Below are 144179 nucleotides of genomic sequence, written 5' to 3' on the forward strand. Positions count from 1 at the left end.
ACGGAATTAACAAGGTAGGGATAGTGAACGCAAAGTAATGGACAACCAAAAGTGAGTAGAAAATAAATAACAAAACCCAAATATAACCATCATAAGAGAAATAACCACATGAGAATAAATAATGACTGAGAGGTGAGTGCAGTAGAACACACATAAATAAGGCTACTAAGAAGTCAAAGTAGTCAAAGCAAAATGACAGTACAAAAATAAAGACAAAAACCAAAATCCAAAATACCCAGAAACAACATATGGAACCCAGAATAGTACCCGCACATCAATAACATGAACCAGAGATGCAGGACAGGAACCCGGACCAGACAGAATCAATCACCACACACACACACACACACACACACACACACACACACACACACACACACACACACACACACACACACACACACACACACACACACACACACATACACACACGACAGAATGGGGAGCAGCACACATCCACAAACCAGAGAGGAAGGACACAGAGGATCAAATGGCAGACACACTCTCAATCACACACCGGAGGGAAATGCATTGACCCCCCCCCCCCCCACACACACACACAGGTGCACACAATAAACGCAGGGAGCGCAGAACAGGGGACACATGACTGACACGAGGAGACACGCCCAAACAAGGGAACAGAAAGCAATGACAGATGAGAGAACCCCACAATAATACACAACTCAAGAACACGGCAAAACAGGCCAATGAGCAGAACCGCCACACAACCTGTGTCTCCTGCTCAGGTGCCTTCAGTACCAGCAATTCTGTGACCATTTATCCTCAGTGAATGAAGCTTGGTTATTTTTTCTCCTCAACCTCACTGCAATGAGTCCACATTTGTTACCTGCAAAACTTGACAAAATCATTTCCATGCTTCCACTGGAATGTCATCTGAACCAGCTGCTTTTCCACTCTTCATCCTGCTCATAGCTGTCCTCACTTCATTCTTACAAATCCTTTGCACTTCCTGATTTACTCTCTCCACATCATCTAGCCTTCTCTCTCTCTCTCATTTTCTTCATTAATCAGCTCCTCAAAATATGCCCTCCACTTTCTCAACATGCTCTCCTCACTTGTCAGCACATTTTTGTCTCCATCGTTTATCACCCTAAACTGCTGTACATCAGTTAATTCCCTTTGTCTCCTGCGGTGTTCTCCTCCTCCTCTTCTTCTTTGCTGAGGAAGTGTATCACTGTCATTTTCTACTCAAAGTAAAAAAATCTCAAAGGTACTAATGCAACTTTTTCCACTTATAAAACAAAAATCTGTGTTGTGTGGGCCGCTGAAGAGGAGGTACTGCTGGCCCACCACCACCAGAGGGCGCCCTGTCTGGAGTGCGGGCTCCAGGCACCAGAGGGCGCTGCCGCCTCACAGGAGCAGCCGGGGTGACAGCTGTCACTTATCATCTGATCAGCAGTGGTATATCAGCAGGACGACATCTCCACCTCTTTGCCGAGATATCGCTCTACCGAGGAGGTAACGTACTCAGCCGACTTTGTTGTCTTCCTGACAGGAATACCTGTTACTTTGTGTGTTGGATAGCAGATATTTTGTTTCCTTTTTTCCGACGAGAGGTGGAGGTGGTTTTCCACCATACGTGTTGCTGGGTGCAGACGCACCCACATCTAACTGTTTTTGTTCCTCGCCAGCAGTACCAGATCCGACAAGCGGAGGCAGTGGCCACCTGGGAGTTCGGGACTTGGCGGCTCCAGTATTCCCGGGGTTCGGTGGCGGAGGAAATCGTGTGGTTCCGGTTCTGCTTTGGACAGACGTCTCTTATCTTCGAGCCTGCCCACGTGACACATTTTTGTGAATTGACTTCATTGACTATTATTGTAATCTGCTGTGTTTGTTGTGCTTATTCACAACAGTAAAGTGTTGTTATTTGACTTCCTCCATTGTCCGTTCATTTGCGCCCCCTGTTGTGGGTCCATGTCACTACACTATCCCAACAATCTGGGCATAAATAGGTTAAGCAGTAGCCCAATTTCCACTGGCACCCTGTTGGGAAACAGCACCAGTGGCATTGTTGTTAACTAAGGCCTCAACTGACCTGGTGTCACAGATTGAACAGTCCCCCCTAAAAATCAGTCCGCCCTGCCTTCACAGTACATATCATTTGTGAGCGTCAGTAGCGATTTGCTGACAATCACCTCGTTTCTGCTTCAAACTGCACTCCAGTCATTATCTAGCTCAACGACAGATATCTGAAGCTTTTGTAAAACAATAATTTCCACATAAATTCAGCATTGTTACATCATAAAAGATGGGGGAGCGCCACAGCAGCACACCTGAGTCTGACTCTCTGAGTCTGACTCTCTACACACAAAGTGATCAAAGGGAATAATGTGATTATTAACCATCAGATGACAAAGTAAAAGCTCTTAAATCATTATAAAGTCAGTTGAAGTAGAAACAAGGTGATAATTGGTGAATTGCTGCTGCTGCTCCAAAATGACGCATGCGCAGTGAAGGCAGGGCGAACCAGTTGTTAGGTGGGGGGTGTTTGGTCTTCACCGGTATTCAAATTTGATTTGTGAACTGTATATTTGGGATTTTTTTTTAATTTATTTATTTCCCAGATACCTTTCCTGATGCAACCCTACTCGTTTTTCCAGGCTTGGGACACAGCATGCAGAATGTACTGACTGCACACCACATGTTGCTGAGATTTTACAAACATTTTGCAGAATACAACAAGCATTTACAACCCCAATTCCAATGAAGTTGGGACATTGTGTAAAATGTAAATAAAAACAGAATACAATGATTTTCAAATCCTCTTCAACTTATATTCAATTGAATACACAACAAAGACAAGATATTTAATGTTCAAACTGATAAACTTTATTGTTTTTGTGCAAATATTTGCTCATTTTGAAATGGATGCCTGCAACACGTTTCAAAAAAGCTGGGACAGTGGTATGTTTCCCACTGTGTTACATCACCTTTCCTTCTAACAACATTCATTATGCGTTTGGGAACTGAGGACACTAATTGTTGAAGCTTTGTAGGTGGAATTCTTTCCCATTCTTGCTTGATGTACGACTTCAGTTGTTCAACAGTCCGGGGTCTCTGTTGTCATATTTTGCGCTTCATAATGCGCCACACATTTTCAATGGGCAACAGGTCTGGACTGCAGGCAGGCCAGTCTAGTACACGCACTCTTTTACTATGAAGCCACAAAGGATCTTACTGCATGGGCTCAGGAACACTTCAGAAAACCATTGTCAGTTAACACAGTTCGTCACTACATCTACAAGCGCAAGTTAAAACTCTACCATGCAAAGTGAAAGCCAAACATCAACATCCAGAAACGCCGCCACCTTCTCTGGGCCCAAGCTCATTTGAAATGGACAGACGCAAAGTGGAAAAGTGTCCTGTGGTCTGATGAGTCCACATTTCAAATTGTTTTTGGAAATCATGGACGTCGTGTCCTCTGGACAAAACAGGAAAAAGACCATCCAGACTGTTACCAGCGCAAAGTTCACAAGCCAGCATCTGTGATGGTATGGGGGTGTGTTAGTGCCCATGGCATGGGCAACTTACACATCTGTGATGGCACCATCAATGCTGAAAGGTACATCCAGGTTTTGGAGCAACACATGCTGCCATCCAAGCAACGTCTTTTTCAGGGACGTCCCTGCTTATTTCAGCAAGACAATGCCAAGACACATTCTGCACGTGTTCCAACAGTGTGGCTTCATAGTAAAAGAGTGCAGGTACTAGACTGACCTGCCTGCAGTCCAGACCTGTCGCCCATTGAAAATGTGTGGCACATTATGAAGCACAAAATATGACAACAGAGACCCCGGACTGTTGAACAACTGAAGTTGTACATCAAGCAAGAATGGGAAAGAATTCCACCTACAAAGCTTCAACAATTAGTGTCCTCAGTTCCCAAACGCTTATTGAGTGTTGTTAGAAGGAAAGGTGATGTAACACAGTGGGAAACATACCACTGTCCCAGCTTTTTAGAAACCTGTTGCAGGCATCCATTTCAAAATGAGCAAATATTTAAACAAAAACAATAAAGTTTATCAGTTTGAACATTAAATATCTTGTCTTTGTGGTGTATTCAATTGAATATAGGTTGAAGAGGATTTGAAAATCACTGTATTCTGTTTTTATTTACATTTTACACAACGTCCCAACTTCATTAGAATTGGGGTTGTATGTCAAACCCTGCACTCAAATCCAACACCAGCAGCAACACTGGTGTAGAATCTGCATCCATGACCATCAATAAATCATTCATCATCTTCCGGAGTGCAGTCTGTGTGGAATGATGAACCCTACGTGCCAAGTGCAAAGGTTCACAAAGATCAGATTGTGACAGAAAGGCAAGACGCTGGTTAGCAAACGGGTAAATTATACAGGTAAATTCGAATTAGGTTAATAATTACTCAGAATGTCAGAATCCAAACTAGCTTTCTTAAATAGTGTTTTTGTTTTATCACAGAAGCTTTGCAACTCAAGTTATCATCAAGAAAGGCCTGAGTGTTGACCAAAAGTCTTGGCAGGTAACGGGTTGCACATCGAACATTTTTGGCACATCACAATCTTGGACAAAGTCCCTCAGGAAACTGCAGCACTCAGATGAAGCTGTGATCTTTGTGGACTCAGTGGATTCTCTGATTGTAGCAGTTGAGAAGGTGAGTGAGGAATCTGGGTTTGTGATCATCCTGGGTCCAGACTCAGATCCAGGACCTGTCCATAAGAAGTGTGTCTGTATGTGGTGAAAGTGCTGAACTGAGGTCACACCCATGTGACCTTGTCTGGGTTGTCTGCTGGTTGTCATCCAGGACCCAGTGTAGTTCCATCATGTGGTGGATACCGTACCAGCGCTCGCTCCCAGAACTGATCCAACTAGAATATCTGTTCTTGGATGAATGATGTGGACGTTGTGCTTTGGTTGACTTCCAGGTGGAATCTTGCTTTTATTCATTTCATAACTCAGTAAGTTTAAAAGTTATTCTGCCCTGAATACTTCAGAATGTTACTGAAACATGAGCACAGTATGTGAAGACAAAGCTGCTGGTTTGATCAGCATCACTTTTCATGCACAAGACGACTTTACAAATACACAAAAACAATTCCACACCATTTGGTGGTATAAATAGAAATATGAATAATTTGGTTAATTTCATGTGGATTATGCAAAAATTAGTTCAATCACCAAATCGCGCACGCTGCCGTACACACAGACTGATATCAAATTTTTATATTTCAGTCTCTAATGGATGAACAGATCTGGTCTGAGCCCAGTCAAAGGTCCAGCGCTGTGGCGTTGCCGCTGCCTGGCCTGTAGTGCTGCCGGCAGAACTCTCCGATCCGACCACAAGCCTCCACCAACAGCTCCTCCGGAACCGTCACCACGATGCGGAAGAAGTTTGGATACTCAAAAGCCTGCAGGAGAGAAAAAAAACCACAAGCTTAACAATAAAAATACAGAATAAATCCTAATCAGGAAGAACAATTAGGAAAAAAGTCACACCTGTCAATAAATGCTTTTTGAAGAGGATATATTTATATACATAAACACACCCACACCGTGCACCTGGAAAGTATTACAGCGCTTCACTTTTTCCACATTTTATGTTACAACCTTATTCCAAAATGGATGAAATTCATTTTTTTCCTCAAAACTGTACACACAACACCCCATAATGACAATATGAAAAAGTATTTTTTGAAATTTTTGCAAATAACCCCCCCCCCAAAAAACTTACAGAATGGAGTCACTTCATTTCTTCCTACAAACCTCTACTCACAACACCCCATGACATGAAAAAAGATTTTTGTTTCAAATTTATTAAAAATAGAAAAATAGAAACCTAAGCAATCCTGTGTACATAAATATTCACATCCTTTGCTCAATACTTTGTTGATGCACCTTTGGCAGCAATTCCAGCCTCAAGTCTTCTTGAATATGATGTCACAAGCTTGGTGCACCTATCTTTGGACAGTTTGGTTCATTCCTCTTTGCAGCAACTCTCAAGCTCCATCAGGTTGGATGGGGAGCGTCGGTGCACAGACATTTTTAGATCTCTCCAGAGATGTTCAGTCAGATTCAGGTCTGGGCTCTGGCTGGACCACTCAAGGACATTCACAGAGTTGTCCTGAAGACACTCCTTTGTTTTCTTGGCTGTGTGTTTAGGGTCATTGTCCTGCTGAAAGATGAACCTTCGCCCCAGTCTGAGGTCAAGAGCGCTCTGGAGCAGGTTTTCATCCAGGATGTCTCTGTACATTGCTGCACTTTGTTTCTCCTGGTCTGAGAGTCCTTCAGGTGCCTTTTGTCTAACTCCAGGTGGGCTGTCATGTGTCTTTAACTAAGGAGTGGCTTCCGTCTGGCCACCCTACCATACAGGCCTGATTGGTGGATTGCTGCAGAGATGGTTGTCCTTCTGAAAGGTTCTCCTCTCTCCACAGAGGAATGCTGGAGCTCTGACAGAGTGACCATCGGGTTCTTGGTCACCTCCCTGACTAAGGCCCTTCTCTCCTGATTGCTCAGTTTAGATGGGCGTCCAACTCTAGGAAGAGTTCTGGTGGACCTGAACTTCTTCCATTTACAGATGATGGAGGCCACTGTGCTCATTGGGACCTTCAAAGCAGCAGAAATGCTTCTGTACTGTGAATACTTAAGTACATGTGATTTTTCACATTGTCATTATGGGGTATTGTGTGTAGAATTTTGAGGAAACAAATGAATTTCATCCATTCTGTAATAAGACTGGAACAAAATGTGTAAAAAGTGAAGAGCTGTGGATACTTTCCAGATGTTTACACTGTAGATGGTGGGATCTTCAAAGTCTTCACAATTTTACGTTGAGGAATATTTTTCTGAAATTGTTCCATAATTTTTCAACTCAGTTTGTCACAAACTGTTGAACCTCTGCCCATCTTTACATTTGAGAAGCTCAGCCTCTCTGAAATGCTCCTGTTATACTCAGTCATGTTACCGCTGTGTTGCCAATTAACTTAATTACTTGTCAAATGCTCCTCCAGTTATTTTTGATTTGTAATAGTTACTTTTCCAGCCTTTTGTTGCTTTTGTTATTACAACTTTTGAGATGTGTTGATACCATCAAATTCAAAATGAGCTCATATTTTCAATGAAATGGTAAAATGTTCAAGTTTCAACATCTGGTATGTTGTTTGTGTTCTGTTGGGAATAAAATATGGGTTTATGAGATTTGAAAATCATTGCATTCTGTTTTTATTTGCATTTTACACATCAACCCAAGTTTTTTAATGGGGCTGTACTTCACAACAAGATGATAATACTGTATTTTCTGGAGTATAAGTCGCTTTTAATTTTTTACTAGTTTGTGAGGTCCTGCAAATTATACACATGTGCAACTTGTATACACCAAAAAATGTAGACATTTGTTATTCATAACAATAATTACACTGACTATTTATGCAGGACTTTCCAGGAAGATTCCTGGTGGATCTGAACTTCTTTCATTTACAGATGATGGAGGCCACTGTGCTCATTGGGACCTTCAAAGCAGCAGAAATGTTCCTCAGATTTGTGCTTCCAGACAATCCTGTCTCTGAGATCTTCGGGGGTATTGGGGGAGGGGTTGTTATTTGCAAAAATCTCAAAAAATACTTTTTTCCCCGCATTGTCAATATGGGCACTGTGTGTAGAATTTTGAGGAAAAAATAGAATTTCATGCATTTTGGAATAAAGCTGTAACATAAAATGTGGAAAAAGTGAAGCGCTGTGAATACTTTCAGGATGCACTGTGTGTGTGTGTATGCTCTCTCTCTCTCTGTATATATCTATATTCACACACACACCGTGTGTGTGTGGTAGGTCATGTAATCAGGATGTCTGTCAACCAAATGCTTTGCAAAGTTTTGTATGACCAGCTTTCTGAAGACAGCCGCTCTGTGGGTGGCCAGAAAAAGAGATTCAAGGACCACATCAAATCTACACTCAACAAATGGGCTGTTCCCCCTGAGAGCTTAGAGCACCTAGCAACTGACCTAAACACCTGGTGTTCTACCTACAATGCTGCAGCTACATGTTTTGACGAGGCCTATGACTGGGAAGCCAATGAGCAACGGGCCCGTCAACACCAACCCGACACTGAAACTCTGGCTCCACCTGGTTCTGCTCTCCAGTGCCCTGTATGTCGCCGGCACTATGTCATGCATTGGTCTCTACAGCCACATGCAGAGACACCATCTCAGCCTGCCTAAATGAGTCTGCATGGCATCATCGTCGTCTGCAACGGACAACCATTAGGGTAACATTAGGACTTTACAGCAGGCCACAGAGCAGGTGATTATAGACCCTGCAAGGCTTATGACAAATATGGGTGTGGAATTCATTAGCTTAACGGGGAAATTCCAGCTGGGACTTCGGAGAGGGGGGTCACATCTTCTCCTCTCTCTGTTTTTCTGGCTCTGCTCCAACCTTCAAAAGTCCCAACTTCTCCAGACTGTGAATTCTTCAAGCTATATTTGGAATAACCATGGAATTGATCAGCTGGTCTCTCAACGTTATTGACATACAAGGAAATCAGGGCTGGGGGACCCTGCGTGCCCAGATGGAACCTATCCTGCAGGCTATGTTCTTGACACCCAGGAGAAATGGCACGTTGCATGCTTGGCACCACTCTGCATGGAAGATGTCGAAGATTTATTTTTATTTGCTTTTATGGTAGGAGGGGCTGGTGCTGATTGGGTTATACACTGAGGAAAATTCATCAAGTTGAGACTGTGCCCTGTTTCCACAGACATATCCATAAAAATCATAGAGGGATATGCTTTGCAAATGTAATACCCATTACTACACTGGATGACGTTGAAATTGAGGCTAGCTCGTTGGCTGTTCCAGCAATATCAAATATTTCGTGTGTGCTAGCTATATCCAGCATGGAATGTCTCAGACCTAAACCTACTTCTAGGCATCTCACTACTACTACTGTGGAACCACCCCTAAATCCAAACAGCCCAACTGTCAACCCAACTGAGGTCCTTAGTCTGGTTCTCATTAACGTAATATCACTGTCCTCAAAATCATTGCTGATTAATGATTTAATTATTGATCATCGCTTAGATATGATTGGGTTATGTGAAACCTAGCTGAAACCTACATCTGTCCTCCCCTTAAATGAGGCCTGCCCACCAGCATGCACATTTAGTCATGTCCCTCGTGATGCAAAGCAAGGCAGGGGTGTTTCTCTTATTCATAAATCTAGGTTTAGTTTGATAGCTGTTGGTGGTCACAAAAATAACAAATTTTAACATTTGATTCTCTGCTCTGCCCATGATGCTTCATATTGCGAAGGTCAGAAGACTAGAAATCAGTCGTATTACTTTGTCACTGTATATAGGCCGCCTGGCATACTCTGAATTCTTAGATGAATTTGGTGCGTTCATCTCTAACTTGTCGACGAGTGCAGATAACATTCTGATTATTGGTGGCTTCAACATTCATATAAATAAGCCTTCTGATCCCCTCTGCAAATCATTTATGGAAATTGTGGATGCATTAGGATTTCAGCAATGCATTCAGGACTTGATGCACATTAGTGGTAATGCCCTGGATTTGGTTCTCACACATGGTATTGCTGTCACGAATATTGACATCATGCCTCTTGCATTAGTGGTCTCAGATCACTCACTTATTAGGTTTACAGTTTCATTGCCATGTTTAGTAGAACAACAACCTTATTTATCACTGTGGCTATGTATCAAATCCTCAACTACAACCCCTGGCAAAAATTATGGAATCACCGGCCTCAGAGGATGTTCATTCAGTTGTTTAATTTTGTAGAAAAAAAGCAGATCACAGACATGACACAAAACTAAAGTCATTTCAAATGGCAACTTTCTGGCTTTAAGAAACACTATAAGAAATCAAGAAAAAAGATTGTGGCAGTCAGTAACGGTTACTTTTTTAGACCAAGCAGAGGAAAAAAATATGGAATCACTCAATTCTGAGGAAAAAATTATGGAATCACCCTGTAAATTTTCATCCCCCAAATTAACACCTGCATCAAATCAGATCTGCTCATTGACATTGACCCTATGCCATGACATTGACCCTATGTGTCTTTTTGCAAGGAATGTTTTTGCAGGTTTTGCTCTATGGCAAGATGCATTATCATCTTGAGAAATGATTTCATCATCCCCAAACATCCTTTGAATTGTCCAAAATATCAACATAAACTTGTGCATTTATTGATGATGTAATGACAGCCATCTCCCCAGTGCCTTTACCTGACATGCAGCCCCATATCATCAATGACTGTGGAAATGTACATGTTCTTTTCAGGCAGTCATCTTTATAAATCTCATTGGAACAGCACCAAACAAAAGTTCCAGCATCATCACCTTGCCCAATGCAGATTCGAGATTCATCACTGAATATGACTTTCATCCAGTCATCCACAGTCCACGATTGCTTTTCCTTAGCCCATTGTAACCTTGTTTTTTTCTGTTTAGGTGTTAATGATGGCTTTCGTTTAGCTTTTCTGTATGTAAATCCCATTTCCTTTAGGTGGTTTCTTACAGTTCGGTCACAGACGTTGACTCCAGTTTCCTCCCATTCGTTCCTCATTTGTTTTGTTGTACATTTTTTGATTTTTGAGACATATTGCTTTAAGTTTTCTGTCTTGACGCTTTGATGTCTTCCTTGGTCTACCACTATGTTTGCCTTTAACAACCTTCCCATGTTGTTTGTATTTGGTCCAGAGTTTAGACACAGCTGACTGTGAACAACCAACATCTTTTGCAACATTGCGTGATGATTTACTCTCTTTTAAGAGTTTGATAATCCTCTCCTTTGTTTCAATTGACATCTCTCGTGTTGGAGCCATGATTCATGTCAGTCCACTTGGTGCAACAGCTCTCCAAGGTGTGTTCACTCCTTTTTAGATGCAGACTAACGAGCAGATCTGATATGATGCAGGTGTTAGTTTTGGGGATGAAAATTTACAGGGTGATTCCATAATTTTTTCCTCAGAATTGAGTGATTCCATATTTTTTTCCTCTGCTTGGTCTAAAAAAGTAACCGTTACTGACTGCCACAATCTTTTTTTCTTGATTTCTTATAGTGTTTCTTAAAGCCAGAAAGTTGCCATTTGAAATGACTTTAGTTTTGTGTCATGTCTGTGATCTGCTTTTTTTCTACAAAATTAAACAACTGAATGAACATCCTCCGAGGCCGGTGATTCCATAATTTTTGCCAGGGGTTGTATGACTAAACTTGAAGCTAGACTGCCTGATATCTTAGCTTCATGTTTGGATAATGACCAGTCAGTAGACAGTCTTGTGGATAGTTTAAACTCAGTGCTCAAAACTACACTCGACATGATTGCGCCACCTTTATTAAAACCGCGCCCCCACAAAAACACAGTCACCTTGGTTCATTGATTACCTGCGTGACCTCAAGCATAAGGCTAGAGGTCTAGAATGGAAATGGTGTAGTTTAAAATTAGAAGTAGTCCACCTTGCGTGGCATGATGCTATCTTAGACTATAAGCATGCAGTACTGGCTACAAAGTGGACCTATTACTCTGATTTGATCAACAAAAACAAGCATAACTCAAAGTTCTTGTTCGACACGGTGGCAACACTTATTCAGGGACAACCGCCTGTAGTTCACTTTCCTTTTACAGCCCAAGATTTCCTGGATTACTTTGAGAAGAAAATAGACAATATTAAGTTAAACATATCCCAGCATGCCTTAACCCAGCCACTACACCCTGCTATTGAGGTGGGTGCCATTACTGAGGTATTACCGAAATTTACAGAATTTGACAGTATCTCACTAGGCATGCTGACAAAACTCGTAACGTCAACAAAAAGCACAACCTGTTTATTTGATCCTATACCAACAAAACTGTTTAAGGACCTGTGGCCCACTCTTGGGCCGACTGTGCTGGAAATTATTAATCTCTCATTAACCTCTGGATCTGTTCCTAAATGTTTCAGATCTGCAGTGATTAAACCATTAGTTAAGAAACCTAATCTTGACCCTAGAGTATTGAAAAACTATAGGCCGATATCAAATTATCATTATGCTCTAAAATGATGATACTCAGTTATACATGCCGATAACTGCTGGTAATCTCATACACATCAAATCCTTAGAACATTCCCTTGCATCAGTGAGACGCTGGATGTCTAGCAACTTCCTACTTTTAAACTCTGATAAGACAATCAATTTTGACCAGCTAACGCTTAGCCTCGGCTTGTGTGTCATACATCACACCGACAAAGTGAGGAACCTTGGGGTAATTTTTGATCCTATGTTGTCCTTTGACCTCCACATTAGAGATATTACGAGGACTGATTTCTTCCACTTGTGAAATATAGCGAGGATTCGTCCCATCCTGTCTCTGGCTGATGCTGAGACCCTGATTCATGCGTTTGTCTCTTCTAGACTGGACTACGGCAATGTTCTATTTTCTGGTCCAGCATTAGGGCTCTCCAACTGGTTCAAAAATGCAGCTGCCAGACTTTTGACAGGAAACAGAAGGTTTCACCACATTACACCCATTTTGGCGTCTCTTCACTGGCTTCCTGTCCCAGTGAGATCAGATTTTAAGGTTCTGCTACTAGTCTATAAAATTGTTCATGGACTGGCACCTCCCTACTTAGCTGACCTAATTAAACCCTACGTACCGGCCCGGGCTTTGCATTCTCAGGGTGCAGGACTACTTTGTGTCCCTAAGGTGAATAAAAAGTCTGTGGGTCACAGAGCTTTCTCTTATCGTGCCCCTGTTCTGTGGAATGATCTCCCTGCATCAATAAAACAGTCAGATTCTGTGGAGACTTTGAAGCCCAGACTTAAGACGCACTTATTTTCCCTTTCGTATGGCCAGCATACTGACATAGTATGTTACTATGCTTTTTTTTCTTTTAATTCATTTTATTAGTAAACGGAGTGTGCCGTGGCCTCATCTTTATCTAAAGTCTGGGTCTTTTAGTGAAGCTTAGGGCTAGCGGCCGGCGATCACCTTAGTATTTCTACTGTTTTTGTTGTTGCTTAACTCTGACAAATTATACAGTATTTCTTGTCTTTCTGATGCCTGATTCTGTTTTTTCTCTCTGTTTGAGGTGCAGCGCCATCCAGAGGTGGGACTGGGTGTTTTTCTTCTGTAACTCTCCTGTCCTGTGCACCGGCAACATTTCCTGTATATTCATTTTGTGAATTGTTTTCTAAATTGTGTCTGTATCATGGCCCAAGCACATGGTCACCCCTTTGAGTCTGGTTTGCTTGAGGTTTCTTCCTCAAATCATCAGAGGGAGTTTTTTCTTACCACTGTTGCCTGTGTTCTTGCTCTGGGGGTTGGTAAGGTTAGACCTTACTTGTGTGAAGGCTTATCAGGCTGAAGGACAAAATGCCCTGCTGTTTTCCTCCAGGGGAATGTCTTGGCCTTGGTGAACATTTGGCTGTTTCTTATCTCAACTCACAAAGACAATAAACTGTTTCACAGGACTGAAGCATGCTCCACTCCCTCTCCCCACCCCCCTGCTACCACCCATCACACACCCCCCATTCCAGCTTCTGCTCACGTCATCCATTCCCTTCTGCGGGGGCGGCGCGGTTTTAGCTGCAGCTGGTCCCCGTTCCTCCCCCCAAGCTGACGGAGGCGCAACTCAGGGTTGCTGCGTGACCTTCACCCACTTGCCTCAATTCAGATAACGGACTTTTTCAAATTTAGTGCACATAAACAATGTCAAATGTGTATGTGCTGTCTTTAATTCTGATGTGCGCCATTATTACGGTAAACAAGTAATAACTGTGGACTAATTGCTGTCTGAGGTAACTGGAGTGTAAATGTAATTTCTCCATTGTGAGTCTGATTGCAGCACCTGAGAATATGAGAGGAATCGAAGTGTCCACTGATTCCACAAAGATCTCCTCTGGGTACCAATAAAGGAACTTGAACTTGAAAGATCACATTGAAGTCAACGTCAATAAACCTTCAAAACACCAATGTGGTGTCTTGGATTTTAACACGATAGTATTTTCGTCTTGATCCTGATGAGCTGTGTAGATGCGATGATACAGATACGATGTAGTCTCTCACCGAGGCTGGAAGACAGAAGACAGACTGCTCAGTCACCAGTCGTTCAGTGAAGTCCACATCATCCTTAAAACTTGGAAAGTGATCCATGTCGATCCCCACCTACAACAATAAGTACAATAACATTATCTTATACAGTTATTGAAAACTATTTTATATTTCCTATTTTTGGATAAAGCTACAAATTACATTGCTGTGCAATTAAATCAACAAGAAGTCAGCAGAAATTCAACTTCTTCATTCATTTTCTGCAGCTCCTCCCACACTTCCCTCTCCTCAGCCAGGTCCTCTAAGGCTCGTATCTGGGAGAGCCTGCGAATGGCATCCGCGAGGAAACTTGTACAGTTTGAGGTGAAGTTTGCAGCCATCCCCTCGTGACAATTGCAAACCCTGACACTCCTTCCTGAGCACCGTGTATGCAAATGTGTGATCATTTCAGCGGTGCCAGTGCTGCTGAGCCTCTGTCAGTATTCACGGGCAAATCCTTGTGCCTGTAAAGACCAGGCCAGTGCCACTCGATTTTCGCATGTGTGCTGCACGTCATGCCAGTGGTTGTCGCACGGTACGTGTGCAGGCTGCTCAAGATTTGTGGCTGTATTTTCGCTGCCACTCCGGATGGCATTTAGCAGACAGTCGGCCCTCATTCCCACACATATCTGGAGGACCAATTCAGTGAAATTTCAGGTGAAAAAGTTATCGCTTTTTCCCCCGTTTTTGCACAATTTTGTGTCTCCGCCTCCTCTCCAGCAGTTGCGCGTCAGTGAGATACTGGCCTCACTCTTCCTGGACAATTCCAAGGTGTTCTCAGACATCTGGGAAATATACTCCCTTCTAAGTGTCCTGGGTCTTCTGCAGGACCTGCTTCCAGTTGGACGTGCCTGGAAGACCTCCCAAGGGAGACAACCATGGGGCATCCTTACTAGATGCTTGAACCACCTCAGATGGCTCCTTTCAATGTGAAGAAGCAGTGGCTCTACTCAGAGTCCCTCCCAGGTATTCGAGCTTTTCACCGTGTCCCTGGATCTGCTACCAATATTGGCTTTGAATTTTTTGTATAGTTTTTCTTTTCTTTTATTCAAGTCCAAACAAACAGAGGACGGACCATGCTTTGGCAAGGTGGTCAAGCAATAGTGAACGATAAGGAATAAGATAAGGAATTGGGCTAAAAATATGTAGATCTGGTTTTGGTTCCCAGTCACACTCCCTGCCTGTGTTGTAGCATAAAACACTTCATCTGCATTGTCTCAGTTCAAACTGGTACTGGCCTGTGGACGTAACTTGTGACAGACTGGTATCAATGTGTATCAGACTCTCACCCAGTAAATTCACCAGTGTAAAACTAACACTGACAGTGCTAAATTAACACTACCAGTGTACATATGGTCCTACTCTGGTCAGAGTGGGACCATATGTACACTGGCAGTGTTAATTTAACACTGGTGATTTTAACGTGCATCTGCTGCACAGAATCCAGAGAGAAGCATTGATGATGTTCTTTTTATTCCTCAAGAACAAATGAATGTGCATATTCTGGTCCTTCAAGGGCCTATGGATAATATGGGCTTGACCTTCAACTTCATGATGATATCCTGCAGATGTCCCCCAGATTGTACAACTGACAGTTAGTCTGGCTAGTTATTTTTGGTCTCACTTCACACCAAAAAAAGTCAATCATCGACCTCATCCTAACTCAACAAGTAGACATTGAATGGAATTGTGAATATCAGCTTTGCTTCTTTACATTTTCACAAAGCATTTGACTCAGGTGATTGAGCTTCTCTCTTGGGACATCCAGACAATTCCAAGCTGGCCAACACACAAGTGCTCTGAGTGCTGCGTGGAATGGAGGCAGGACCTCTGAGTTCTTCCCAGTGAATTCTGTTATGTGTCGGACGCAGCTCGGAGAACCGACCAGCGTTTGAAGGACCCAGTATGAAATAAGCAGAGCATGGTACAAAGGCTAACTGAATTTAATACATAACAGTGATACAAAAAATAACAAAAGAAAGTGCGGTCTGGCGTGGTGCGCTCCCAGCAGCGCTAACGGTCCGGAGCCAGAAGCTGTTCGGACCCAAGGACCCCGCCGACACCCCCCAGGTGGCCGCAACAAACCGAGTCTGTGAAAGAAGGAACCATTATGTGAGTCCACACTCAACACACAGAGAGAACACTTAAAAGGTGTACAAACAGCAAACACTTCCTGGCTTGATTACTAATCAGCTTCCCAACCTGCAGGCATGGAACATCCAGTTCACAAAACTCCACTGCAGTGGAAGCCGATTCATGACTAACATACAGCTCAATATAAAAAGGTGTGAGGGACACCACATTTACTGACTGTATAAATGTTAGTCACAAAATCTAACGTACCTCAGGAAGTGTGCTGACGAGCGTGGGACCTCACCCCCTCCTCTTTCACAGACCGTGCATCAAACCCTGGACGTTCTCTGCATCCACTGATGATGAGATGGCTCCCGAGACGACGATCTCACCCGTCTGGTCACAAGGTCGAGTCTCTGGCAAATACACACTGTATACTCCAGTCTTAAATGCCACCATGTTCCAATCCATATAGATGCACCACAGCTGTGAGTCCTGACGAGCCGCAGGTGATCAGGGTGAGGTCCTGATAACCTCAGCAACACAGCCACTCAGTCCCAAATGCAAGCCACCTGGAAGGAAAAACAAAAGACAGAAACAAAAAGGCAGCCAGGCCCCCCAGCCATACAACAGTACCCCACCCTCACGGGAAGCCTCCCGGCGACCACACAAACCTGGCCCAGGAGAAACACCCCCCTCCAGGGACCATGGCTGGAAACCGCATCTGCATTCGTCTTCCAACAGAATGGTTGATGTCCTCTCCTCTGGCTGCATCTTTGCCTTTGTTTCAGTCAGTCACTTAGCACAGGTGTGGCCAGGAGTTCTTAAACCTGTGCAGTCAGCCTTTATCCAACCATGTGCGGTCATTAGTCATAAAACAAAAAAGACAAACACAAACAACCAAACCCCCCCCCCCTCCCCAGGGGACCGTCCTATCAAACCCCGGGATGAGGAGAAAAGAAAAACCCCAAACTTAAGCTTACAAATAAAAGCGCTAAAACACCCCCCCCCCCCCCCCAAACGACATGTAGGGACCAACACCCCCCAGAGGACTTCCCGCCAGCTCCAGGAGTAATAACCACAGCCGAGGTCCCTCTGGGATCCAACGTCACCCACGGGGACTCCCAGCGCCTCCCAGAGGACCACTCGTCAACCCCAGGAGATGCCTCCCCTCACGACCAACGGACCCAGCCCCGGCCGTCTATGGCTAGATGGACCCACAGCCCTTTCCCCCCCAGAGGACACCACAGTCAAACCCTGAGGGCGGAAACTGGGGGGAAAACACCCCCCCCCCCAGGTGCAGAGGTTACCTGGGAAACGCCCAGCATAACCACACTGCACCACTCCAGCAACGCCGACACTACGGCTCACACGGCTGGAGCCAGAGGAGAAGAGAGGGAAGAAAAAGAAAATACCCCAAACCCCCCCTCCCCTCCCGGGTGCAGAGGTTACCTGGGAAACGCCCAGCACAACCTAACTGCACCACTCCAGCAACGCCGACACTACGGCTCACACGGCTGGAGTCAGAGGAGAAGAGAGGGCATAACAAAAAACAAAACAAAAAAAAAAGAAAGAAAAAACAACAACCCAAATACCCCCCCCCATGACCCCCCAGGGGACCGTCCCATCAAACCCTGGGAGGCGAAACCGAAAAAAAATAAAAAATAAAAAGAAAGACTAACAGACTGACATAAGGTTGCTCGGGTCCTTTTTTTTTTTTTTTTTTTTTTTTTTTTTTTGGCAGAACTGCACGGTCACGACCCCAGACACTAAATAGTGAAAAACAAAAAATAAAATCCCACACAAAAAACTCAAAAAACACCCACACGAAATGAACTAACACAAAACAAATCAGTGACGTATACCGTTAAGCTCAAACAAATCGAACACACCTGTTCTAACTTAAGAGCTTAACGGTAATGTGACTAAGTCACCAAAAGAGGGAGCCAAAGTGCTAAAAATGAAAAAAACCCCTTTGGTGACAGAAAACAAACGAGCTGCATCTCTGTGCACAGCTGTGTGCAACACACAACCAAAATGTGCTCAACTAAATAACGCCGGAGCTGATACAACAGACGCAGTAGTTATCTTTATCCGGGGAAATGGGGCTACAACTGTAACACAGGAAGCTCAACGACCCGTGCCACAGAGCTCCGCCGTGCGCGTGCACCCATTACAGACACACTCTTGCAGCTCCCGTTTAAACCTCTTATCCGGTCGGAGCGTGACGCGAAGCCGTCGCCAGTCACACTCCACCACGACCCACGGATAAGGCACAACACAGGAACACGGCTGCAAGAGAGCACAAATCAGTATTCAGCAATGGGTCTCAAACACGCACCATCCGGGCGGAGAGCACCCGCAACTGATCCGGATAACTACTGAACGTCTGCTGCCGCCTTCCCGGCGCGTTACTGTCTCTGCTACCGCTGGGTCCGTGATGTTTGGCCAGAGACTACTGTTATGTGTCGGACGCAGCTCGGAGAACCGACCAGCGTTTGAAGGACCCAGTATGAAATAAGCAGAGCACGGTACAAAGGCTAACTGAATTTAATACATAACAGTGATACAAAAAATAACAAAAGAAAGTGCGGTCTGGCGTGGTGCGCTCCCAGCAGCGCTAACGGTCCGGAGCCAGAAGCTGTTCGGACCCAAGGACCCCGCCGACACCCCCCAGGTGGCCGCAACAAACCGAGTCTGTGAAAGAAGGAACCATTATGTGAGTCCACACTCTACACACAGAGAGAACACTTAAAGGTGTACAAACAGCAAACACTTCCTGGCTTGATTACTAATCAGCTTCCCAACCTGCAGGCATGGAACATCCAGTTCACAAAACTCCACTGCAGTGGAAGCCGATACATGACTAACATACAGCTCAATATAAAAAGGTGTGAGGGACACCACATTTACTGACTGTATAAATGTTAGTCACAAAATCTAACGTACCTCAGGAAGTGTGCTGACGAGCGTGGGACCTCACCCCCTCCTCTTTCACAGACCGTGCATCAAACCCTGGACATTCTCTGCATCCACTGATGATGAAATGGCTCCCGAGACGACGATCTCACCCGTCTGGTCACAAGGTCGAGTCTCTGGCAAATACACACTGTATACTCCAGTCTTAAATGCCACCATGTTCCAATCCATATAGATGCACCACAGCTGTGAGTCCTGACGAGCCGCAGGTGATCAGGGTGAGGTCCTGATAACCTCAGCAACACAGCCGCTCAGTCCCAAATGCAAGCCACCTGGAAGGAAAAACAAAAGACAGAAACAAAAAGGCAGCCAGGCCCCCCAGCCATACAACAGAATTCAGCTGTTTGTTGAAGAGAGATGTGTTGTGGTTCCTATTCTGTTGCTAGCATGGAGTGGGTGTTGGTAGGTTTGTGGAGTCCAGCACCACAGGCGCCTTTGTTGGTGAAAAGATATACAAGGACCTCAACTTTGCAGACAATGCTATGAACTTTGCAGAAGAAATGATGTGATCACAGCACTTGGACAGCTGAATGTGCAGTTGGAGTGTCTGGGTTTGGGATTGCCATGGACCAAGATGAAAATTCAGGCTTTCAGTTACTTCTTGGATTTGACTATCAGAGGTGTATCTCCATCTGGTGAAGGTGTCAAATTCACTGAGAGAGTCACTTACATCTTTGAGATCAAAAGTTGCCCAAGAAGAGCCTATTGTGTCCTGGTGTCCACAGACAGAGGAGAATGAAGTTCCAAGTCTTTATGGTCCCTGTGCCTCCTGTTTTGCTGTATGGTTGTGAGACCTGGACTCTACCTAGTGATCAAAGGGGATGATGGGGTGTCTTTGGTACTTGGTGTTTTTGGAGGATCTCTGAGTACTTCTTCAGTGACTTGGTGTCACATGAATGGTTCATTGGTGAGACTCAGATGTGGAGCATCACTTGCATTTTGAGGGAACATCAATATTTTTCTCAGTGTTGCTGACACAAGGATCAGGAAAAGGCCAAGGACACACTCATGTATTGCTCTGCAGTGACAGATGGATGGCTACTGTTTGGGGGGGTAGCCTGGGTCCCTACTGGTTTGACTGCCATCCAAGGTGCTTTCATAGAGTGCAGCACCAACCTGTGTTCCCAGACCTGACTCAACGTTGTTGTTCATTCATTCATTTTCTGTATCTGCTTGCTCCAATCAAGGGTCACGGGGTGGGGCGAGGGGGCGCTAGAGTTTGTCCCAGCAGTCATAATGCGTGAGACGAGGTACAGCCTGGGCAGGACACCAGTCTGTCGCAGGGCCACATATAGAAAAACAAACAAATTTAGAGTCACCAATCCACCAACCTGCAAGTGGGAGGAAGCCGGAGCAGGGAACCCACATGAACACGGGGAGAATATACAAACCCCACACAGAAAGGCCACAGGTGGGAATCGATCCCATGACCTTCTTGCTGTGAGGAAACAATGCTAACCACTAAGACACTGTGCTGCCCCCCAAAGTTGTGTTTGGTTTTACATGTACTCAGTGGTGGGCACAGATAACCAAAAAAATTAACTTCGATAACAGATAATAAGATAACTGAAAAGATAAACCAATAAACCACCCAAAAATGTATCAGAAGTTACAGATAATCGATAACCGATAAATTCCGGTGTTGTCTATGGGACATTTGCAGTTACTAAAGAGCTGTAATTGATTTTTAACACGATCGCGTTTGAAAGCATCAAAAGCAGTAAAAGACCTAAAGAATAAGCAAGAATGTTTAACCATGCTGCCCCCTGCAGGAAGCAGCACACACAAATGCTGAGAGCACCCACAAAATCAGCTCTTTACTAATCATAATCATTTTTCTTTTAACATTCTGCCCCTGCTGGAAGCTCTTGTTTACAACAACGCTCCCACCACAGAAGCACACCAAGCGCAGCCCTAAGACCAGCTCCCTATCAATTTCAACACTCCGGTCAGGCGGAGGTCTTGAAAAATAAAGTCATACTAACTTATGTTTTTTTTTTAAATACTGATAGAATAACTCCATTAATGTCAATTCTGTCATTTGTACAAAGTTAAAATATAACATATATCTTTTAATGTTGAATAAGGCACTAATTCTGAGGTTTTGTAACAAACACAGACCGCAAAGCATTCTGGGTAAAAGTGCTAAACAGTGATTGGTTCAGTAATCCATTATGTAAACCAACACGTTAATGTGATGTGTGTCGTGTGTTGGTTTAAAGATAAATGTGCTTTTGTAAAATATTCCATTTTTATTTGTAAAAACAGGCATTTTTACGGAGCCCTGGAAGTGTCATCACAATTGCATGTTTTAAAACTTTTATGATGTTGTAAAACGTGCACTCAATATTAGTAAGTAAGTAAATTTATTTATATAGTGCCTTTCACAGACATAAGGCCATGTACACACGTTGTCGGGTATTTGTAAAACCGAATATCTTACCCTTTCAGTTTTGGGGAAAAAACTTCATCCACTCCACACTATGTCGTTTAAAAAAAAAAAATCCATCCACATCGAACCGTATAAATGTGTTGTAATTAGTCTGCCAAACCTTTGGGTGGCTGTACTGATTAAAATTCTATCCAATCAGGAGCCTTATTCTCTTGTCGTCACTTCCACAAAAACTAAAAACATGGCGCCAACCTCGTTTGTGTGGACCGATAAGGAGTCGGAATTACTTCTAACCGTAGTTTTAGAATACAAAGTTAACATATATGCACACAAAAAGCGCCTGGACAATGGACAATACCAACACTTTGAGAGCAGCCATGTACCCAGACGTTTAATACTGCCATGAACACTCCTGGCCAGTAGATGGCAGTAGTGGCCTTGAAAAAATGTCAAACAAAATTCCAGATAATCTGTGTCTGCTACATTTAAGATGCGTGGAATTTAACAAACGCAAATACACTAAGGTCTATAAACCCAGAGAATATATTCACGAGAGTTTTAGGCACTAGAGTTTAATGCTGTTATCTGTGGACCCTGAACAGAGTGTCTGAAATGCATTTGTCCTGTCGTGAACGTCTGAGATTACCTTATGCTACCCATAATGCATTGCTGCCTGGCACAGCATGTGCTCACAAAACCTTAAAAATGAGCACATTACTTTAAAACGAAAACATATATCTGATATTTTCACTTTATAAACTTCAGACATGACAATAATTTTAAATAACTTATCTAAAATAAGTGGTTAAAATTTGAACCATAAGTTAAACATGTATGCCTCTGGATGACTTGGTGACATTGCGATTATATTAGTATGGTGTTAAAGGAAATGACTTTTTTTTTGGTCACCAGTTCTCCTTTGTTTACAGACAGAGTGATTTCTGATTGCAGAGGTTAGAACAACATACCTATTAGGAAACTTTTAACAGGTAGGTCTCAACAGCTTTAACAGTTTTAAAAATGTTTTTCACTGTTCAGCTTAGTTTAGTACGTTATCGGATGGTAATTCATCGGAAGATAATTAGTCCGATGATGGTTTTTAAATTTATCTAAAAAGATAATCCGATAATGAAAACATTATCTTCGATAACTATCTGTTATCAGATTATCAGAAGTGTGCCCACCACTGCATGTTCTCACCCCAAAGTCATCGCATTCTGACGCAAAACCATTTTTTGACCATTCTTCAGCTGGGTGGCCCCTTCACTTTACTTAATGATGCACGGGGGGGTGTTAAGTGTTAAGTCAAGCTATAAAGGACAAGATATTGATGGGAAAGGATACTGAATGTACTACATCCCATCTTTATCAGAAAACGTTATAAAACTGATTACATAGTCACATCATTACATGCAAAGTGTGAAAAACATGTGAAATGTAGGAGGCATACCTACCATGAGGTACATGGCTCCTGAAGGCATGACTGGCTTCAGACCAGGGACAGTGGACAGCTCACTGAAACAAATCTCTGAGTTGGACTGAGGACAAAGAAAATAAATCATATAAAACAGAAATGACTCCATTTTTATGGTGGTTTTTCATCCCATCTCTCTCTCTCTCTCTCTCTCTCTCTCTCTCTCTCTCTCTCTCTCTCTCTCTCTCTCTCTCTCTCTCACACACACACCAATGGTCAACGTAGTGCCATGCAAACTGCTCTACTCCACACTGGAAGAAGCTTGTGCACTAAGGACCTTGCTGAAGGGACCTTTTTTGTCAACCCGGGGACCCCTGGTCACAAGCCCTTTGTCTCTCCTTGGAGTCAAAGACACTCTTCCCCATATGAATAATTGCAGTAAATGCATCTCGAGCATCTTTTCCGCTATTCTCTGTCCTTAAGATGTCCTTCTGGAGACAGACCCCATCCCCAAAGAGAAAGTATCACTAACTGATCTTTGTTATCTACTGAGAGAGTTCTTAAGAAAGTGTTTGCTCCTTCTTCAGTTCTTTAATGTCTGCAGGGATTCTCAGACCTCCAGGTCATGGTATTCAAGTTGGCTGAGTCATGACAAGTGAACTTGTTTAGTTTCTTGAAGACAAGTCTCTCTTCATCTAGAAAAACATCATCAGTTTTTGTTGGAGAGACTCAGAGTGATGCAAAGAAAGGCGTTAAGAGTCTTTGATCTCTGGAGGTCACGTCCTTCTCACCTTTGTTCCAGTGAAACTGAGAACATTGGGAACTCACACCTGAACTGATCTTTGAGTCTCTGTGGCACTGATGAAAGGACAGATTTACAGGTGGGAGACAGGTGGTATCTCAACTCTCCAAGCCAGTTTGGAGAAGGGTCCATCCCTGGGGTGAACCAGTTCCTGTCTGATGGTGATGCTGGATCTGAAAAACTCCTCTGGTCAGGACTCAGCCTTCTACCAATATTTGAAGGAAAAGAGGAAACACTTCTGAAGAGCTCTCAGAAAACCATGTTTGGCAATGCACTGGGCCTGATTTTGTTACGTTTAGTAGTAATAAAGAACCCAAAATTGCAGACAGTGATCAACAAGGTGTGTCAAAACCCAGGTGATTTATTGGCTGAGCCAAGAGCAAACAGTCAAACAGTTTGTGAGGTAACAGGTGCACAAAAAGTTATCCAAATATGGTGGAGTCATAATACAGACTGCAGGGAAAATTAACACTGATACCACCGTCACACTAGAGCACAAATTGCATGAATGCCGTATGAATTGACATTCGAACGACATTCGTGCAATTCCTGCTGCATTCGAACTGCACTCGAATGCCTCATACAGCGTTCCTACAGCAGTTGGCACATTCGTGTGTCGCTCATGCTGGAAAACATGCGAATGGTGGTGAAGTCAGTCGTACCACATTCGTACTGCCGTAGAAATGGACAGTCAAACATCATTCATGCAATTTGATCTGCAGTCAAACTGACATGAATTGACAATCAAACGATATTCAAGGAATTCATGCTGCAGTCGAGCTGCATTGGAATTCCTCGGACAGCATTTGTGTGGCACTTAGGGGAAATATGCCAAATTGGCACGCCAGCAGAAATGTAGAGAGCAGGCACACTACTGTCGTGCTGCATTCTAACTGGGGAATATTTGTGTGGCAGTTGTACTGCTGTGTGACTGCTAGCTCATATGGCATACAAGCTAGCAGTCACACAGTTCACCCGCTGCAGACGTATGTTCATACGCCTGCAGCGTATGAACTGGCATCTGTAATGGCAACCCACCAGCATTTGGAGCAGTCTGATTGCATAGGCACGTCCCGATTCTGTCCCCAATGAGCAAACCCCCCAGCATCCTGTTCTTTCGCAAAGGAAATATTGTAATGTGCAAAGTCTGTGGCACACAATCATCATGTTCACTATACATGAACATTGCACAATGATATGGAATACACTGTGTGTCACAATGAGTCAGCGTGTCTCCATGACACGCTGACATCATCTCAATGGGGCCTAACAGCCATGATGACATGATAATACAGATGAATCCTCTGACACATGAGGTGGACTGAGAATGGATATGTGATTACTTGCTCATTCTGGACGTTACACTGTGATCACAGCTGCTGTGCATCACTGCATCTCCGTGACACGTTGATGCGCAGTGTGGCAGTCTCGACGGGGTCAAACAGCCATGATAACATGATAATTGTTAAAGATTTTGTATATATGTTATCACTGTTAAACGTTTGTACATTTGTCTTCTTTCTCATGAGAACGGTGTTGTGCTGTTTTGCACTTCACCCTGAGAATGTATGTGTTATTCAACCTTGTTTTAGCTTTGTCTTCTTTCTCATGAGAACGGAGATGTGCTGTTTTGCACCTGTCTTAATGCAATCCTGAGAATTCAATTTTGTTTTAGCACTCTGGGGTCAATCTGAGCTGGGAATGAAGGAGTGGATGTACTTATTGTTATAACATAACTTTGTTTTCGCAGCCTCTAACGACTGGGAGCAAGAGAACGTTTTGACTGTTGTGATGTGGTGTTTAGTGTGAAGGAGTGTGGAAGACAGGACACTTCAGGCAGATGCAGAACAGCTGATACCTGCAACAGACGAACGAGATGTGCTGACCTGAAGTGTTCTTCCTTACAGCTGCACTTGATGTATGCGTTTATGTTATGGGAAGAAACTTGTCTTGCGTCATTACCCCCACCCTTAGGACAAGTTTCTTGTTTATGTGATGAGGGCGTCTCTTAATAAAAAGAGCGGAAAAGCAGGCCAGACTTTAGTGTAGCCTTGGTGTACAGCCTGGCCGCACTCCGCGCGTAATATTTGATTTTCTGTCTCACTGGTGTTTCTTGACTCTGTTTGTCTTGTTAAAGGTTTTACAAATGTTTGGAGGAGAAAATACCCAACATTGACTGGGGGCTACGTCCGGGATCTCAACAACACCGGAGGTGTCCGGCGGAGGTCGTCAAGTCCAGACGTAAATCCTTGGCCAAGGTCTGATCGATCGATTGATCGTGTCTGCAATTGTCGACCACCGTTGGCATCGTCTGGTTGACGAGATTTTCCCGAAGAAGACAGACAGGAAGTCGAGTCAGTGAGTAAAATTTCTTTGTAAACAGTACTGAGTGAGTGGTGATCAGATCACATAAACAGTTAAATTCCGCAAGCGATGATACAGAATCGTCTGTTAATGCAAAGCAGTTAAACTCTGTAAGGAGGGTGCGGACTCCTCTGTTTTAATACGCGTACCGGTAGGGGATAAAAGTGATCACATAAAACAGTTAAACTCCGTACGCGATGATACAGAATCGTCTGTTAATGAAACACAGTTAAACTCTGTAAGGAGGGCGGACTCCTCTACGGTTGCGAGGGACGCAAGTAGTTAAATTCCGGAAGGAGGATACGGACTCCTCTGTTTTAATACGTAAAGGAAATCCCGGGTAGAAATACGTGCACTGTAAAAAAGTAGTTAAATTTGGCAGGGACGGCGGAGTCCCCTAAGGCAGGACATTAGTTAAATTTCACGGGAGGGCGAGCTCCCCTGACATAAGAATACGCGTACGATTATTAGGAGTGTTTCTATGTGTAAATAGTGTTTTGCGCAAGTGTAAATAACTGTGTGAAAGTGTAATACTTTGGACAACGTTAGTGACAACCGTGCGTGTGGAAGCAGAGGCAAGTGATTCCGCTTCCTACGGGGAGGTGAAAGGAATCAACCACATGACGGCAAATTAATTGTCACGTCCAAAGAAAGTGTGAAAACTTCAGATTTAGAACACCCTAGGTGTGCCCCCGTCTGAAGTCCAAATTATAACAAGGGATAATAAAAATGGGGGGTAAGACGTCTAAAAATAAGGAAAATTTATCAACTGACGACTGGAAAGTTATGGAGGCAAAAAATCCAAAAGCAACAAAGAAATTGGAGACCTGGATAAATAAACATGACTTTGACGGACGACTGAACCTGATCATTTATACAGAAGCTGAAGAAGGAGTTAGAACGGGAACATAAAGGTGATGAGAAAAAGATGCAGAAAGTAGGGGCAGATTTAGTGGCATTTTGGGAGGAAGAAGCAGAGAACAGACAGAAAGGAGCAGAGAAGCGAAGCAAGGAAAAAGAAAGCTGTAGGTAAGGCAGAAGAAGATGTGATAATTCAGCACAGAGAGCCAGAACAGCCTCAACAATCACCGCCGGCTGGATCGTCGGTGATAAAGAGACCTTTATCTCCTCTACCAGAGGATGACGATGTACCGCCACCACAGTATGATTTGGCGGTAAAACCTAAGGTAAAAAGAGAAAAACCAGAAAAACCACAAACACGCAGTCAAGCGAAAGTGCCTACAGCCCCTCCCATGGTGGAACATAGTGATCAGGGAGGTGCCTATCCTATGATAGAAGTACCAAATCCTCGTGCAGGAACAGCAGGACAGTTACCAACCATGCTCGTTTATCGGACATGGAATGCTGATGATATCAAAGCAGCAGTCGACATGATACCATCGCCACATGTCGATATTGAGGGATTTATGCAGGATATAGAAAACATTAGAACATCTTACCACCTTAATGGACCTGAAGTCCAACAGGTGTGGATGAAAGCATGTGGCCCTAAATGGAGTCAGGTACGCGGAGACTGGAATCCTGCAGATCAACAAGGCGTGCCACTGACACATGATGATCTAGTCTTGAAAACAAGAGTGGAAGCTATGATTACACGTGCAAAAGGAGTGTTAGGACCAAAGATAAATTATACTGAAATTACCAGGACAACTCAGAAAGAAGGAGAGCCATGGACAGAGTTTAGGTGCAGATTTGAGAATGTGTTTAGGGTCCATAGTGGCATATTGCCAGAAACACCTGTGTATGAACAACAATTGAAAAACGCTCTGATCCAACATTCCAATAAGGATATAAAAGCTTGGATACAGAAACATTGGATTGGATTGCCTACAGGCACATTGGAAGACACACATACACACTGCTGTCATGCAGAAGAAGTCTTAAAGCAGAAAAAGACAAGAAACAGCGACAAAGGAGTGTATGTAGCACATGGAGATGACGAAATATATTACCAGCAGGGTAACTTAAGACAGCAGAAGCAGTGCAAACGCCCCAAAAAGCCATGGCAAAATAGACAAGGTGGACAGCCACAACATCAAGGACCATGGCAACCACAACAGCAGCCCAGACAGGGAGGGCCACCACGTGGTCCCCTGATTTGTTGGAACTGTGGAAGAGAGGGACATATGTATAGAAATTGTCCGAATCCACCTACTGAGGGAGCAGCAGGAGGAATTCCACAACGGAATAATCCTCCTCAGCCACAGTATCCACAATGACTAGAATCCATAATCCATGATTCCACATCATATAGGCAGTCTGATTGCGATATGGATCTGTGTGCCTTGCTGGGAAATCCGGTACCAAAACCAGAAGTGACTTTGTTGGTAAATGGACGACCAGTGACATTCCTTTGTGATACAGGAGCATGTAGAACCACATGTAATGACAACATACCTGTCCATCAATTAAGCAACGAACTCTTTAGGGTTCGCTCTGCAAATGGACAAACATCAGACGTCCCTATCACCAAACCCATAACGTTGACAGATCCATTTGGCCTGACGTGTACTATGTCAGTGTTAAGCATGCCACAATGTCCAGTTAACCTCCTAGGACGAGACGGATTGACTGCATTGGGCTTGTCCATAATTGTGGAACAAGGGAAATTAGTTGTTGAACGCACAGGAGGCGTTAACATGGTAAGAGAAGAAAGCGCTGACCCCACATTCCACTATTACTATACATTTGACATCTCAGAAGAAGATGCTGCAGGATGGGGTAAAGATGTCGTCTTGCAAGCGACAGCCCTACTAAAAAATCCTGAACAACAGATGTCACCACCTGACCTGCATGTCACAATGTGGCATAAAGATCCTCCAGGTCCGGATGGTGACTATGAAACTAAATTGAAAAATGTTTCACCTGTGAAACTGACAATGACCGATTTGATTCATGATGGCAACTCAATAGCCGTCATAACAGTAACAGGCGCCACTGAAGATGTATCAAAATTGAAATTCACAGGTATGCCATTACATATGTCACTTTGTAAGCCATATTTGACAGAATGGCAAGAATTGGGACTGACAGTCATAACAGCTTTGTCAGCCTCTGATTGGAGTAGAGTTGGCCCACGAACGGAGTTCAGTCCATCAACCAAGTTGTATAAAGTGCTAGTTAATGTCTCATTGGTGCTGACAGCTGGAACACACATTGATGCGTCCACTTCACAATCCTGAGTGTTTCAGTTGAGTCCTGAAGAGGATGCTCTTCTCTCTTCAGTACCGTCAGGATTGTGGACAACAGGTCCTTCAGACGTAGGACTGATTAAAAATGCACAACCTGTAGTTATAAGGCCAAAAACAGAATACAGACCATGTGTAAGACAGTATCCATTGAAACCTGATGCAATTGAAGGAATCAGGCCAGTAATAGAGGATTTATTAACAGCAGGAGTAATAGTGCCATGTCCAGATTCACCATGTAACACACCCATATTTCCTGTGAAAAAGGCTCCGCCCTCAGTGGGGTGGAGAATGATTCAAGATCTGCAGGCAGTAAATGCTGCTGTGATTAAAAGAGCACCATGTGTCCCAGATCCACACACCTTGTTAAATTCGCTGAGACCAAATTCTAATAGTTTCTCAGTAATTGACATAAGTAATGCATTTTTCTCTGTGCCAGTACACCCAGATAGTCAATTCTGGTTTGCTTTTACCTTTAAAGGACAACGATATACATTCACCAGATTACCGCAGGGTTACGCAGAGAGTCCAACTATTTATTCTCAAGTCATGTCAGCATGTTTAGCCAATTTCGTTCCACCGGCAGATAGCCAACTATTAGTGTATGTTGATGACATTTTGATTGCCTCTGACACACGAGAAAACTGCATAACTGACACAGTAGCATTATTATGTTTCTTATTTGACAATGGCCACAGAGTGAGTAGAAACAAAGTTCAGTTGTGTAGGGATAAAGTAAAATATTTAGGACATGAGTTATCAGCCACAGGGCGCACGATCCTGTCTGACAGGAAGGAAGCAATTTTGCACGCTCCAAAACCACAAACCAAAAAGCAGATGATGTCATTTCTTGGATTGACAAATTACTGCAGGGCATGGATTCCTTGCTATGCAGAGTTGACTAGTCCACTTTCTGATTTGATGTACAAAGATGATATTTCAATGTCAACCGTGTTGGAATGGAACAAAGATGCTGAGGAAGCCTTTGTAAAAGTCAAACAAACATTAGCGTCATCCACAGTTTTGGCACTACCAGATTATAGTAAACCATTTACTCAAACAGTTGATTGTAAGAATAAGTTCATGACTAGTGTTTTGGTTCAAGTGTATGGCTCAAAATTAAGGCCAGTTGCCTACTACTCATCTAAATTGGATGCAGTAGCAAGTGCTTTACCACCATGTGTACAGGCTGTTGTTGCAGCCTCTATGGCTGTTCAAAGTAGCAGTAATGTTGTTCTATTCCATCAGTTGACATTGAAAGTTCCACATGCAGTTTCTGCACTTCTGTTGCAGACAAACATGAGCCTTTTGTCCCCAGCAAGACATCTTTCGTGCATGTCCTTGCTATTATCACAGCCACACCTTACGATAGAGCGCTGTACAACATTGAATCCCTCCACATTGATACCTTTACCTGAGGATGGTGAGCCGCACAATTGTCTTGATGTAGCAACAGTTTGTACAAAAGCACGCCCAGACCTCCGGGACACACCCATCCCAAACAGTACAATCGTGTATGTGGATGGTTCTTCCACCAAAAATGCTTATGGACAAACACAATCTGGATATGCTGTCGTCACAAATTCAGAAGTATTAGATTCTGCTTCATTGCCATCGTCATTTTCAGCACAAGCAGCTGAATTAGTTGCTTTAACTGCAGCTTGCTATCTGTTTAAAGGTACGGCCGTATCAATTTATACAGACAGCCAGTACGCTTTCAGCACAGTGCATGTGTTTGCAAAACTGTGGGAGGAGCGTGGAATGGTGACATCATCTGGAAAGCCAGTGACTCATGCCACTCTCCTAACTGCCCTACTGCAAGCTGTGAAGTTGCCTCAACAAATTGCTATATGCAAATGTGCGGCTCACACTAAAGGCTCTGACAGTGTTTCAAAAGGAAATGATTTTGCTGACAGAGTAGCAAAAGAGGCAGCAGCAGCTTCTTCTATTTTTGTTATACAGGAAACAACTCCAGATTTGTATATAGGTCGTACACTGCTTGCTGATATGCAACAGCAGGCAACAGACAGAGAAAAACAAATGTGGATAGCTAAAGGCGCTACGTATGCAAATGACTTGTACGTATGACCACAAAAGAAACCCATATTGCCAAAAAATATGTTTAAATGGGCAGCTATTATGAGCCATGGCGTGACGCATGTCTCATCAGGGGGTATGATATCGCAATTGCAATCTATTTTTTGTCTTTATGGGTTCGATGCATATGCAAAACAGCATTGTAGAGCATGCATGATATGTGCAAAACACAACTCACAAGGCAATTTGAGACCCCAAAGAGGTAAATTTCCAACACCACAATATCCCTTTCAAGTGATTCATATGGATTATATACAGCTGAGTAAACATGAAGGGAAGGAATTTTGTTTAGTCATAATTGATGCCTTCTCAAAATGGGTAGAATTGTTCCCTACAAAACATGCAGATTCACTTACAGTGGCTAAAGCATTATGCAAAGACATCATCCCACGATTTGGAATACCAGAAACAGTCTATTCAGATAACGGAGCGCATTTTGTTAATGCAATAGTGCAATACGTAGGAGAAGCACTACAGGTTAATCTCAAAAATCATTGTGCTTATCATCCACAAAGCGCCGGATTAGTGGAAAGGATGAATGGAACAGTAAAAAACAGACTTAGAAAGACAATGGAGGAAACAGGCAGACCATGGACACATTGTGTAGATTTGGTAAAAATGTATATAAACATAACTAGTACCATGGGGTTGACACCGTATGAAACATTGTTTGGCAGAAAATATCGATTGCCATATTATGGACAAATTTGGGATGTACCTGAGGAAGCCAATTTGGCGGATTACATGAGAAAAATGTTAGAAGGACAACGAGGGAGAGTTCCAAACACTGATGATCCCATTTCTCCACAGGAGGACCCTAAAGTGGTACCTGGAGACTGGGTGTTGATAAGAAGCATCAAGAGAAAACACTGGCATTCACCTAAATGGGAAGGGCCCTATCAAGTACTACTCACAACACCCACAGCTTTGAAAATTGGGGAAAGAAGTACATGGATTCATTTAACTCACTGTAAGAAAGTCATTTCTGCAGACACAGACAAACAGTAAGAACAATAGGACAAGACTAGTAATAGTGTGTGAGCTTGGTGTTAAGATCCAGGTTAGACACGAAAGCTAGCAGAAGACATTAAGAAGCCACTGTTCTGAACATAGGTGTGCTGTAGTGTGCAGAAATGGCGAAAGAAAAAGATAAAAAGAAAGGGGGTTTCTGGACCCCACGGACAGTCCTTGTTATGCTACTTTTCTTTTTTGAATTGGTATTATTATTAAAAGCCATGAGCACGGGACATGATAATAAGGATCACATCCGCAGATTGCAGAGACCAAAAAGAAGTAACAAAGACCCCAGTCCGATAATCAATGCCACAGTACATAGCTGTGATGGGAATAATGCATACCGATTTGGTGTACAGGCCTGCATTCCTAGAAATACTTCTGTGATCATCTCTGTACCATATAGTGCTCTTATCCATGGAATGCCGGATGGTGACAGAGGGACTAATTACGGAAATAGTTTCTCATGGTATATGACCAACGATCAACAAGATAGGAGATGGGAAACGTTGGTAGCCGATGAATGGAGTAGATGGACACCAAGATGGGCACAAACCGAGTGGGCTAAGTACCAGAGTCAAAGTCTCAAAATGTATCAAACAGATGATAAGCTGTCTATAGTGGTGAATACCACAGAAAAAGGAACCATATTCCCACCTGATATAGAGGGAGACTGTTGGTTGTTCCTCCTTTGGGTATACAAACAAGGAAAAGATCCGTATTTCCATTTCTTCCTCTGTGAAACAGATAGAGTACAGCAACCAATATTGACCGACTTAAGTACGTCAAAGGGGGTGTCCATACAAGCAAAGGGGGTGCCCATACAAGCAAAGGGGGTGTCTGTACAAGGCACAAAAGACATGAAGGCAGATGACTGGTTCCTAGTAACTACAGGAATTAGTGGACAAAATAACAATTGGCTTTTAATGGCAGAACAAGCAGGACTAGCAGCAAAGAAGGACTGTGTTGTGTGTATGGGACCCAGACCTACATTACAGGTAATACCGGCAGCATTACCCAAAGACTGTCTACTGACTGCTATGACACAGACATACATTGCGGCAAACAACAAATGTTCTAAGTGGGACAAGATCTATCCAGTGACCAAATTGACTAAGATTAAACCTTTATTCTCAAGCAAAGTTGGGCATGCTAACCATACATGTGTACACTTGACAGGGACAAGTAAGACTTTGGGTAGCTTAAACCACACCGCCTGGTGTAAGAATGTGGTCCATAGTACTCCCACATTCAAACCTGTCGGGAGGAGTGACGTATGGTGGTGGTGTGGGGATAACAGAATCTTTGACAGACTGCCACGAAATGTGTCAGGTTATTGTGCATTAATATCATTATTGTTACCAGTTGAAGCCATACCCATGACCCCTGAAGACGTTACGACATATGCAGCCTCTCTTATTCCTGAAGATTGGCAGAAAGACGTAGCCAGACATAGAGTGAAAAGAGATTGGAAAGGAGTGGGAAATCCAACATATATTGACGCAATAGGAGTCCCCAGGGGAGTGCCTGACGAGTATAAACTGGTTAATCAAATAGCAGCTGGATTCGAATCTTCCATCTGTTGGTGGTGCTCCATTAATAAAAACGTGGACAGAATAAACTACATCCACTACAATGTACAGAAATTAGGAAATTGGACTGAGGAAGGATTTAAGGCTGTCCATTCACAGTTAGAAGCCACGTCCCTTATGGCCTTCCAGAATCACATTGCTCTGGATATGTTGTTGGCAGAGAAAGGAGGTGTTTGTGCCATGTTCGGAGAACAATGCTGCACATTCATTCCCAACAACACAGCTGCAGACGGCAGTCTCACTCAAGCCATTGACGGGCTGAGAACGTTGAACAGGAAGATGAAAGAGCACAGTGGAGTAAACACCGAAGGCTGGGATTGGTGGCTGGAAGGGATGGGAAGATGGAGGTCTTTGATTTCTTCACTATTAGTGTCTATAGCAGTATTTGCTGCAATTCTAACATTGTGTGGATGTTGTTGTATTCCATGTCTCCGAGGCCTTGTAAATAGAATGATAACCACAGCAATAAGTCCAGGACCAGGAGGGGGTCCAGCATCATATCCACTTCTGGGGACAGATGACGACAAGGAGGACGATGGCTCTCCTGACCTGTACCCAGACCAATGGAAGTATGATGACCCAGACACCGATGATGGTGACAATGATGACATCACCTCTGGGGTGTAAGCCTATAGAGAAAACATACCATGATGAACCTCTTAGTGAAAATCTCAAAAAGAAGTGCTAAGCTGAGTGATGCCTACTGTATGTTTAACAGGCGATAAACAGGAGGGGAATGTTAAAGATTTTGTATATATGTTATCACTGTTAAACGTTTGTACATTTGTCTTCTTTCTCATGAGAACGGTGTTGTGCTGTTTTGCACTTCACCCTGAGAATGTATGTGTTATTCAACCTTGTTTTAGCTTTGTCTTCTTTCTCATGAGAACGGAGATGTGCTGTTTTGCACCTGTCTTAATGCAATCCTGAGAATTCAATTTTGTTTTAGCACTCTGGGGTCAATCTGAGCTGGGAATGAAGGACTGGATGTACTTATTGTTATAACATAACTTTGTTTTCGCAGCCTCTAACGACTGGGAGCAAGAGAACGTTTTGACTATTGTGATGTGGTGTTTAGTGTGAAGGAGTGTGGAAGACAGGACACTTCAGGCAGATGCAGAACAGCTGATACCTGCAACAGACGAACGAGATGTGCTGACCTGAAGTGTTCTTCCTTACAGCTGCACTTGACGTATGCGTTTATGTTATGGGAAGAAACTTGTCTTGCGTCATTACCCCCACCCTTAGGACAAGTTTCTTGTTTATGTGATGAGGGCGTCTCTTAATAAAAAGAGCGGAAAAGCAGGCCAGACTTTAGTGTAGCCTTGGTGTACAGCCTGGCCGCACTCCGCGCGTAATATTTGATTTTCTGTCTCACTGGTGTTTCTTGACTCTGTTTGTCTTGTTAAAGGTTTTACAAATGTTTGGAGGAGAAAATACCCAACAATAATACAGATGAATCCTCTGACACATGAGGTGGACTGACAATGGATGTGTGATTACATGCTCATTCTGAACATTATACCACGGTTACAGGCACAGTCAGTCAGTGCGTCTCAGATCTGTGTCTCAGAGCTGCACCACACCTCGCATGGCTGAGCGGACTGTTACAGCTACGTTACACCTCATAAAACAGTTCCAACATCTGCCCCATTTGGAGGACTGACAATGCAAATGTATTATGGAGCCATCACAGTTTGAATATAATAAATAATCTCCTTTGGAACGGCACCATCCCCCTTTTGACAGATAAGTGTTAGAAATCATTACATACAGTATTACAGTGATGGAGTTGGCACCATGACACCATCCATGTGACGGGGGGCCACCAGTACTTTGTACAGGCAACCAGTGATCACATGGACTCCTGCTCCTGTCACTCCAACTGGGATAACAGATGATCGCAGTGCTGCGCATGCCTCCTTCATCCACACATCTCATCTTTTCGCCTCATGGCTCGTGAGAACCCGCTGGCACAGTATCGCTTATTGCTATTCACAACTGATCCAGAGAGGGAGGGTGAGAGAGAGCGACACAAAGAGGGAATGGGCAGAATGGTGCTGCATTTCTATTCTCAGGTCAGTCACTACATGGTCACCTCTCACATGAGACTGTTTTTAAACTACAGCAGGGTAAAAAGTATTTAGTCAGTCCCTGATTGTGCAAGTTCTCCTACTTAGAAAGATGATAGAGGTCTGTAATTTTCATCATAGGTACACTTCAACTATGAGAGACAAAATGAGAAAAAAAAAATTCCAGGAAATCACATTGTAGGATTTTATACAAATTTATTTGTAAATTATGGTGGAAAAGAAGTATTTGGTCAGTAACAAAAGTTCATCTCAATACTTTGTAACATAATCTTTGTTGGCAATGACAGAGGTCAAACATTTCCTGTAAGTCTTCACCAGGTTTGCACACACTGTAGCTGGTATTTTGGTCCATTCCTCCATGCAGATCTCCTCTAGAGCAGTGATGTTTTGGGGCTGTTGCTGGGCAACATGGACTTTCAACTCCCCCAACAAATTTTCTATGGGGTTGAGGTCTGGAGACTGGCTTGGCCACTCCAGGACCTTGAAGTGCTTTTTACGGAGCCACTCCTTCGTTGCCTGAGCGGTGTGTTTGGATCACTGTCATGCTGGAAGACCCAGCCACGTTGCATCTTCAATGCTCTCACTGATGGAGGTTTTGGCTTAAAATCTCACGATACATGGCCCCGTTCATTCTTCCCTTAACACGGATCAGTCGTCCTGTCCCCTTTGCAGAAAAACAGGCCCAAAGCATGATGTTTCCACCCCCATGCTTCACAGTAAATATGGTGTTCTTGGGATGAAACTCAGCATTCTTCTTCCTCCAAACACGACGAGTTGAGTTTTTACCAAAAAGTTCCATTTTGGTTTCAATGGACCACATGATATTCTCCCAATCCTCTTCTGGATCATCCATATGCTCTCTGGCAAACTTCAGACGGGCCTGGACATGTACTGTCTTAAGCAGGGGGACACGCCTGGCACTGCAGGATTTCAGTCCCTCTCTGCGTAGTGTGTAGCCTTTGTTACTTTGGTCCCAGCTCTCTGCAGGTCATTCATCAGGTCCCTCCGTGTAGTTCTAGGATTTTTGTTCACAGTTCTCATGATCATTTTGACTCCACAGGATGGCATCTTGCGTGGAGCCCCAGATCGAGGGAGATTATCAATGATCTTGTATGTCTTCCATTTTCTTACAGTTGCTCCCACACTTGATTTATTCACACCAACCTGCTTCACTATTGTAGATTCACTCTACAATAATCAAAAATCAACAGACAGGTGCGAGCTTAAATCCTGACGATGGTGGGCGATACGAGTGAGACGGATCTAAAGACACGCGTGATAATAAACAGAAGACAAGGTGTCAAACAACTAAACAGACACCTCAGGGTGAGTGGAAAATAAAACATAATGGAAACAAAGCATAACCGAAGAAGAAGAGAAAGAATAAAACCACAATACGCATCAGACAAATCATAGTACAGACACCAACGTAGACCTCAGAAGTGAAAACTTACAAGGAAATAAGGAGGCAGTCAAAACACAAAATGGCAGTTGGAACTGAACAATGACAAAGACCTAAATCTGGAACTCAGACATAACAGGACACACATGGGGGACAAACCAAATAATCCAACAGACAAATGAAAAGACACATACACTGGCTGGGGACTGAACACAAAGACAGACAAATAACCGACCCGGGCAGGGGACAGATTATACCAGGCACAGAGACAACATAAAAGACAGGCAAGGGCGGGGACACACACACACACACACACACACACACACACACACACACACACACACACACACACACACACACGTACACGCACTCGCACACACACACACGCACACACATGCATGCACACACACACATGCACACACACAGACACACACACGAGGCATGGAAATGAAACAAATGACAGGCAAGGGAGGACACGCACACAGAGACACATACACACACAACAGGCATGGAGACAAAACAAATGACAGGCAAGAGAGGACACACACACACACACACACACACACACACACACACACACACACACACACACACACACACACACACACACACACACACAGACAGACACACAAGGCATGGAGGTGAAATGAATGACAGGCAAGGGAGGACACACACACACACACACACACACACACACACACACACACACACACACACACACACACACACACACACACACACACACACACACACACACACACACACACACACACACACACACACAAGAGGCACGGAGATGAAATGAACAAAAACATCCCGTCGTTGCATTAGGTCACTGGTTAAAGTCAAAGTCTCACAACAAAGAGCAAAACATAAAGCACCAGGAAGCCAAAGACTTGGACCTTCACCCTGCAAACATCTCTGTTGCCATAAGTGACTCCATACCTTCTTCCTAGGCATAAGTGGATCTCAAAGGCTGAGGACCTAGAGGCATAAATGTCACTGCTGAGATCAGTGAATGGCTCCACACGTTCAACACTTTCACCACATGCAGAAATGCTTCTGATAGCTGAGTCCAGGAAGTCATTAAAAGCCTGGATCTTAGTCTTGATGCAGGATAAGCACAAACCCCAACAGTCTGATTCCTCACTCAGCTTCTCAAGTGCAACAATCACAGTATCAAATCAAATCAAATCAATTTTATTTATATAGCGCCAAATCACAACAAACAGTTGCCCCGAGGCGCTATCCATTTATTCTGCAAAGATCACAACATCATCTCCAAAGTCAAGGCCAGTAAAGCGTTCCTCAACAACAAAGACACCTAAGCTGCAGGTTTCCATAACCTGACTCAACACCCAGTCCATCCAACTGGGAAGAACTCAGAGTCTGCTGCCACTGCACTCACAGTGTCTGTGTGAAGGCTGGCTATGATGTCCAGTAAATTTGTGGTAACCCCCCAAATTCCCAGGCTGTCTCAGAGGACAGCTTTATCTACTGAATGGAATGCTTTTTAAAAATCAACATAGGTCATGAAAAAGCACTGCCCATATTCATGCTCATGTTCTACGAGTACATGAAGCCGGATCTGGTCGCTGAGCAGCAAGCAGCGGGAATTGAATCCTATTAAGAACAGTCCTTGCAAGCACCTTCCCCAGCACAGAAAGCAGTCTGAGACCCCTATCATTGTTACCATCCATGTGATCACTTATGAAAGGGTGATTACATGGAAGTTCAGGTCTAGCAGACCAATAAGGAAAGCCACCAAGACACACATGATGCCTCTGAAAGAATTGGAGACTTGTTTAGATGTGAGTGTAGAAACTGGGACATTTGCCTAAGTAGAGGACTGTAAAAACAGGAAAACAGATCAATGTAGGCTTAGGTTTCTCATGTGTCTTCTGGCAAACGAGCTGAAATTTTACATTTTTTTTGGAAGAAAATCCTCCTCATGAAGCTCTACAACTGATGATGTAACAAACAGAAATCACACTGTGCATAGTTTCTCCAACAACAACCACAGAACCCTGTAACTCTGCCAGATTTGCCCCAGATAAGAGAATAATGACAGAGGAATCCTTCAAATGGAATGAAATCCTTCAAAATCGCCCAAAATTTCCTGTATAATTTCCTGTATTGTCAGTTGTGTCTGTAGCATGGCCCAAGCAGAGGGTCGCCACTTTGAGTCTGGTCTGCTTAAGGTTTTTTCTTACCACTGTCACCTGTGTTCTTACTCTGGGGGTTGGTAAGGTTAGACCTTACTTGAGGCAACTTTGTTGTGATTTGGTTGGCTCTCACTGCGGTATTGTATCACTTCCTGTTCCGGAGCACAGCGGTGTTTTTCTGTATCTGTTAGCTGTTTAATCTGCGCAGTTAGATTGATCTAGTTATCTAGATTACGATTTGTTTCCCAGTGTAATCTTTACGTGCCTTAACTAAAACACTCCTTCTGCTGAATCACTTCTAAATTATTTACACATTATTCACTTTGCGTGTTTTTAGGAATCCGCTAGCTTAGCGTAGCTACTAGATCTTAGCCGATTTGGCATGGCGGCTTCTCCTGTCTCTCCCGCACTTTTCTGCTCTGGGTGTGAAATGATTAGTTATTCCTCAGCCTCCTTTAGCAGTAACGGTACTTGTAATAAGTGTAGCTTATTCGTAGCTTTGGAGGCCAGGCTGGGCGAATTGGAGACTCGGCTCCGCACCGTGGAAAATTCTACAGCTAGCCAGGCCCCTGTAGTCAGTGCGGACCAAGGTAGCTTAGCCGCCGTTAGTTACCCCCTGGCAGATCCCGAGCAGCCGGGAAAGCAGGCCGACTGGGTGACTGTGAGGAGGAAGCGTAGTTCTAAACAGAAGCCCCGTGTACACCGCCAACCCGTTCACATCTCTAACCGTTTTTCCCCACTCGACGACACACCCGCCGAGGATCAAACTCTGGTTATTGGCGAGTCTGTTTTGAGAAATGTGAAGTTAGCGACACCAGCAACCATAGTCAATTGTCTTCCGGGGGCCAGAGCAGGCGACATTGAAGGAAATTTGAAACTGCTGGCTAAGGCTAAGCGGAAATTTGGTAAGATTGTAATTCACGTCGGCAGTAATGACACCCGGTTACGCCAATCGGAGGTCACTAAAATTAACATTAAATCGGTGTGTAACTTTGCAAAAACAATGTCGGACTCTGTAGTTTTCTCTGGGCCCCTCCCCAATCAGACAGGGAGTGACATGTTTAGCCGCATGTTCTCCTTGAATTGCTGGCTGTCTGAGTGGTGTCCAAAAAATGAGGTGGGCTTCATAGATAATTGGCAAAGCTTCTGGGGAAAACCTGGTCTTGTTAGGAGAGACGGCATCCATCCCACTTTGGATGGAGCAGCTCTCATTTCTAGAAATCTGGCCAATTTTCTTAAATCCTCCAAACCGTGACTATCCAGGGTTGGGACCAGGAAGCAGAGTTGTAGTCTTACACACCTCTCTGCAGCTTCTCTCCCCCTGCCATCCCCTCATTACCCCATCCCCGTAGAGACGGTGTCTGCTCCCAGACCACCAATAACCAGCAAAAATCTATTTAAGCATAAAAATTCAAAAAGAAAAAATAATATAGCACCTTCAACTGCATCACAGACTAAAACAGTTAAATGTGGTCTATTAAACATTAGGTCTCTCTCTTCTAAGTCCCTGTTAGTAAATGATATAATAATTGATCAACATATTGATTTATTCTGCCTTACAGAAACCTGGTTACAGCAGGATGAATATGTTAGTTTAAATGAGTCAACACCCCCGAGTCACACTAACTGTCAGAATGCTCGTAGCATGGGCCGAGGCGGAGGATTAGCAGCAATCTTCCATTCCAGCTTATTAATTAATCAAAAACCCAGACAGAGCTTTAATTCATTTGAAAGCTTGACTCTTAGTCTTGTCCATCCAAATTGGAAGTCCCAAAAACCAGTTTTATTTGTTATTATCTATCGTCCACCTGGTCGTTACTGTGAGTTTCTCTGTGAATTTTCAGACCTTTTGTCTGACTTAGTGCTTAGCTCAGATAAGATAATTATAGTGGGCGATTTTAACATCCACACAGATGCTGAGAATGACAGCCTCAACACTGCATTTAATCTATTATTAGACTCTATTGGCTTTGCTCAAAAAGTAAATGAGTCCACCCACCACTTTAATCATATCTTAGATCTTGTTCTGACTTATGGTATGGAAATAGAAGACTTAACAGTATTCCCTGAAAACTCCCTTCTGTCTGATCATTTCTTAATAACATTTACATTTACTCTGATGGACTACCCAGCAGTGGGGAATAAGTTTCATTACACTAGAAGTCTTTCAGAAAGCGCTGTAACTAGGTTTAAGGATATGATTCCTTCTTTATGTTCTCTAATGCCATATACCAACACAGTGCAGAGTAGCTACCTAAACTCTGTAAGTGAGATAGAGTATCTCGTCAATAGTTTTACATCCTCATTGAAGACAACTTTGGATGCTGTAGCTCCTCTGAAAAAGAGAGCTTTAAATCAGAAGTGCCTGACTCCGTGGTATAACTCACAAACTCGTAGCTTAAAGCAGATAACCCGTAAGTTGGAGAGGAAATGGCATCTCACTAATTTAGAAGATCTTCACTTAGCCTGGAAAAAGAGTCTGTTGCTCTATAAAAAAGCCCTCCGTAAAGCTAGGACATCTTACTACTCATCACTAATTGAAGAAAATAAGAACAACCCCAGGTTTCTTTTCAGCACTGTATTCCATTAACTTTAACTAGTAATGACTTCATGACTTTCTTTGCTAACAAAATTTTAATTATTAGAGAAAAAATTACTCATAACCATCCCAAAGACGTATCGTTATCTTTGGCTGCTTTCAGTGATGCCGGTATTTGGTTAGACTCTTTCTCTCCGATTGTTCTGTCTGAGTTATTTTCATTAGTTACTTCATCCAAACCATCAACATGTTTATTAGACCCCATTCCTACCAGGCTGCTCAAGGAAGCCCTACCATTAATTAATGCTTCGATCTTAAATATGATCAATCTATCTTTGTTAGTTGGCTATGTACCACAGGCTTTTAAGGTGGCAGTAATTAAACCATTACTTAAAAAGCCATCACTTGACCCAGCTATCTTAGCTAATTATAGGCCAATCTCCAACCTTCCTTTTCTCTCAAAAATTCTTGAAAGGGTAGTTGTAAAACAGCTAACTGATCATCTGCAGAGGAATGGTCTATTTGAAGAGTTTCAGTCAGGTTTTAGAATTCATCATAGTACAGAAACAGCATTAGTGAAGGTTACAAATGATCTTGTTATGGCCTCGGACAGTGGACTCATCTCTGTGCTTGTTCTGTTAGACCTCAGTGCTGCTTTTGATACTGTTGACCATAAAATTTTATTACAGAGATTAGAGCATGCCATAGGTATTAAAGGCACTGCGCTGCGGTGGTTTGAATCATATTTGTCTAATAGATTACAATTTGTTCATGTAAATGGGGAATCTTCTTCACAGACTAAAGTTAATTATGGCGTTCCACAAGGTTCTGTGCTAGGACCAATTTTATTCACTTTATACATGCTTCCCTTAGGCAGTATTATTAGACGGTATTGCTTAAATTTTCATTGTTACGCAGATGATACCCAGCTTTATCTATCCATGAAGCCAGAGGACACACACCAATTAGCTAAACTGCAGGATTGTCTTACAGACATAAAGACATGGATGACCTCTAATTTCCTGCTTTTAAACTCAGATAAAACTGAAGTTATTGTACTTGGCCCCACAAATCTTAGAAACATGGTGTCTAACCAGATCCTTACTCTGGATGGCATTACCCTGACCTCTAGTAATACTGTGAGAAATCTTGGAGTCATTTTTGATCAGGATATGTCATTCAAAGTGCATATTAAACAAATATGTAGGACTGCTTTTTTGCATTTACGCAATATCTCTAAAATCAGAAAGGTCTTGTCTCAGAGTGATGCTGAAAAACTAATTCATGCATTTATTTCCTCTAGGCTGGACTATTGTAATTCATTATTATCAGGTTGTCCTAAAAGTTCCCTAAAAAGCCTTCAGTTAATTCAAAATGCTGCAGCTAGAGTACTGACGGGGACTAGAAGGAGAGAGCATATCTCACCCATATTGGCCTCTCTTCATTGGCTTCCTGTTAATTCTAGAATAGAATTTAAAATTCTTCTTCTTACTTATAAGGTTTTGAATAATCAGGTCCCATCTTATCTTAGGGACCTCGTAGTACCATATCACCCCAATAGAGCGCTTCGCTCTCAGACTGCAGGCTTACTTGTAGTTCCTAGGGTTTGTAAGAGTAGAATGGGAGGCAGAGCCTTCAGCTTTCAGGCTCCTCTCCTGTGGAACCAGCTCCCAATTCAGATCAGGGAGACAGACACCCTCTCTACTTTTAAGATTAGGCTTAAAACTTTCCTTTTTGCTAAAGCTTATAGTTAGGGCTGGATCAGGTGACCCTGAACCATCCCTTAGTTATGCTGCTATAGACTTAGACTGCTGGGGGGTTCCCATGATGCACTGAGTGTTTCTTTCTCTTTTTGCTCTGTATGCACCACTCTGCATTTAATCATTAGTGATTGATCTCTGCTCCCCTCCACAGCATGTCTTTTTCCTGGTTCTCTCCCTCAGCCCCAACCAGTCCCAGCAGAAGACTGCCCCTCCCTGAGCCTGGTTCTGCTGGAGGTTTCTTCCTGTTAAAAGGGAGTTTTTCCTTCCCACTGTAGCCAAGTGCTTGCTCACAGGGGGTCGTTTTGACCGTTGGGGTTTTTCATAATTATTGTATGGCCTTGCCTTACAATATAAAGCGCCTTGGGGCAACTGTTTGTTGTGATTTGGCGCTATATAAAAAAATTGATTGATTGATTGATTGATTGATTGATTGATTTGGCGCTATAGCAATGAAAATAAATTAAATTAAAAATTAAATGGTGATGCAAGCACCAAATTCAGCACAAATACTCCTTAGACATGAACTCCTTTGAAAAAACGGACTGACTACTTGAATTTTCAATACATGGTCAGGTCAATGAAGAATTACACAAGGGTCAAAATTAAAAAAAAAATGTTTCAATCATATTGTAAACTTTACCATATTATTTGTCTGAACATAAGGATTTGAAAAAAGGGATAGTCTGGAACATAAATGATGGAATGTTCTGGAGTTACGGGGTAAAAACAGCAAGAATGGTGACAAAGGTCAGTTTCAATTTGTACAGGGGTCAAAAGTTAAAGTTGTTTCAATTTTGGTAAAACGTGATGCAAATTATTGGATGAGTTAATAGGGTTTTAAAAAGGAATAGTTTGGACCATGTGTCATAACATATGGTAACATACGGTAACATATGTCACATGTCATAGAATCTAATGGATGTCAACACTGTTTGACATTTACTTTGGAGACCAAACATTCAACACAGTCAGAACTACCCCATCACTGTGGTGGTAAACCTGTGCGGTGCCCCGTCTTACCCTGATGAAGCTGATGGTTTTATCGTAGAAGCTTTTAGGCGTGTTCTTCAGGATGCTTTCCAGCGCGCCCTGCACGATGGTGCAGGCGCCCAGAATACGCTGACTCAGCTTCAACAGACCCTGTCGAATCTGTGAACAAGACAAAAAGTGACCAGCTGGAAACTTACCTTCGCACTGACGTCAGCAGGAAATGGCCTACCTCAGGTCCAAAAACATCATTCCTGTCATGGATCAGGATCCAGCCCATCCTCCATCCAGGAACCATCCAGCATTTTGCCAGACCACCACAGGACAGGACGGGAACGTCTCTGCTCACCGACGCCACCGAGTGAAACGTGCAACCTGGAAAAACCTGTCAGGAAACAAAAATAAATATGAGCCAGTCACTTTACAAAGTACATCAAAACTGTTCACACAATTCAGCAGCAGTTCAGGCATTTGTTTTTTATTCTACTCAAAATAATGACAAAGGCATGTTTAGTTCACATTTTATTGACTATGTCTGAGCTTTAGAGGGTGAAAATCATCCATGAATTTTGGTGGCTTTTCTTTGTACTTTGGCAGTTTTGTTTGAGGGTGGGTGTTAAAGGGGAAAAATATAACACATATGAGGCAATTTTCCTACTTCCGGGGACAGCCGTCATCTGTCCTCAGCAGAAACATACCACTTTCTCTGAGATTTTTGCTCAAATTATGCAAACATGGAAAATGCAAGGAAAAAGGGACGATGTGGTGGAAACTGGATGTGTGTTGCCGTTTGTTTTGACCCAGAGCTCAAACATGCCGAGACGGTTTTGCAGGCGAGAGAACAGAGCTACTCTGGTTAGCTGTGTAGGCTAACACTTACTGACACGACCTCTCCCGTTTGCCTCGTCTTCCCTTCTCCACTGGGAAATACACTGGGACTGCTTCGGTGATTGCAGCCAAAAACAACAGTACAGATGGCATCTTTTCCAGTGACATCCATGCATTAAAAAAAAGCAAAACCACATTCTGCACATGTTACATGACTGCAGAAGAAGAGGACTGACGTGTCCTGATCTGTCCCTGATAGAGAAAGTGTGGAGAGTTTTGAAATGGAAAAATGAAATGGAAAAGGCATTGTACTGTTGCACACGCTGTTGCACCTGAAATGCTTCATCTCTTGGCGTCTTCAACACCAAAATGTCTTTTAAGTGTTGTGAGAAGGAATGACAACATTGTGAATTGGGAAATGCTTTTGTGTCCCTACTTTTTTTTGGAATGTGTTGGAGGCCTAAATGCACTAATGGATGAATATTAACAAATGAAATGAAATTGACTAGAAAAAAAAAAAAAAGCACAGCATGAAATATTTTGAGTCAGCTGAACCTCCTCCCACCAAATCAAAGACCAACCCCTCAGGCTACAGGAAACGGCCGCACCGCTTCCTGTTACTCACCATGTTGCTGTAAATCTCATCAGCCAGGATGGGAACGTGGTGTTTGGACGCCACTGTGGGGAAAAGCAGAAGGACAACATTGAAACAAAATTGATCAACTTACACTTAGGCTTCGGAATGTGTGAAACACATAAAAAATGTCTGATGACATTAAAGTGTTGATGACATCAACACTGCCGGTTTCCCTGAATGCTGGGCGGCGCTGTCGGGGTCCGCTCTTTTTGAAAGGACAAATGATTGTTTGTTTTACTGGTGGTTGGCTCTCACTGCGGTATTGTATCACTTCCTGTTCCGGAGCACAGCGGTGTTTTTCTGTATCTGTTAGCTGTTTAATCTGCGCAGTTAGATTGATCTAGTTACCTAGATAACGATTTGTTTCACAGTGTAATCTTCACGTACCTTAACTAAAGCACTCCCTCTGCTGAATCACCTCTAAATTATTTACACATTATTCACTTTGTGTGTTTTTAGGAATCCGCTAGCTTAGCGCAGCTACTAGCTCTTAGCCGATTTAGTATGGCGGCTTCTCCTGTCTCTCCTGCACTTTTCTGCTCTGGGTGTGAAATGTTTAGTTATTCCTCGGCCTCCTTTAGCAGTAACGGTACTTGTAATAAGTGTAGCTTGTTCGTAGCTTTGGAGGCCAGGCTGGGTGAATTGGAGATTCGGCTCTGCACCTTTGAAAATCCTACAGCTAGCCAGGCCCCTGTAGTTGGTGTGGACCAAAGTAGCTTAGCCGCCGTTAGCTGTCCCCCAGCAGATCCCGAGCAGCCGGGAAAGCAGGCCGGCTGGGTGACTGTGAGGAGGAAGCGTAGTCCTAAACAGAAGCCCCGTGTACACCGCCAACCCGTTCATATCGCTAACCGTTTTTCCCCACTCTGCGACACACCCGCCGAGGAACAAACTCTGGTTATTGGCGACTCTGTTTTGAGAAATGTGAAGTTAGCGACACCAGCAACCATAGTCAATTGTCTTCCAGGGGCCAGAGCAGGCGACATTGAAGGAAATTTGAAACTGCTGGCTAAGGCTAAGCGTAAATTTGGTAAGATTGTAATTCACGTCGACAGTAATGACACCCGGTTACACCAATCGGAGGTCACTAAAATTAACACTGAATCTGTGTGTAACTTTGCAAAAACAATGTCGGACTCTGTAGTTTTCTCTGGGCCCCTCCCCAGTCGGACCGGGAGTGACATGTTTAGCCGCATGTTCTCCTTGAATTGCTGGCTGTCTGAGTGGTGTCCAAAAAATGAGGTGGGCTTCATAGATAATTGGCAAAGCTTCTGGGGAAAACCTGGTCTTGTTAGGAGAGACGGCATCCATCCCACTTTGGATGGAGCAGCTCTCATTTCTAGAAATCTGGCCAATTTCATTAAACCCTCCAAACCGTGACTATCCAGGGTTGGGACCAGAAACCAGAGTTGTAGTCTTACACACCTCTCTGCAGCTTCTCTCCCCCTGCCATCCCCCCAATACCCCATCCCCGTAGAGACGGTGCCTGCTCCCAGACCACCAACAACCAGTAAAAATCTATTTAAGCATAAAAATTCAAAAAGAAAAAATAATATAGCACCTTCAACTGCACCACAGACTAAAACAGTTAAATGTGGTCTATTAAACATTAGGTCTCTCTCTTCTAAGTCCCTGTTAGTAAATGATATAATAATTGATCAACATATTGATTTATTCTGCCTTACAGAAACCTGGTTACAGCAGGATGAATATGTTAGTTTAAATGAGTCAACACCCCAGAGTCACACTAACTGTCGTAGCACGGGCCGAGGGGGAGGATTAGCAGCAATCTTCCACTCCAGCTTATTAATTAATCAAAAACCCAGACAGAGCTTTAATTCATTTGAAAGCTTGACTCTTAGTCTTGTCCATCCAAATTGGAAGTCCCAAAAACCAGTTTTATTTGTTATTATCTATCGTCCACCTGGTCGTTACTGTGAGTTTCTCTGTGAATTTTCAGACCTTTTGTCTGACTTAGTGCTTAGCTCAGATAAGATAATTACAGTGGGCGATTTTAACATCCACATAGATGCTGAGAATGACAGCCTCAACACAGCATTTAATCTATTATTAGACTCAATTGGCTTCGCTCAAAATGTAAATGAGTCCACCCACCACTTTAACCATACTTTAGATCTTGTTCTGACTTATGGTATGGAAATTGAAGACTTAACAGTATTCCCTGAAAACCCCCTTCTGTCTGATCATTTCTTAATAACATTTACATTTACTTTAATGGACTACCCAGCTGTGGGGAATAAGTCTCATTACAGTAGAAGTCTTTCGGAAAGCGCTGTAACTAGGTTTAAGGATATGATTCCTTCTTTGTTATGTTCTCCAATGCCATATACCAAGACAGGGCAGAGTAGCTACCTAAACTCTGTGAGTGAGATAGATTATCTCGTCAATAGTTTTACATCCTCATTGAGCACAACTTTGGATGCTGTAGCTCCTCTGAAAAAGAGAGCCTTAAATCAGAAGTGCCTGACTCCGTGGTATAACTCACAAACTCGTACCTTAAAGCAGATAACCCGTAAGTTGGAGAGGAAATGGCGTCTCACTAATTTAGAAGATCTTCACTTAGCCTGGAAAAAGAGTCTGTTGCTCTGTAAAAAAGCCCTCCGTAAAGCTAGGACATCTTACTACTCATCACTAATTGAAGAAAATAAGAACAACCCCAGGTTTCTTTTCAGCACTGTAGCCATGCTGACAAAGAGTCAGAGCTCTATTGAGCCGAGTATTCCTTTAACTTTAACTAGTAATGACTTCATGACTTTCTTTGCTAATAAAATTTTAACTATTAGAGAAAAAAAATACTCATAACCATCCCAAAGATATATCATTATCTTTGGCTGATTTCAGTAATGCTGGTATTTGGTTAGACTCTTTCTCTCCGATTGTTCTGTCTGAGTTACTTTCATTAGTTACTTCCTCCAAACCATCAACATGTCTATTAGACCCCATTCCTACCAGGCTGCTCAAGGAAGCCCTACCATTATTTAATGCTTCTATCTTAAATATGATCAATCTATCTTTATTAGTTGGCTATGTACCACAGGCTTTTAAGGTGGCAGTAATTAAACCATTACTTAAAAAGCCATCACTTGACCCAGCTATCTTATCTAATTATAGGCCAATCTCCAACCTTCCTTTTCTCTCAAAAATTCTTGAAAGGGTAGTTGTAAAACAGCTAACGGATCATCTGCAGAGGAATGGTCTATTTGAAGAGTTTCAGTCAGGTTTTAGAATTCATCATAGTACAGAAACAGCATTAGTGAAGGTTACAAATGATCTTCTTATGGCATCAGACAGTGGACTCATCTCTGTGCTTGTTCTGTTAGACCTCAGTGCTGCTTTTGATACTGTTGACCATAAAATTTTATTACCGAGATTAGAGCATGCCATAGGTATTAAAGGCACTGCGCTGCGGTGGTTTGAATCATATTTGTCTAATAGATTACAATTTGTTCATGTAAATGGGGAGTCTTCTTCACAGACTAAGGTTAAGTATGGAGTTCCACAAGGTTCTGTGCTAGGACCAATTTTATTCACTTTATACATGCTTCCCTTAGGCAGTATTATTAGAAAGCATTGCTTAAATTTTCATTGTTACACAGATGATACCCAGCTTTATCTATCCATGAAACCAGAGGACACACACCAATTAGCTAAACTGCAGGATTGTCTTACAGACATAAGGACATGGATGACCTCTAATTTCCTGCTTTTAAATTCAGATAAAACTGAAGTTATTGTACTTGGCCCCACAAATCTTAGAAACATGGTGTCTAACCAGATCCTTACTCTGGATGGCATTACCCTGACCTCTAGTAATACTGTGAGAAATCTTGGAGTCATTTTTGATCAGGATATGTCATTCAAAGCGCATATTAAACAAATATGTAGGACTGCTTTTTTGCATTTGTGCAATATCTCTAAAATTAGAAAGGTCTTGTCTCAGAGTGATGCTGAAAAACTAATTCATGCATTTATTTCCTCTAGGCTGGACTATTGTAATTCATTATTATCAGGTTGTCCTAAAGGTTCCCTGAAAAGCCTTTAGTTAATTCAAAATGCTGCAGCTAGAGTACTGACCCTGAACCATCCCTTAGTTATGCTGCTATAGACTTAGACTGCTGGGGGGTTCCCATGATGCACTGTTTCTTTCTCTTTTTGCTCTGTATGCACCACTCTGCATTTAATCATTAGTGATCGATCTCTGCTCCCCTCCACAGCATGTCTTTTTCCTGGTTCTCTCCCTCAGCCCCAACCAGTCCCAGCAGAAGACTGCCCCTCCTTGAGCCTGGTTCTGCTGGAGGTTCTTCCTGTTAAAAGGGAGTTTTTCCTTCCCACTGTCGCCAAGTGCTTGCTCACAGGGGGTCGTTTTGACCGTTGGGGTTTTACATAATTATTGTATGGCCTTGCCTTACAATATAAAGCGCCTTGGGGCAACTGTTTGTTGTGATTTGGCGCTATATAAATAAAATTGATTTGATTTGATTTGACTTTATCTTCACTACATCAGTGTGCTGATCTACGAGTCTGTCTGCACTAATCTTTTGAAAGAAGTTTTTGAAAATAAACCTGTAACTAGCTGTCTTGATGATGACCACCATCACCAAGCATGGAATGCACCCAGAGGAGGCCACAGCCCAACCCATCACTCAGCTGCAGCACCCAAGCGATGTGTACAAACTCAGATGAGTCACAGGCATAGTTCACTACCTCAGCAGGTTTCTGTTTCTCCCTCTTGTTACGATCAGAGCTAAATCAGAGTCAAACAGAACCCCAGGTGCAGACAACCACGACACAGGAGGATATGTTACAAAAAGTCCAAGGGGCTTTAATTATCCAACAGAATGAGCAAAAATCAAACAAGCAAGTGCAGGCATTTGAGAACAGCAAAAAGTCCAACACAAAACATAAAGGGGGGAACAACCAGGAGGTGCGGCGGCGAAGACAGAACTAATGAGAGCTGGAGAACCGTGGGTGTGATAAACCAAACGGGGTACTTACAGTACAGACAGGCCATGAGAACAGAACGTTATGTTATGTTACATTACGTTACATTACATTATGTTACGTTACATTACATTATGTTACATTACGTTACTGTCAGTTTCACCCTGTAACAGAAATCACAGACAACCTGATATCAAAGAAACACACCAGAAGTCACTGTTTCTCTTTGGGTGTTGGGTCACGAGGAGAGAGAGAGTGAGTATATCGCTCGAGCAACAGATTCACTCATTCCTTCTCTCCTTCCCTCTCTCTTCTGAGTGACACTCTACCTCACTTTTTATTCATTCAAACAAACAAGGATGTCGTCACCATGGTTACACAGCAGAAACAATCAGCACAGTCTCTCCCGGGAACAAGGACAGTTTCAATCTTTAGTTAAGTGTCAACATCAGCAAAATAAGATGACAAACACCACGTGCGAATGTACGTGCTCTGACTAAACAAAACAAAAACCTCAGATATCCTCATGTATCTGAACACTGCGTATTGAAAAACAGACACTTTGCATTAATCACGCCATGAGAAAACAATTCCTTTAGACATTTAAGTGATAACAAAATAAGGCATATTCACAATTTTTCCAGCATTTACATTATGTTAAGTTATGTTAAGTTACATTAATGGATCAGCAAAACAACAAGCAGACAGGTGTGATTTACAAGCAAAAGAACAGATTAACAGCAGGTGAACAATAAGTGAAGATGGAAATGATGCGACATGAGAAGAAATAAGGAACGCCACAGGGGAGCACAAAGACCCAGACCACATGCACGCACACAGACAGACACACACACACACACACACACACGTAGACCAAATCAAAAGGGGGGAGTGGGCACCAGACAAAAACAGTATAAAGATGAAGACAGGACTGGAACATGAATTTGAAAACAAAAGACACAGACAGGGCCAGAGAAACGCCCACAACACATCATCTCTGATGTCATCAAGCTGGATCTAAAAATGGAAGTAATGTGAACTTGGGATGAGCACAGGAGACCTTTTTTCCACAAAATTAAAGTAAGAACTAATGGACTAATAACTTGTGTTCCTTGCTGTGTCTGTCGCCAAATAAAAGATCCCTTCACACATTGCTTCACTCTCAGACTGCAGGCTTACTTGTAGTTCCTAGGGTTTGTAAGAGTAGAATGGGAGGCAGAGCCTTCAGCTTTCAGGCTCCTCTCCTGTGGAACCAGCTCCCAATTCAGATCAGGGAGACAGACACCCTCTCTACTTTTAAGATTAGGCTTAAAACTTTCCTTTTTGCTAAAGCTTATAGTTAGGGCTGGATCAGGTGACCCTGAACCATCCCTTAGTTATGCTGCTATAGACGTAGACTGCTGGGGGGTTCCCATGATGCACTGTTTCTTTCTCTTTTTGCTCTGTATGCACCACTCTGCATTTAATCATTAGTGATCGATCTCTGCTCCCCTCCACAGCATGTCTTTTTCCTGGTTCTCTCCCTCAGCCCCAACCAGTCCCAGCAGAAGACTGCCCCTCCCTGAGCCTGGTTCTGCTGGAGGTTTCTTCCTGTTAAAAGGGAGTTTTTCCTTCCCACTGTCGCCAAGTGCTTGCTCACAGGGGGTCCTTTTGACCGTTGGGGTTTTACATAATTATTGTATGGCTTTGCCTTACAATATAAAGCACCTTGGGGCAACTGTTTGTTGTGATTTGGCGCTATATAAAAAAATTGATTGATTGATTGATTGCGCGAATGAGGCAGAATGGCGCACAAAGGAGGGTTGGGACTCCGGCGAGGCGGTCGCATCTCCTCCTCTCTCCTCTATCTCTGCTCCAACCTTCAAATCCCTACTTCACCAGGCTGTGAATTCTCTGAATGCTATTGACACCATTTCTTTCTACAAGAATATCAGGGGCGGGCGACCCTGCATGCCCAGATGGAACTTACCCTGCGGGCTATGTTCTCGACACCTGGGAGACGTGGTGTGTCGCATGCTTTGCGCCTTTCTCTGTGGAGGACGTCAAGGATTTATTCATATTTAGTTTCATAGTAGGAGGGCTGGTACTTATTGGCTTATGTGCTGCCATGACAGATTGGCAAGACTGGCAAGATGGCTGCCACCAAAACCACGACCCCTCACTTGTCCGTCATGATTAATGAGTTGGGCAAGGCGATGCATTTTCAGACTGTGTTAACCCTTGAACTCAGACGCAAGTTGGATAACATCTCGGAGGAAATGCACACCTTGCAGGGGAAGGTGAAGAAGATTTCTGAGACCAGGGAATATTCATAATTTGAGATCTGGTTTGTTCATGTGAAGCTGTAAAAGTGTTTTCACTGCTCAATCCCTCTGCTTGGTCTAAAAAAGTAACCGTTACTGACTGCCACAATTTTTTTCCTGATTTTCTTATAGTGTTTCTTAAAGCCAGAAAGTTGCCATTTGAAATGACTTTAGTTTTGTGTCATGTCTGTGATCTGCTTTTTTTTCTACAAAATTAAACAACTGAATGAACATCCTCCGAGGCAGGTGATTCCATAATTTTTGCCAGGGGTTGTGTTGTCTTAATTCTTATGTGTGCCATTATTACAATAAACAAGTAATAATTGTGGATTAATTGCTGTATCTTGTCTGTGGAAATGTGAGTGTGGACGTAATCTTATTGTTGTTGCACTTGTAATGACAATGACAATAAATCTCATCCATCCATCCATCCATCCATCCATTTGGACGACAGTAGTACAAATTTGAACTGCACTCTAACACCTCGTACAGCCATCTCACAGCAGTCGGCACATAGATTCGGAACACAGAGCACATGCATGCCACATTCGCGCTGCCCTCACATAGGAAACCTAATCGAATGGCGGTTGAGATGCAGTTATACTGCCATTCCACTTACGTCACAACATTCGTTGATACATAAGTCAGACCATTCGGACTGCGGTCGAGGGGCCATATGAAATGTTCAGTCACTTCGTATTCAAAGACCTCCAACAGCAGTTGCAGTGCACTTGCAACAGCCAGGCCCATTCGCGCAGCCAGCTCGAATGTAGTGCACATGACACCCCAACTGAGGAGTGGTCAAGGTGGCAAAAGCTCGCAGAGCAGTCAAGGTGCAGTATGACGGCTGGCCAGACTGTGTTCGAGGGATATTCACCATGGTTAGGCATGTCAAATCCTACGACCATGTTCAGCTTGTGCCGTACGTACACCCCCACTGGATCCCATTCAGGAAGTGTACATGTCACGTCTCTCTCTTTCTCTCTCTCTCTCAGTTGTCCGTCGCAGATGACGATGATGCCATGCAGGCTCATTCAGGCAGGCTGGGGCAGTGTCTCGGGATGTGGCTGTGGAGACCAATGTATGACAGACAGACAGTGCCAGCTACACACAGGACACTGAAGAGCAGAACCAGTTGGGCTGGAGGATCAGTGCTGGGTTGGTGTTGATGGGCCACCAGCTTGTTGGTGGCCCATCAACAGCCCTGCATGGCCCTACAGCTACACCAAGCTCCAAAAATGGATGCCCCCATGGCAACGGACATATGCAGAGACAGGACGAGTATCCTACACCATCAGTAGGTGATACGTGGCCATAGGGATCGTGTACCTGGCACCACAGGGTGAAGGAACCATGTGAGCATGAGCTATCACACACAGACTCCCATTCCTAACCTCACACAGAATCAAAAACCCCAGAGAGAGAGCAGACCAGTTTCCAGCATGAGAAAGCAGGGCCAAGGGTCCTTGGTACAAAGCCCCCAAACTGGAATTGAGAATAGGCTGTAAATGTTCTAGGACTCAATCTGGAAACTACTATCATCTCCGCAGAAGGGCAGAAAGGACTTGTTCCCCCACTTTGGAAACAGCGATGGTCTGGGTTGCAGAGGTGTTACATTGCTCTTAGTGCCATGAAAGGAGCTTCAGAGATTGTGCTTAACCGGATTCAGTTCCTCCTACTTGGAACTCAATAACTGGAACAGTCTGGCTGCATAGTCAAGAAGTCAACCATACACAGCATCTGAGCTCTGCGAGTACCCACTGAAAACCATACTGACAGTGCTTCCTTGCAGCCTATGCTGATTATTGCAGTGCCTGTTGTGTGGGCCGCTGAAGAGGAGGTACTGCTGGCCCACCACCACAAGATGGCGCCCTGCTTGAAGTGCGGGCTTCAAGCACGAGAGGGCGTCGGAGCGAACGGGAGTGACAGCTGTCACTCATCCACTACTCAACACCATCACCATAAAGGCTGGACTGCAACTCCACCCGCCGAGAAATCAGCTACCTTGGAGGTAATATTCTCTGCTGTATTTAACGCTGACTAATAGTCTGAACTTCTTTGCAGCCATTTTCCTGTGGGATTGCCTTATCTGTGGGATTGGCGTTTGGTGTGATCAGCGACTGCTTCGCTTCACACCCCAACCAGATAAGTGGTTAGACAGGAGCTGCACGAGTGTGTGATTGGAGGTGGAGGTGCTCCCTCCTTACTGAACACAGACTGTGGGATTACTGAGTGTGCATACTCACACTCACCTGTGCTGTTTCTATTCTCTGCCAGCAGTACCAGGTCTGACAGCTGAAGGCGGTGACCACCTGGGGACCCAGGACTTGGCGGCTCCGGTGTTTTTCAGGTCCGTTGGCGGTGAGGGCCGTGTGGGATCCGGCTCGGTTCTGGATGGGCGTCTCCTATCCTCAAGCCTGCCCACACGTCACCCAACGTGTAATTGACTGTAGTCCCAAACTGATTGTTGTCTGTATTCCATTGTGCACAATTTACAACATTAAATTGTTACTGTTTGGCTTATCCATTGCCCGTTCTTTTATGCCCCCTGTTGTGGGTCCATGTTCCTACACTTTCACAACAGGATTTCTCGGCCAATGTCATGGATCCCGAGGGGCATCAACCATCGCTTGAACAGCCAATGGAAGAGCGAGGTGCACAGGCGCCAGCAGGAGGCATGTTAGGTGAGCTGCAGGACATTTTAACTGCTTTTACTGCTCGGTTGGACTTAGTTACCGAGCAGAGCATTGTTCTCAATCAAAGGATGGAGGCTCTCACCGCCCAGGTGGAAGCGCACGCTCAGGGCGCTGCTGCAGCACCTCCTCCTGCTGACTGAATGCCAGAGACAGACATTCCACTGGTCGTTCAACAAACCCCCCCACCTTCCCCTGAAGCATACATAAACCCTCCGGAGCCGTACGGAGGCTGTGTGGAGACGTGCGCAGACTTCTTGATGCAGTGCTCGCTCGTCTTTTCACAGCGTCCCGTCATGTACGCGTCAGACACTAGCCGGGTGGCTTATGTTATAAATTTGCTTCGAGGAGAGGCACGCGTCTGGGCTACGGCGCTCTGGGAGCAGAATTCACGGCTCCTAACGGTTTACACTGAGTTTGTGAGGGAGTTCCGACAGGTGTTCGACCACCCTCATAGAGGCGAGACCGCTTCAAGCGTGCTGCTGTCGATAAGACAGGGATGTCGGAGCGCGGCGAAGTATGCAGTTGACTTCTGCATCGCGGCAGCGCGAGATGGCTGGAATGCTGTTGCACTCCGCGCCGCCTTTGTAAACGGACTGTCTCTGGTCCTTAAGGAGCACCTGGTGGCGAAGGACGAGCCGCGGGATTTAGACGGGCTTATCGACCTGGTTATACGGTTAGACAACCGATTAACAGAACACCAACGGAAGCGAGACGAAGGATGTGGTCAGGCACAAGCCGTCCCTCTTCCTCCCAGGTCCGAAAGGGAGCCGACTTCCCCACGCTCCACAGCCAGGGCTCTCCACGTAACGACAGCTCCCCCTGCTGACGTTGCTATGGAAACGAGCAGGGCCAAAAAGCGATCAGATCAGAGACAAAGGAGGCTGATCCGTGGAGAGTGTTTTCTCTGCAGCTCAACCGAGCACACACAGAGAGAATGCCCCAAACGGTCAAAACAGCAGTACTCGTCCTTAGAAACTGGGCTAAGGGTGGGTGACAATACCCACGCGGGGAGACCCCGAAAATCTGCACGTATCCCAGTCACGATCCTGAGTGGGGATCTAACCCTTCACGCCCCAGCACTGGTGGACACGGGGTCGGAGGGGAATCTGCTGGATAGCAGATGGGCAAAGGAGGTTGGGCTCCCTCTAGTGGCCTTACCGTCACCATTGTCGGTGCGGGCACTAGATGGCACCCTTCTTCCACTAATCACACACCAGACACAGCCCGTGACTTTGGTTGTATCTGGGAATCACAGGGAGGAGATTGTGTTTTATGTAACACCTTCTACCTCCCGAGTGATTTTGGGTTTTCCATGGGTGTGAAAACACAATCCCCGGATTGATTGGCCGTCTGGGGTTGTGGTTCAGTGGAGCGAAACCTGCCACCGGGAGTGTTTAGGATCCTCGGTGTGACAGCTAAGGAGGAGGTTTTAGTCCCCCCCAATCTGGCGGCGGTGCCAGCTGAATACCACGATCTTGCTGACGTCTTCAGCAAGGATCTGGCACTCACGCTGCCCCCACACCGTCCGTATGATTGTGCCATTGATTTGATACCGGGCGCTGAGTACCCGTCCAGCAGGCTGTACAACCTCTCCCGTCCGGAACGCGAATCAATGGAGACCTACATCCGGGACTTGTTAGCTGCCGGGTTGATCCGGAACTCCAGCTCCCCGATGGGTGCTGGTTTCTTTTTTGTGGGCAAGAAGGACGGCGGACTCTGTCCATGCATTGATTACAGAGGGCTGAACGAGATCACGGTTCGCAACCGATACCCGTTACCTCTGTTGGATTCAGTGTTCACGCCCTTGCATGGAGCCCAAATTTTCACAAAATTGGATCTTAGGAATGCTTATCACCTGGTTCGGATCCGGGAGGGAGACGAGTGGAAGACGGCATTTAACACCCTGTTAGGTCACTGTACCTGGTCATGCCGTTCGGCCTCACCAATGCGCCCGCGACGTTCCAAGCGTTGGTTAATGACGTCTTGCGGGACTTCCTGCATCGGTTTGTCTTCGTATATCTAGACGATATACTCATCTTTTCTCCAGATCCTGAGACCCATGTCAAGCATGTACGTCAGGTCCTACAGCGGTTGTTGGAGAACTGGCTGTTTGTGAAGGGCGAGAAGTGCGAGTTCCACCGCACTTCTTTGTCCTTCCTGGGGTTCATAATCTCCTCCAACTCCGTCGCCCCTGATCCGGCCAAGGTTGCGGCGGTGAGAGATTGGCCCCAACCAACAAACCGTAGGAAACTGCAACAGTTCCTCGGTTTTGCAAATTTCTACCGGAGGTTCATCAAGGGCTACAGTCAGCCCCCTGACAGCCCTGACCTCCACGAAAGTCCCCTTCACCTGGTCGGATCGGTGCAAAGCCGCGTTTAGGGAGTTGAAACGCCGGTTCTCGACTGCACCGGTTCTGGTGCAGCCCGATCCCAGTCGCCAGTTTGTAGGTGAAGTGGACGCCTCTGACTCCGGGATAGGAGCCGTGCTATCCCAGAGCGGGGAGTCCGACAAGGTTCTCCATCCATGTGCCTACTTTTCCCGCAGGTTGACCCCGGCTGAAAGGAACTATGACGTCGGCAATCGGGAACTTCTTGTGGTGAAGGAGGCTCTTGAGGAGTGGAGACACCTGTTGGAGGGAGCATCGGTACCATTTACGGTTTTCACGGACCATCGGAACCTGGAGTACATTCGGACCGCCAGGCGTCTGAACCCCAGGCAAGCCCGCTGGTCACTGTTCTTCGGGCGTTTTGACTTTCGGATCACCTACCGCCCCGGGATGAAAAACCAATGATCTGATGCCCTGTCCCGGGTGCATGAAGAGGAGGTCAAGACCGAGCTGTCAGACCCGACGGAAACCATCATCCCCGAGTCCACTGTCGTGGCCACCCTCACCTGGGACGTGGAGAAGACCGTCTGGGAGGCCCTGACACGGAGCCCGGACCTGGGGACAGGTCCGAAGGACAAATTGTACGTCCCACCAGAGGCCAGGGCTGCGGTCTTAGACTTCTGTCACGGTTCCAAGCTCTCCTGTCATCCAGGGGTGCGAAGGACCGTGGCAGTGGTCCGGCAGCGCTTCTGGTGGGCGTCTATGGAAGCCGACGTCCGGGAGTATGTCCAGGCCTGCACCACCTGTGCCAGGGGCAAAGCCGACCACCACAAGGCCCAAGGCCTCCTCCAGCCTCTGCCCGTGCCTCATCGCCCCTGGTCTCACATTGGCCTGGACTTTGTCACGGGCCTCCCACCGTCCCAGGGCCTGACTACCATCCTCACGATAGTGGACCGGTTCTCCAAGGCGGCCCACTTCGTGGCCCTCCCAAAGCTCCCGACGGCCCAGGAGACTGCAGACCTACTGGTCCACCATGTCGTGCGTCTGCATGGGATTCCATCGGACATTGTCTGGGATCGTGGTCCTCAGTTCTCCTCCCAGGTCTGGAGGAGTTTCTGCAGGGAACTGGGGGCCACCATCAGTCTCTTGTCTGGGTACCACCCCCAGATGGCAGAGCGGACGAACCAGGAGTTGGAGCAGGCCCTCCGCTGCGTGACCTCCGTGCACACGACAGCCTGGATCGAGTACGCGCATAATAGCCAAGTTTCATCTGCCACCGCCCTCTCCTCGTTTGAGGTGTGTTTGGGGTACCAGCCCCCATTGTTTCCACTAGTGGAGGGAGAGGTCGGGGTGCCCTCGGTCCAGGCCCATCTGAGGAAGTGCCGTCGGGTGTGGCGTACCGCCCGCTTTGCCCTGCTCAGAGCCCGGACGAGGGCTAAGGCCCATGCAGACCGCCGGCGTTCCCCGGCCCCTGCATACCAGCCCGGGCAGGAGGTTTGGCTATCCACAAAGGACATCCCCCTGTAGGTGGAATCCCAGAAGCTGAAGGACAGGTACATAGGACCCTTTTCCATACTCAAAGTCCTCAGTCCGGCCGCAGTGAAGCTGGCAGCTTCAGCTTCACTGCGGATACACCCCGTTTTTCATGTGTCAAGACTCAAGCCCTGCCATACCTCACCACTGTGTGCCCCTGGACCGGCGCCACCTCCTGCCCGGATCATCGATGGGGAGCCCGCATGGACAGTTCGCCAGCTCCTGCACGTCCGTCGAAAGGGCCGGGGGTTCCAGTATCTGGTGGACTGGGAGCGACCGGGAGTGACAGATGTCACTCATCATCCGTACCAGCTGTCACTCATCCACTACTCAACACCATCACCATAAAGACCAGACTGCAACTCCACCTCCCCGCCGAGAAATCAGCTACCTTGGAGGTAATATTCTCTGCTGTATTTAACGCTGACTAATAGTCTGAACTTCTTTGCAGCCGTTTTCCTGTGGGATTGCCTTATCTGTGGGATTGGCATTTGGTGTGATCAGCGACTGCTTTGCTTCACACCCCAACCAGATAAGTGGTTAGACAGGAGCTGCACGAGTGTGTGACTGGAGGTGGAGGTGCTCCCTCCTTACTGAACACAGACTGTGGGATTACTGAGTGTGCGTACTCACACTCACCTGTGCTGTTTCTATTCTCTGCCAGCAGTACCAGGTCTGACAGCTGAAGACGGTGACCACCTGGGGACCCAGGACTTGGCGGCTCCACTGTTCTTCAGGTCCGTTGGCGGTGAGGGCCGTGTGGGATCCGGCTCGGTTCTGGACGGGCGTCTCCTATCCTCAAGCCTGCCCACATGTCACCCAACGTGTAATTGACTGTAGTCCCAAACTGATTGTTGTCTGTATTCCGCTGTGCACAATTTACAACATTAAATTGTTACTGTTTGGCTTATCCACTGCCCGTTCTTTTATGCCCCCTGTTGTGGGTCCGTGTTCCTACACTTTCACAACAGTGCCTTTTATTCAGTTGGTTGGGCTGTTCTGTGGGACATCCTGAGAATTTCCAGGAACCCCAACAAGTTGCTGGACATTGTAGTGAATCTGCCCAAAGACATCTTTACAGATGTCTTTCACTTTTAACAAGGAACTGGACTGCCCTGACATTCTTAAGGCCGGAATGTGTTACACTGGAATGACTGTGTTAACACTTGGCCTGGTACCAGGCACCAGGCACCAAAAGCCTCCTAACCTCCCTTCTTGCAAAGTGGCTGAAGATAGCCCAAGCAATTCCGGGGTGAATTTACGACGCCTCAGGAAAACTTCAACAAACAGTCCCTATGGGTCAAAAGACTCTTGTTCCAGTCAGCACCAGTAGCAAACAAAATTTATTAGACAGTTTAATGAAACCTGTCCAATTCAGAGAACACCCAGAAACCAACAGGACACTTTAACATTGTTAACATCTCAATATAGTGGTGCATCTTAGCTAAAATTTCCAAAAGAACTGTCATTTTGTGACTAAAGCACCAAATTTATCACACATATTCTAAATTAAGTAATGTTTATTTTCAGATGTGGAGGTATCCTGGAGCTGACCTCTAATGATCTACAGGGGTCAATGAAGAATTACACAGGGGTCAAAGTATAAATATGTTCCAGTCTTATTGAATGGTACAGTAGTGTTCAGAATAATAGTAGTGCTATGTGACTAAAAAGATTAAACCAGGTTTTGAGTATATTTCTTATTGTTACATGGGAAACAAGGTACCAGTAGATTCAGTAGATTCTCACAAATCCAACAAGACCAAGCATTCATGATATGCACACTCTTAAGGCTATGAAATTGGGCTATTAGTAAAAAAAAAAGTAGAAAAGGGGGTGTTCACAATAATAGTAGCATCTGCTGTTGATGCTACAAACTCAAAACTATTATGTTCAAACTGCTTTTTAGCAATCCTGTGAATCACTAAACTAGTATTTAGTTGTATAACCACAGTTTTTCATGATTTCTACACATCTGCGAGGCATTAATTTTGTTGGTTTGGAACCAAGAGTTTGCTCATTTACTTGTGTTTAGGGTCATTGTCTTGTTGAAACACCCATTTCAAGGGCATGTCCTCTTCATCATAAGGCAACATGACCGCTTCAAGTATTTTGACATATCCAAACTGATCCATGATACCTGGTGTGCAATATATAGGCCCAACACCATAGTAGGAGAAACATGCCCATATCATGATGCTTGCACCACCATGCTTCACTGTGAACTGTAGCTTGAATTCAGACTTTGCAGGTCGTCTCACAAACTGTCTGCAGCCCTTGGACCCAAAAAGAACAATTTTACTCTCATCAGTCCACAAAATATTCCTCCATTTCTCTTTAGGCCAGTTGATGTGTTCTTTGGTAAATTGTAACCTCTTCTGCACGTCTTTTAGTTAACAGAGGGACGTTGCGGGGGATTCTTGCAAATAAATTAGCTTCACACAGGCGTCTTCTAACTGTCACAGCACTTACAGGTAACTCCAGACTGTCTTTGATCATCCTGGAGCTGATCAATGGGTGAGCCTTTGCCATTCTGGTTATTCTTCTATCCATTTTGATGGTTGTTTTCCATTTTCTTCCACGTCTCTGTTTTTTTTGTCCATTTTAAAGCATTGGAGATCATTGTAGATGAACAGCTTGCCGCCCTGAACTCCGGAATAAGCAAGCTGGCGAAACGGCAAGACACTTTTATGTCCTCCGTGAGCACTCATATGGAGCAACTCCTTGACGCCACGAAACATCAGGCTACGACCGGCATGACCCCCAGCGCCGCACCACCTACGGGGGTGTCCACTGCCCTGGCGGCTCCCATACCGATTCCAGAAGTCTGCAATCAGCTTTCTCGAACTGAGTGTTTTCCTGGTGAGTCTGGAGATGTCAAGCCCTTTATTACGCAATGTGAACTTCACTTCGAATTGATGGCGCCAATGTTCCCGACTGAAAAGTCGAAGATAACATTCGTCATCAATCACCTCACCGGACGGGTGGCTGTGTGGGCCACGGCTGAATGGAGCCGAGGATCGCCATCTTGCTCCTCCCTGGCAGCCTTCACCAAGTCACTCCAGCAGGTGTTCCAACAAACCTCTCCTGGAAGTGAGGCGGTGCGCTCACTAATGTGGCTGTAGCAAGGCAATCGCTGAGTGGCCAATTATGCCATAGACTTACGCATCCTGGCTGCGAAGAACGAGTGGAATCCTGTAGCTCTTCATGATGTGTTCTTCCAAGGACTGAATGACAGAATACAGAGTCAGCTCATCGCGGTGGATCTCCTAGAAGACCTGGACGACCTTATCACCCTAGCAATCCGCACCGACCGTCGTCTCTCTGACTGCCCATGCCGAGACCATCATCACCCTGTTCCACGGTCCGTCGCCACATCTGAATGACCCCTCGCTTCCGGTCATCCGAGCTCCAGTCCCTCCCCTTCTGTTGAAGAACCCCCAAGTGGGACGGACTCGTCTCTCAAGCGAGGAGAAGGAGTGCCGCCAGGTGGAAGGGCTCTGTTTTTACTGTGGACAAGCTGGTCATGTTGTTACACACTATCCTGTCAGGGGTGCCCCGGTGCGACCGAGAATGGTAGTAAGGGTGAGTCAGAGCTCAAGTGTTCCATCCTCCTAGAATTTGATAAACGCAGAGCTAAAGTCAGATTATATCTCACTGGTCTGTCCAGTATTCATTGATTCAGGTGCTGACTCTAACCTAATGTTATCCTCTCTCACCAGGTCCCTCCACCTTAAATTGTTGTGGTCCATGCGGTGGATGGTCGCCAATTGGGCCAAATTGAGTACCGTACCCAGTCAGTTTGTCTGTCTATTCCTGACAATCATTCCGAACTCATCAGTTTTCACATTTTTGATAAAATGACTCACTCGGCAATCCTGGGGCATCCCTGGTTGTAACGTCACAAACCCCGCCTTGACTGGTCTCACGGGAAGATAGAGTCATGGGGACCAGTCTGTAACAATGTCTGTTTTATTCAGCCAGTCAGCACCTCTGGTGTAAATGCGTCAGATCTAGAGGGGGTCCCGACTTGTTAACATGACCTTGCAGCGGTTTTCAGCAAAACTAAAGCTAAATCGCTTCCACCACACCGTGATTATGACTGCGCTATTGATCTTCTCCCAGGGACCACACCCCCCGGGGAAAATTGTTTTCTCTGTCAGCGCCAGAATGCGAAGCAATGAATACTTATATACAGGAATCACTCGCTGCCAGCTTGATTCGTCCTTCAGCTTCACCTGCCGGGGCAGGGTTTTTCTTTGTACAGAAAAAACACAAATTACTCCGTCGCTGTATAGATTACTGAGGTCTTAACAACGTCACAGTAAAGAATCATTATCCTCTTCCGTTAATCTCGTCAGCATTTGAGCTGTTAGAAGGAGCCAAGGTCTTTACCAAGCTGGATTTACGGAACGCTTATCACCTGGTTCATATTCGTGAGGGGGACGAATGGAAGACCCCTTTTAATACACCTACCGGTCACTATGAGTATTTAGTGATGCCTTTTGGACTCACCAATGCACCTGCGGTGTTTCAAAATCTCCTTAATGACGTGTTGCGCAAGTTCCTGAACAAGTGCTCTTTTGTTTATCTGGACGACATTCTCATTTTCTCCCCTGATCTAAAAGACACATGAGCAACAGGTCCGCTCCGTTCTCCACACTCTGCTACAAAATAATCTCTATGTTAAACCAGAAAAAAGTGAATTCCACCGCTCCACTGTGTCATTTTTAGGCTTTGTGATTTCTGAAGGGCAGATCCAGATGGATCCAGACAAGGTAGCGGCAGTCCGGTATTGGGCAGTTCCTAAGTGTCGCAAAGAGGTTCAAAGATTCCTGGGTTTTGCCAATTTCTATCGCAAATTCATCCGCAACTTTAGTACGATTGCTGCTCCACTGCATAATGTAACCTCCTCACTTAAGCCTTTTGTGTGGACCCCTGAGTGTGATGAGGCGTTCAAAAACCTAAAGAATCGTTTCACAATGGCCCCCATGTTGCTCCTTCCTGACCCCGCCCGGCAGTTCGTGGTCGAAGTCGATGCATCTGATATCGGTATTGGGGCAGTTCTTTCTCAAACCAGGTCCGGGGATAACAAATGACATCCCTGCGCTTTTCTGTCAAAGAAACTCACTACAGCTGAATGAAACTACGGCATTGGAGACCGCGAACTGCTAGCGGTAAAAGTGGCCTTGGAGGAGTGGCGTCATTGGTTGGAGGGGGCACAGTTACCTTTTTTAGTCTGGACTGACCATAAAAATCTGGAATATCTACGCACCACTAAGAGACTTAACGCACGTCAGGTTCGTGGGCTATTTTCTTCAGCAGGTTCAACTTCGTGTTATCATATCGTCCAGGGTTCAAGAATGGCAAGCCTGATGTGCTTTCATGTATAGGAGAGGCCACGGTCTCCGCTCACAGTCCTGAACCGATCCTGCCTGAAACCTGTTTTATGTCCGCTCTCACCTGGGATATTGAATCCAAAATCAGGTCAGTGGTAGGTAATACTCCCATTCCCCCTGAGTGTCCTCGTGGCAAATTATTTGCTCTGGCCTCGCTTAGGGGGGAGGTTATTCGATGGGGTCATGACAGCCGTTTTTTGTGTCATCCGAGCGCTCAAAGAACCTTATTCGTACTTAATCAGAGGTTTTGGTGGCCCAAAATGGTAGCTGATGTTAAGGAATACACTAATGCTTGTTCTATCTGTGCCATGCATAAAACATCTACGCTCCCACCTGCGGGTGCACTATTGCCTTTACCTGTCCCCATTCGACCTTGGATCCACGTCACTGTGGATTTTGCAACAGGTCTGCCGCCCTCTCGCGGCCAAACTGTGATCATGATTGTGGTTGACCGGTTATCAAAGATGGTCCATTTTGTGCCGTTACCCAAACTTCCATCTGCTAAAGAAACTGCTGAAGCACTGTTGTTGTGTTCACTGTTGTGTCTTCAAATTGCATGGTTTGCCTCAGGATATTGTCTCTGACTGGGATCCACAGTTTATTTCGCAATTCTGGAGGGAATTCTGCTGCCTACTCGGGGTCACATCCAGCCTTACATCTGGTTATCATCCCCAGTCTAATGGACAGACGGAACGTCTGAATCAAGAATTAGAAAAAGGTTTACGCATCCTATCCTCTCAGTTTCCTGCCTCCTGGTCCACTCAGTTACCTTGGATCGAATTAGCTCATAACTGCCTGCCTACCTCTTCTTCCGGTTTTTCACCTTTCCACATTGTCTTTGGTCACCAACCTTCTTTGTTCTCCACCAGAGATCTGCGCTCACCTGTACCTTCGGCTCTGGAACTCATCATGCGGTGCCGACAGACCTGGGAGCAGGCCCGGAAGGCCCTACTACGGTCCTCCAAAAGTTACAAGGAGGCGGCAGATCGAAAACGGTCGGTGGCACCATCCTACATGCCGGGACAATGAGTTTGGCTTTCCGCTCGTCATCTGCTGCTTTGAGGAGTGCCATGGAAGATGGCTCCCAGGTTCGTTGGCCCATTCCCTGTATCTAAGATTATTAATCCTGTCTCTGTTTGTCTCCGTCTTCCAAGGTCCATGAGGGTCCATCCTACATTCCATGTCAGCCATCTGAAACCGTTCCATTCCAGTCCTTTGTGCCCACCTGCTGGTCCCCCTCCACCCACCTGGCTCGTGGAAGGGGGGCCCGTCTTCTCTGTGCGGCGCCTCCTGGCTTCCCTGCGGCAGGGGAGTGGCTTCCAGTACTTAGTAGACTGGGAGGGTTATGGCCCTGAGGAGCGGTCCTGGGATCCCTCCCAGTTTATTTTGGACCCCGGTCTGGTGCGTGAGTTTGATGCGAGTTTGACCTGACTGAAGAGTTTCAGTCAGGTTTTAGAATTCATCATAGTACAGAAACAGCATTAGTGAAGGTTACAAATGATCTTCTTATGGCTTCGGACAGTGGACTTATCTCTGTGCTTGTTCTGTTGGACCTCAGTGCTGCTTTTGATACTGTTGACCATAAAATTTTATTACAGAGATTAGAGCATGTCATAGGTATTAAAGGCACTGCGCTGCGGTGGTTTGAATCATATTTGTCTAATAGATTACAGTTTGTTCATGTAAATGGGGAATCTTCTTCACAGACTAAAGTTAATTATGGAGTTCCACAAGGTTCTGTGCTACGACCAATTTTATTCACTTTATACATGCTTCCCTTAGGCAGTATTATTAGACGGTATTGCTTAAATTTTCATTGTTACGCAGATGATACCCAGCTTTATCTATCCATGAAGCCAGAGGATACACACCAATTAGCTAAACTGCAGGATTGTCTTACAGACATAAAGACATGGATGACCTCTAATTTCCTGCTTTTAAACTCAGATAAAACTGAACTTATTGTACTTGGCCCCACAAATCTTAGAAGCATGGTGTCTAACCAGATCGTTACTCTGGATGGCATTTCCCTGATCTCTAGTAATACTGTGAGAAATCTTGGAGTCATTTTTGATCAGGATATGTCATTCAAAGCGCATATTAAACAAATATGTAGGACTGCCTTTTTGCATTTACGCAATATCTCTAAAATCAGAAAGGTCTTGTCTCAGAGTGATGCTGAAAAACTAATTCATGCATTTATTTCCTCTAGGCTGGACTATTGTAATTCATTATTATCAGGTTGTCCTAAAAGTTCCCTAAAAAGCCTTCAGTTGGTTCAGAATGCTGCAGCTAGAGTACTGACGGGGACTAGCAGGAGAGAGCATATCTCACCCGTGTTGGCCTCTCTTCATTGGCTTCCTGTTAATTCAAGAATAGAATTTAAAATTCTTCTTCTTACTTATAAGGTTTTGAATAATCAGGTCCCATCTTATCTTAGGGACCTCGTAGTACCATATTACCCCATTAGAGCGCTTCGCTCTCAGACTGCAGGCTTACTTGTAGTTCCTAGGGTTTGTAAGAGTAGAATGGGAGGCAGAGCCTTCAGCTTTCAGGCTCCTCTCCTGTGGAACCAGCTCCCAATTCAGATCAGGGAGACAGACACCCTCTCTACTTTTAAGATTAGGCTTAAAACTTTCCTTTTCGCTAAGGCTTATAGTTAGGGCTGGATCGGGTGACCCTGGACCATCCCTTGGTTATGTTGCTTTAGACGTAGACTGTGGGGGGGTTCCCATGATGCACTGTTTCTTTCTCTTTTTGCTCCGTATGCATCACTCTGCATTTAATCATTAGTGATCGATCTCTGCCCCCCTTCTTGGCATGTCTTTTTCCTGGTTCTTTCCCTCAGCCCCAACCAGTCTCAGCAGAAGACTGCCCCTCCCTGAGCCTGGTTCTGCTGGAGGTTTCTTCCTGTTAAAAGGGAGTTTTTCCTTCCCACTGTGGCCAAGTGCTTGCTCATAGGGGGTCGTTTTGACCGTTGGGGTTTTTCATAATTATTGTATGGCCTTGGACTGCTTTTCCGTGTACCGACCTCAGCCTGAAAACCAAGTATATGATTTTACGCCACTAAGCTGTTTCTGCATCCTGCATTTGCGTCCAGCCTGTCCTGTCAACCAAACCTGATAATGATTGGATGTCTACGGTAAAAGGTACACTCACACTCACTACACTCTGTACACTCTGGGAGCAACTTAAGGATTAAGGACCCTGCCCAAGGGTTCTGTGTGACACAAGCAAACCACATTAACCACTTTCCCATCAACTTCGCAAGTTAAGTTTTATTTGCCATTTATTTATTTATTTGTGTTCTATAAATCTAACATTTTCTAAGGCCGTGTTTGTGACAAACCTTAGAAACAGTCATAATTTTGTCGAACCTGTTCCTCCAAGCGGTTGTCTGGCCATGTGGCATCTTTGCGCTCCTCTGCAGAATGTTGTGTGCTCTGTAACACCTCTGCATAATTAAAATAGTTTGTGTGTATGTGTGCGTCTTTGGACACTGGCTGTTGTGTGTAGTACATGGTACTATGGATACTGACTATTTTTTATTTTATTGTTTTACACTTGCACTTGAAAAAGCCCTGTGACAGACTGGCGTCCTGTCCTGGGTGTACCCCGCCTCACGCTCTATGACTGCTGGGATAGGCTCCAGTCCCCCGCGACCCTTGATTGGATTAAGCGGTTGAAGATGAGTGAGTGAGGGTTTGTTGGACAGCAGCTTGTTCATTCGGCTGCTCTGATGCGTCTGAATCAGGGCTGATAATTTGTAGCCTTTTATGTGGACGTATTTTACCAGCACGCCTGTGAAGATAAAACTGTGAAGACAAAAATATGTCTGCCTGAGATCTGTCAGCAATGACTGGGACGATTCTGACCAAAACAACAACAACAAAAAAATGTGTTAAATTTTGCTTATACCCAAATATATTGTTGAACCTCCTCAATATCAACTGCATGGGTGCAGTGATACTGACTGAGTGATTCTCAGCTTTGGGTGTTCTTTAACCCCCTCATGTCATCAGGGATGGAATGTCAGAGACATTTCACTCGACCACTCCCTGGAAATACAGAGTGTCACCTCTAATTTAAATGCCTATTCTACACTATCTTAACAGCCAATCCTAGTTATCCAGCTATGTAGTTATTTAGCCGGATAGTTATCCAGCCGTGTAGTTATCCAGCTGTGTAGTTATCCAGCCGTGTAGTTATGTAGCCTTGTAGTTATCTAGCTGTGTAGTTATCCAGCCGTGTAGTTATCCAGCTGTGTAATTATGTAGCCTTGTAGTTATCTAGCCGTGTAGTTATCCAGCTGTATAGTTATGTAGCCGTGTAGTTATCTAGCTGTGTAGTTATCCAGCCATGTAGTTATCCAACTGTGTATTTATGTAGCTGTGTAGTTATCCAGTCGTGTAGCTATCCAGCCGTGTAGCTGTCCAGCCTTGTAGTTATCCAGCCGTGTCGTTATCTAGCCGTGTAGTTATCCAGCCTTGTAATTATCTAGCCGTGTAGTTATCTAGTCATATATTTATCTAGCCGTGTAGTTATCTAGCCGTGTAATTATCTAGCTGTGTAATTATCCAGCCGTGTAGTTATCTAGCTGTGTAATTATCTAGCTGTGTAGTTATCTAGCCGTGTAATTATCTAGCTGTGTAATTATCTAGCCGTGTAATTATATAGCCGTGTAGTTATCTAGCTGTGTAATTATCTAGCCGTGTAATTATCTAGCTGTGTAATTATCTAGCTGTGTAATTATCCAGCCGTGTAATTATCTAGCCGTGTAGTTATCCAGCCGTGTAATTATCTAGCTGTGTAATTATCTAGCTGTGTAGTTATCTAGCCGTGTAATTATCTAGCTGTGTAATTATCTAGCTGTGTAATTATCTAGCCGTGTAGTTATCTAGCTGTGTAATTATCTAGCCGTGTAGTTATCTAGCCGTGTAATTATCTAGCCGTGTAATTATCTAGCCGTGTAGTTATCCAGCCGTGTAATTATCCAGCCGTGTAGTTATCCAGCCGTGTAATTATCTAGCCGTGTAGTTATCTAGCCGTGTAATTATATAGCCGTGTAATTATCTAGCCGTGTAATTATCTAGCTGTGTAATTATCCAGCCGTGTAATTATCCAGCCGTGTAGTTATCCAGCCGTGTAATTATCTAGCCGTGTAGTTATCTAGCCGTGTAATTATCTAGCCGTGTAATTATCTAGCCGTGTAGTTATCCAGCCGTGTAATTATCCAGCCGTGTAGTTATCCAGCCGTGTAATTATCTAGCCGTGTAGTTATCTAGCCGTGTAATTATATAGCCGTGTAATTATCTAGCCGTGTAATTATCTAGCTGTGTAATTATCCAGCCATGTAATTATCTAGCCGTGTAGTTATCCAGCCGTGTAATTATCTAGCTGTGTAATTATATAGCCGTGTAGTTATCTAGCCGTGTAATTATATAGCCGTGTAGTTATCTAGCTGTGTAATTATCTAGCTGTGTAATTATCCAGCCGTGTAATTATCTAGCCGTGTAGTTATCCAGCCGTGTAATTATCTAGCTGTGTAGTTATCCAGCCGTGTAATTATCTAGCTGTGTAGTTATCTAGCTGTGTAATTATCTAGCCGTGTAATTATCTAGCCATGTAGTTAACTAGCTGTGTAGTTGTGCCTGGTGAAGTTGTGTGAGGGCAACATAACCTGAGACACAACACAATGGTCAGAATGCCACTTACCACTGACGATCTTCTCCAGGTGTTCTTTGCTGTAGACTGATCCACAGGGATTGGAGGGATTGGTAACAATCAAACAGGAAGTTCTCTCATTGATCAAGCTCTCCAACATAAGTACATCAGCCTCCCATGATTTTTCTGGCTGCAAATACACAGTACACAAAAGGTGTCAGATGTTGCCATAAGGTGAGAGGTCAAAATTTGCTTCTTTTCTCACCTGTGGTCATGAACTTTGGGTAATGAGTGAAAGAGTAAGTTCTCAGTTACAAGCAGCAGGAATGAGATTCCTCTGTCTGGTATCTGAGCTTACACACCTGGACAAGGTGAGAAATTCAACTGTCCAGGAGGGACTTGGAGCAGTGGTTCCTACTGGTCTCCCTAGGGAGGTCTTGCAGGTGTAATGGAGGCCTGAAGGAGGCACTTCCCAACATCAAAAGATGCTCCAGCAACAGATGCTAGGACTCATGGGTTTTACCCTAGTGGTTGGAGTGCCTGCCTCCCATCCCGGAGACTGTGGGTTTGCACCCAGAGTGGGGCAGCACAATACGGGTTACACAGGCAGGACCAACCTGGAGGAGGCCCAGTTTCACCCCGGAGGGATTATATTTCCCAGCTGGCGTGGGAACACCTCAGGATCCCCCTGGAAGAGTTACAGGACTTGGATGATGATGGGGAACTGTAGGCTGGGCTCTGCTTCCACCATGACCCAGGTGGCAGAAAATGAATGCATGAATATGTTGCAGTTCTTGTTAAAATGTCCAACTTTAGTGCAGATATAAATATGTTCACAGCATGGTACATAAAACAGTTTTGGTCTCTATGGTTAGTTTCCTCCTCCATGACAACAGTACGGGGTAAATTTTTCTAAAGTCTTTGTTTCAGATGTTTTAAGACATAAAGTTCATCATAATTAGGGGCGTGGCTGCTTTGAGTGATAGTTGCAGAGTCGAGAGCCGCTCGCCAGCTGAGGTTTGCTAGCTCTTTGGAGGGCTTTGTCTTTCATTTTGAACAGTTTATGCTTAGTCGTGCTAATGGATAATCAATACGTTGGTGCTACTTTATTTGAATCAAGTGAATTTTTCACCTTTTTTAGTGTTGTATGCTAATGGTGTTAGCACCTTCTTGATCTATCGGTAGCTTGATCCTTGATTACTGAGGATGTAAGTATGTTATACACTTAATGCCCTCAGCCCAAAGCATCCCGTAATGAGAACCACCAGGCTGTCCCCCAAAATATGATTTAATAATCATCAAAGGTCTTGTCTCAGAGTGATGCTGAAAAACTAATTCATGCATTTATTTCCTCTAGGCTGGACTATTGTAATTTATTATTATCAGGTTGTCCTAAAAGTTCCCTGAAAAGCCTTCAGTTAATTCAAAATGCTGCAGCTAGAGTACTGACGGGGACTAGAAGGAGAGAGCATATCTCACCCATATTGGCCTCTCTTCATTGGCTTCCTGTTACTTCTAGAATAGAATTTAAAATTCTTCTTCTTACTTATAAGGTTTTGAATAATCAGGTCCCATCTTATCTTAGGGACCTCATAGTACCATATCACCCCAATAGAGCGCTTCGCTCTCAGACTGCAGGCTTACTTGTAGTTCCTAGGGTTTGTAAGAGTAGAATGGGAGGCAGAGCCTTCAGCTTTCAGGCTCCTCTCCTGTGGAACCAGCTCCCAATTCAGATCAGGGAGACAGACACCCTCTCTACTTTTAAGATTAGGCTTAAAACTTTCCTTTTTGCTAAAGCTTATAGTTAGGGCTGGATCAGGTGACCCTGAACCATCCCTTAGTTATGCTGCTATAGACGTAGACTGCTGGGGGGTTCCCATGATGCACTGTTTCTTTCTCTTTTTGCTCTGTATGCACCACTCCGCATTTAATCATTGGTGATCGATCTCTGCCCCCCTCCACAGCATGTCTTTTTCCTGGTTCTTTCCCTCAGCCCCAACCAGTCTCAGCAGAAGACTGCCCCTCCCTGAGCCTGGTTCTGCTGGAGGTTTCTTCCTGTTAAAAGGGAGTTTTTCCTTCCCACTGTAGCCAAGTGCTTGCTCACAGGGAGTCGTTTTGACTGTTGGGGTTTTTCTGTAGTTATTGTATGGCTTTTGCCTTACAATATAAAGCGCCTTGGGGCGACTGTTTGTTGTGATTTGGCGCTATATAAATAAAATTGATTTGATTTGATTTGATCAAACTGATGTCAGCCTGTTAGCTTCACTTGTCACTAACTCAAAGAGAGGGGGCGTGTTCAGACTCCAGGTCATCCACCTCTGTGTCCAAATGTGGGTTCATCGTGACATAGGGAAAGTAAGCGCTGCCAAAATGGTGACACTCAGAGCAACAAATGTTTGGCTTTATATCATCTCTTCCAGGTCTGTATTGAAAACTTGGGTATCATCACACAGAATTTCTCCAGGATATATTGTCATCATGGCACTGCCCCGGTGGCAAGGAAGACTGTCTCTTGATTGAGAGTAGGAGGACCAGATCACCTAAACTCGAACAACTGCATCTTAATTAAGATGAATAACACGTTACAAAAACACCTCCACGGTCCCCTGTGTTGTGTGGGCCGCCAGAAGAGGAGGTACTGCTGGCCCACCACCAGAGGGCGCCCTGCCTGAAGTGCGGGCTTCAGGCACGAGAGGGCGCTGCCGCCACGGACACAGCCGGGGTTGACAGCTGTCACTCATCAACTCATGACAGCTGTCACCCATCTCCACTTCATCAATCCACTCCATAAAAGCCGGACATCATCTCCACCTCGCTGCCGAGATATCATCTACCTGTGAAGGTAATATTCTCTGCTGTGTCTGAACCCTGACTTATAGTCTGAACTTCTTTGCAGCCGTTTTCCTGTGGGTGTTGCCTTATCTGTGGATTGCTGTTTTGGTGTGATCAGCGATGGCTTCGCTTCACACCCAAACCAGATAAGTGGTTAACAGGAGCTGCACGAGTGTGTGATTAGAGGTGGAGGTGACTTTCCACCTTCTGACTGTTTTTGTTACTGGGTGTGCACACACCCACATCTCACTGTTTGTGCTCCTCGCCAGCAGTACCAGATCCGACAGTCGGGGACGGTGATCACCTGGGAATTCGGGACTTGGCGGCTCCAGTATTCACCAGGTTCGGTGGCGGTGGAAATCGTGTGGTTCCGGCTCTTCTCAGAAGAGACGTCTTCTATCCTCGAGCCTGCCCACACGTCACCTTTGTGTATTGACTGCTATCAGATTCTGTGATTGTCTGTATATTCGTTGTGCACATTCACAACATTAAATTGTTACCTTTTGACTCATCTATTGACCGTTCATTTGCGCCCCCTGTTGTGGGTCTGTGTCACTACACTTTCCCCAACACCCTGCCTGCTTAAACCGAAGCCTTTTTCCAGAATTAAACCCCACATGTACATAACCATCATTATGTTATATGACTCTACACCACAACACAATTTTTGGCCAAATGATTGGTTCACACACAGGACACATTGACAAAACAATTACAGTTTACAATTACAACAATTACAATTACAGTCTGTTTAACACACTTTAGCCATCAGGTGGTATTGTGTGCACATGAAGCCTTGAAAAACAAACCCTTTTGTGAACCAATTTGCTGGAAAGCTTCAGTGCTTCATGAAGCTTCATCTCACCAGCACTAATCGATACCCCAACTCAGAGTAAAAACAGGTTGGCGTATGAAACAGTTTTATTTGCCAGAGCTGGGGATGGCGCAGAGGTCGGTACGTGGAAAAGAAATCCGTAACGAGCAGCAGTGTCTTATAAGTAGCAGGCAGTCTCAAAAATACACCACGGAAAAACAAGTTTGGTAACAAGAAGTCAAATGCAAAGAAACACCAGAAATATCAGTGAAAAGAAAGCAACAAAGGACAAACATTCAAGCAAAGCACAGGAGGAACACAGGGGTATAAATATACACTGAGGACAATCACACAAATGAGACACAGGTGAGTGTGAACATTAACTGACAACAGCTGGACAGAGATGCAGGAAAAAAGTTAATAAAACACACAAGGAAACCATTGCCGCTAAAATAAAACACCGCTAAAATAAAACAGGAAGAACTAACTAGAATAAATGCAGAAACACAACCATGATAAAATACAGGAATGAAATAGAATAAAATCAGACTACAAGAACTCAAGAACTAAACTGCAGATTATTTAAATACACACAAAAGACATACAAAAAAACCAGACAGCACACATGACATGAAAACCCAAAGATACCTCCAAATAACAACACTAGTAACAGTCATAAGAGGGAGATAGACGACAAGGTCAGACACAGACAGGGATTATGACAGAATGTTGTTGCATCCTGACAAACACAGTCCTGGCCAGGTCAGGCCTTCATCTGCCTTCACAGCTGTTGATTTAAAGCTGTCATCTCTGCCTGATCCACCATTGAGGAGTTCTTGTTTCACTAGAGGCCCATTAGCTGTCTTGTTTTCAGGGTTCCTGTTGGGCCTTCATGCTTACTGAAGTGGCCACAGGGCACACAAGGTTCCCACTGTATTTCACCCCAACAGGCAATCCTCTGCTTGATCCATTACCCAGGTGTTGGACTTTGACACCCCCAGGATGTATACAGTTTGTGGACCTAACAGAAATAGACTGTGCTCACCTGTTTTTCCAGGTCTGATGTCAGATAATATGAAGACTCAAACCCTGTGCCTGCCCACACCCCAGTTTTAGACCACCATACAGACATTAGTGCAAGTGGCCTTGTGGTTTAGAGCAGTGATTCTCAACCGGGGTGCCGCGGCACCCTAGGGTGCCGTGATCGATCGTCGGGGGTGCCGTGGGTATTTTTCATATTCGCGATTATTTTTCATATTCGCGATTACCGTGAATTATTTTATCCATAAAGCATAAAACGACTCAGAATCTGACGTCAAACGTGCTGCAGCCTCGCTCTCGTCTTAAGGCGGGACAATAACAAGGAGGCTGACGGCCGATTAAAACAGTGCCGTCTCCTTCAAAAGCCGTCTAAAATGCGGAGCTGTCGGTGTGTGTGTCTGTGCCTGTGTGCGCACGCGGAGTTAACAGGCTGCAGACTGTGAGGCAGGGGGTGGGTGAGGGAGGGGAGGGGGTGGGTCAGGGAGGGGAGGGGGTGGGTGAGGGAGGGCAGGGGGTGGGTGAGGGAGGGGAGGGGCTGGGTCAGGGAGGGGAGGGGGTGGGTGAGGGAGGGGAGGGGGTGGGTCAGGGAGGGGAGGGGGTGGGTGAGGGAGATTCCTGAATGCAGGCGCAGCGAGCGCGGAGCAGAGAGAGGATTTTAACCCGAGTAAACAAAACCAAAACTTGAAGCTGCCTTTACTTCTCTCTGAACTTTCTCTAAAGGTGTGATTCTGCCGTTACAGTCCTGTTCACACCATGTGTGCTTCGTATGCTGAATTTATGAGATCATGAGATGAAATAAATGGTCAAATATCTTTAAAAACATATTTAAAAAATGAGAATATATGAATGAACTGAGCCACAAAAAAAAACAATGTTCAGACGCACAGATCACAAAAAGCAGGTGAGAACTCTGAACTTTAACAGCTGTTATTTTCCAAAAGGTACGAGTATTTATTTGTTCAATCTTGAGCTTAATGCAGTGTTTAAGCACAAAACGTGACTGATGAGGAGAAACAATTTCAGAAATGCAACAGAAACAACCACAAATCAGAAAAAGTTGGGACTGTATGTAAAATGAAGATAAAAATAAAAATGTTGCACTATTCCCAGTTTCTCCACTCACAGAAGCCAAACGTTCTTCCAGAGTTGTGTAATTATACTACAATAGTAGAATATAAAGAAGGGGAAAAAAAGAAAAAAAGAAAGAAAATATATTCGTCAATCGCAATTATTTGTCTGACAATTAATCATCTCCAGAAATTCCTAATCGTGACAGCCCTACTTGAGATCAGAACGCAAAATGCTTGGGGATTTTCGAAATGCGGTGTTTTCTGTATCGATTTTCTATTGCGATAATTGGTTTTGCGCAAAACCAGAGGTAATAGCATTATAATATTATTTTGGTTGGTGGTGTGCTGCAGGATTTTGTAAATATAAAAAGGGTGCCGCGGCTCAAAAAAGGTTGAAAATCACTGGTTTAGAGGACGTGGGCACTAAAACCATAGCATCAGGGGGACACCGATAATAACCTCTTGGGGTGTTGTGTCTCACTTTGTCGTGGAAGATTGGCCCTGAACTGTAGATAGTTCCTCCTGACTTTTGGTGGGACTAACGGTATGGGAAGGTGCCGTCTTTAGGGTGTTTTGAGAGTGGCAGCATTGGAGTGTCTCAGCAGTACATCGTGGTCACACCCCCTCAGAAGCGTTGGGTTTGTGACATGCAGCCTTGCCATAAACATTTCAGTTTGTTACGTATTTATGTCGGCAGAACCTCCAAGCCATTATGTGCACCCTGTCCACCGTTTGAAGGGTTGATGGATGTTGACAGATATAATACAAACTATGACCAACAGAACTTTACATAAGAATCCTGGCGAACAAACGTTTGGCTTAAATGAACACATCTGTGTGTCAGCAAACCAAAAAAGGTTGACGTCTCCATTAGTAGGTATTTACAGCTGTCCCCCCATTTCTTGAGCTTTTGTTCTCCACTACCACCTGCTATTTTGGAGGATTTGAAATAAAAGTTATACTCACCAGTAGGTTGTAGAGTTTGACCTCGATGCCCATGGAGACAGCCAGAGTCTTGTACAAGGAGAAGCCTGGACACGGGACCAGAATGTTGTCCCCTGGGTTACACAGGACGCTTATCGCCAGGTCAATGGCCTGACTGCAGCCGCTGGTCAGAATCACGTCCTTGGGGAGGGGGTATGGGGTGACTTTACTTTTAGGATCAGAAAGACCAAAATGTGTTTCTGTAGGCTGACATTTAATGATTGACTTCGGCCAGGATTATGTCAACAGATGTTCTGAACATGAGAGCAAGATGAGAGAGAAAAGTGTACCTGTGGCTGCAGCGGGGCGTCAGCGCGGCTGTAGAACGTAGCTACCGCCTGTCTGCTGCTCTGGTAACCTGTCAACAGATGCAAAATCACAGATGGGAAGGAAGTGGACAAACAAAAGTTGGAACTGAAACAACTCACTACATTTCTCTATGAAGAAACTGCTGAAATCTACATTTCCTTCCTGTTAAAGGACACAGACAGGGGGCGCTAAAGGTCAGCATGCCTGGTGTAGCTCAGTGACATCACAGAACAAACCATACCAACGTTTGGCCAAAACTCCTCACACATCATCCAAGCAGGACTTCAGTCCCCCTTAAGGGGACTAAACACCACTTACAATCAGGTCTGGCTCTTTGCACAGGCCGCATAGGTGGTCGCCTAGGGCGCCACCTGCTGGAAGGGCGCTGCTGCAACCCCTAAAAAAAAAAACACACCCCTCGACATTAACGCTTCTCCAGTTGTCCAAGAATTGAAAAAAATATGATCAGACAACATAGATCCTTTATAAGTTTGCCAAATCTCACAAGTCCAAATTTTTCTTTCAAAAATGGTCAAATCATTTATTTTTTTATGCCGCTGAGTTTCGGCATTTTACCAACAGTACGTGCACATTGTGATTGCTGCCTGTGAAAAACAACTTCGTGTGTGAAGCTTTAAAAAAAAGCTGCATTGAATCTGCATCTTATTTAACGCAGGTAAGAAAGCACACTCTAAAAAATGAACCACTGACTCAACGACAAAAACTAATGTAACAATTTGCATAGATTTGTTTTAAAGTTATTTCATTTTAGTTATTTCAACTTAATAAGACAAGTCTTTTGGCATTAACTCAGTTGAAAGTTGAAATAACTAAGCTGAAATAAATTTAAAAAAAATCTATGCAAACTGTTACATCAATTTTACTCGTTGAAACAGCAGTTACTTTTTTAGAGTGCACTTATGAGCAGCTTATTTCCAGAAGGCCCCCAGAATGTGTCTCTCCTCCCCAGCACACCTGTTCAATCAATCAATCAATCAATCAATCAATCAATCAATCAATCAATCAATCAATCAATCAATCAATCAATCAATCAATCAATCAATCAATTTTATTTATATAGCGCCAATTAACTTAATTAACTGAAGGCTTTTCAGGGAACTTTTAGGACAACCTGATAATAATGAATTACAATAGTCCAGCCTAGAGGAAATCTAGGTGCCAGGTGGGAGCTTTGAACCCGGATCATGTCCAATGTGTAAACCATTACGCCACCACCTCCCTAATAAAGCTGCTGCACTGTAAAAAATGATCACGGTGATTCAGCTTAAAAGTTTAAGTTCAATTGCTGCCTTAAAAACACAAGTTAACTCAACATCAAGAAAAGCTTTTATTCAACTGAGGAAGGTACCTTATACAAGTTGGCAACTTATAACTTTTCTAAGTTAGATGTACAGTAGTGTTCAGAATAATAGTAGTGCTATGTGACCAAAAAGATTAATCCAGGTTTTGAGTATATTTCTTATTGTTACATGGAAACAAGGTACCAGTAGATTCAGTAGATTCACACTCTTAAGGCTATGAAATTGGACTATTAGTAAAAAAAAGTAGAAAAGGGGGTGTTCAGAATAATAGTAGTGTGGCATTCAGTCAGTGAGTTTGTCAATTTTGTGGAACAAACAGGTGTGAATCAGGTGTCCCCTATTTACGGATGAAGCCAGCACCTGTTGAACATGCTTTTCTCTTTGAAAGCCTGAGGAAAATGGGACGTTCAAGACATTGTTCAGAAGAACAGCATAGTTTGATTAAAAAGTTGATTGGAGAGGGGAAAACTTATACACAGGTGCAAAAAATTATAGGCTGTTCATCTACAATGATCTCCAATGCTTTAAAATGGACAAAAAACCAGAGACGCATGGAAGAAAATGGAAAACAACCATCAAAATGGATAGAAGAATAACCAGAATGGCAAAGGCTCACCCACTGATCAGCTCCAGGATGATCAAAGACAGTCTGGAGTTACTTGTAAGTGCTGTGACAGAAGACGCCTGTGTGAAGCTAATTTATTTGCTAGAATCCCCCGCAAAGTCCCTCTGTTAAATAAAAGACGTGCAGAAGAGGTTACAATTTGCCAAAGAACACATCAACTGGCCTAAAGAGAAATGGAAGAATATTTTGTGGACTGATGAGAGTAAAACTGTTCTTTCTGGGTCCAAGGGCCACAGACAGTTTGTGAGACAACCCCCAAACTCTGAATTCAAGCCACAGTTCACAGTGAAGACAGTGAAGCATGGTGGTGCAAGCATCATGATATGGGCATGTTTCTCCTACTATGGTGTTGGGCCTATATATCACATACCAGGTATCATGGATCAGTTTGGATATGTCAAAATACTTGAAGAGGTCATGTTGCCTTATGCTGAAGAGGACATGCCCTTGAAATGGGTGTTTCAACAAGACAATGAACCCAAGCACACTAGTAAACCAGCAAAATCTTGGTTCCAAACCAACAAAATTAATGCCTTGTAGACGTGAAGAAATCATGAAAAACTGTGGTTATACAACTAAATACTAGTTTAGTGATTCACAGGATTGCTAAAAAGCAGTTTGAACATAACAGTTTTGAGTTTGTGGTGTCAACAGCAGATGCTACTATTATTGTGAACATCCCCTTTTCTACTTTATTTTTACTAATAGCCTAATTTCATAGCCTTAAGAGTGTGCATATCATGAATGCTTGGTCTTGTTGGATTTGTGAGAATCTACTGAATCTACTGGTACCTTGTTTCCCATGTAACAATAAGAAATATACTCAAAACCTGGATTAATCTTTTTAGTCACATAGCACTACTATTATTCTGAACACTACTGTACGTATATATAATAACGTAGCTGTGACGCAGTAAGCGGTGCCTCTGCACTGGGGTCTTAACTTTACTCAACACTAAGACATCAGGTATTCTGTCTTGTCAGTGGATATCTAGGATTAGACGTAGATGTGTAACTGGGTTCTGGTGAGTTTCTTTATGTGCCTTCAGTAGAGGATCATGCACGCTGTAGAGCCGAGAAGTGCGGGCAGGACGGCTGCATTGTAAACCTCAACCTTGGTTGACCTCATGTCTTGACCACAGTCTCTTGTGCAGGGAGCCAAAACTTTTGGTGGCAGCTTGAATTCGCCACTCTACTTCCAGAAGAGATGAGTTGGTGGATGTGATTGCACCACCAAGATTGATGAAGTTCTCAGTTTTAATGTGTGTTGATCCATTCATCAGAACATCAGGGCAGGGTAGTAAGTTTTCTGGAGGTGTTTGAGTTCAGTCTTGGTCACATTGAACTTGAGACCAAACAAAGCAGAGGTAATTGCAAAACAATCAACAACTTCTTGGATGTCTTCAGCATTTGTTGACACCAGGGCAGAATCATCAGCATAGAGGAGCTCTCTCACATATATTTCTTCTCTTATATCAGTTGCCAATTTATAATTTGAAATGGCATAAACAAAGTAAAATGTGTTCCAATACTTTTTTTAAATATACATTTAAAAAATGCTTAAAGCAGCAGGGGGTAAAAGGATGTAATGGGGGGGGAGTCTGGGGACCTTTAGTCATGATAATGCTCCCCAGAAGTATTTAATGAAAATAAAGTCCAAAGGACCTAAATGAGATGGTGAGGACTTTCCAGGCATGTGAGACGCAAAAAAACAAAAAAAAACAAAACCTTAAAGTGGCAGGGAGTTAAGAAGGCTGTAATTAGGGGGTCTTGGGGTGGGGAGCAAAGCTCCCCAGAAGCAAAAGGTTTCTAGCCATGCTAATGAGCCTTAGAAGCATTTACCCCCCAAAAAACTGAAGGACCAAAATGACATGGTGAGATGCTGAAGAGCTTCACTCGTTCATCCATCCATCCATCCATTTTCTTCTGCTTTATCCGGAGTCGGGTCGCGGGGGCAGCAGCTCAAGCAAAGCTGCCCAGACCTCCCTATCCACACACACCTCCCCCAGCTCCTCCAGGGGAACCCCAAGGCGTTCCCAAGCCAGCCGAGAGATGTAGTCCCTCCAGTGTGTCCTGGGTCTTCCCCGGGGCCTCCTCCCAATGGGACGTGCCTGGAACACTTCTCCAGCGAGGCGTCCAGGGGGCATCCGGAAAAGATGCCCGAGCCACCTCACCTGACTCCTTTCGATGTGGAGGAGCAGCGGCTCGACTCCGAGCTCCTCCCGAGCTCCTCACCCTATCTCTAAGGGAGCGCCCAGCCACCCTGCGGAGGAAACTCATCTCGGCCGCTTGTACTCGCGATCTCGTTCTTTCAGTCATGAGCCAAATCTCATGACCATAGGTGAGGATCGGAACGTAGATCGATCAGTAAATCAAGAGCTTTGCCCCTCTACTCAGCTCTCTCTTCACCACGACGGTCCAATACAGCGACCGCATCACTGCAGATGCTATACCGATCCGTCTATCGATCTCACGCTCCATCCGTCCCTCACTCATGAACAAGACCCTGAGATACTTAAACTCCTCCACTTGAGGAAAGGACACTCCAAACCGTGACTTAAATCCTCCAAACCGTGACTATCCAGGGTTGGGACCAGGAAGCAGAGTTGTAGTCTTACACACCTCTCTGCAGCGTCTCTCCCCCGCCATCCCCTCATTACCCCATCCCCGTAGAGACGGTGCCTGCTCCCAGACCACCAATAACCAGTAAAAATCTAATTAAGCATAAAAATTCAAAAAGAAAAAATAATATAGCACCTTCAACTGCACCACAGACTAAAACAGTTAAATGTGGTCTATTAAACATTAGGTCTCTCTCTTCTAAGTCCCTGTTGGTAAATGATATAATAATTGATCAACATATTGATTTATTCTGCCTAACAGAAACCTGGTTACAGCAGGATGAATATGTTAGTTTAAATGAGTCAACACCCCCGAGTCACACTAACTGCTAGAATGCTCGTAGTACGGGCCGAGGTGGAGGATTAGCAGCAATCTTCCATTCCAGCTTATTAATTAATCAAAAACCCAGACGGAGCTTTAATTCATTTGAAAGCTTGACTCTTAGTCTTGTCCATCCAAATTGGAAGTCCCAAAAACCAGTTTTATTTGTTATCTATCGTCCTCCTGGTCGTTACTGTGAGTTTCTCTGTGAATTTTCAGACCTTTTGTCTGACTTAGTGCTTAGCTCAGATAAGATAATTATAGTGGGCGATTTTAACATCCACACAGATGCTGAGAATGACAGCCTCAACACTGCATTTAATCTATTATTAGACTCAATTGGCTTTGCTCAAAATGTAAATGAGTCCACCCACCACTTTAATCATATCTTAGATCTTGTTCTGACTTATGGTATGGAAATTGAAGACTTAACAGTATTCCCTGAAAACTCCCTTCTGTCTGATCATTTCTTAATAACATTTACATTTACTCTGATGGACTACCCAGCAGTGGGGAATAAGTTTCATTACACTAGAAGTCTTTCAGAAAGCCCTGTAACTAGGTTTAAGGATATGATTCCTTCTTTATGTTCTCTAATGCCATATACCAACACAGTGCAGAGTAGCTACCTAAACTCTGTAAGTGAGATAGAGTATCTCGTCAATAGTTTTACATCCTCATTGAAGACAACTTTGGATGCTGTAGCTCCTCTGAAAAAGAGAGCTTTAAATCAGAAGTGCCTGACTCCGTGGTATAACTCACAAACTTGCAGCTTAAAGCAGATAACCCATAAGTTGGAGAGGAAATGGCGTCTCACTAATTTAGAAGATCTTCACTTAGCCTGGAAAAAGAGTCTGTTGCTCTATAAAAAAGCCCTCTGTAAAGCTAGGACATCTTACTACTCATCACTAATTGAAGAAAATAAGAACAACCCCAGGTTTCTTTTCAGCACTGTAGCCAGGCTGACAAAGAGTCAGAGCTCTATTGAGCCGAGTATTCCTTTAACTTTAACTAGTAATGACTTCATGACTTACTTTGCTAATAAAATTTTAACTATTAGAGAAAAAATTACTCATAACCATCCCAAAGACGTATCGTTATCTTTGGCTGCTTTCAGTGATGCCTGTATTTGGTTAGACTCTTTCTCTCATTGTTCTGTCTGAGTTATTTTCATTAGTTACTTCATCCAAACCATCAACATGTCTATTAGACCCCATTCCTACCAGGCTGCTCAAGGAAGCCCTACCATTACTTAATGCTTCGATCTTAAATATGATCAATCTATCTTTATTAGTTGGCTATGTACCGCAGGCTTTTAAGGTGGCAGTAATTAAACCATTACTTAAAAAGCCATCACTTGACCCAGCTATCTTAACTAATTATAGGCCAATCTCCAACCTTCCTTTTCTCTCAAAAATTCTTGAAAGGGTAGTTGTAAAACAGCTAACTGATCATCTGCAGAGGAATGGTCTATTTGAAGAGTTTCAGTCAGGTTTTAGAATTCATCATAGTACAGAAACAGCATTAGTGAAGGATACAAATGATCTTCTTATGGCCTCAGACAGTGGACTCATCTCTGTGCTTGTTCTGTTAGACCTCAGTGCTGCTTTTGATACTGTTGACCATAAAATTTTATTACAGAGATTAGAGCATGCCATAGGTATTAAAGGCACTGCGCTGCGGTGGTTTGAATCATATTTATCTAATAGATTACAATTTGTTCATGTAAATGGGGAATCTTCTTCACAGACTAAAGTTAATTATGGAGTTCCACAAGGTTCTGTGCTAGGACCAATTTTATTCACTTTATACATGCTTCCCTTAGGCAGTATTATTAGACGGCATTGCTTAAATTTTCATTGTTACGCAAATGATACCCAGCTTTATCTATCCATGAAGCCAGAGGACACACACTAATTAGCTAAACTGCAGGATTGTCTTACAGACATAAAGACATGGATGACCTCTAATTTCCTGCTTTTAAACTCAGATAAAACTGAAGTTATTGTACTTGGCCCCACAAATCTTAGAAACATGGTGTCTAACCAGATCCTTACTCTGGATGGCATTACCCTGACCTCTAGTAATACTGTGAGAAATCTTGGAGTCATTTTTGATCAGGATATGTCATTCAATGCGCATATTAAACAAATATGTAGGACTGCTTTTTTGCATTTACGCAATATCTCTAAAATTAGAAAGGTCTTGTCTCAGAGTGATGCTGAAAAACTAATTCATGCATTTATTTCCTCATGATGCACTGAGTGTTTCTTTGTCTTTTTGCTCTGTATGCACCACTCTGCATTTAATCATTAGTGATTGATCTCTGCTCCCCTCCACAGCATGTCTTTTTCTTGGTTCTCTCCCTCAGCCCCAACCAGTCCCAGCAGAAGACTGCCCCTCCCTGAGCCTGGTTCTGCTGGAGGTTTCTTCCTGTTAAAAGGGAGATTTCCTTCCCACTGTCGCCAAGTGCTTGCTCACAGGGGGTCGTTTTGACCGTTGGGGTTTTTAACGTAATTATTGTATGGCCTTGCCTTACAATATAAAGCGCCTTGGGGCAACTGTTTGTTGTGATTTGGCGCTATATAAATAAAACTGATGATGATGATGATGATGGTGGAGAGCTGCCCCCGCCTCCTGAGGCGTCGGACGGTTTGCCAGAATCTCTTCAAGATAGTCCTCCTCCATGGCCTCCCCGAACTCCTCCCAGACCCAAGTTTTTGTCTCTGCGACCGCACAGGCTGCAGCACGCTTGGCCTGCCGGTACCTGTCAGCTGCCTCTGGGGTCCCACCTACCAACAAACATAAGTAGGACTCCTTCTTCAGCTTGACAGCATCCCTTACCTCCGGTGTCCACCACTGGGTTCGGGGATTGCCACCACGACAGGCACCAGAGACCTTGTGACCACAGCTACGAGTGGCCGCATCGACAAAGGTGGTGGAGAACATGGTCCATTCGGACTCCATATGTCCAACCTCCCCCGGGATCTGAGAGAAGCTCTCCCGGAGGTGGGAGTTGAAGATCTTGTTGACAGAGGGTTCCGCCAGTCGTTCCCAGCAGACCCTCACGATACGTTTGGGCCTGCCAGGTCTGACCGGCTTCCTCCCCTCCCAGCGGATCCAACTCAGCACCAGGTGGTGATCGGTTGACAGCTCTGCCCCTCACTTCACTCGAGTGTCTGAGACACGTGGTCGAAGGTCAGATGATACGACTACAAAGTCGATCATCGACCTCCGGCTCAGGGTGTCCTGGTGCCACGTGCACTTATGGACACCCTTATGCTCGAACATGGTGTTCGTGATGGACAAACTGTGACTAGCACAGAAGTCCAACAACTGAACACCACTCGGGTTCAGATCGGGGAGGCCGTGCTTCCCGATCACCCTCCTCCAGGTCTCGCTGTCGCCGCCCACATGGGCTTTGAAATCCCCCAGAACAATGGAGTCCCCAGTCGGAGCGCTATCTAGTACCCCTCCCAGGGACTCCAGGAACGTTGGGTACTCTGCACTGCCTCTCAGCCCATAGGCCGAGACAACGGTGAGAAACCTGTCCCCAACCCGAAGGCATAGGGACGCGACCCTCTCGTTCACCAGAGTGAACTCCAACACATGGCGACTGAGTTGGGGAGCAATAAGCAATGCGACCCCAGCTCTCCGCCTCTTCCTGTGGGCAACGCCAGAAAAATGAAGCGTCCAGCTCCTCTCCAGGATTTGGGTACCAGAGCCCAAGCTGTGCATGGAGGTGAGCCCGACTATCTCTAGTCGGTATCTCTCAACCTCCCGCACAAGCTCAAGCTCCTTCCCCCCCATCGAGGTGACATTCCATGTCCCAACAGCCAGGGGCTGTGAGCATGGACCGGGCCACCCGCCCTCGACCGCCACCCAATCCTCTCTGCACCCGATCCCCATGGCCTCCTCTGCAGGTGGTGAACCCACAGGAGGGCTCACGCGTTCATCTCCGCGACGTATACAGATTAATAATAATTTTATTTGTCGTATTTAAGAATAATGTAATCTTGCCTAAAACCCAGGAGCTTCATACACTAAATCCTGTAAGTATGTAGTGTATTATTTTAAAAATGTCTTTATAAATTAAAGACACATATACACAGAGGGAAATCCTACTCAAAGAGATTTCATGTGACATCACTATTCACAGCTGAGCGGCAATCTGCCAACACAAGCTCCTGCACTGCTGTTATGAGGCAGACAGATAGACAGTTAAGGGAGCCTGGATTTGGATCAGATTTTACATAATAGATAACAGATAACATTCTGATTGGTGGTGACATTCATATAAATAAACCTTCTGACCCTCTCTGTAAATCATTTATAGACATTATGGATCTATTAGGATTCCAGCAATGCATTCAGGGTTTGACACACATTAGTGGAAATACCCTGGATTTGGTCCTTGTTCACGATATCACTGTGACAAATATTGACATCATGCCTCTTGTGTCAGTGGTCTCTGATCACTCATTAAGTTTACAGTTTCGCTGCTGTGTTTAGTGGAACAACAACCTTATTTATCATTGCAGTGACACATCAACTCTTAACCTACATCTGAACTTGGAGCCAGACTGCCTGATATCTTAGCATCCCTTTCAGAAAATGACCATTCAGTAAACAGACTTGTGGCCATTTTAAACTCAGCGCTCACAACTACAGAGGACATGGTTGCACCACCTTTATTAAAACCACACCCCCAAAACACAGTCACCTTGGTTCAGTGATTACTTACGTAGCCTCAAGCATAAGGCTGGAGGTCAAGAACGAAAATGGCGTAGTTCAAAACTAGAAGTATTCCACCTCGCGTGGTATGATGCTATCTTAGATTATAATCATGCACTACTGGCTACAAAGTGGACTTATTACTATGATTTGATCAACAAAAAAAGCAAAAGTTCCTGTTCAACACGGTGGCAACACTTATTCCTTTTACAACCCAAGGTTTTTTAGATTACTTTGAAAAGAGTAGGTTAAACATATCCCAGTATGCCTTAACCCAGCCACTACACCCTGCTATTGAGGTGGGCACCATTACTGAGGTATTACCTAGATTTACAGAATTTGATAGTATCTCACTAGGCATGCTGACAAAATTCGTAATGGCTACAAAAAGCACAACCTGTTTATTTGATCCTATACCAACAAAACTGTTTAAGGACCTGTGGCCCACTCTTGGGCTGACTGTGCTGGATTAATCTGTCATTAAACTCGGGATCTGTTCCTAAATGTTTCAAATGTGCATTGATTAAACCATTACTTAAGAAATCTAATCTTGACCCTAGTGTATTGAAAAATTATATCATATACGTACATAATTATAGGCTGACACATAACCAGTTATTCTCATTGTGTCCTGTACAACAACACTACCTCTAACCTTGGTGACATGAAATATGGAGTTCAACAGGGGTCTGTCTTAGGCCCCCTGCTTTTCTCCCTTTATATAGCACCCCTTGGGCACAAATTGTGGCATTTTGAGATTACCTTTCACTGCTATGCTGATGATAGTCAGCTGTACATGATGATAACTGCTGGTGATCTGATTCACATAAAATCCTTAGAAGATTGCCTTGCATCAGGGAGAAGTTGGATGTCTAGAAACATCCTGCTTTTAAACTGTGACAAGACTGGTTGTTGGTCCAGCGAGGTCCTTTGGCCTCCACATTAGAGATATTACGAGGACTGCTTTCTTCCACCTGCAAAATATAGTGAAGATTCGTCCCATCCTGTCTATGGCTGATGCTGAGACCCGGATTCATGTGTTTCTCTCTTCTAGATTGGACTACTGCAATGTTGTAGTTTCTGGTTTACCATAGTCCTGTTGGGAAAGTGTAGGAACACGGACCCACAACAGGGGGCGCAAATGAACGGACAATGGAGAAAGTCAAATCACAAAGTTTTACTGTTGTGAACTCACACAACAAACACAACAGATTACAAATACAGCAGTAACCAAATTCCAAAGGTGTCGTGTGGGCAGGCTCGACGATAGGAGACGTCTGTCCGAGTCGAACCGGAACCACCCGATTTCCTCTGCCACCGAACCCCGGGGATACTGGAGCCGCCAAGTCCCGAACCCCAGGTGGCCACTGCCTCCGCTCGTCGGATCCGGTACTGCTGGCAAGGAACAGAAACAGTCAGCAACACACAGGGTGGAAACACCACCTCCACCTCTTGTCAGGAAAATACAGGTGAGTGCAGGAATGTGAGTACTTATCCAAAATACAGTCTCCTGCTGTCTTTTCTCTTTCTGTGTAAAGGCAAAAAGTATTTAATGGTCAAAAGATGATCTGTTTGGCTGGATACGTTACCTCCTTGGTAGAGCGATATCTCGGCAATGAGGTGGAGATGACGTCCTGCTGATATACCTCCCTGTTGATTGATATCAGCTGTCTCGTCTCAGGTGATGGGTGACAGCTGTCACCCCGGCTGCTCCTGTGAGGCGGCAGCGCCCTCTGGTGCCTGGAGCCCGCACTCCAGACAGGGCGCCCTCTGGTGGTGGTGGGCCAGCAGTACCTCCTCTTCAGCGGCCCACACAACAGGACCCCCCCCCTCAACGGGCGCCTACTGGCGCACGACCAGGCTTGTCCGGGTGGCGACGGTAGAAGTCGGCCAGGAGGGCCGGGTCCAGGATGAAGCTCCTCTTCACCCAGGAGCACTCTTCGGGGCCGTACCCTTCCCAGTCCACCAGATACTGCAAACCCCGGCCCATCCGTCGGACGTCCAGGAGCCGGCGTACAGTCCAAGCCGGCTCGCCGTCGATGATCCGGGCAGGAGGTGGTGCCAGACCCGGAGTGCAGAGGGGTGAGGTGTGATGAGGTTTGATTCTGGAAACATGGAACACTGGATGAATCCGCAGTGAGGCCGGAAGCTGAAGCCTCACTGCGGCGGGATTGATGACCTTGAGAATTTTGAACGGACCAATGTATCGTTCCTGTAGTTTTGGGGAGTCCACTTGTAGGGGAATGTCCTTGGTGGACAACCACACTTCCTGCCCAGGATGATACGTAGGAGCCGGGGTCCGCCGCCGGTCTGCATGGTTCTTCGCCCTCGTCCGGGCCTTCAACAAAGCAGAACGGGCGGCCCACCTACTTCCGTAGGTGGGTCTGGACCGAGGGCACACCGACCTCTCCCTCGACCACCGGGAATAACGGGGGCTGATACCCCAAACACACCTCAAAAGGGGAGAGGCCGGTGGCTGATGATACTTGACTGTTGTGGGCGTACTCGATCCAGGCCAGGTGGGTACTCCAGGCCGTCGGGTGCACGGCTGTCACACAACGTAGGGTCTGCTCCATCTCTTGGTTGGCCCGTTCTGCTTGCCCGTTGGTCTGGGGGTGATACCCGGACGAGAGACTGACCGTGGCCCCCAGTTCCCGGCAGAAGCTCCTCCAGACGTGCGAGGAGAACTGGGGACCGCGATCGGAGACGATGTCTGATGGTATCCCATGCAGACGGACGACGTGGTGGACCAGGAGGTCCGCTGTCTCCTGGGCCGTTGGTAGCTTCGGGAGGGCCACGAAGTGGGCCGCCTTGGAGAATCGGTCCACTATCGTGAGGATGATGGTGTTTCCCTGGGACGGCGGGAGGCCCGTGACAAAATCCAGGCCGATGTGAGACCAGGGGCGATGAGGCACGGGCAGCGGCTGTAGCAATCCCGATGTCTTGCGGTGGTCGGCCTTGCCCCTGGCGCAGGTGGTACAGGCCTGGATGTAACCCCGGACGTCGGCCTCCAGGGACGCCCACCAGAAGCGCTGCCGGACGACTGCCACGGTTCTTCGCACCCCAGGATGACAGGAGAGCTTAGAACCGTGACAGAAGTCCAGAACTGCAGCCCTGGCTTCTGGTGGGACGTAGAGTTTGTTCTTTGGTCCGGTTCCGGGGTCCGGGTCTCGTGTCAGGGCCTCCCGGACGGTCTTCTCCACGTCCCAGGTGAGGGCGGCCACGATAGCGGACTCCGGGATGATGGGATCCGGGGGATCCGACGACTCCGTTTTGACCTCATCTTCATGTACCCGGGACAAGGCATCCGATCTTTGATTTTTGGTCCCGGGACGGTAGGTGATCCGGAAGTCAAAACGGCCGAAGAACAGTGACCAGCGGGCTTGCCTGGGGTTCAGCCGCTTGGTGGTCCTGATATACTCCAGGTTCCGGTGGTCAGTGAAAACCGTGAATGGCACGGACGTTCCCTCCAACAGATGTCTCCACTCCTCAAGAGCCTCTTTCACCGCAAGGAGCTCTCGTTTGCCGACATCATAGTTCCGTTCGGCTGGGGTCAACCTGCGGGAAAAATAGGCACACGGGTGAAGGACCTTATCGGTCTTCCCGCTCTGGGACAGCACGGCTCCTATCCCTGAGTCCGAGGCGTCCACTTCAACCACTAACTGGCGACTAGGATCGGGCTGCACCAGAACAGGTGCAGACGAGAAGCGCCGTTTCAACTCCTTGAACGCGGCTTCGCAACGATCCGACCAGGTGAAGGGGACTTTTGGTGAGGTCAGGGCGGTCAGGGGGCTAACTACCTGACTGTAGCCCTTAATGAACCTCCTGTAGAAATTAGCAAAGCCTAGGAACTGTTGCAACTTCCTACGGCTTGTGGGTTGGGGCCAGTCTCTCACCGCCGCAACCTTGGCCGGATCAGGAGCGACGGAGTTGGAGGAGATGATGAACCCCAAGAAGGACAAAGACGTGCGGTGGAACTCACACTTCTCGCCCTTCACAAACAGCCGGTTCTCCAACAACCGCTGCAGGACCTGACGTACATGCTGGATATGAGTCTCAGGGTCCGGAGAAAAGATGAGTATATCGTCTAGGTATACGAAGATGAACCGGTGCAGGAAATCCCGCAAGACATCGTTAACCAACGCTTGGAAAGTCGCGGGAGCGTTTGTGAGACCGAACGGCATGACCAGGTACTCAAAGTGACCTAAGGGGGTGTTAAATGCCGTCTTCCACTCGTCTCCCTTCCGGATCCGGACCAGGTGATACGCATTTCTAAGGTCGAGCTTGGTGAAAATCTGGGCTCCATGCAGGGGTGTGAACACTGAATCCAACAGGGGCAATGGGTATCGGTTGCGAACCGTGATCTCGTTCAACCCCCTATAATCAATGCATGGACGAAGTCCGCCATCTTTTTTGCCCACAAAAAAGAAACCTGCGCCCATCGGGGAGGTGGAATTCCGGATCAACCCGGCAGCTAACGAGTCCCGGATGTAGGTCTCCATTGATTCGCGCTCAGGCCGTGAGAGGTTGTACAGCCTACTGGACGGGAACTCACTGCCCGGAACCAAATCAATGGCACAATCATACGGACAGTGGGGGGAAGAGTGAGAGCCAGATCCTTGCTGAACACGTCGACAAGGTCGTGGTACTCCACCGGCACCGTCCCCAGATTGGGCGGGACTCTGACCTCCTCCTTAGCTCGGGAGCCGGGAGGAACCGAGGAACCTAGACACACCCGATGGCAGGTCTCGCTCCACTGAACCACTACCCCGGACGGCCAATCAATCCGGGGATTGTGCTTCAACATCCAGGGAAATCCTAAAACCACACGGGAGGTGGCCTGAGTCACAAAAAACTCGATCACCTCCCGGTGATTTCCTGACACCACCAGAGTTACAGGTGGTGTCTTATGCGTGATCGGAGGGAGTAGGGAGCCATCTAGTGCCCGAACCTGTACAGGCGAGGTAAGCGCCACCAGAGGGAGCCCTATCTCCCTGGCCCATCTGCTGTCCAACAGATTCCCCTCAGAGCCCGTGTCCACCAGTGCTGGGGCCTTCAGGGTTGAGTCCTCATAAAGGATCGTGACTGGGAGTCGTGTGGCAATGTGGGTGTGTCCCACGTGAATGTCTCGGCCCACCCCTAGCCCAGTCTCTAGGGGCGGGGCGTTGGAGTTGAACCGCTCGGGGCAGTCCCTCATATGGTTTGTTCATGTTTGTTCAGTTTGTTCATGTAAATGGGGAATCTTCTTCACAGACTAAAGTTAATTATGGAGTTCCACAAGGTTCTGTGCTAGGACCAATTTTATTCACTTTATACATGCTTCCCTTAGGCAGTATTATTAGACGGTATTGCTTAAATTTTCATTGTTATGCAGATGATACCCAGCTTTATCTATCCATGAAGCCAGAGGATACACACCAATTAGCTAAACTGCAGGATTGTCTTACAGACATAAAGACATGGATGACCTCTAATTTCCTGCTTTTAAACTCAGATAAAACTGAAGTTATTGTACTTGGCCCCACAAATCTTAGAAGCATGGTGTCTAACCAGATCGTTACTCTGGATGGCATTTCCCTGATCTCTAGTAATACTGTGAGAAATCTTGGAGTCATTTTTGATCAGGATATGTCATTCAACGCGCATATTAAACAAATATGTAGGACTGCCTTTTTGCATTTACGCAATATCTCTAAAATCAGAAAGGTCTTGTCTCAGAGTGATGCTGAAAAACTAATTCATGCATTTATTTCCTCTAGGCTGGACTATTGTAATTCATTATTATCAGGTTGTCCTAAAAGTTCCCTAAAAAGCCTTCAGTTGGTTCAGAATGCTGCAGCTAGAGTACTGACGGGGACTAGCAGGAGAGAGCATATCTCACCCGTGTTGGCCTCTCTTCATTGGCTTCCTGTTAATTCTAGAATAGAATTTAAAATTCTTCTTCTTACTTATAAGGTTTTGAATAATCAGGTCCCATCTTATCTTAGGGACCTCGTAGTACCATATTACCCCATTAGAGCGCTTCGCTCTCAGACTGCAGGCTTACTTGTAGTTCCTAGGGTTTGTAAGAGTAGAATGGGAGGCAGAGCCTTCAGCTTTCAGGCTCCTCTCCTGTGGAACCAGCTCCCAATTCAGATCAGGGAGACAGATACCCTCTCTACTTTTAAGATTAGGCTTAAAACTTTCCTTTTCGCTAAGGCTTATAGTTAGGGCTGGATCGGGTGACCCTGGACCATCCCTTGGTTATGCTGCTTTAGACGTAGATTGTGGGGGGGTTCGCATGATGCACTGTTTCTTTCTCTTTTTGCTCCGTATGCATCACTCTGTATTTAATCATTAGTGATCGATCTCTGCCCCCCTTCACGGCATGTCTTTTTCCTGTTTTTTTCCCTCAGCCCCAACCAGTCTCAGCAGAAGACTGCCCCTCCCTGAGCCTGGTTCTGCTGGAGGTTTCTTCCTGTTAAAAGGGAGTTTTTCCTTCCCACTGTTGCCAAGTGCTTGCTCATAGGGGGTCGTTTTGACCGTTGGGGTTTTTCATAATTATTGTATGGCCTTGCCTTACAATATGGAGCGCCTTGGGGCAACTGTTTGTTGCGATTTGGCGCTATATAAGAAAAAAGTTGATTGATTGAGTTGATATGGTGCTCTATCGCACCACAAACAAAACAGGCTCCGTGGGCCCGTCTCTGTGCGTCTGGTGCCCTAAATGTTGCCCTACTCGTGTCCATAGCTTCGTCAGTAGGGGGAGCTGTGGCCCCACGGAGCGCAGGGGCCGTGGAGCGTGGGGAAGGCGGAGCGCGGTCGGAACCGGAAAGGAGAGGGACGGCGCGTGCCCGGCCACGCCCTTCGTCTCGTTCCCACCGACGTTCTTCTAACCGGTTGTCTAACCGTATGACAAGATCGATGAGCCCATCTAAATCCTGCGGTTCGTCCTTAGCCACCAGGTGCTCCTTAAGAACCAATGACAGTCCGTTTACAAAGGCGGCGCGGAGGGCAGCGCTATTCCAGCCGGACCTCGCAGCCGCGATGCGGAAGTCGACTGCATAGGCAGCTGCGCTCCGACGCCCCTGTCTCATCGACAGTAGCACAGTTGAAGCGGTTTCTCCTCTATTGGGGTGATCGAACACGGTTCTGAACTCCCTCACAAACCCGTCATATGTCTGAAGGAGCCGTGACTTTTGCTCCCAGAGCGCTGTAACCCAAGCGCGTGCCTCGCTGCGAAGCAGGTTTATTACATAAGCTACCTTGCTAGCATCAGTCGCGTACATAACTGGACGCTGTGCGAAGACGAGCGAACACTGCATAAAGAAATCCGCGCACGTCTCCACACAGCCTCCGTACGGCTCTGGGGGGCTTATGTATGCTTCCGGGGAAGGTGGGAGGGGTCGTTGAACGACCAGTGGAACGTCAATGTTACGCACAGGGTCTACGGGAGGGAGAGCCGCAGCGGCCTCCACCCTGCGGTTCAGGAGGACATGCTGCTCGGTCATTAAATCTAACCGAGTCGTGAAAGCGGTGAGGATCCGCTGCAACTCACCGATTACCCCTCCTGTGGACGCCTGCGCGTCCTGTTCTTCCATTGGCCGTTCAACAGCCGGTTGACGCCCCTCGGGATCCATGACGTTGGCCGAGATATCCTGTTGGGAAAGTGTAGGAACACGGACCCACAACAGGGGGCGCAAATGAATGGACAATGGAGAAAGTCAAACCACAAAGTTTTACTGTTGTGAACTCACACAACAAACACAACAGATTATAAATACAGCAGTAACCGAATTCCAAAGGTGTCGTGTGGACAGGCTCGACGATAGGAGTCGTCTGTCCGAGTCGAACCGGAACCACCCGATTTCCTCTGCCACCGAACCCCGGGGATACTGGAGCCGCCAAGTCCCGAACCCCAGGTGGCCACTGCCTCCGCTTGTCGGATCCGGTACTGCTGGCAAGGAACAGAAACAGTCAGGTGTGGGTGCGGCTGCACCCAGCAACACACAGGGTGGAAACACCACCTCCACCTCTTGTCAGGAAAATACAGGTGAGTGCAGGAATGTGAGTACTTATCCAAAATACAGTCTCCTGCTGTCTTTTCTCTTTCTGTGTAAAGGCAAAAAGTATTTAATGGTCAAAAGATGATCTGTTTGGCTGGATACGTTACCTCCTTGGTAGAGCGATATCTCGGCAATGAGGTGGAGATGACGTCCTGCTGATATACCTCCCTGTTGATTGATACCAGCTGTCTCGTCTCAGGTGATGGGTGACAGCTGTCACCCTGGCTGCTCCTGTGAGGCGGCAGCGCCCTCTGGTGCCTGGAGCCCGCACTCCAGACAGGGCACCCTCTGGTGGTGGTGGGCCAGCAGTACCTCCTCTTCAGCGGCCCACACAACAAGTCCAGCATTAGGGCTCTCCAATTGGTTCAAAATGCTGCTGCCAGACTTTTGACACGAAGCAGAAAGTTTGACCACATTACACCCATTTTGGCGTCTCTTCACTGGCTTCCTGTCCCAGTGAGATCAGATTTTAAGGTTCTGCTATTAACCTATGAAATTATTCCCGGACTGGCACCTCCCTACTTATCTGACCTAATTAAACCTTACGTACCGGCCCAGACTCTGCGGGACTACTTGAGGCAACTCTGTTGTGATTTGGTGCTATATAAATGTAATATATTGAACTTTTATTGCTATAATGTAGTTTTTAGTTGTCTTGTTTGCACATTGTGCTTCTATAAGACCTGTTGTTACCAAATACAAGTGCCAAGTATTCACTGACCAAAGCACCATTTACATTTATGTTGTTGTGAAGAAAAAAAAAAAAAAAAACCCTGATATTGCACTGTTTTGTATTGTCTGAACTGAGCACATATTTATGATTCATATTGTGGAAGCTGTCAGGACTTTCTACATATTTGCACAAAACCTGAACAGAAACTCTGGTTTTATCGATGTTATTTCACTTAATTATTTTTATTGTTATTTATGTTATTTTAGTGTGTGTTTGCTTGTGTGTTGTGTGTTTGATCAACAATTAAACCTTTAAAGTTTGTCATACAGCTGTTGTACATTAATGCTTGGGGTGGTGCATGTGCACGGACGGGTTGGGGTGGGGGGCAAACCATAATCTCACCTCGGGCACCAAAATGACTAGAGCTCTGCATACAATCCAGCCTCAGTGCACTATGTCCTCCAAAGAAATGTATGGTGGCCATCCAGGGTGGCAGCTGCACCCTGGTATGAGTCAGTGGATTACAAAGGCAACTAATAGGGCTTTAAAATGGAACAGTTTGCACCATCTCTATACTTAGTTATCATATTAGGGGGCAAAATATGAAACAGAATCCATGATATGAAACCTGAATAGATCCTTGTCTTTTAATTTGTCCACAACATGGCTGTTTTCTCTAGCATGCATTTTTGGTACAATCTGTGCACTTTTCTCCGTCTGTTTTGCACTATTGCACATCTCCATGACGATGCAATGTGCTTGACACTCAAATTTAACAAGACTCCATTAGCTTCTTGTGAAAAAGCTTCCATGACACGAGGAAAAGATCAATCCAGCAGGTGTGGTGTTCGTGGGGGCATTTTTTTTTTTTAATCAGATGTTGAAGCAATGTCAAATTTCTTTTAGAGATTATTTTTTCTGGACTGAAGACAGCAGACGTGAGTTTCTACACACACTACCAGACTCCTCCGTGCAGCAGCAGCTCTCGCTGTCTCTGAAGTCAGCGGTTTGTCAGCGGGTCCTGCAGAGCAGAGTGACCTACTGGGTCCCACTGTCTAATGTTCAGTAAAGATCAAATGAAGCGGATCTATTGAAGTGTCATATAAAACAAATAATGAATGATTTCCATTTCTCCAGTTGAAAGAATATTTGCATTTGCTGAATGAAGGAACATACCAAATGGCATTTCCAATCCTAAATACAAATAAATAATAACTAATAAATAAAAATGATAAGGAATGTTTTCATGCATGAAACATATCTATTGTATGGTCCATCCTTCAACTAGTGCAAATGTTCTTACTAATACCCCATCACACACACACTGGTTGTCTGACGTCAGATTAGACACATGTGGCCACAGTGGGGAAGTGTTGAGGTGCACACTGAAGATGGATGGACAGCAGTCTCTGAGCAGTCTACATAGTTGTTCCCGTTCGCAGATGTGATTGCATGAGTGAGTGAGTGAGTGACCGCACCGATGCCGACTTGGACACATATGGCGTGAGTCCGGCCCATATGTTGGTTGTACTTTCGTGTCCAGTACCATCAGGTACTATGCAAAGGACAGGAACACAGCACTGCCTCTCACTCCGTCCCGTGTTTGCCATCCAGACGTTTGGACACCGGGCCGTCTTCAGCGCCTTTTATGGCCGTCTGATGGCAGTCTGTGTCATCTAACTGTTGTCTAAATATGCTTTGGATGTGATCATGCAGGTGTGAACAAGGTAGTCTGGATGGGATCTGCCCACAGGCTACACGCCTCTTTCCCTCCAGACTGTGTCCAGATTATGGGCATCTTTTTCTGTGTCAGGCTCATTTCTGCACATTCTTGCTATGTATGATGGGCTTATTGCTTTTGTGAATAATCAATCAATCAATTTTTTTATATAGCGCCAAATCACAACAAACAGTTGCCCCAAGGCGCTTTATATTGTAAGGCAAGGCCATACAATAATTATGTCAAAACGACCCCCTGGGAGCAAGCACTTGGCTACAGTGGGAAGGAAAAACTCCCTTTTAACAGGAAGAAACCTCCAGCAGAACCAGGCTCAGGGAGGGGCAGTCTTCTGCTGGGACTGGTTGGGGCTGAGGGAGAGAACCAGGAAAAAGACATGCTGTGGAGGGGAGCAGAGATCGATCACTAATGATTAAATGCAGAGTGGTGCATACAGAGCAAAAAGAGAAAGAAACAGTGCATCATGGGAACCCCCCAGCAGTCTACGTCTATAGCAGCATAACTAAGGGATGGTTCAGGGTCACCTGATCCAGCCCTAACTATAAGCTTTAGCAAAAAGGAAAGTTTTAAGCCTAATCTTAAAAGTAGAGAGGGTGTCTGTCTCCCTGATCTGAATTGGGAGCTGGTTCCACAGGAGAGGAGCCTGAAAGCTGAAGGCTCTGCCTCCCATTCTACTCTTACAAACCCTAGGAACTACAAGTAAGCCTGCAGTCTGAGAGAGAAACGCTCTATTGGGGTGATATGGTACTACGAGGTCCCTAAGATAAGATGGGACCTGATTATTCAAAACCTTATAAGTAAGAAGAAGAATTTTAAATTCTATTCTAGAAGTAACAGGAAGCCAATGAAGAGAGGCCAATATGGGTGAGATATGCTCTCTCCTTCTAGTCCCCGTCAGTACTCTAGCTGCAGCATTTTGAATTAACTGAAGGCTTTTTAGGGAACTTTTAGGACAACCTGATAATAATGAATTACAATAGTCCAGCCTAGAGGAAATAAATGCATGAATTAGTTTTTCAGCATCACTCTGAGACAAGACCTTTCTGATTTTAGAGATATTGCGTAAATGCAAAAAAGCAGTCCTACATATTTGTTTAATATGCGCTTTGAATGACATATCCTGATCAAAAATGACTCCAAGATTTCTCACAGTATTACTAGAGGTCAGGGTAATGCCATCCACAGTAAGGATCTGGTTAGACACCATGTTTCTAAGATTTGTGGGGCCAAGTACAATAACTTCAGTTTTATCTGAGTTTAAAAGCAGGAAATTAGAGGTCATCCATGTCTTTATGTCTGTAAGACAATCCTGCAGTTTAGCTATTTGGTGTGTGTCCTCTGGCTTCATGGATAGATAAAGCTGGGTATCATCTGCGTAACAATGAAAATTTAAGCAATACCGTCTAATAATACTGCCTAAGGGAAGCATGTATAAAGTGAATAAAATTGGTCCTAGCACAGAACCTTGTGGAACTCCATAATTAACTTTAGTCTGTGAAGAAGATTCCCCATTTACATGAACAAATTGTAATCTATTAGACAAATATGATTCAAACCACCGCAGCGCAGTGCCTTTAATACCTATGGCATGCTCTAATCTCTGTAATAAAATTTTATGGTCAACAGTATCAAAAGCAGCACTGAGATCTAACAGAACAAGCACAGAGATAAGTCCACTGTCCGAAGCCATAAGAAGATCATTTATAACCTTCACTAATGCTGTTTCTGTACTATGATGAATTCTAAAACCTGACTGAAACTCTTCAAATAGACCATTCCTCTGCAGATGATCAGTTAGCTGTTTTACAACTACCCTTTCAAGAATTTTTGAGAGAAAAGGAAGGTTGGAGATTGGCCTATAATTAGCTAAGATAGCTGGGTCAAGTGATGGCTTTTTAAGTAATGGTTTAATTACTGCCACCTTAAAAGCCTGTGGTACATAGCCAACTAACAAAGATAGATTGATCATATTTAAGATCGAAGCATTAAATAATGGTAGGGCTTCCTTGAGCAGCCTGGTAGGAATGGGGTCTAATAAACATGTTGATGGTTTGGATGAAGTAACTAATGAAAATAACTCAGACAGAACAATCGGAGAGAAAGAGTCTAACCAAATACCGGCATCACTGAAAGCAGCCAAAGATAACGATGCGTCTTTGGGATGGTTATGAGTAATTTTTTCTCTAATAGTTAAAATTTTGTTAGCAAAGAAAGTCATGAAGTCATTACTAGTTAAAGTTAATGGAATACTCAGCTCAATAGAGCTCTGACTCTTTGTCAGCCTGGCTACAGTGCTGAAAAGAAACCTGGGGTTGTTCTTATTTTCTTCAATTAGTGATGAGTAGAAAGATGTCCTAGCTTTACGGAGGGCTTTTTTATAGAGCAACAGACTCTTTTTCCAGGCTAAGTGAAGATCTTCTAAATTAGTGAGATGCCATTTCCTCTCCAACTTACGGGTTATCTGCTTTAAGCTGCGAGTTTGTGAGTTATACCATGGAGTCAGGCACTTCTGATTTAAAGCTCTCTTTTTTAGAGGAGCTACAGCATCCAAAGTTGTCTTCAATGAGGATGTAAAACTATTGACGAGATACTCTATCTCACTTACAGAGTTTAGGTAGCTACTCTGCACTGTGTTGGTATATGGCATTAGAGAACATAAAGAAGGAATCATATCCTTAAACCTAGTTACAGCGCTTTCTGAAAGACTTCTAGTGTAATGAAACTTATTCCCCACTGCTGGGTAGTCCATCAGAGTAAATGTAAATGTTATTAAGAAATGATCAGACAGAAGGGAGTTTTCAGGGAATACTGTTAAGTCTTCTATTTCCATACCATAAGTCAGAACAAGATCTAAGATATGATTAAAGTGGTGGGTGGACTCATTTACTTTTTGAGCAAAGCCAATAGAGTCTAATAATAGATTAAATGCAGTGTTGAGGCTGTCATTCTCAGCATCTGTGTGGATGTTAAAATCGCCCACTATAATTATCTTATCTGAGCTAAGCACTAAGTCAGACAAAAGGTCTGAAAATTCACAGAGAAACTCACAGTAACGACCAGCTGGACGATAGATAATAACAAATAAAACTGGTTTTTGGGACTTCCAATTTGGATGGACAAGACTAAGAGACAAGCTTTCAAATGAATTAAAGCTCTGTCTGGGTTTTTGATTAATTAATAAGCTGGAATGGAAGATTGCTGCTAATCCTCCTCCTCGGCCCGTGCTACGAGCATTCTGACAGTTAGTGTGACTCGGGGGTGTTGACTCATTTAAACTAACATATTCATCCTGCTGTAACCAGGTTTCTGTTAGGCAGAATAAATCAATATGTTGATCAATTATTATATCATTTACCAACAACTTAGAAGAGAGAGACCTAATGTTTAATAGACCACATTTAACTGTTTTAGTCTGTGGTGCAGTTGAAGGTGCTATATTATTTTTTCTTTTTGAATTTTTATGCTTAAATAGATTTTTGCTGGTTGTTGGTGGTCTGGGAGCAGGCACCGTCTCTACGGGGATGGGGTAATGAGGGGATGGCAGGGGGAGAGAAGCTGCAGAGAGCTGTGTAAGACTACAACTCTGCTTCCTGGTCCCAACCCTGGATAGTCACGGTTTGGAGGATTTAAGAAAATTGGCCAGATTTCTAGAAATGAGAGCTGCTCCATCCAAAGTGTGATGGATGCCGTCTCTCCTAACAAGACTAGGTTTTCCACAGAAGCTTTGACAATTATCTATGAAGCCCACCTCATTTTTTGGACACCACTCAGACAGCCAGCAATTCAAGGAGAACATGCGGCTAAACATGTCACTCCCGGTCCGATTGGGGAGGGGCCCAGAGAAAACTACAGAGTCCGACATTGTTTTTGCAAAGTTACACACCGATTCAACGTTAATTTTAGTGACCTCCGATTGGCGTAACCGGGTGTCATTACTGCCGACGTGAATTACAATCTTACCAAATTTCCGCTTAGCCTTAGCCAGCAGTTTCAAATTTCCTTCAATGTCGCCTGCTCTGGCCCCCGGAAGACAATTGACTATGGTTGCTGGTGTCGCTAACTTCACATTTCTCAAAATAGAGTCGCCAATAACCAGAGTTTGATCCTCGGCGGGTCTGTCGTCGAGTGGGGAAAAACGGTTAGAAATGTGAATGGGTTGGCGGTGTACACGGGGCTTCTGTTTAGAACTACGCTTCCTCCTCACAGTCACCCAGTCAGCCTGCTTGGGATCCGCCAGGGGGGAGCTAACGGCGGCTAAGCTACCTTGGTCCGCACCGACTACAGGGGCCTGGCTAGCTGTAGAATTTTCCACGGTGCGGAGCCGAGTCTCCAATTCGCCCAGCCTGGCCTCCAAAGCTACGAATAAGCTACACTTATTACAAGTACCGTTACTGCTAAAGGAGGCCGAGGAATAACTAAACATTTCACACCCAGAGCAGAAAAGTACGGGAGAGACAGGAGAAGCCGCCATGCTAAATCGGCTAAGAGCTAGTAGCTACGCTAACCTAGTGGATTCCTAAAAACACGCAAAGTGAATAATTTAGAGGTGATTCAGCAGAAGGAGTGCTTTAGTTAAGGCACGTAAAGATTACACTGGGAAACAAATCGTAATCTAGATAACTAGATCAATCTAACTGCGCAGATTTAACAGATACAGAAAAACACCGCTGTGCTCCGGAACAGGAAGTGATACAATACCGCAGTGAGAGCCAACCACCAGTAGAGGCAAGCACAAGTGATGTGTCACTCCAGGTCCACCCGAGTAAGATACGAACAATGTATGCTTGAAGATGATCAGTAATATTTGTATACCTTTAAAATTAAATAAAGGTCATAGTTACCACCTTAAGATCCATGTCTGTATCTTCTGGGGTGCTTTCCTGACAAATATGCCTTCTGGTACAAAAACGGTTCCCTTATTTCTCTGTGTGAAGGATCCAGAAGGTCAAAAAGCTGCCAGCTGTACCTTTGGTTCCAGAAACTGTGTGTATGTACCTATGTTTACTTGCTGTTGGAGTGTGGTAGTCTACATTTTTTGGTCCATGTGCCTTACCGACAGAGGGAGCGTAGCCGTTGTATTTGTGGGAGTCTATGGCGTCTTTCATGGCCTGAAGCACTGCGTCGTCTGTAGGCAGGTTTCCAAACACGGTGGGATCGCCTGAGGAGCAAAGGCCACAGGAAATGCCTTCAGACATTCTCACACCAGCACTTTAAACGCTTCAGCCCTTCCAACATCAGCATTACGTCTGTACACACAAACAGTCAGATGCTAAGTTCTGCCGCGCCGCCCATCAGCCACGCCAACAGCAATCCTGTGGAAAACAGTTCTGCTAACAAACCAACAAACCACAAGTGTGCAAGAACCGGCCTCTGCCTGTAACCCACAGGGGTCGGGGGTCAAAGTGACTCCAGACAGGGCAGAGAGGCTGCAGGTTTTCTTTCTAACCACCAGCTCCAGCAGGTGATTAACATCACTGTGAGCAGATGGAATCAGTCCATCAGTGAAATCACCTGGTGGAGCAGGTGTGTAGAAAGAAAACCTGCAGCCTCTCGGCCCTGTCTGGAGTCACTTTGACACCTATGACCATCACTGTTCCAGTGTGGGAACCTGCTCACCTATGGAAAGTGCAATCATGGGTTTATGTGGGTTTGGGCTGAGCTTCATCCCGTCCACAATGGCTCTGATGGGATTGAGTGTGTTGTTCGCCATCTCTGAGGGCTTCACTTCCCATTTGTGCCTGTGGAGTTTGACTCTGGTGGGATAAACGCTGCTCGTCACACTGAAACCAGTTCCATTCAGGCGCTTGGATTGCGTAACGTTATCTCCATCTTCTCCATTGACGTTCATCTCAACCCAATGAGAGTTGTCAGGGTCTGGAACAAACGCAAAAGACAGCGATGTTACGGCTGACGCGGGTTGATTTGATTGACAGCTATATAATGCTGCAGGCTGTCACTCAACGTGCAAACATGTTTCATGATGACACGTTAACAGCAGTGACAAGTGGATCACAATGAGGAGAAAAACGCTCAACATCTTCACGTGCATTTGTGTTTCAATAAACAAATTGAACAAACAGGCTCCCTGAGCCTGGTTCTGCTGGAGGTTTCTTCCTGTTAAAAGGGAGTTTTTCCTTCCCACTGTCGCCAAGTGCTTGCTCACAGGGGGTTGTTTTGACCGTTGGGGTTTTTCCGTAATTATTGTATGGCTTTTGCCTTACAATATAAAGCACCTTTGGGCAACTGTTTGGTGTGATTTGGCGCTATATAAATAAAATTGATTTGATTTGAATTGAAATAATAGATTTTTAGATGAGAAACTAAACATCAAGCTTCTAGTGAGAGAAGCTGGAACGCAAGAGAAGATCACATTTGGTGAAAATAAATTTGACAAAAAAATAAAACAAAACAAAAAACCAAAGAAAAACAAAAAAATGATGAAAATATTGATGTGCTATATTTCAAAGACAGTGATGTGAAAATGAAACATGAAAGTGTAACTTCTTTTTCCCCCCAAAACACTGTGAGGTTAATTTCTGTGAAATTTGATTCCACACAGGACGACTGAGGCCATCGTTCAGATAACATACAGAAACAGTCCAGTGCTCTAAAAAATTCCACCAATTGTAATCAGTAATAATTAAAGTGGAATATGAAGGCCGATAATGTGAGAAGTTGTGTTAGTTTTGTGCACAAAGACACACAGTGGCTCTGCAGCGCAGCCACACAAAACTAAATACCGTCATGACACAAATAATCATAATTGCATTATTGATGAGGTCATTTTTTCAAGACATTAAGATCATCGAGCCTCAGCAGCCGTTCTATGTTCTAACATAGAACAGCATAGGACTGGTGGTTGGCTCTCACTGCGGTATTGTATCACTTCCTGTTCCGGAGCACAGCGGTGTTTTTCTGTATCTGTTAGCTGTTTAATCTGCGCAGTTAGATTGATCTAGTTACCTAGATAATGATTTGTTTCACAGTGTAATCTTTACGTGCCTTAACTAAAACACTCCCTCTGTTGAATCACCTCTAAATTATTTACACATTATTCACTTTGTGTGTTTTTAGGAATCCGCTAGCTTAGCGCAGCTACTAGCTCTTAGCCGGTTTAGCATGGCGGCTTCTTGTGTCTCTCCCGCACTTTTCTGCTCTGGGTGTGAAATGTTTAGTTATTCCTCGGCCTCCTTTAGCAGTAATGGTACTTGTAATAAGTGTAGCTTATTCGTAGCTTTGGAGGCCAGGCTGGGCGAATTGGAGACTCGGCTCCGCACCGTGGAAAATTCTACAGCTAGCCAGGCCCCTGTAGTCGGTGCGGACCAAGGTAACTTAGCCACCGTTAGTTCCCTTCCAGAAAATCCCGAGCAGCCGGGAAAGCAGGCTGACTGGGTGACTGTGAGGAGGAAGCGTAGTTCTAAACAGAAGCCCCGTGTACACCGCCAACCCGTTCACATTTCTAACCGTTTTTCCCCACTCGGCGACACACCCGCCGAGGATCAAACTCTGGTTATTGGCGACTCTGTTTTGAGAAATGTGAAGTTAGCGACACCAGCAACCATAGTCAAATGTCTTCCGGGGGCCAGAGCAGGCGACATTGAAGGAAATTTGAAACTGCTGGCTAAGGCTAAGCGTAAATTTGGTAAGATTGTAATTCACGTCGGCAGTAATGACACCCGCTTACGCCAAATGGAGGTCACTAAAATTAACACTGAATCGTGTGTAACTTTGCAAAAACAATGTCGGACTCTGGAGTTTTCTCTGGGCCCCTCCCCAATCGGACCGGGAGTGACATGTTTAGCCGCATGTTCTCCTTGAATTGCTGGCTGTCTGAGTGGTGTCCAAAAAATGAGGTGGGCTTCATAGATAATTGGCAAAGCTTCTGGGGAAAACCTGGTCTTGTTAGGAGAGACGGCATCCATCCCACTTTGGATGGAGCAGCTCTCATTTCTAGAAATCTGGCCAATTTTCTTAAATCCTCCAAACCGTGACTATCCAGGGTTGGGACCAGGAAGCAGAGTTGTAGTCTTACACACCTCTCTGCAGCTTCTCTCCCCCTGCCATCCCCTCATTACCCCATCCCCGTAGAGACGGTGCCTGCTCCCAAACCACCAATAACCAGCAAAAATCTATTTAAGCATAAAAATTCAAAAAGAAAAAATAATATAGCACCTTCAACTGCACCACAGACTAAAACAGTTAAATCAATCAATCAATTCAATCAATTTTTTTTTTATATAGCGCCAAATCACAACAAACAGTTGCCCCAAGGCGCCTTATATTGTAAGGCAAGGCCATACAATAATTATGTAAAACCCCAACGGTCAAAACGACCCCGTGAGCAAGCACTTGGCTACAGTGGGAAGGAAAAACTCCCTTTTAACAGGAAGAAACCTCCAGCAGAACCAGGCTCAGGGAGGGGCAGTCTTCTGCTGGGACTGGTTGGGGCTGAGGGAGAGAACCAGGAAAAAGACATGTTGTGGAGGGGAGCAGAGATCGATCACTAATGATTAAATGCAGAGTGGTGCATACAGAGCAAAAGAGAAAGAAACAGTGCATCGTGGGAACCCCCCAGCAGTCTACGTCTATAGCAGCATAACTAAGGGATGGTTCAGGGTCACCTGATCCAGCCCTAACTATAAGCTTTAGCAAAAAGGAAAGTTTTAAGCCTAATCTTAAAAGTAGAGAGGGTGTCTGTCTCCCTGATCTGAATTGGGAGCTGGTTCCACAGGAGAGGAGCCTGAAAGCTGAAGGCTCTGCCTCCCATTCTACTCTTACAAACCCTAGGAACTACAAGTAAGCCTGCAGTCTGAGAGCGAAGCGCTCTATTGGGGTGATATGGTACTACGAGGTCCCTAACATAAGATGGGACCTGATTATTCAAAACCTTATAAGTAAGAAGAAGAATTTTAAATTCTATTCTAGAGCTTGTTAAAGGACCTTGCTAATGAGAATGTGGTTTATTAAACATTAGGTCTCTCTCTTCTAAGTCCCTGTTAGTAAATGATATAATAATTGATCAACATATTGATTTATTCTGCCTTACAGAAACCTGGTTACAGCAGGATGAATATGTTAGTTTAAATGAGTCAACACCCCCGAGTCACACTAACTGCCAGAACGCTCGTAGCACGGGCCGAGGCAGAGGATTAGCAGCAATCTTCCATTCCAGCTTATTAATTAATCAAAAACCCAGACAGAGCTTTAATTAGTAATAAGTTAAGTTAATAAGTTAAGTTTCATTACACTAGAAGTCTTTCAGAAAGCACTGTAACTAGGTTTTAGGATATGATTCCTTCTTTATGTTCTCTAATGCCATATACCAACACAGGGCAGAGTAGCTACCTAAACTCTGTAAGTGAGATAGAGTATCTCGTCAATAGTTTTACATCCTCAATGAAGACAACTTTGGATGCTGTAGCTCCTCTGAAAAAGAGAGCTTTAAATCAGAAGTGCCTGACTCCGTGGTATAACTCACAAACTCGCAGCTTAAAGCAGATAACCCGTAAGTTGGAGAGGAAATGGTGTCTCACTAATTTAGAAGATCTTCACTTAGCCTGGAAAAAGAGTCTGTTACTCTATAAAAAAGCCCTCCGTAAAGCTAGGACATCTTACTACTCATCACTAATTGAAGAAAATAAGAACAACCCCAGGTTTCTTTTCAGCACTGTAGCCATGCTGACTAATTGAAGAAAATAAGAACAACCCCAGGTTTCTTTTCAGCACTGTAGCCATGCTGACTAATTGAAGAAAATAAGAACAACCCCAGGTTTCTTTTCAGCACTGTAGCCAGGCTGACAAAGAGTCAGAGCTCTATTGAGCCGAGTATTCCTTTAACTTTAACTAGTAATGACTTCATGACTTTCTTTGCTAATAAAATTTTAACTATTAGAGAAAAAATTACTCATAACCATCCCAAAGACGTATCGTTATCTTTGGCTGCTTTCAGTGATGCCGGTATTTGGTTAGACTCTTTCTCTCAGATTGTTCTGTCTGAGGTATTTTCATTAGTTACTTCATCCAAACCATCAACATGTCTATTAGACCCCATTCCTACCAGGCTGCTCAAGGAAGCCCTACCATTATTTAATGCTTCGATCTTAAATATGATCAATCTACTTTATTAGTTGGCTATGTACCACAGGCTTTTAAGGTGGCAGTAATTAAACCATTACTTAAAAAGCCATCACTTGACCCAGCTATCTTAGCTAATTATAGGCCAATCTCCAACCTTCCTTTTCTCTCAAAAATTCTTGAAAGGGTAGTTGTAAAACAGCTAACTGATCATCTGCAGAGGAATGGTCTATTTGAAGAGTTTCAGTCAGGTTTTAGAATTCATCCTAGTAGAGAAACAGCATTAGTGAAGGTTACAAATGATCTTCTTATGACCTCAGAGAGTGGACTCATCTCTGTGCTTGTTCTGTTAGACCTCAGTGCTGCTTTTGATACTGTTGACCGTAAAATTTTATTACAGAGATTAGAGCATGCCATAGGTATTAAAGGCACTGCGCTGCGGTGGTTTGAATCATATTTATCTAATAGATTACAATTTGTTCATGTAAATGGGGAATCTTCTTCACAGACTAAGGTTAATTATGGAGTTCCACAAGGTTCTGTGCTAGGACCAATTTTATTCACTTTATACATGCTTCCCTTAGGCAGTATTATTAGACAGCATTGCTTAAATTTTCATTGTTACACAGATGATACCCAGCTTTATCTATCCATGAAGCCAGAGGACACACACCAATTAGCTAAACTGCAGGATTGTCTTACAGACATAAAGACATGGATGACCTCTAATTTCCTGCTTTTAAACTCAGATAAAACTGAAGTTATTGTACTTGGCCCCACAAATCTTAGAAACATGGTGTCTAACCAGATCCTTACTCTGGATGGCATTACCCTGACCTCTAGTAATACTGTGAGAAATCTTGGAGTCATTTTTGATCAGGATATGTCATTCAATGCGCATATTAAACAAATATGTAGGACTGCTTTTTTGCATTTACGCAATATCTCTAAAATTAGAAAGGTCTTGTCTCAGAGTGATGCTGAAAAACTAATTCATGCATTTATTTCCTCTAGGCTGGACTATTGTAATTTATTATTATCAGGTTGTCCTAAAAGTTCCCTGAAAAGCCTTCAGCTAATTCAAAATGCTGCAACTAGAGTACTGACGGGGACTAGAAGGAGAGAGCATATCTCACCCATATTGGCCTCTCTTCATTGGCTTCCTGTTAATTCTAGAATAGAATTTAAAATTCTTCTTCTTACTTATAAGGTTTTGAATAATCAGGTCCCATCTTATCTTAGGGACCTCATAGTACCATATCACCCCAATAGAGCACTTCGCTCTCAGACTGCAAGCTTACTTGTAGTTCCTAGGGTTTGTAAGAGTAGAATGGGAGGCAGAGCCTTCAGCTTTCAGGCTCCTCTCCTGTGGAACCAGCTCCCAATTCGGATCAGGGAGACAGACACCCTCTCTACTTTTAAGATTAGGCTTAAAACTTTCCTTTTTGCTAAAGCTTATAGTTAGGGCTGGATCAGGTGACCCTGAACCATCCCTTAGTTATGCTGCTATAGACTTAGACTGCTGGGGGGTTCCCATGATGCACTGAGTGTTTCTTTCTCTTTTTGCTCTGTATGCACCACTCTGCATTTAATCATTAGTATTTGATCTCTGCTCTCTTCCACAACATGTCTTTTTCCTGGTTCTCTCCCTCAGCCCCAACCAGTCCCAGCAGAAGACTGCCCCTCCCTGAGCCTGGTTCTGCTGGAGGTTTCTTCCTGTTAAAAGGGAGTTTTTCCTTCCGACTGTCGCCAAGTGCTTGCTCACAGGGGGTCGTTTTGACCGTTGGGGTTTTTCTGTAATTATTGTATGGCTTTTGCCTTACAATATAAAACACCTTGGGGCAACTGTTTGTCGTGATTTGGCGCTATATAAATAAAATTGATCGATTGATTAACACTCAACTTTTATATTTCTCTCTTCATTGATTCACACCAACAGAATATTTAAAGTTCAGAATGAACTCAGTCAAGTTGGAATCATCCATCAGTCATGATGCAGCACTGAAGCCACCAGGGAAACCTTCATGTTATACACATTAACCACAGGACGGCTTTTCCACTTACCTTATGAAATACTGAGACAGAGCTCCTCCTCAGCTGGGACAGAACTGATCCCTGATGTCCTGAACCAGTTTTGAAGTAGATTTGTGTGAAATGGGAGTTGATCTGGACCCTGCAGTCCATTGGTGCAGGCTGAGGGCCGTGTCACGACACTCCTCCTCCATCAGCAGCACCAGCCACCCCCAGTGAGCATCCTGCACTCAAACGGCTCCTCCAACATGCAACAAAAGTCACCAATCAAAGGAAGCTCCTGCTCGATGTCCATCACACCCACAGGACCTGAACAGCTCGGACACAGTGGACGTGTTCACAAATACAAACAACATAAAATGTATCAAAAACACAAAGCAAATTCATTCATTCAAATTACAGGGAATGCAGGATAAAATTATAATATATAGTTTATTGGTGAATTAATACCCAACTGGACCACGTCTGAAGCCCAGAACTGAAGACAAGGTGATTGTCTGGTGTCAGCTGGCAAAGTGTTCTGGAGGAACTACAAGATCAGAGGAAGCTGTAAAACCAGCTGACTTCTTTTTCACCTTTGGAATTCAAACACAGAGCACAGGCAGGTACATAAGGCTCTGCAAGGTCTGTGAGATAAGAGGGTGCATGATCTTTGATTTGTCCCTAAATTAATATCAGAACATCAAAATCTGATCTAACATAAGCAGGAAACCAGTGCATTGAAGAAAACACAGGTAATATGACCGTACTTTTTTTTTTTTACTGTCAATAGGTGTATTCTGGACCAGCTGAAGACTTCATGTACTAGTCGGTCAAGTGCTAGTTGGCATCACCACATCCACCACCCAATGGAACCATCTTTGGTCCTGAATGACAACTGGCCAGGCAGACACTGAACTCATCCTCACCCCTCCGAAGCGCAGCCACATGAAGTCTGGGTGTTCCCTGGATGTTCTCCTGCTGCTGGGAACCTCACCACCGTGGCGCCTAAATGCCGGAGAAATGTACCACATGGCAAAAACGCTGTAGTACTGTGGTGCAGACCAGTAAACAGAACACTGCAGTAATTCTGGAGGAAAGAATCCCATCAACCTGTGTCTCCACACTGTCAAAGTCTTTGACATCTATTGTGAGTGAAAGATGGAGTTATTGGTAACCTGTCAAACATGGAGTTGAAATGATTAGGTGGGATAAAAACATAATGCTTAGATTTTAAGACTGCCTTAAAATGAAAGTCTTAAATGACTGTAGTGATGCTTTTACCAAGTCAGAACAACAGGATTAAAAAAGTGACAATAAATGAAATGCACATTTTTTTTTCCCCTCTACCAAACAAACCTCCAAATTTGTAACCGGAGAGAATGAACCCAGTTACACTGTGCACAATGTCTCCAGTCACAGCCACAGAAGCCTATAACTTCGTCTGGGCTGTCTGGGTGTCTTGCTGGCTTTCCTCACTCTTCACCTTCTTACATAGTCACTCGGTTTCTGAGAACTGCCTTCTCCAGACAGATTTACCGTACAGTACCAGACTGTTTGTATTTCTTAAAGACTGATGGAAATGACATCTAAGACTTTTGAATGTTCATGTGTTTATTCTTGTCTAAAGAAAACTGGCTTGAAAATTGATGATTTACTGTAAATTTATCAAAAGGGTACCAACAACTGTGTGCAGCACACATTTTATGTCAGGATTTTTGTTTCATTTTATAAAAGTATTTTGTTTTGTTCTTGTTGCCAAATAACATTTTAAAAATATTTTTAAAACAAAATGTTTCTGTTTGCATTTATTTCTGACCACCAGTTTTGTCCATTAAATACACATGATGACTGGTTTTGAAATATACTACATAAAAACAGATATACTCTTGGTACTTCAAATGGTGATTCCCTACCTCTAGTTCTGTGCTGATTTTGAACCATTTTAACCCTCTGAGGCCCAAGAATATTTTCTCAGTTTTACTATACCTTTTGTTATGTGTCGGACGCAGTCGGAGTACCGACCAGCGTTTGAAGTAGGACCCAGTATAAAGGAAACAGAGCACGGTTCAAAGGATAACAGAATTTAATGACATAACAGTGAGTGCTAAACAAATAAGTGCGCGGTCTGGCGAGGTGGAAGAACAGTGCGCTCCCAGCAGCACAAACGGTCCGGAGCCAGAACAGTTCGGACCCAAGGACCCCGCCGACACCCCCCAGGTGGCCGCGACCAACCGAGTCTGTGAAAGAAGAAACCATCATGTGAGTCCACCACTCCACACACAGAGAAACCACTCAAAGGTGTACATAAACAGCAAACACTTCCTGGCTTAATCACCAATCAGCTTCCCACCCTGCAGGCATGGAACACCCAGTTCAATTCTCCACTGCAGTGGAAGCTGATTAAACGACTAACATAATCAATCAATCAATCAATTTTTTTATATAGCGCCAAATCACAACAAACAGTTGCCCCAAGGCGCTTTATATTGTAAGGCAAGGCCATACAATAATTATGTAAAACCCCAACGGTCAAAACGACCCCCTGTGAGCAAGCACTTGGCTACAGTGGGAAGGAAAAACTCCCTTTTAACAGGAAGAAACCTCAATATAATAAGGTGTGAGGGACACCACATTTACTGACTGTACTCATGTTAGTCACAAAACCTAAAGTACCTCAGGAAGTGTGCTGACGAGCGTGAGACCTCACCCCCTCTTCTTTCACAGACCATGGCATCAAACCTGGTACGGTCTCTGCGTCCATGATGATGAGATGGTTCTCTAAATGTCGATCTCACCCATCTGGTCACAAGGTCGAGTCTCTGGCAAATGCACACTGTGTACTCCAGACTTAAATGCAACCATGCCCCAATCCATAAAGATGCACCACAGCTGTGAGTCCTGATGAGCTGCACATGACCAGCCTCAGGTGATCAGGGTGAGGTCCTAATAACTCAGCCACACAGCCACTCAGTACTGAACGCATGCCACCTGGAAGGAAAAACAAAAGACAGAAAACAGAAGACAAACAAAAGCCAGCCAGGCACCCCAGCCACAACACCTTTCTTTTAGCATAATGCTCATGTGTTGCACATCAAAACGGTAAGAACAATCTCAGCTTTGAGATCTCATCAATCTCAGCTGAATGGGAGACAGATATTTGTCTGGAACTTTGTAGGGAAAAAATACTTTGGCCCTAAGCTTGAAAATATGAACTATGTTTTTAGAAATCTTCAAATCTTTAGTGAATGTTGTTTTGTCTTTCAGCTGTCCACATTTTTGGTCAGAGACGCCACAACAGATCCAGTCCGGATTCACAGTGGGATTTGTCACGTTTAAATCAGATGCCCTTCCTAACACAACTCCAGTTTTACCTGAGGAAAAAACACACAGTAGCTGGTCTTAAATCAAATATTAAAAAAAGATCTACTCTGATGAACTTCTGAGATCTGACAGACGTACACAGAGCAGTTCATCCATGTGAATACACACCTTTATTCATGTGGATGAGCTGTTCTGATCTGAGAAATAGGTTAATCACAGTCTTAAAATTGCAGAAGAAGTGCAATATATAAAAAAATTAAAACAATATATAACAAATTAAAAAAATGTGCCATGCAGTGCAGCACTGCTGGCTGCTGTCAACAACACAGCAGAGATCTGGAACGTTCCAAAACAGGATATTGTTCAAATAAATCACTTACCTGCCTCTGCTTACTGCTGGACTTGTCATATAATTACTAAAATCCTTTTGTCATGAAAACTGATTTGAAAAAAGTGTTTTCAAATTGACAGGACTCTGCTTTTAGAGTTTATGAGTCTTGACGAGTGTGTTTGAGTCAGAATGTCTGAGCGCAGCCTCTTGCAGGAAGTGTTTCAGGAAGTGGTTGAACCTCTGTGATGTTCTGATGCTGATTTATGAATAGAAACATGACAAAGAGGAGAGGGGTCGTTACTGTCATTGTACATACAGTCAGGCAAATAAGTATGATTTGATTGAGTTTGATTCGCTGTCGAAGTTGAAAGTTTTCCCACCTCCAAAGAATGTAGAGTGTTGTGAGCTGTCTGCTCTGTTCCTCCTGCTCCTCTCTCTCTCTCTTTCCTCTGCACAGGTGGCACGCCTAAAGCTGATCGACACACCTGATCTCCATCTAATCAGCACCTGCATATGAACCCCGGCTCCTCATTCCATCTTCACCAGAAACTCAGCTAATCTTCCACAGTAAATATGTAAATAATGTAAAATGTAAATAATCACTTCTGGAAGTGACTGGCTCAGCATTCACCCATCTGTGTCTCCTCTCCAGCCATGTCAACAGCTTGCAGGCAGCCACCTGGCTCCAGATCCATCCCATCAGAACTGAAGACATCTGGGCTGCGGTTCCCCTGGTTCCACCGCTGAGCGGGCCGGTCTCCACATGTCTAGATAACCACGCACATTTTGCTTTTGCATTTTAACTTTTGGCCATTAAGGAGGCGGTAACCAAGTTGAGACATTGGCTGGAGGGGGCGGCAGTCCTGTTCATTGTTTGGACAGACCACCGCAATCCACACATCCAGTCTACCAAACGCTTGAACTCCCGGCAAGCCAGGTGGTCGTTATTTTTTGGTAGGTTTAACTTCTCCATTTCCTACCGTCCTGGCAGCAAAAACACCAAGCCAGATGCCCTCTCTCGTCAGTTTTCTTCCACAAAGGACCCACTCAAGACTCCGATCCATGATTGTGGGGACACTGACCTGGGATGTCGAGCAAGCCATCCAGGAAACCCTCACCCACCATCCGGATCCCAGGGAAGGGCCGCCCAGTTGGCTTTTTGTTCCACCCGAGGCCCGTTCTCCAATTCTGCCACTCTTCAAAACTGTCTTTCCATCCTAGGGTCCACCGTACCCTGGACCCCCTTCACTGCCGCTTCTAGTGGCCCTCGGCACAGGCCGACGTGAGGGAATTTGTCCAAGCCTGCTCAGTCTGTTCTCGAGGGAAGACTTCACACAACCTCCAGCTGGGCTCCTGTGACATCTCCCGAATCCTGGACGCCCATGGTCACACATCACCCATGGGATAGACTTCATCACCGGACTTCCTCCATCCCAGGGCAACACAGTCGTCCTCACAATCGTGGATCGGTTCTTCAAGGAAGCCCACTTCGTGCCCCTGCCAAAGATACCAACTGCCCAGGAGACCGTTGACCTTCTAATACTCCACGTCGTCCAGCTGCATGGCATACCTCTGGACATCGTATCTGACTGTGGGCCTCAGTTCACCTCGCAAGTCTGGCAAAGTTTCTGTGCTGCTCTTGGGGCCTCAGTCAGCCTGTTGTCCGGGTTTCATCCTCAGAACAACGGGCAGGCAGAGCGGGCCAATCAAGACCTTGAAACCACCCTACAGTGCAACTCCGCCGCCCACCCGATGGAGTGGAGCCTACACCTGCCCTGGGTGGAGTATGCACACAACTCCAAAGTCTCTTCAGCCACTGGACTCTCTCCTTTCGAGGCCTCCCTGGGCTATCAGCCACCTCTCTTCCCTTCCCAGGAATCCGAGGTCTCCATCCCGTCAGTGCAGCTCCACCTCAGGAGATGCCGTCGGGTGTGGAAAACCACCCACTCTGCCCTACTGAAGACCTGGACCCGGACGCAGGGCCATGCTGACCAGCATCGGGCTCCCACCCCAACTATCAACCCGGGACATACCCCTTGAGACAGACGCCACGAAGCTGGCTCGCCATTACATCAGACCTTTTGTTGAGGACCAGGTGGTAAATCCGGTAGCCGCCCGGCTCCGTCTTCCTCACTCCCTGCGGATCCATCCAGTCTTCCATGTATCCAGATTGAGCCAGTCCATTCTAGTCCTCTGTGTCCTCTGCCAACCCCTGCCCGGATGGTGGATGGTCATCCGGCCTGGACCGTCCAGAAGATCTTGGGCGTACGCCGTCGGGGGCAGGGCTTCCAGTACCTGGTGGACTGGGAGTGCTACGGCCCTCAAGAACACACCTGGGTCAGGTGGGGGCTTATCCTGGACCCTACCCTCATCCGGGACTTCTACCAGGACCATCCTGATCGCCCTGGTCATCCTGGTAGGTCGCTTGGGGGGTCCCATTGGGGGGGGGGGGTACTGTTGTGAGCTGTCTGCTCTGTTCCGCCTGCTGCTTCTCCTCTCTCTCTTCTGCACAGGTGCCGCGCCCCAAGCTGATAGACACACCTGGTCTCCATCTAATCAGCACCTGCATATGAACCCCGGCTCCTCATTCCATCTTCGCCAGAAACTCAGCTAAGCTTCCACAGTAAGCTTGGCCTCTCTATTTTCTAAAATAGAACATTTTTGACTTTTTGGTGTTTCCACACACCTTTCTGTCTGAGCCTCTGCTCAGAGCCGATATCTTCCTTATTGCTTCCATACCAACCCTGGAAGACCAGCTTCACCTGCAGCCTGTGCATGGAGCTCTCACACTCTGCATCTACCAGCTAAGTGTGCTGCTCATTTTTTGCTCCTGCGAGCTTCCTCTCACAGAACACAGCCTGGAATAATCTTAACGTAGTTGAACTTGAACATTCTTAAACTGAACTGCCAGAGAATCCAAGCTGATTCATTCTGAACTAACTGTCAGCATTTCTGGACCCAGCTGAGATAATTTACTACTGATTGGGTAGTAATAGATGGATAGGTATTAAAGGCACTGCGCTGCGGTGGTTTGAATCATATTTGTCTAATAGATTACAATTTGTTCATGTAAATGGGGAATCTTCTTCACAGACTAAAGTTAATTATGGAGTTCCACAAGGTTCTGTGCTAGGACCAATTTTATTCACTTTATACATGCTTCCCTTAGGCAGTATTATTAGACGGTATTGCTTAAATTTTCATTGTTACGCAGATGATACCCAGCTTTATCTATCCATGAAGCCAGAGGACACACACCAATTAGCTAAACTGCAGGATTGTCTTACAGACATAAAGACATGGATGACCTCTAATTTCCTGCTTTTAAATTCAGATAAAACTGAAGTTATTGTACTTGGCCCCACAAATCTTAGAAACATGGTGTCTAACCAGATCCTTACTCTGGATGGCATTACCCTGACCTCTAGTAATACTGTGAGAAATCTTGGAGTCATTTTTGATCAGGATATGTCATTCAAAGCGCATATTAAACAAATATGTAGGACTGCTTTTTTGCATTTACGCAATATCTCTAAAATTAGAAAGGTCTTGTCTCAGAGTGATGCTGAAAACTAATTCATGCATTTATTTCCTCTAGGCTGGACTATTGTGATTCATTATTATCAGGTTGTCCTAAAAGTTCCCTGAAAAGCCTAAAGTTAATTCAAAATGCTGCAGCTAGAGTACTGACGGGGACTAGAAGGAGAGAGCATATCTCACCCATATTGGCCTCTCTTCATTGGCTTCCTGTTAATTCTAGAATAGAATTTAAAATTCTTCTTCTTACTTATAAGGTTTTGAATAATCAGGTCCCATCTTATCTTGGGGACCTCGTAGTACCATATCACCCCAATAGAGCGCTTCGCTCTCAGACTGCAGGCTTACTTGTAGTTCCTAGGGTTTGTAAGAGTAGAATGGGAGGCAGAGCCTTCAGCTTTCAGGCTCCTCTCCTGTGGAACCAGCTCCCAATTCAGATCAGGGAGACAGACACCCTCTCTACTTTTAAGATTAGGCTTAAAACTTTCCTTTTTGCTAAAGCTTATAGTTAGGGCTGGATCAGGTGACCCTGAACCATCCCTTAGTTATGCTGCTATAGACGTAGACTGCTGGGGGGTTCCCATGATGCACTGTTTCTTTCTCTTTTTGCTCTGTATGCACCACTCTGCATTTAATCATTAGTGATCGATCTCTGCTCCCCTCCACAGCATGTCTTTTTCCTGGTTCTCTCCCTCAGCCCCAACCAGTCCCAGCAGAGGGCTGCCCCTCCCTGAGCCTGGTTCTGCTGGAGGTTTCTTCCTGTTAAAAGGGAGTTTTTCCTTCCCACTGTAGCCAAGTGCTTGCTCACAGGGGGTCGTTTTGACCGTTGGGGTTTTACATAATTATTGTATGGCCTTGCCTTACAATATAAAGCGCCTTGGGGCAACTGTTTGTTGTGATTTGGCGCTATATAAAAAAAATTGATTGACTGATTGATTGAATTGAATTGACTGTGAATAATCACTTCTGGAAGTGACCGGCTCAGCACTCACCCATCTGTGTCTCCTTTCCAGCCATGTCGACAGCTTGCAGGCAGCCACCTGGCTCCGGATCCATCCCATCAGAACTGAAGACATCTGGGCTGCGGTTCCCCTGGTTCCACCGCTGAGTGGGCCAGTCTCCACACGGCGAGGTAGCCATGCACATTTTGCTCATTAAATACTCTGTACATAAACTCCTTGTAAATAAATCCCTGTTCTAACGTACCGTTCTCTGCTCCCTGCTTTTGGGTTCGTCTTCCACCCATGCCAAACCACAACATACAGGTCTGTAATTTTTATCGTAGGTTCACTTCAACTGTAAGAGACAGAATCTAAAATAAATAAATCAGAAAATGACATTGTATGATTTTTAACTAATTAATTTGCATTTTATTTCATGAAAAAAGTATTTGATCCAATAGAAAAACAGACCTTAATATTTGGTACAGAAACCTTTGTGTGCAGTTCCAGAGGTCAGATGTTTCCTGTAGTTCTTGACCAAGTTTGCACACTGCAGCAGGGATTTTGGCCCACTCCTCCATACAGATCTTCTCCAGATCTTTCAGGTTTGGAGTTTAAGCTGCCTTCAAAGATTTTCTGTTGAGTTCTGGTCTGGAGACTGGCTCGGCCACTCCAGGACCTTGAAGTGCTTCTTACGGAGCCCCTCCTTAGTTGCCCTGACTGTGTGTTTGGGGTCACTGTAATGCTGAAGACCCAGCCACGATCCATCTTCAATGCTCTTACTGAGGGAAGGAGGTTGTTTGACAAAATCTCACGATATGTGAGTCCATCCATCCATCCGTCAATACGGTGCAGTCGTCCTGTCCCCTTTGCAGAAGAGCACCCCCAGAGTATGATGTTTCCACCCCCATGCTTCACGGTTGGGACGGTGTTCTTGGGCTTGTTTTCATCCTACAAACACGGCGAGTGGAATTGATACCAAAAAACTCTATTTTGGTCTCATCTGACCACATGACCTTCTCCCATGCCTCCTCTGGATCATCCAGATGGTCACTGATGAACTTCAAACGGGCCTGGACATGGGCCTCAAATGATTCATGCACATTCGTGTAGCACCTGGGTGTAGCAGTTCCCGAATCCAGGATGACTACCCAGAGTGCAGGTCGAATATGGACACATCCATTACCTGAAATATGGACATATAAGCCCAAAGTGTGCACCCTCAACCACGCTACAACTGGGAGGAAGTGTATATGAATTCAAGCAGAGAACCAGCATGCTGTAATCACACGGTCCCTGAGCACAGAGGGAGAGAGAAGGAGGGGCACACAAGGTAGAGAGGGACATGGTGCTACATGCACCCTGTCAGAAGAGCACAGCACAAAACCCCACAATGCTGGCAGAATGTAACAGGAATATGCAGAATGCAGCTCCAATGCCATAGGTGTCACCCGAGGTCTGGGTGGAAGGTAAGCAAGTGGAGAGGCGTGGCAGTGTGACCACTGTGGTCTGCTGTTCTGAAGGCCTGCTGCGTCCCACTGTTGGATGTAGAATGACATCCAACCCATGAACTGATTACATGTCCGTTCATGAGTTGGATGTGTCCCCATTGCACGTGTTCTCTTTCTCTCTCTCTAGATCTCTTTCTCTGGAAATCAGCTGTTTAAGGGAGGGGCATGGCAGAGCTAGTGCTGTGGTCCACTCTTCTGAAGACCTGCCATGTCCCACTGCTGGATGTCGAATAACATCCAGCCCATGGACTGATTACATGTCAGTTCAAAGGTTGGATGTCCTCTCCCCCCCGCATTCGTGCCCTGTCTCTCTCCCTCTCTCTGGACATCAGCTGTTTAGCAGACACGCGGACACCCTGCTGACCAGACGGGTTCACGCAGGAGCGAAAAAGCGATCCTCTGTTTTGTGCACATGCATGCGCAGACGTTTGATCAGCTGTTCTGACCACATGCATGTGTAGTTGAGTGAACATGTGTTCCACACTCATGCATGCACAGAGGTTTGAGCAGATGAGGGAGCCCCATGCCTCTCCTCTCTCCAGAATATCAGGTCCATGAGCTGACTGCTCTGTGGTTCCTGCGTGTGCCCTAGCAATCAATGCTTCGGAGTGTGTGAAACTTGCGATGACGTGTTACATGCTGTGACGCGCAGCGGAGCGTCATATCATATGGGAGTTATATTTGTGGTGGACGAGGCATTTGTGAGCTGATGTTGGCAGCTTACTGCGCTGCCAGGATGGGAGGGTGGTAACCACAGGCAGGAGGTCCTGGTGGTGTCCACCCTGCACTGTGACAAGCACCTGGAGCCATTCCAAAGGTGAGCTTTTATTTCTATATATATGTTGTGAAGGGCTGGTGAACCAGTTCCCCCACCATCCCTTCTACAGATGTAGATGGTGTTCATGTCATGATAGGTGTATTGCAGCTGTCACATCCTGTTCAGCTGTGTTGTGGTGCACTGTGCCAAGCCTGTGACATGCACTGAGTCACTGTGGGGCAGCAGTGGGGTGCAGCGCCCCTGCATGGCATGTTCCAGCTACGATGATCATATTGGTTCACATACATTAGCTAATCCATGGGAGGGAATGACAATGTGTCTGTATTATGAAGTTTGTCATGGATACGACAGACCATTCAGATGTGTGTGCTGCGGCTCTGAGACTGCATTGACCCGCAGTGACACACAGTGCTCTTTGTGTGATTGTACAATGTCTGGTTCACAAGATGAATGTGTGCCACAGACATTGCACATGACAATATTTCAGTTTCACTCCTTGAATGGGATCCAGTGGAGGTGCACATACTACTCATCTGTGGCACAATCAATCAATCAATCAATTTTTTTATATAGCTCCAAATCACAACAAACAGTTGCCCCAAGGCGCTTTATATTGTAAGGTAAGGCCATACAATAATTATGTAAAACCCCAACGGTCAAAACGACCCCCTGTGAGCAAGCACTTGGCTACAGTGGGAAGGAAAAACTCCCTTTTAACAGGAAGAAACCTCCAGCAGAACCAGGCTCAGGGAGGGGCAGTCTTCTGCTGGGACTGGTTGGGGCTGAGGGAGAGAACCAGGAAAAAGACATGCTGTGGAGGGGAGCAGAGATCAATCACTAATGATTAAATGCAGAGTGGTGCATACAGAGCAAAAAGAGAAAGAAACAATGCATCATGGGAACCCCCCAGCAGTCTACGTCTATAGCAGCATAACTAAGGGATGGTTCAGGGTCACCTGATCCAGCCCTAACTATAAGCTTTAGCAAAAAGGAAAGTTTTAAGCCTAATCTTAAAAGTAGAGAGGGTGTCTGTCTCCCTGATCTGAATTGGGAGCTGGTTCCACAGGAGAGGAGCCTGAAAGCTGAAGGCTCTGCCTCCCATTCTACTCTTACAAACCCTAGGAACTACAAGTAAGCCTGCAGTCTGAGAGCGAAGCGCTCTATTGGGGTGATATGGTACTACGAGGTCCCCAAGATAAGATGGGACCTGATTATTCAAAACCTTATAAGTAAGAAGAAGAATTTTAAATTCTATTCTAGAATTAACAGGAAGCCAATGAAGAGAGGCCAATATGGGTGAGATATGCTCTCTCCTTCTAGTCCCCGTCAGTACTCTAGCTGCAGCATTTTGAATTAACTGAAGGCTTTTTAGGGAACTTTTAGGACAACCTGATAATAATGAATTACAATAGTCCAGCCTAGAGGAAATAAATGCATGAATTAGTTTTTCAGCATCACTCTGAGACAAGACCTTTCTGATTTTAGAGATATTGCGTAAATGCAAAAAAGCAGTCCTACATATTTGTTTAATATGCGCTTTGAATGACATATCCTGATCAAAAATGACTCCAAGATTTCTCACAGTATTACTAGAGGTCAGGGTAATGCCATCCAGAGTAAGGATCTGGTTAGACACCATGTTTCTAAGATTTGTGGGGCCAAGTACAATAACTTCAGTTTTATCTGAGTTTAAAAGCAGGAAATTAGAGGTCATCCATGTCTTTATGTCTGTAAGACAATCCTGCAGTTTAGCTAATTGGTGTGTGTCCTCTGGCTTCATGGATAGATAAAGCTGGGTATCATCTGCGTAACAATGAAAATTTAAGCAATACCGTCTAATAATACTGCCTAAGGGAAGCATGTATAAAGTGAATAAAATTGGTCCTAGCACAGAACCTTGTGGAACTCCATAATTAACTTTAGTCTGTGAAGAAGATTCCCCATTTACATGAACAAATTGTAATCTATTAGACAAATATGATTCAAACCACCGCAGCGCAGTGCCTTTAATACCTATGGCATGCTCTAATCTCTGTAATAAAATTTTATGGTCAACAGTATCAAACGCAGCACTGAGGTCTAACAGAACAAGCACAGAGATGAGTCCACTGTCCGAGGCCATAAGAAGATCATTTGTAACCTTCACTAATGCTGTTTCTGTACTATGATGAATTCTAAAACCTGACTGAAACTCTTCAAATAGACCATTCCTCTGCAGATGATCAGTTAGCTGTTTTACAACTACCCTTTCAAGAATTTTTGAGAGAAAAGGAAGGTTGGAGATTGGCCTATAATTAGCTAAGATAGCTGGGTCAAGTGATGGCTTTTTAAGTAATGGTTTAATTACTGCCACCTTAAAAGCCTGTGGTACATAGCCAACTAACAAAGATAGATTGATCATATTTAAGATCGAAGCATTAAATAATGGTAGGGCTTCCTTGAGCAGCCTGGTAGGAATGGGGTCTAATAAACATGTTGATGGTTTGGATGAAGTAACTAATGAAAATAACTCAGACAGAACAATCGGAGAGAAAGAGTCTAACCAAAAACCGGCATCACTGAAAGCAGCCAAAGATAACGATACGTCTTTGGGATGGTTATGAGTAATTTTTTCTCTAATAGTTAAAATTTTGTTAGCAAAGAAAGTCATGAAGTCATTACTAGTTAAAGTTAATGGAATACTCAGCTCAATAGAGCTCTGACTCTTTGTCAGCCTGGCTACAGTGCTGAAAAGAAACCTGGGGTTGTTCTTATTTTCTTCAATTAGTGATGAGTAGAAAGATGTCCTAGCTTTACGGAGGGCTCTTTTATAGAGCAACAGACTCTTTTTCCAGGCTAAGTGAAGATCTTCTAAATTAGTGAGACGCCATTTCCACTCCAACTTACGGGTTATCTGCTTTAAGCTACGAGTTTGTGAGTTATACCACGGAGTCAGGCACTTCTGATTTAAAGCTCTCTTTTTCAGAGGAGCTACAGCATCCAAAGTTGTCTTCAATGAGGATGTAAAACTATTGACGAGATACTCTATCTCCCTTACAGAGTTTAGGTAGCTACTCTGCACTGTGTTGGTATATGGCATTAGAGAACATAAAGAAGGAATCATATCCTTAAACCTAGTTACAGCGCTTTCTGAAAGACTTCTAGTGTAATGAAACTTATTACCCACTGCTGGGTAGTCCATCAGAATAAATGTAAATGTTATTAAGAAATGATCAGACAGAAGGGAGTTTTCAGGGAATACTGTTAAGTCTTCTATTTCCATACCATAAGTCAGAACAAGATCTAAGATATGATTAAAGTGGTGGGTGGACTCATTTACTTTTTGAGCAAAGCCAATAGAGTCTAATAATAGATTAAATGCAGTGTTGAGGCTGTCATTCTCAGCATCTGTGTGGATGTTAAAATCGCCCACTATAATTATCTTATCTGAGCTAAGCACTAAGTCAGACAAAAGGTCTGAAAATTCACAGAGAAACTCACAGTAACGATCAGGTGGACGATAGATAATAACAAATAAAACTGGTTTTTGGGACTTCCAATTTTGATGGACAAGACTAAGAGTCAAGCTTTCAAATGAATTAAAGCTCTGTCTGGGTTTTTGATTAATTAATAAGCTGGAATGGAAGATTGCTGCTAATCCTCCCCCCCCGGCCCGTGCTACGAGCATTCTGACAGTTAGTGTGACTCGGGGGTGTTGACTCATTTAAACTAACATATTCATCCTGCTGTAACCAGGTTTCTGTAAGGCAGAATAAATCAATATGTTGATCAATTATTATATCATTTACCAACAGGGACTTAGAAGAGAGAGACCTAATGTTTAATAGACCACATTTAACTGTTTTAGTCTGTGGTGCAGTTGAAGGTGCTATATTATTTTTTCTTTTTGAATTTTTATGCTTAAATAGATTTTTGCTGGTTATTGGTAGTCTGAGAGCAGACACCGTCTCTACGGGGATGGAGTAATGAGGGGATGGCAGGGGGAGAGAAGCTGCAGAGAGGTGTGTAAGACTACAACTCTGCTTCCTGGTCCCATCCCTGGATAGTCACGGTTTGGAGGATTTAAGAAAATTGGCCAGATTTCTAGAAATGAGAGCTGCTCCATCCAAAGTGGGATGGATGCCGTCTCTCCTAACAAGACCAGGTTTTCCCCAGAAGCTTTGCCAATTATCTATGAAGCCCACCTCATTTTTTGGACACCACTCAGACAGCCAGCAATTCAGGGAGAACATGCGGCTAAACATGTCACTCCCTGTCTGATTGGGGAGGGGCCCAGAGAAAACTACAGAGTCCGACATTGTTTTTGCAAAATTACACACCAATTTAATGTTAATTTTAGTGACCTCCGATTGGCGTAACCGGGTGTCATTACTGCCGACGTGAATTACAATCTTACCAAATTTACGCTTAGCCTTAGCCAGCAGTTTCAAATTTCCTTCAATGTCGCCTGCTCTGGCCCCCGGAAGACAATTGACTATGGTTGCTGGTGTCGCTAACTTCACATTTCTCAAAACAGAGTCGCCAATAACCAGAGTTTGATCCTCGGCGGGTGTGTCGTCGAGTGGGGAAAAACGGTTAGAGATGTGAACGGGTTGGCGGTGTACACGGGGCTTCTGTTTAGGGCTACGCTTCCTCCTCACAGTCACCCAGTCGGCCTGCTTTCCCGGCTGCTCGGGATCTGCCAGGGGGTAACTAACGGCGGCTAAGCTACCTTGGTCCGCACCGACTACAGGGGCCTGGCTAGCTGTAGAATTTTCCACGGTGCGGAGCCGAGTCTCCAATTCGCCCAGCCTGGCCTCCAAAGCTACGAATAAGCTACACTTATTACAAGTACCGTTACTGCTAAAGGAGGCAGAGGAATAACTAAACATTTCACACCCAGAGCAGAAAAGTGCAGGAGAGACAGGAGAAGCCGCCATGCTAAATCGGCTAAGAGCTAGTAGCTACGCTAAGGTAGCGGATTCCTAAAAACACGCAAAGTGAATAATGTGTAAATAATTTAGAGGTGATTCAGCAGAAGGAGTGCTTTAGTTACGTAAAGATTACACTGGGAAACAAATCATAATCTAGATAACTAGATCAATCTAACTGCGCAGATTAAACAGCTAACAGATACAGAAAAACACCGCTGTGCTCCGGAACAGGAAGTGATACAATACCGCAGTGAGAGCCAACCACCAGTAGAGGCAAGCAAGAGCAAAAGGTCATGCTTGTCAGGACATGCCGGCATGATTTGCCATACCTGACCATGGCAAATTATCCTCGAACAAAATCAGACTGTTTTGAATGCTGTCTTGATGCCATCACGACATTTATGACGCAATCAGACTGCAATCAGACGACACTCCGACCGCCGTTCACTGTTTCCCCAGTTTGATTGCAGCTTGTCCGCGGTATGCATGTGCAATACATTTGAGCTGGCCGTGCGATTGTGCCTGACTGCGTGGCATGCACTAAAGAATGGTGTATGAGGATTTTTGAGTGCAGCTCATTCGTGCTGTACTGTGACAGGGAGGTGCGTCCAGGCATGGTCGAGACACTCGGCCAGTATTCGACGTGCTCGAACAATTTGAACAGCCCCTTGAACACATTCCAACTGCTTCGAATTGTGTATGAATATTATGACTGCAGTCAGATGGTGGTGTGACAGCAGACAGTGACAGTGTGGCAGTGTAGACTCTCTGGAAACACTCTGGAGACTTTCTAGACACACTCTGGAGACTCTCTGCACACACTCTGGACACACTCTGGAGACTCTCTGGACACACTCTGTAGACTCTGGACACACTCTGGAGACTCTCTGGACACGCTCTGGGGACAATCTGTAAACTCTCTGGACACACTCTGGAGACTCTCTGCACACACTCTGGACACACTCTGGAGACTCTCTGGACACACTCTGTAGACTCTGAACACATGCTAGAGACACTCTGGAGACTCTCTGGACACACTCTGGAGACACTCTGTAGACTCTCTGGACACACTCTGTAGACTCTCTGGACACACTCTCTCTGGACACACTCTGGAGACACTCTGTAGACTCTCTGGGCACACTCTGTAGACTCTCTGGACACACTCTGGAGACACTCTGTAGACTCTCTGGGCACACTCTGTAGACTCTCTGGACACACTCTGGAGACACTGTAGACTCTCTGGACACACTCTGGAGACTCTCTGGACACACTCTGGAGATACTCTGTAGACTCTCTGGACACACTCTGTAGACTCTCTGCACACACTCTGGAGGCTCTCTGCACACACTCTGGAGACTCTCTGGACACACTCTGGAGACACTCTGTAGACTCTCTGGACACACTCTGGAGATACTCTGTAGACTCTCTGGACACACTCTGTAGACTCTCTGGACACACTCTGGAGGCTCTCTGCACACACTCTGGAGACTCTCTGGACACACTCTGTAGACTCTCTGGACACACTCTGGGCGCACTCTGTAGAATCTCTGGACACACTCTGGAGACTCTCTGCACACACTCTGGAGACTCTCTGGACACACTCTGGAGACTCTCTGGGATGCTCTAGAGGTACTCTGGAGCCGCTCTGGGGCTGCTCTGGATGAACTCTGGAGGCTCTCTGAAGGCGGTCTGTGGGCACTCTGGAGGGACACGTAGTCTCGATATGTTGTGGAGGCACTCTGGACATTCTCTGGACACACTCTGGAAATGCTCTGGACAGACTCTGTAGGCACTCTGGAGGCTCTTTGTATGCGCTGTGGACATGCTCTGGAGGCACACTGGAGGAGAAGACATAAAATATGGAACACTTATTTTTTTTAAGCCTGTTATGAAGAAAAAGACCATAATAATCCCTCTCTCTCTCTCTCTCTCTCTCTCTCTCTCTCTCTCTCTCTCTCTCTCTCTCACACATCTTTCAGTTCATTTCATTTCAGTGGAGCTTTATTGATGTGGAGTAACATACATTTTGCATTTTCAAAGCAAGTGTTACACAGAGCAAAAAAAAGTTAAGAAGTTAATTAAGAAGACAATTAATAAAAAAATACAAAAATGTACATACAGTTAACAATATTCCACAGTAAATAAATGTGTAAACAGGAGACGTTGTTGTATGGCTGGGGGTGCCTGGCTGCCTTTTGTTTCTGTCTTCTGTTCTGTCTTTTGTTTTTCCTTCCAGGTGGCTTGCGTTCAGGACTGAGTGGCTGTGTGGCTGAGCTATTAGGACCTCACCCTGATCACCTGAGGCTGGTCATGTGCAGCTCGTCAGGACTCACAGCTGTGGTGCATCTATATGGATTGGAGCATGGTTGCATTTAAGTCTGGAGTACACAGTGTGTATTTGCCAGAGACTCAACCTTGTGACCAGACGGGTGAGATCGTCGTCTTGAGAGTCATTTCATCATCATGGATGCAGAGACCGTACCAAGTTTTGATGCCATGGTCTGTGAAAGAGGAGGGGGTGAGGTCTCACGCTCATCAGCACACTTCCTGAGGTACAGTAGGTTTTGTGACTAACATTAGTACAGTCAGTAAAGGTGGTGTCCCTCACACCTTATTATATTGAGCTGTTATGTTAGTCGTTTAATCAGCTTCCACTGCAGTGGATAATGTGAACTGGGTGTTCCATGCCTGCAGGGTGGGAAGCTGATTAGTGATTAAGCCAGGAAGTGTTTGCTGTTTATGTACACCTTTGAGTGGTCTCTCTGTGTGTGAAGTGTGGACTCACATGATGGTTTCTTCTTTCACAGACTCGGTTGGTCGCGGCCACCTGGGGGGTGTCGGCGGGGTCCTTGGGTCCGAACTGTTTCTGGCTCCGGACCGTTTGTGCTGCTGGGAGCGCACCATAATTCCACCTCGCCAGACCGCGCACTCATTTGTTTGTAATTTAGCACATCACTGTTATGTTATTAAATTCTGTTATCCTTTGTACCGTGCTCTGCTTATTTTATACTGGGTCTTACTTCAAACGCTGGTCGGTTCTCCGCCTGCGTTCGACACATAACAGAAGTGGGATTGAAATAATAGGGAAAATAAGAATAAAAAATTGTGTTTTCTCTCTCTACACACACACATATATATATATATATATATATATATATATATATATATACTAGCTGAGCTACCTGGGTCTGATCCAAAATTCAGTGGATTCTTTCACATCGTAATATCTATCTGTTGAATTCTCTTATGTATCAGGTTTTTTTTGTTATTGTTGAGTCTGTGTGCCAAATAAATTAATTCCATTTATTCATTCATTCTGTCTGAGGTGCAAATTTGGTGAGAATCTAAGTAGTTTTTGAAGTAATCGTTCAAATCCTACACAAAGATTCTGGATCACCTCCAAAGTTTCAGTGGAGTCTTCCATGGTCTAATATCTATCTGTGGTGAAAATCTGGTTAGAATTTATGAAGTAGTTTTGATGTAATCCTGTGTGTGTTCACGCACGTGTGCTTTCAACTTAAGGACCTCAAATAATATCTATCTATCTATCTATCTATCTATCTATCTATCTATCTATCTATCTATCTATCTATCTATCTATCTATCTATCTATCTATCTATCTATCTATCTATCTATCTATCTATCTATCTATCTATCTATCTATCTATCTATCTATCTATCTATCTATCTATCTATCTATCTATCTATCTATCTATCTATCTATCTATCTATCTATCTATCTATCTATCTATCTATCTATCTATCTATCTATCTATCTATCTATCTATCTATCTTCTGGCTCCTGCCCATGTGGAACCTGATTGGCTGATGTCGTTAATGCTGATAATCAGTGATGGACACTTACTTACTTTGGAGTTGTAATGATCCTGATCTTGCCTTGTTTGTTTGGAGTCACTTGAACAGTACATGAACACAATATGCCCCCCCCCCCCCCCCCCCCAGACCCTAACTGGAGTAAGTGGGTAATGAAAATGAATGAATAAACATAATGTGTTGACTGAAGAATCTTTGAGCTCCACAGATCACAAACAGGAAGTGGCAGGATAAAAACCCCAACATGCACACGTACTGTGGTTTAAAGATCAACACTGGCGTTTGGAACAGTGGAGAAAAGTAAATGTCCTTATCAGTCGTCCTGCTCTTTGGTCTCACTCTGGAAACAAACACACACCACGAAGGAACAATCGATGAACAGTCACATTCATGTCACCGTGAAACCCCAGGAATCAGCGCACGTCGAGGACATTCAAACCACCGCTATTACGACACGGCAAATCAATGAATAACATACATACGACAAATAAACCTGAACATTCTAAATATGATTATTCTTAGTTTGTTAACACAGTAACTCAAAAACAATAAATGTTGTCATCTCAGAAGCCCCCAAGTTAAAAGAGCAAATAATGAGGACAAACTAACTCGAAGTTCATTAACGTTGATGCACAGGATCAATATTGTCGACATCACTGCCACCTGATGAACAGTGATGCATAATTCTTGTGAAACGGTAAACAGACTTCTTTTCCTTCTGCCTCAGAAGCTCAAAGCACTTTTCAATGATGCTTCACATTCACCCATTCACACAAACACACTCACACACACCGATGTCAGGGTGCTGCCATTCGAGGCGCTCACTACAACGCAACGTGGGGACTAAGGACCTTCCACAAGGGAACTCAGTGATTTTCCGGGTTAGGGTTCGAGTTAGGTGTCTGGCCAGGTTCTGAACATACCCATGTATGAATGTTCAGTCTGTGTTCCACTCAAGTGAAAGTGGTTGTGTTCACGGGTGGTTAAAATCCAAATAAATCCAGCATGCAGAAGCTGCAAGCTGTGTACAGAGATACCAGGAGAACCCTTCTTAGAGTCCCCAGACGGGCCGTGCCGGTCAGGGAGTGTGCACGGTCAGCAGGATGCAAGTGCATTTGGAAATCAGCCCACATTATGATTTGTAGCCATAAAGATTGACTCTAAAGTTCTAAAGAGCTGCGATTTGATGTCAAAAACAACTCATTTACAGAGCATCCTGAAAGTATTCACAGCGCTTCACTTGTTCCACATTTTGCTATATTACAGCCTTTTTCCAAAATGGATGAAATTCTTTTTTTCCTCACAATTCTACACACAACACCCCATACGTCAACATGACCAATTTTTTTTTTTTTTTTTTTTTTTTTTTAGATTTTTGAAAATTTACTAAAAATAAAAACCTAAGAAACCATGTGTACTTAAGTATTCACAGTCTTCGCCATGAAGTTCAAAAGTGAGCTCAGGTGCCTCCTGTTTCCACTGATCATCCTTGAGATGTTTCTACAGTTTAATTGGAGTCCACCTGGACTCCAATTAAACTGTAGTTGACTAGACATGATTTGGAAAGACACACACCTGTCTACATATAAGGTCCCACAGTTGACAGTCAGAACACAAACCAAGCATGAAGTCAAAGGAATTGTCTGTAGACCTCTGAGAGAGGACTGTCTGGAGACACAAATCTGGGGAAGTTTCTGCTGCTTTGAAGGCCCACAGTGGCCTCCATCATCTGTAAATGGAAGAAGTTCAGATCCACCAGGACTCTTCCTAGAGCTGGCTGCCCGTCTAAACTGAGCGATCGTGGGAGAAGGACCTTAGTCGTGGAGGTGACCAAGAACCTGATGGTCACTCTGTCAGAGCTCCAGCATTCCTCTGTGGAGAGAGGAGAACCTTCTAGAAGGACAACCATCTCTGCAGCAATCCACCAATCAGGCCTGTATGGTAGAGTGGCCAGACAGAAGCCACTCCTTAGTAAAAGGCGCATGACAGCCCACCTGGAGTTTGAAAAAAATGCACCTGAAGGACTCTCAGACCAAGAGAAACAAAATTCTCTGGTCTGATGAGACAAAGATTGAAGTCTTTGGTGTCATGTTTGGAGGAAACCAGGCACCATCCCGACAGTGAAGCATGGTGGTGGCAGCATCATGCTGTGGGGATGTTTTTCAGCAGCAGGAACTGGGAGACTAGTCAGGATTGAGGGAAAGATGAATGCAGCAATGTACAGAGACATCGTGGATGAAAACCTGCTCCAGAGCGCTCTTGACCTCATACTGGGGCGATGGTTCATCTTTCAACAGGACAATGACCCTAAACACACAGCCAAGATATCAAAGGAGTGTCTTCAGGACAACTCTGTGAATGTCCTTGAGTGGTCCAGCCAGAGCCCAGAGCTGAATCCGACTGAACATCTCTGGAGAGATCTGAAAATGTCTGTGCACCAACGCTCCCCATCCAACCTGATGGAGCTTGAGAGGTGCTGCAAAGAGGAATGGACCAAACTGTCCAAAGATAGGTGCACCAAGCGTGTGGCATCATATTCAAGAAGACTTGAGGCTGTAATTGCTGCCAAAGGTGCATCAACAAAGTATTGAGCAAAGGATGTGAATACTTATGACTGTGGGATTTCTTAGGTTTTTATTTTTAAAAAATTGTGCAAAAAATGTTTTTGATGCTGTCATTATGGGGTGTTGTGAGTAGAATTTTGAGGGTAAAAATGAATTCCATTAATTTTGTAAAAAAGCTGTAACAAAACAAAATGTGGAAAAAGTGAAGTGCTGTGAATACTTTCTGGATGCACTATAGGTCTGTGAAGGTGATCACCACTGAGAGACAGCAACACCAAGAACAAGAACATCTCAGCAGAAGAGCTGGTTTTAAAGTTTCACTGACTCAGTCTGTGTGCACTTCAGTGAAATAGTCATACTAACCCCATATTATTTATACAAAAATATGACCACCAGGTTTCATCTACACATTAAATATGCAACAAAATGTAAAACAGAGCTGAGATCATGTGTCATTGGCCATTCAGACTGTTGTAGTTATCAGATCAAGGCTCGACGATGACTGCATGATTAATGCTTCAGCTCATCTACCTTACATAAAAATGTTTGTCCCGTCTGAATAACCGAGGGCTCAGACTCTGCCGTCGGTCCAGCAGACAGCGACAGCAGGAGCTCATCAGCTCGCGGTGCAGAGCTGTCGCCGAGAAAAGTTCAAAACACCATTAACATGACAGTGAAGTCAGAGAATCCCGTCTGTCGTCGGTTTGATGGTGTTGGCGACTCATTCAGGATCTGCACACATCAGAATCTGTCCGGCCGTATCTGGATGGAAATCAGCAACTTTTAACATTCAGGACAAAACAAAGGACCAGGTCTTTATATTTGCAGACTGTTAATTTTTAACAACTAAAATGTGAACATGCAAAAATCGTTTTTATTTTAATTATTATTATTCTGAGAGTACTCTTCTGTTGAAGTAATTCAAACTAACCCCATGAAGCTGTGTGATTTTTATAGTGTGCTAAAGTTTAACTGTTTGCTTTATTCAGTGTTGTATAAAGTACTGGAAAATCACACTTAAGTAAAAGTACAGATACCCATTAAAAAATGACTTTGGTAGAAGTTCAAGTCACTGATTGAAATGTTACTCAAGTAAAAGTCTTAAAGTATCTAGTATTTATTGTACTTAAGTATGACAAGTAATGAACAACTAAATGTAGTCAAGTATTGAAAGTAAAAGTACAAGTAAATGTTAATAATCAAAAACGGACTGATTTTTTTTTTAATATAAAAATTTATCTAGGCTTGGAAATGACTGGTAGTATTAGTCAAAATACTAAAATTGTGCACATCACACAAAAACACTTTAGAAACAAGGTTTCAAAACCTAAACCAGAGTAGGATACTCACTAGGTGTTCACAGGAAACACTTATTTATTTCTATATGTATTTATTTATTTTCATTGTTACATGGTTTTATCTTTTCTGTTGTGTTTTGTTTCATTAGGTTCTTTTTGTCTCTTTCTCTAAAATTGTATTGTAACATTATTAGTCTATTATTATTGACTATTATTGTCTGTTATGTAGACTATTATTGTTGTTGCTATAATATATGAATACAAATAAATTTAAAAATTACAATTTGACTCTTATATGACAACGAACACAAATCACAAACGTGCTGATGTGAACAGCTTAATGCTAACTTTAACATTGAAAACGCCATAGACATGCTAACATGTTAGCATTGGCCCCATTTTTAAGTTATAAAATATATATCTATCTATCAACTGTTTCAGAAGACCATAACAGGTTGGTTTAACATAAAAAAGGTAAATATTACTCACAGACATATGCTCTTCAGGGTTTTAGCGGGGAAAAAATTAGGATAAAGCAAAATAAAATCCACGAATCATAGATCGAAGCACTGCTTCGACCTGCGAATCACTGCTTCAATTGGTTCAAAGTTCAAAGGAAAGCTGCGCTGCAGAAAAGTTGATTACAGACCCGCTGCAGGTCTGTAATCAATGTAGAGAAATGATCATTTTCCTGACAAACAAGTGTGCAACTGCAAGAAAGCCTACCGGACATGCCTCGTGACAAATCGACCTGACTTCATTGCAGTCACTAGTTGTCTCTGGGTGAAAACACGACTTTTTTTGTGCGTGTGTGTCTGTGTGTGTTTGTTTGTGTTTTTTTTTTGTAACGAGTAATGGCATGGCGCATAGAAAAATCTATCGGAGTAGAAGTATGCAATTAAGGTTGGAAATGTAGTGAAGTAAAAGTGAAAGTAAGCTGAATTAAAAAAACTCAAGTAAAGTACAAAGTCTCCCAAAACGTACTTAAGTACAGTAGTGAAGTATTTTTACTTCGTTACTATACAACACTGGTTTTATTTACAGTAAAATCTGTTTGTTCTGTATTGCAAAAAAGAAAAATCTTACTGAGTACAGTTGTTTAATATCAAGTCACGTCATACAAGATTCAATCAACATCTAAAATGGACTGCATTCATATCACGCTTTTCCATCTCCATCAAAGCACTTTACAGTAATGCCTCACATTCACCCCGATGTCAGCGTGCTGCCATCCAAGGTGCTCACTACACACCGGGAGCAACTAGGGGATTAAGGACCTTGCTCAAGGGCCCTTAGTGATTTTCCAGTCAGGCTGGGATTTGAACCAAGGATCCTCTGGACTCAAGCCCAACACTTAACTACTAGACCATCACCTCTCCATCTACGCTGTTATCAGTGAAATAGGTGTAGAGATAATATCTCTAAAATATGAAGTGAAAGTCTTAAAAACATGTTAAGTTTCTGTTAGTTGTAAAAGATGCAGCACTTCATGTGACAAACAACATGAATCAAAATGAACATTCAGCTGATTTCAAGAAATATTAAGTGGATTTTTACATGTTTCACTGGCTATTTTGTTATGTATTTATGTCTTGTTTAAAGTTAAAACCACCTTGTTTAGATGTTCAAAAAAGTCTGAGAACAGAATGAGTGAATTCACATAACGATGTTCTGCTATTGGGCCACTAGAGGGCAGCATCGTTTGATAAATTGACAAAATTGTGTTACTGCAACATACATTTTGATCATAAGATCATAACTATAATAACACTTGAAAGATTGAAACACACACACACACACACACACACACACACACACACACACACACACACACACACACACACACACACACACACACACTAAACCCAGTAGGATGCAAACACATTCTTAATTTAAAGCATCTACGTCACCTTAATGTTTAATCAGCGTAAAAGTTTTAACTGAGTGCATGTGCTTGTGTGTGTGTGTGTGTTTGTGTGTGTGGGGTGTTTCACCGTGTGGTTTACTTCTGTTGTATTTCATATGATGAATCTGTGGTTTGTTCTGCTGGTAATAAGAAATGGTGTGTGTGTGTGTGTTTGTGTGTGTGCAGTGGTGGGCATAGCTAACCAAAACGTTAGCTTTGATAACAGCTAATCAGCTAACTGAAAAGTTACCTTTTACAAAGCTAAACCAATAAACCACCCAAAAATTTATCAGAAGCTACAGCTAAACGATAACCGATAACTTTCAGTAAACTACTAACAAGCTGATTTTGAGTTGTAACACCACGATTGCTTCTAGTAGCATCAAAGGCGACCACAAACCCAAACAATGAGTCAGCACTTCTGTCTTTGTGCCTCCTGCCCCCTGCTGGAAGCTCCTGTTTACTACATAGCTTCCAGCAGTGAAGCAGTTGAGAGCTAAGGTCAACTCTACACGCGTAGAACATCATCAACATCATCATCATCATCACCACCATAGTAGTGATCATCATCATTCTGTTTGTTGTGATTTGGCACTATATAAAAAAATTGATTGATTGATTGATCAACACCATTATCATCATCACCATCATCATAATCGTGATCATCATCACCATCATCATCATCATCATCACCACCACCATAGTAGTGATCATCATCATCACAGTCGTGATCATCAGCATCATCATTCTCATCATCACCATCATCATAGTCGTGATCATCATCACCATCATCATAGTCGTGATCATCATCACCATCATCATCATAGATATGATCATTATCATCATCACCACCATCACCATCATCAACATCCCTGTCGTGATCATCATCATCACCATCATCACCATCATCACCACCATAGTCGTGATCATCACCATCATCATAGTCGTGATCATCATCACCATCATCATAGTCGTGATCATCATCACCATCATCATAGTCGTGATCATCATCACCATCATCATCATAGATATGATCATTATCATCATCACCACCATCACCATCATCAACATCCCTGTCGTGATCATCATCATCACCATCATCACCATCATCACCATCATCACCACCATAGTCGTGATCATCATCATCATCATCGTCATCACCATCACCATCATCACTATCCCCATCGTGATGATCATCATCATCACCATCATCACCATCCCCGTCGCGCTCATCACCATCATCATCATCATCACCACCATAGTAGTGATCATCATCATCATAGTCGTGATCATCATCATCATTCTCATCATCACCATCACCACCATTATCATCATCACCATCATCACCATCATCATCACCACCACAGTCGTGATCATCATCATCATCATAGTCGTGATCATTATCACCATCATCATCACCACCATCACCATCATAGTCGTGATCATCATCATTATCATCATCATCATTGTTGGGTATTTTCTCCTCCAAACATTTTTAAAACCTTTAACAAGACAAACAGAGTCAAGAAACACCAGTGAGACAGAAAGTCAAATTTTACGCACGGAGTGCAGTCAGGCTGTACACCAAGGCTACACTAAAGTCTGGCCTGCTTTTCTGCTCTTTTTATTAAGAGCCGCCCTCATCACATAAACAAAAAACTTGTCCTAAGGGTGGGGGTGATGACGCAAGACAAGTTTCTTCCCGTAACATAAACGCATACGTCAATAAGTGCAGCTGTAAGGAAGAACACTTTCTTTTACACAGGTCAGCACATCTCGTTCGTCTGTTGCAGTTATCAGCTGTTCTGCATCTGCCTGAAGTGTCCTGTCCTTCACACTCCTTCACACTAAGCACCACATCACAACAGTCAAAACGTTCTCTTACTCCCAGTCGTTAGAGGCTGCGAAAACAAAGTTATATTATAATAATAAGTACATCCAGCCCTTCATTCCCAGCTCAGATTGACCCCAGAGTGCTAAAACAAAATTGAATTCTTAGGCTTGGTTAAGACAGGTGCAAAACAGCACAACACCGTTCTCATGAGAAAGAAGACAAAGCTAAAACAAGGTTGAATAACACGTACATTCTCAGGGTGAAGTGCAAAACAGCACAACACCGTTCTCATGAGAAAGAAGACAAATGTACAAATGTTTAACAGTGATAACATATATACAAAATCTTTAACAATCATCATCACCATCACCACCATAGTCGTGATCATCATCATCATTCCAAAATCCTTCCATGGTCATCATGGAAGGATTTTGGAACCTGAATTTGACCACTAGAGGGCACTAAATCAGTAGCTGTGCCAGTGCAAGTGACAGAAATGCATCTCATCTGCATCTTTGCACTGAAAACAAACCTAAATAGTTTTAACCTGCATCTCTGTTCCATGTCTTCTTCCTTCATGCCAGGTTTGAAGCAACTGACATTTGTTTTTATTGATATATTGAAGACAAAGCTTATTGATTCACTGACTGACATTTGGTCCTGTAAGTCCTGCTGATGTAGGAAATGAGTCCATCAGGAGCAGTAACATTTGTTAGACTGAAGGATGTTGCTCCACCACTGTACAACACTTGCAATCATAGACACAGAAACTGCAGCCCGTGTCTGGACTCGTCTCTTTTCATCCTGAAACGTGCTGCTAGCATCATGTTCATGTTACGGCTGAGTCCCGGGTGATTTTCATTTAGGCAGAGGTATTAACAGATTAAACTTTTCACACTGCCAGCATGAGGAAACCCCCGTGAAGTGGGTGGGGAACCTTCCAGAAGGACAATCATCTCTGCAGCAATCCACCAATCGGGCCTGTATGGTAGAGTGGTCAGACGGAAGCACTCCTTAATTAAAGGCACATGGCAGCCCACCTGGGGTTTGACAAAAGGCACCTGAAGGACTCAGATCGGGAGAAACAAAATTTTCTGGTCTGTCCCAGCTTTTTTAAAACATGTTGCAGGCATCCATTTAAAAATAAGCAAATATTTGCACAAAAACAATAAAGTTTATCAGTTTGAACATTAAATATCTTGTCTTTGTGGTGTATTCAATTGAATATAGGTTGAAGAGGATTTGAAAATCATTGTATTCTGTTTTTATTTACATTTTACACAATGTCCCAACTTCATTGGAATTGGGGTTGTATGTCAAAAAAGAAAGAAGACGACAACTTTACGAGGTCTATTAGAAAAGTATCCGACCTTATTATTTTTTTCAAAAACCATATGGATTTTAATCACGTGTGATTACATCAGACATGCTTGAACCCTCGTGGGCATGCGAGAGTTTGTTATTTGCACTAGTTGCCACGTTAGGGCTAGTTGCCACGTTAGGGCAACTAAGAATTCAGAGTATGGGCCAGGGGCCTATATTCAGTGACAAATAGCAGGATTGATTTTTATTCTTCTGATTTTGGCTAATAAGTCTTTGATGACCTACCAGCAAGAATTCTGTCTCTCACAGACCTGTGGGTTTTTCTTTAAAGCTAGAGTTGGTAGTCCTGGAGAGCTAGCAAGAAAGCTAGGAAGATTTGAAAGTAACACCTCCTCTAGGTTACACCCCTACCCCCTACCCTGTCCAAAGCCACACCATCACAAACTTGAATGCGCATCTGACTGTGGGGTTCAATGAGGCAGAGCAGAGCCGAATTAAGGCCCCCTGACTCGAGCATGTCTTTAACTCGCGTTGAGCATGAGCGTGAACCCATCTTTGACGGGTGCAGAGAATTGCGCACAGAGAATTTTGAAATGTTCAAAAAATCTTTCACGCATAAATGTCGTGCTACATGGCACAATCTAATCGCCAACATGACGTACAGCTCGTCAACTGGAGTAAACAAGAAGTGAACAGAGCAGAGCGAGTGGTGACGTCAGCGGATCGCATGAGAGCGCAGCTCGTCTGAACAATTATAACAAGAAGTTAAATCTGTTATAAACATACTTTAACAGCTGCAGACAAGAAGGAAAGAAGTTTTACCAAGCCATGACACTGTAAACATGACAAATAATTACCTTTTTAGACAGCTCAAAATACCTTCTGCAGTTTGTTAAGCGCGCGCGTGAAGCTGGAGCATTCCTCTGTGATTCAGGAAGTGATTACAGCCATTTTCAACGGCCAATTTGCAGACAAAATGATTAATCCGACATGGCACAATCTGGTGGAAGTGGTAGTTTCGACTGTATTCCCTCTGCCATTGTACCGAAGCGAACTTCTTCGGTGAAATGAGATGAGTGTGCATACGCAGAGGAGGGAGGGACAGAGGGGGGTGATGAGCCTGGTGATGCGAGCAGGAAGAACTAGACATGAAGGCATCTGTTAATTAGCGCACCGCAGGGCTTATATTGGTTGGCGTTTTATCGATCCTACAACTGCTACAGACGTCTGATTTTTTTTGTTCCTTTTTCTGAATACATAATGTATTGACGACTGTTAGGATAGATGGACCATTTCACCCAATATAACAAAAAGTGTTTCTGAACAGAGTTACCTACCCTGGCTTTAAGAAGCCCTCTTATTCTGCACTCTTTACCTGTATTAATTGCACCTGTGTGAACTCGTTACCTGTATAAAAGACACCTGTTCACACACTCAATCAATCACACTCGAACCTGTCCACCATAGCCAAGACCAAAGAGCTGTCTAAGGACACCAGGGACAAAACTGTAGACCTGCACAACACAAGATGACTGTCAATCTTCCTTGGTCTGAGGCTCCATGCAAGATCTCACTTTGTGGGGTAAGGATGATTCTGAGGAAGCTCAGAATTACACAGGAGGACCTGGTCAATGACCTGAAGAGAGCTGGGACCACAGTCACAAAGATTACATTAGTAACACATGATGCTGTCATGGTTTAAAATCCTGCAGGGCAGCAAGGTCCCCCTGCTCAAGCCGGCACATGTCCAGGCCCGTTTGAAGTTCACCAGTGACCATCTGGATGATCCAGAAGAGGCATGGGAGAAGGTCATGTGGTCAGATGAGACCAGAATAGAACTTTTTGGAATCAACTCCACTCGCTGTGTTTAGAGGATGAGAACAACCCCAAGAAAACCATCCCAACCATGAAGCATGGGGGTGGAAACATCATACGCCATGTTCTGAAATTTTGTACAGCCATTTCTGGAATTGTGCAATGGATTTGGAATTTGCTATTTGCTCTTGCTTGCCTCTACTGGTGGTTGGCTCTCACTGCGGTATTGTATCACTTCCTGTTCCGGAGCACAGCGGTGTTTTTCTGTATCTGTTAGCTGTTTAATCTGCGCAGTTAGATTGATCTAGTTATCTAGATTACGATTTGTTTCCCAGTGTAATCTTTACGTGCCTTAACTAAAGCACTCCTTCTGCTGAATCACCTCTAAATTATTTGCACATTATTCACTTTGCGTGTTTTTAGGAATCCGCTAGCTTAGCGTAGCTACTAGCTCTTAGCCGATTTAGCATGGCGGCTTCTCCTGTCTCTCCCGTACTTTTCTGCTCTGGGTGTGAAATGTTTCGTTATTCCTCGGCCTCCTTTAGCAGTAACGGTACTTGTAATAAGTGTAGCTTATTCGTAGCTTTGGAGGCCAGGCTGGGCGAATTGGAGACTCGGCTCCGCACCGTGGAAAATTCTACAGCTAGCCAGGCCCCCGTAGTCGGTGCGGACCAAGGTAGCTTAGCCGCCGTTAGTTCCCTTCCAGCAGATCCCGGGCAGCCGGGAAAGCAGGCCGACTGGGTGACTGTGAGGAGGAAGCGTAGTCCTAAACATAAGCCCCGTGTACACCGCCAACCCGTTCACATCTCTAACCGTTTTTCCCCACTCGACGACACACCCGCCGAGGAACAAACTCTGGTTATTGGCGACTCTGTTTTGAGAAATGTGAAGTTAGCAACACCAGCAACCATAGTCAATTGTCTTCCGGGGGCCAGAGCAGGCGACATTGAAGGAAATTTGAAACTGCTGGCTAAGGCTAAGCGTAAATTTGGTAAGATTGTAATTCACGTTGGCAGTAATGACACCCGGTTACGCCAATCGGAGGTCACTAAAATTAACATTAAATCGGTGTGTAACTTTGCAAAAACAATGTCGGACTCTGTAGTTTTCTCTGGGCCCCTCCCCAATCAGACCGGGAGTGACATGTTTAGCCGCATGTTCTCCTTGAATTGCTGGCTGTCTGAGTGGTGTCCAAAAAATGAGGTGGGCTTCATAGATAATTGGCAAAGCTTCTGGGGAAAACCTGGTCTTGTTAGGAGAGACGGCATCCATCCCACTTTGGATTTCTAGAAATCTGGCCAATTTTCTTAAATCCTCCAAACCGTGACTATCCAGGGTTGGGACCAGGAAGCAGAGTTGTAGTCTTACACACCTCTCTGCAGCTTCTCTCCCCCTGCCATCCCCTCATTACCCCATCCCCGTAGAGACGGTGCCTGCTCCCAGACCACCAATAACCAGCAAAAATCTATTTAAGCATAAAAATTCAAAAAGAAAAAATAATATAGCACCTTCAACTGCACCACAGACTAAAACAGTTAAATGTGGTCTATTAAACATTAGGTCTCTCTCTTCTAAGTCCCTGTTGGTAAATGATATAATAATTGATCAACATATTGATTTATTCTGCCTTACAGAAACCTGGCTACAGCAGGATGAATATGTTAGTTTAAATGATTCAACACACACGAGTCACACTAACTGCCAGAATGCTCGTAGCACGGGCCGAGGCGGAGGATTAGCAGCAATCTTCCATTCCAGCTTATTAATTAATCAAAAACCCAGACAGAGCTTTAATTCATTTGAAAGCTTGACTCTTAGTCTTGTCCATCCAAATCGGAAGTCCCAAAAACCAGTTTTATTTGTTATTATCTATCGTCCACCTGGTCCTTACTGTGAATTTCTCTGTGAATTTTCAGACCTTTTGTCTGACTTAGTGCTTAGCTCAGATAAGATAATTATAGTGGGCGATTTTAAAATCCACACAGATGCTGAGAATGACAGCCTCAACACTGCATTTAATCTATTATTAGACTCTATTGGCTTTGCTCAAAAAGTAAATGAGTCCACCCACCACTTTAATCATATCTTAGATCTTGTTCTGACTTATGGTATGGAAATAGAAGACTTAACAGTATTCCCTGAAAACTCCCTTCTGTCTGATCATTTCTTAATAACATTTACATTTAATCTGATGGACTACCCAGCAGTGGGGAATAAGTTTCATTACACTAGAAGTCTTTCAGAAAGCGCTGTAACTAGGTTTAAGGATATGATTCCTTCTTTATGTTCTCTAATGCCATATACCAACACAGTAGCTACCTAAACTCTGTAAGTGAGATAGAGTATCTCGTCAATAGTTTTACATCCTCATTGAAGACAACTTTGGATGCTGTAGCTCCTCTTAAAAAGAGAGCTTTAAATCAGAAGTGCCTGACTCCGTGGTATAACTCACAAACTCGTAGCTTAAAGCAGATAACCCGTAAGTTGGAGAGCAAATGGCGTCTCACTAATTTAGAAGATCTTCACTTAGCCTGGAAAAAGAGTCTGTTGCTCTATAAAAAAGCCCTCCGTAAAGCTAGGACATCTTTCTACTCATCACTAATTGAAGAAAATAAGAACAACCCCAGGTTTCTTTTCAGCACTGTAGCCAGGCTGACAAAGAGTCAGAGCTCTATTGAGCTGAGTATTCCATTAACTTTAACTAGTAATGACTTCATGACTTTCTTTGCTAACAAAATTTTAACTATTAGAGAAAAAATTACTCATAACCATCCCAAAGACGTATCGTTATCTTTGGCTGCTTTCAGTGATGCCGGTATTTGGTTAGACTCTTTCTCTCAGATTGTTCTGTCTGAGTTATTTTCATTAGTTACTTCATCCAAACCATCAACATGTTTATTAGACCCCATTCCTACCAGGCTGCTCAAGGAAGCCCTACCATTATTTAATGCTTCGATCTTAAATATGATCAATCTATCTTTGTTAGTTGGCTATGTACCACAGGCTTTTAAGGTGGCAGTAATTAAACCATTACTTAAAAAGCCATCACTTGACCCAGCTATCTTAGCTAATTATAGGCCAATCTCCAACCTTCCTTTTCTCTCAAAAATTCTTGAAAGGGTAGTTGTAAAACAGCTAACTGATCATCTGCAGAGGAATGGTCTATTTGAAGAGTTTCAGTCAGGTTTTAGAATTCATCATAGTACAGAAACAGCATTAGTGAAGGTTATAAATGATCTTCTTATGGCCTCGGACAGTGGACTCGTCTCTGTGCTTGTTCTGTTGGACCTCAGTGCTGCTTTTGATACTGTTGACCATAAAATTTTATTACAGAGATTAGAGCATGCCATAGGTATTAAAGGCACTGCGCTGCGGTGGTTTGAATCATATTTGTCTAATAGATTACAATTTGTTCATGTAAATGGGGAATCTTCTTCACAGACTAAAGTTAATTATGGAGTTCCACAAGGTTCTGTGCTAGGACCAATTTTATTCACTTTATACATGCTTCCCTTAGGCAGTATTATTAGATGGTACTGCTTAAATTTTCATTGTTACGCAGATGATACCCAGCTTTATCTATCCATGAAGCCAGAGGACACACACCAATTAGCTAAACTGCAGGATTGTCTTACAGACATAAAGACATGGATGACCTCTAATTTCCTGCTTTTAAACTCAGATAAAACTGAAGTTATTGTACTTGGCCCCACAAATCTTAGAAACATGGTGTCT

General features: G+C 44.4%; 1 protein-coding gene and 1 long non-coding RNA gene across 3 annotated transcripts; one reads left to right on the forward strand and one right to left on the reverse strand.

Moving 5' to 3' along the window:
• Positions 1-4094: 4094 nt before the first annotated feature.
• tat (tyrosine aminotransferase) lies at positions 4095-114371 on the reverse strand. Of its 2 annotated transcripts, XM_034175677.1 has the most exons (15): positions 114239-114371; positions 111648-111712; positions 111305-111542; positions 110589-111130; positions 104067-104324; positions 103504-103608; positions 78352-78419; positions 78044-78202; positions 71372-71510; positions 46429-46481; positions 45208-45360; positions 45009-45137; positions 22989-23072; positions 14067-14165; positions 4095-5412 (listed from the first exon to the last, which is right to left on the reverse strand). In XM_034175677.1, the coding sequence occupies exons 5-15, from the start codon at positions 104296-104298 to the stop codon at positions 5272-5274; spliced, it is 1362 nt and encodes a 453-aa protein (XP_034031568.1). In that variant the 5' UTR covers positions 104299-104324; positions 110589-111130; positions 111305-111542; positions 111648-111712; positions 114239-114371; the 3' UTR covers positions 4095-5271. The 2 variants fall into 2 exon arrangements, with proteins under 2 accessions (XP_034031568.1, XP_034031569.1); XM_034175678.1 differs by lacking the exon at positions 111648-111712 and having other exon boundaries at positions 114239-114369.
• Positions 22348-32243, forward strand: LOC117515205. Its single transcript, XR_004562102.1, has 3 exons — positions 22348-22523; positions 25458-25459; positions 32231-32243. It is a non-coding gene; the product is annotated as an uncharacterized LOC117515205 (long non-coding RNA).
• Positions 114372-144179: the final 29808 nt, after the last annotated feature.

Source organism: Thalassophryne amazonica, chromosome 8 (assembly GCF_902500255.1).
Source record: "Thalassophryne amazonica chromosome 8, fThaAma1.1, whole genome shotgun sequence".
NCBI classification, from domain to species: domain Eukaryota; kingdom Metazoa; phylum Chordata; class Actinopteri; order Batrachoidiformes; family Batrachoididae; genus Thalassophryne; species Thalassophryne amazonica.

Coding starts and splice junctions, on each gene's coding strand:
- tat (XM_034175677.1), bottom strand. CDS start 104,298: ATGAACGTCAATGGAGAAGATGGAGATAACGTTACGCAATCCAAGCGC. Junction 46,482..71,371: donor CCTGGAGAAGATCGTCAGTG/GTAAGTGGCATT, acceptor TTTTCCCCACAG/TGGCGTCCAAACACCACGTT. Junction 45,361..46,428: donor ATGAGATTTACAGCAACATG/GTGAGTAACAGG, acceptor GTTTCCTGACAG/GTTTTTCCAGGTTGCACGTT.